Consider the following 121,896-nt stretch of genomic DNA (forward strand, 5'->3'; position numbering starts at 1 on the left):
CCAACGTCTCACACTCCCTGGAAAGATGTAGAGCTGCAACAAGCACTGGTTGTCTAGAGCTCATACACAAAAACTAAATCCTCTCAGATTTTCAGGATTTCCTGAACAGGGTTTCCAGCCCAGGAAGGGGATAAAGGATTTTCAACGATGGCTGTGGAATCCCCACAATTCATCTCTTGCCGTCACTGCAAGTGTGATTAGAGTTTACAGTTCAATAGTTCAAAACATTTAGTCTACCATTTTTTGTGTGAATAAGACTAATAAACATCTTAGCTAGAGTCTGAAATGGCCATCTTCCTGTGTGGCTGACGTAGGGGATGGTCACTTGGTCCACCCACCTCTGGCCATGCTGAACCCTCCATTCAAGGTGGACCTTACCCACAAGGCCAGTCAGGACAGGGGCACGGGGGCTGGTCCCTGCCCACCCCTGCTGTCTTTAAGAGGGTTACCAAGTACAGTCCCCCCTCTTTGCTGTATGTCATGGGATTTCCCACCCACCTAGTCTGTTAGAGGCCTACTCAGTGGGGGGGGGGGGGCAAGTTGGCATATGGGCCTTGCTATGGTTTATTTGGTCACCATGCTCAGGGTCAGGGAGGAATTTTCTCCTACAAGCAAATTGGCTTGCAGGTTTGTGCCTACCTCATAACAACTGTCACAACTTTGGTGGGCAAGGCATTGGGCTAGATCAGGGGTACCCAAACTAAGGCCTGCAGGCTGAATAAGGCCTGAGGGACTCGTTTATCCGCCCCGCGGCTACCCCGCCACCTGTTGCTACTACCCGCTTTTACCAGCACTGTTCTGCGCGGCTGCCCACTTCCAGGTTGAAGGACCACCAGAAATAGCTTGTGCACATGTGCGTTATTTGCACATGCGCAAGCATTATTTCTGGTGCACATCCGGGTCGCAGGAGGCCCGTGCACATGCACACAAGCTATTTCTGGTGCTCCTACGACCTGGAAGTGTGCCAGAAATAGCGTGTGCGCCCGCATATGGGCACGCGCTCCCCCGCTCTCTGGCCTGCCGCACGCTCAGCGCTGGAAACACTGGCCCAAGGCGGGATAAGTTTGCTGATCCCTGGGCTAGATCCTTAGTCGCAGGTGTATCCCATTAAAGGGGTCTAAGGGGGTGACTGTGTCTGGGAGTCCACACAGGCACCTCTCCCAATGGCGACCTGTGTGGGGTTGTGGCACCCGATCCATGTTGTGGGTCAACTCCCCAGCACAGGGCTCCCACAACCCATGGGCTACCTGATGCTGCCCAATACCTTAGCCAAACCTACTCTTACCTATAATCAGTAAACTTGTGGCCTACTTCAACCCAATACCAGTCTTCTGTGTCCTTCTCTCAGCCATCCTTGCACTGGCCGCAGACATCATGTGCCTGTAGTGGCCAATATTACCCCCCGCCCAGAGCTTAGCAATAAGAAGTGAATATAATGCTGCAACAAAACTTCACCAGATTATAAGGGATGATCTTTTAAGAGTTTTTTTTTTTAATTGGCAAATAATCAAATAAATCATGTATAAGCTAATGGGACTTTGGCCCAAATACAACACATTTTTACTGGCCTGATTTTGCAAGTTTTGGAGCACTTCTTAGGCTTGTTTCTCATATTTCAATGACTTGAAAGGACTCTCTTGGCCTCTCTGCCTAAAAAGAAATACAAATGTCTCCACTGAGCAGGCCGTGTATGGTTCTGGCTTCAAGACAGTCCTGAGTACGTCTGTAATCCAGAAAGGATCACTTCAATGGTCTGGCTTAGAGTGGATGTCCTTTGCCTCAAGTGGCAAAATGTTTTGAGCTGGCCCAGATGACAAAGGTATACAGGGCTTAATATACAATTTGGCACAAGGTCTCCATTGTCATAACATACATAAATGTACTATTTGTCCTGTACATACATCTTTTGCAGCAAGTCACCATGTTGAATGTCTGTCTCTACTTAACTGCACTGGGCCCAGGCAACAGGTGTGTCAGTACATCTGTGTGTCCGTTTGCAGCTGGCATTTTCAACTCCTTTGTAAGAAAGTCTAAAGGACGCACTTCTGAAAACATGTGGCTTTAAATTGAATTAATATAATCTATGTTTGGTTTCTAGTGAAATGAAGCTGTTCCAAAGGTAGGGGAGAAGCCTTGTTAAAAAATATTTAACCAGAGGGCAGTATATTTTCTCTTACACCCTAATGCAAAGAGCCACAGGGAATAAATGGTGAATTGGAAACTCTTACATGAATATGGCTCAAGTCCTAGCCATTTCTTAAAATATACATTGGATGGTCTACTGGTATGGAAAACGCATCACTGTGAACTGCAAATGCTATTGAAAACCTTAGAGAAATGGCTTTGACCATCCATAAATGGACAACTCATTTTTAACAAATCGTATTTTGAACTAAGCAAGGGCTGAAAGGCTAGCAAAGGGTTCTTTTGATCAATACTTATTTACATTTTCTATTTATTAAAACATTTCCCATTTCCTCCCCATCCCTACCTATGAATGCAATAAAAACAAGGTTTTCAAAAGCTGACAAATGGAAGGTGAGTAAGTGGAAGGGCACCAGAGATGCTCTTCACCTGCAGTGCCATTTGGTCTCAGGCCAGCCATGTCTTTTGGGAGTCAGACTGAGCCCCAGGCTGACAGCTGTCTATGCTTAACCTAGGGCAAAGCAGATAGCAATTACTGCAACAACAACAACAACAACAACAACAACAACAACAACAACAACAAACCAGGAAAGTTTTCAAAGGTATTCGGGGTTTTTGCAAACCTATTCTCATTTACCTCGAAGGAGGTTTTAACTGAAGTCCCTTGCAGTGGTGTCCAAACTTTTTTCAAAGAGAGCCAGATTTGATGAAGTGAAGGGCCGTGAGGGCCGACCAAGGGGCTGACCAAAGTTACTGATCCTTTTTTTAGGATTGAAGTTGTTCAGCTTTTTTTAGGGTTGAAATTGTTGAGCTTTTTTAGGATTGAAGTGGTTGAGGTTTTTTTAGGATTTTACCCCAGGAAAATAGATTTTGGACATACCTGCCATATGCATGTGTGTTTTTATAAGGACTCATTGCAAGGAAGGCATGACACAAGCAACACCACCATGTTGTGTGTGTTTTTGCCACTTAAAGAGAGCAAGAAATAAAGATTTGATCGCAACAGTTGTTGGTCAAGCCTGCTTAGGAGCTGTGTAAAAGCAACACATACAACCAATTTCCTGTGATTTTTCTTTCCAGTATTGATCTAGGAGAATTCCTGGTTGCAGAGATTATAAATGCAAAATTTCCCCACTCAGCCCTGTGCACTATTTAATCCCATCCCACATATATGAAGTGAATAAACTTCCAGAGGGAAGTGCTTTGGAATGAATCAAGTTTGCACTGCGGTATGTCCATTAGACTGGACATGGGCCCATTAATTAAACTGTCCTTAGACATATTGTCTTTGTCGTTCTATTTTATTTTCCACTTTAATCAAGTCAGAGACGGCAGCTTGAAGATAAATGTGTTTATAGACTGGATTTGGGCTGGTATTCCAAATTCCTTTTAGCTGTGAACAATGACATGACTTCACACATTGGCCACGCTGTCAGGCGGTGGGGTGGGGGTGGTGACAAAATATTGCCAGAAAGCTGCTCTGAGCAATGTGTACTGGTGCATATGGAATATTCACTTTATCCACACTGAGAATACTTACTCATGACACATGCCTCCACTTTGTTCGGAAAGCTCAGAGTAGCTTACGTGGAGTTCCCTGGCAAGGCTGGGATCTGCTTGATCTCAGCAACATCAATTCTCACTGTGTTCCTTGGGCCCCCATTCAAGCTACAAAGCACTTTCAAGAAAGCGATATGCACAGAAGTGCAGAATCGCATTTTCAAGAGTGCACTGAAGTTTATTTCAGCTCCTTTCAGATGCTGCTAGTTTTGTATTCGTATTTTTAACTGCCCAGTTTCAACAGATAACAGAACTCCCACTGAAATTTTAGTTCTCCTAATTCTGCAGTCAACTACTGTTCACAGTTCTCCTGAGCAGCTTCTATTCAACCTCTGTTTTTGCACAAAGTAATGCAAAAGGGGAAGGGTGGATTTGACCCTGCCAAAAAAAATCAAGTATTTCCAGACATTATAGAGTTTTGATTTTTTGTTTAGTTTTAAAGTTGGAGGGGGGAAATAGCCAGGATATAAAGAACATAAGCAGTATACCTGCAAAGTAAATGAATTATTTAATTGTACAAGAAAGTGTTTTTACATTTAGGAATATTCTGCATTCAACCCAGATCCACTCAGACCAGAGTAGAAATGATACAGCCAAAGTTTGGGGCTTTTAAGTCACATTGACTGGAAAGTTAAGTAGATTCTCAAGTCTCTGCCATTGAAATGGGATTTAAAACCTATAATAACAACTAAGCAATAATAGCTTCTTCTGTGGAGTAAGCTCCTTTGAATTCAGTGAGACTGAGTTCCAAGTAAGCATCCTTAGGATTATGTTGTCCAGAATAACTTAAAAGTGCTTAACTTTGGTTGAGAAATGCTCTTGATTGAAATACATACATACATACATACATACATACATAGTCTATTGTATTCATCATAGCAATAAATAGCAATAAATTCTCTTCTATTGGTAACCTAATGTTGGTCTCCTGAACAGTAATATTTATCACATTAAAAGTCAAGATAAAAGTAAAACCAAAAACCCTTAGGTGCCTACAATACAGTTGGATTTACTTCATTTCTAAACAAAGCTAAAAATATCCCAAACAGATTTTCAGCCATATTTTTTTATCATCTTGCATAAAACCAGAGAGGTTTATATCTCCAAATCCTATGAAATCTATTTTTCCTTGTGGTTCACTCCTGCTGGGATATAATAAAACAGGTGTTTAGATATACATTCTTTTGTGAAGGTTTGTATGATAATTTGCCTACCCTAGGGCAGCTAGTAAAGAGTGAATGCTGGTTTAAAGTCCATTAACTCAGGAAAAAAGGCAACCTTTCCTTTCACACAAGACTCTACATTCCACCTTGGCATTGGTCAAATTGCCTGCAGGGTGAACTATGGACACCCAAAAGTACTTGATCTGCAGACAGCAATCTAACTGTCAATGCTTCCTCAGGTAGATCTGGGGGAAATGAAATGGTTAGTTACTCATTCTGTTATTCATCAGCCAAGGAAATGTTGGATAAAACTACATTGTGTTCATAAAGCTTTGTCACAGCCTCCTCTAGCCTATAGGCATTCAGGAGGAGTGTAAATGCTGAACCAATATAGCATTTTATGATATTTCCCCCCACTGTTAATTTCCTGTTTCATTTCAAAATGAGAAGCTACCTGGCTCCCAAAACCCATTTCAGCAGAGCCAATATGTTGTGATTTTCCTACGCATGTGACCATAAAATGCAATCAATCCTCTTGCTATTCAAAGGGGTCCCGGACAAAAATAATAGGAATTAAAAAGTGGCACTTCTGGTTTAACATGGAGGAAGTCCAAAATAAATTTCCTTTTTCTCACCACATTTGCTAGACTTAGAATGGAAATTATTCTCGTCAGCAGTTCTGGGTAAATGTTTTCATCCTGCAGAACATTATATATTAGGTGGTTTCTGCTCTTGTTTTTAACAACTTGACGACCAAGTACAGTAAGTTGCCATTGTACCGTAACGAGAGGCCCCCTTGGACACCACCACAACCCTACACATGTCTATTCAGAAATAGGGTAAGTATATGTAGGACTGGAGCCTTAATCTGCTTACTACATGCATGTGTTACACACCAATCTGTTCTTCACATTTCTGCAGCAGTTTGCAATTTGTTTTAAGAAAAAGATTCTCATGAAAATTCAACAGCATTTTAGTGCAAATTTCTCCTAACACATTTTTGTATACAGTTTTATCTATTAGACATTTTTGCAAGCAATTTCCCCATCCACAATACATTTTAAATGCTATTTTAACTAATAAATCTGTTGTTATGCACACTTTCCACTACTATATGCATTTTGTACACATTGTGTGTCAGGACCCCAAGGCCTTCCCTTTATGTTGAATAACAACACGTGGACACCATATTTTAGGTTAATGGGTGAAAATTAAGCCACAACTTTATTGGTTACAGAATGTGAGTGGTACAGTGGTACCTCGGGTTACATACGCTTCAGGTTACACACTCCACTAAACCAGAAATAGTGCTTCAGGTTAAGAACTTTGCTTCAGGATGAGAACAGAAATCGGGCTCCGGCGGCGCAGAGGCAGCAGGAGGCCCCATTAGCTAAAGTGGTGCTTCAGGTTAAGAACAGTTTCAGGTTAAGAAAAGACCTCTGGAACAAATTAAGTACTTAACCCGAGGCACCACTGTATTGGCTTAGGCATTGGAATAGAACCAACTATACCTGACTCCTGCTCACCTGCAGGAAGTCTCAGAAGTGTTAACCAGTAGGGGGAGCCCTGCTGATGCACATAGACTAGGATCTCCCTCAGGGTGTGACCGCGCCCCTTGGATTCCTTTAACAGAATACCCTTTAGTATGGAGGGGCAGGTGATGGCCACACCTGCGCTCCCCCGAACAAGGTTTTACCAGTGCCTAACTGCCAAACCTTACAAAGTTGTGACGATTACTACGAGGCAGGCGAAAACCAAATGGCCAGTGCCAATTTGCCAAGTGGAAAAATTCCTACCAGGCCCCTCAATGGCGACTGACTGAGGTCCATAGCCGGAACAAGAGGGAGATTCCCCCTGCCGCACTACAGTTTAAAAGGGGGTATGCCACGCCCCCCAGGCAACCAGATTGGCCAGCCGGGGGCCATGATGTGGGGCTTCGCCAGCCCCCGCTGTGTGTGGAGGCCACGTGATCTGACCGCAACACCATCCCACTCGGAAGTGGAATGGCTTTGCTTGGTTAGAGAATGGCATCATTCAGAGAAGTACGAATTTTGAATGAATTTTGAATGATAGCCATTCAAAATGGACTGGTGATAACTGTCTTTTGGTGAGCGTATTAGTTAGAAAAACATGAATCAGCTAGTTTCTCATTAAAATGCAAACAAAACCATATTCCTCCTCCATCCTTAGCTGTAGAACTGTAGGGTGGAATTCAAACCACATTCTTCCAATCAGCGCAAGCATTTCAGCTCGCCAGGTAGAATGATCCCCCTTTTGTCTGCCTGCACACTGTTCTGGGGGTTCTCCCAACACACACACACCCGAGCCAATTTTGAGAGAAGCACAAGGGGGAGGAAAACCTCATTGTTCAAGTGGAAGTCTTTGCACAGGACTTCTTTTGATGAGACTGAATCCCACCTCTAGTGTATTAACACTAGGCCCTTGTGTGGTGACATACTATGCCAGAGCCATGAAACCCTGCAGAGGTGTGTGTGTGTGTGTGTGTGTGTGCGCGCGTGTGTGTAAAACACCCTAAGTCATGCTTAAACCAGGCCTTATTCACATATGATTTTTCTAATTACATTGCCACTATAGATTTGATTCCACTATCCAATGAATTTTGGTGCATGTCAAGAGTGCAAAGAAGTGAGTGACTTGGAGAGGAAAGAGATAATGAGGCTTTCCCACATTGGATGTGGCACAAAATATGAGATGAAGCCTTCACAAGTCCCATCTCATAGGAAGCTGCCTTGCATTATCCCATCTCAGACCATTAGTTTGTCTAGCCCAGTGTGGTACATTTTAATTAGGGTAGCCGGTGCACAGGTTAAACTCTTTTTTAGTGCTGGATTTATGAAATTTTCATACTAATTTGGGGCATTTGTTTGTAAATACAGGATAGCATCCAAAGAGCAAAGAGTACTGGGGCCTCTCCAAAATGTCCCTTGCTTAATATTGCCTTCATTTAGGCATACAAAGTAGAAAATTACCAAGTGAGTTTAGGAAGGTATAATAATGTCCCCAACCCTAACCCCAATAATCGTGAGTAAACTACAGTAAATTTGAAGGACTTTAATTTGGAAAACCTGAATTGGAAAAGAATCGGGGCTTTAAATTTCTTTAAGAATGATCGGAACAGAGGCGGGAAGGTCTAAACAGGAAGTCAGCCTTCCGCTTTGTATATAGTAGAAAGTAAAGACTATGCTTTTAACATTCTAAAATAAGAGATTGAAAAAGCTATTCTGAAGCCATAGAAAGGATTGCAACCCCCCTCCCAAGAACTGGAAGGAGGGGGAGTATTTTGGGAAAGACTAAATCCCCCGGAGAAAGAGGCTGCGGTAACAAAAACATCGCTCTGACTCCCAGGTCCTGAGCTGTCGAATTTGAAGATACTAGCCTCATAAAGGGGATAGTGGACGGCGCTTGACTAATGAGAGTTAAAGGTGCTATAAAACTGTTATAAAGGTGTTAGAACCATAAAACTGTCGCCAAAAGGATTGATGATACAATTCGGTCTTGACTGTAAACCAAAGGACATTTTGTTTCTTCTGATCGTGGAATCTTAGAGTCCCCCTAGTGGGCACTGACATCGTTACAAGTCTATTGGTAATTTTCCACTGTAATATCTTACTGCAATTTCTTATCGGACTGTCTGTTTGTGCCACAAGCCTAGCTGCAGCTGCAGCCTGACCGTGGGAAAGCTTGGCTTATGGCTGAGAAAGAGAGTTACCAGAGTTATCAGGAAAAGACAACAAGATCGGGCAAATCCTTTCTTCCAGGAAGAAGAGGCTCTCTAGACCCTACAGGAGGCATTGCCTTACAGCAGAAAGGGAAAGGAATGTCTAGTACAGATGAACTGATAAGTTCTGGCTTTTCAAAACTACAAGGGGCCATTGATAAACTTACAGCTGAGGTGTCAGGGACGAAGAAGGAGATTGCAGAAATCAAAAATCAGGTGTTAGAAACGAACAGAGGGATTGCAGATGCATCTTTAAAAATAGATCAAAATACGCTGAGCATCCGGCAAAATACAGCTGCAATAGAGAAATTATTGGGCGACTCCGATAAAACGCGAAAGATTGCAGAAGAAGCTCGACAGGTCGCAGCTGCCACGGAGGAGAAATTACCATCGATGACCAGACAGCTGGAGGACTACAAGGTTAAGTTTTCTCTATTGGACTTGAAAGAACGAGAGGCAAATCTCAGGATTAGAGGTCTGCCTGAAATTGAGAAGGAGAGCCTGCGGGACTACCTGTCACAAGAGTTTGTGAAATTTTGGGAATTAGATCCAGAAAAGGAAGAAATAAAAATTTTGAGTGCCTTCCGACTGGGAAGAGCAAGTAAAAAGATTAAAACCAGAGATTGTCTGATCACATTAAGATCCAAGGAGGAGAGGGATAAGATCCTAGGTCTGCATTTTCACAAACCTTTGGAAATCTCTCAATCGAGAGCTGAAATTTTTAAAGACATCCCCAAACTTTTGCTCGATCTCAGAGCCAGATATAAAGACTTGGTGACCTTGCTGAGAAGAAATAATATCATCTTCAGGTGGGAATTCCCAGAAGGACTCTCCTTTAGTTTCAAAGGACGAAAGATTAAAATAAAGTCAGTGGAAGACAGAGACAGTTTTTTGGAGGCCTGCGGGGAGGACCTACAGAAAGGGACAGCAGACCTACTAGAGGAAAGAAGGAAGAAGACAGCAGAGGCAATATTGAATCTAAATCTAAATTTGGATGGAAAGACTCCACCAGGAGCAGAAGAAGACAAGTTATCAGAAGCAACGGGAGGAACAGAATAACAATAATACAACATGTCTCTGCAGCTTTTGAGTTGGAATTGTAATGGTTTGAACATTTCTCGGAGGAGGAAATCCATTTTTCACATATTAAAAAAAGAACATGTGGATTTGATTTGCTTGCAAGAAACACATGTGACCAGGCTTCACAGAAAAATTTTAATTAACAAAAAGTTGGGACAAGAATTTATCTCATCGGACAAAGTTAAAAAAAGAGGAGTTGTAATTTATGCTAAAGAAGGCCTGGCGCCAAAATTTGTCTTTAAAGATGAGCAAGGAAGATACTTGGCTATTGAAATACAGTATCATGGACAGAAATATTTGATGGTGGGCGTATACGCGCCCAATGAAGGAAAATCAGAATTTTTTAAAAGACTGCATGAGACATTGTTGGATTATATGGAGTACAATGTGATTCTAATGGGAGATATGAACGGAGTAGTCTCAACGAATATGGATAAGGCACAAAGACAGGTAGTTACCAAAGATGGGAGACTACCGAAAACCTTTTTTGAAATGACTGATAACTTGGATTTGATTGACATTTGGAGAACGAAACATCCCCTGGAAAGAGAGGGAACCTTCTTTTCTGAAGCCCAAAAGACTTGGACTAGAATTGACCAAATTTGGACCACTAGAGAACTGGCCCCAAAGATAAATAAGGTGGAAATCTGCCCAAAGACTTGCTCCGACCATAACGCTATTAAGATGGTAATGAACTTACAACCAACTGGATCCTTCAGATGGAGGATGAATGACTCTCTTTTTAGAGATGCGGAATTTGTGAAGAAAGCCCAGAAAACTCTGAAAGATTATTTTGAAATAAATTTGAACACTACGGTGGAGAAAAGAATTATATGGGACGCAAGTAAGGCTGTTATGAGAGGTTTTTTGATCCAACAAAATGCACTCAAGAGAAGATTACAACAGGAAAAAAGAGAAAAGATTTTGGATAAGATCAAGGAAGGTGAAAAGAGATTGAGAACAAACCCAAAATCACAGGAAATATTAAGAGAGATAAAGTTGTATCAAGCACAATACATGCAACTAATAAACCAAGAGATTGAATGGAAAATTAAACAGATGAGACAAAGAACATTTGATTCGGCAAATAAGTGTGGAAAGTTACTGGCATGGCAAATAAAGAAGAGACAAAAAATGAACACTATTACAAGTGTGGAGGTTGAAGGAAGAATGTTGCAATATCCCAACGAGATCAGGAGTGCTTTTCAAAAATATTTTAAAAAGCTCTACTCTCAACAACCACAGAAAGAAACAGAGATAGAAGAATTTTTGAAAGTGAATGGGCTACCAAAAATATCGCAAGAAAACAAACTTAAACTGAGCAGTAGGATAACAGAACAAGAGATAGAGAGTGCCATCCAAAATATGCAACTAGGCAAAGCTCCGGGACCTGATGGGCTGACTGCAAGATATTATAAATCATTGAAAGACTGGCTAACTCAACCCCTAAAGGAAATATGTAATGAAATACTTCAGGGGAAAAAGGCTCCAGAATCGTGGAAAGAAGCTTTTGTGACTCTTATACCAAAGACAGACGTTGAAAAACATCAACTTAGGAATTACCGGCCTATATCATTGTTAAATGTGGATTACAAAATATTTGCGGATATCTTGGCGAGAAGATTGAAGAAGGTACTAACAGAGGAGATTCATAAAGATCAAGCAGGCTTTCTCCCAGGAAGACATCTATCAGAGAACGTAAGAAATATAATTGATATTTTGGAACTTTTACAGGAAAATATAAATACAAAAGCGGCGCTGATATTTGTGGATGCGGAGAAAGCCTTTGACAATATCTCTTGGAGTTTTATGAAGAAGAATCTCCAAGGCATGGGGGTAGGCCAAGAATTTGAAAATGGTATAGGGGCAATCTATTCTGAACAAAAAGCTAAATTAATAGTAAATAATGTTTTGACAGAAGAGTTCAGAATAGAAAAAGGAACACGACAAGGGTGCCCAATTTCCCCACTACTTTTTATATCGGTCCTGGAGGTGTTGCTGAATACGATCAGAAAGGACCAATTGGTCAAAGGGATACAGGTCGGAGCTAAACAATATAAATTAAGAGCTTTTGCAGATGACCTGGTTTTGACGTTGCAGGAGCCAGAATCTAGTGGAAAAAAAGTTTTAGAACTGATCCAAGAATTTGGCCAATTGGCAGGCTTTAAATTAAACAAAACAAAAACTAAGGTTTTGACAAAAAATCTGACAGAAATTGAAAATGAAAGGTTTCAGAAAGAAACAGGTTTAACAGTAGTGAAGAAAGTTAAATATTTGGGAATAAATATGACAGCAAAAAATGGGAACTTATTTAAAGACAACTATGAGAAGTGCTGGACGGAGATAAAAAAGGATCTAGATACGTGGTCTAGCTTGAAACTCTCACTACTGGGGCGCATTGCTGTAATTAAGATGAATGTATTGCCAAGAATGCTGTTTTTGTTTCAGACACTGCAGATTATTGATAAAACTGACTGTTTCAAGAAGTGGCAAAAAGATCTATCTAAATTTGTCTGGCAGGGCAAAAAGCCAAGGATAAAATTTAAAATATTAACAGACGTTAAAGAAAGAGGGGGCTTTGCCCTGCCAGACCTAAAACTCTATTATGAAGCAGCAGCTTTCTGCTGGTTGAAGGAATGGCTACTTCTTGAAAACACAGATATATTGGATTTAGAAGGGTTCAATAATGCATTTGGCTGGCATGCATATCTATGGTATGACAAAGTTAAAGTGCATAGAATGTTCAAAATTCACATTGTCAGAAAAGCACTGTTCAATGTCTGGATTAGATATAAAGATCTTTTGGAAAACAAAACTCCAAGGTGGTTGTCTTCAATGGAAGCTAAGGCAGTAAAGAGACTCAATATGGAGGCAAATTGGCCGAAGTATTGGGAGATTTTAGAACAGGATGGTGACGAACTGAAACTGCAGAGTTTTGATAAACTAAAAAGTAAAGTCCGAGATTGGCTTCATTATTATCAAATAATGGAGGTATTTAAAATGGACAGAAAAATTGGCTTCCAGGTGGAAAAATCAAAATTGGAAACAGAACTATTAGAACCTAAAACAAAAATATTGTCTAGAATGTATAATTTGCTGCTGAAATGGAACACACAGGATGAGGAAGTGAAATCGGCTATGATTAAATGGGCTCAAGACGTTGGCCATAACATAATGTTTGCTGACTGGGAAAGGTTGTGGACCACTGGAATAAAGTTTACGGCATGTAATGCCTTAAGAGAGAACATAATGAAAATGATATATAGGTGGTACATGACACCAGTCAAGCTTGCAAAAATGTATCATATGCCTGATAACAAATGCTGGAAATGTAAAGAAGCAGAAGGTACCTTTTTTCACCTTTGGTGGACGTGCCCAAGGATTAAGGTTTTCTGGGAAATGATTTATAATGAATTGAAAAAAATATTTAAATACACATTTAGAAAGACCCCAGAAGCCTTTCTCCTGGGTATGGTAAACCAACAGGTTCAAGTGAAGGATAGAACTTTTTTTATGTACGCTACAACAGCAGCAAGAATACTCATCGCGCAATATTGGAAGACGCAAGATCTACCCACGCTGGAAGAATGGCAAATGAAGCTCATCGACTATATGGAACTTGCAGAAATGACCGGCAGAATCAGAGACCAGGGAGAAGAGATGGTGAAGGAAGACTGGAGGAAATTTAAAGACTATTTACAGAAGCATTATAAAATTACGAACGTTTGAGGTTATCAGATTGAATGTAAAAGAATGTTATTATAAAAATGACAATGTTAAAGAAAGTATATTTAATAAGACATAGGGAAATGTAAGGATAAATAAGACAATAATATTAATCTGAACCAAAGATACGCCAGAGGGAAAGAGTTTACTACCAGAATATAAGACCTAGAATACAGAGTGGGAAGGCATGGGGAAGTCGCAGACCTAAGTTAATGCTGAAGAATATAATGATACAATATTTGTTTTTAACTCTTTTATTCTTACCGTTTTTATTTTTCTTTATGTTTTTGTATAATGTATGTATTGTTTTTCTTTTGCTTTTTTCCTTTTGATGTGTTTGTCGATTTGTTCTTTTTTTTGTTTATTGAATGCGGAAAATAAAATATTATATATAAAAAAAAAATATAATAATGTCCCCATCTTATGGAATGGCAGAATTGTAAACTGAGATGGTAATTGCTCCCTACCACATTCCAGGGATGCGGGTGGCGCTGTAGGGATGCGGGTGGCGCTGTGGGTTAAACCACAGAGCGTAGGACTTGCCAATCAGAAGGTCGGCAGTTCAAATCCCTGCTGCAGGGTGAGCTCCCGTTGCTCGGTCCCTGCTCCTGCCAACCTAGCAGTTCGAAAGCACGTCAAAGTGCAAGTAGATAAATAAGTACCGCTCCGGCGGGAAGGTAAACAGCGTTTCCGTGCGCTGCTCTGGTTCGCCAGAAGCAGCTTAGTCATGCTGGCCACATGACCCAGAAACTGTACGCCAGCTCCCTCGGCCAATAAAGCGAGATGAGCGCGGCAACCCCAGAGTCGGCCACAACTGGACCTAATGGTCAGGGGCCCCTTTACCTTTACTTACATTCCAGTGACATGTATTCAAAACTGGCAGGGACCCATAGCTCCTATATTTCATGAAGAAGGACCCAGGTTCAATCTCTGGACTTTGCACTGTGGTTGCTTTTAAAGAATAAGCTAGTGACTGGTATAGAAGACATCTGCCTAGAGATCAGTAATGGTCAGAATAGACAGTACTGGGTAAAATTCTGGCCTAGTATGAGGCAGCTTCCTATGTATTTATGAATCCTTTGGCACACATGGAACCCTATCCTACACATGGTTACTCAGATGTAAGTGCCATTAAATTCAGAAGAGTTTTCACCTAAAAGTGCATAGGATTTCAGAATCAAGCTTCTAGCTCTGTATGAGCAGTCACTCATATTGGTTTTGAGGACTATGGACATCCAGTCCACCTAAAATTAAACAGATATAAGTCTCATTCATTCTAGTGAGAAAGATTTAGCCACATATTTAATTCTCCATTTTAAAAAATGCTTGAGTTTGATTGGATTGTGTCTCATAACTGTCATTTTGGCCTATTTGATTTGTCAGCTGCATAAATGTTGTTATGATGAATAAAGCCCTTGGAACAGTGTTTCAAGTACTGTTGAACCAATGACAAAAAGAAAATGTCCCAGTACTGTAGATTAGGATCTGGACTCCAAAGTCAATTAACAGTCAGTGTTTTCCCTGGTGTTGGCTGAACAGACATGACCTCATGCTATTGAACGGCAGTTGCAAGCAAAACAGTTCAGAAATTATCAGACATATTACAAGCACATTCCAGAAATGAAGACAGTTGCCTTAACTGGACTGGGCACAGTTTTGTACAGAATGCCAAGTTCCTTGTTGCTATCCACGTTCTTCGTGTTTGGAGAGAAAGGGCCTCCTTTGCATTGTTTCTGGATATCTTTGTCTATAAGACATTGGGTCAGGCCAGCATTGCACTCACTTGTCCTTGATGGGGATGGGGAGACAGCTGGTTTAGTTCCCATTTTAATGTGACCTGACTTAATTCACACTTCTTCTTTTTAATATTTTTATTAAAGTTTTCACAATACAATAAGATACTATCTAGATCAGATAGAATCGAATAAATAAGAAAGAAAGGAAAGAGAAAGTGAAATAGAGAAGAAGAAAAGAGAAAAAAGAACAAAGGGAAAAGAAACATCAGTGATACGGGGGGCGGGCAAAGAAAATTCTGTCAGTTTACATTAAAGGAAAAGGGACCCCTGACCATTAGGTCCAGTCGTGACCGACTCTGGGGTTGCGGCGCTCATCTCACTTTATTGGCCAAGGGAGCCGGCGTATAGCTTCCGGGTCATGTGGCCAGCATGACTAAGCCGCTTCTGGCGAACCAGAGCAGCGCACAGAAACACCGTTTACCTTCCTGCCGGAGTGGTACCTATTTATCTACTTGCACTTTGACATGCTTTCGAACTGCTAGGTTGGCAGGAGCTGGGACCATGCAACGGGAGCTCACCCCATTGCGGGGTTCAGTTTACATTAGGAAAGGATTATTTAAGACATTGTCTATATTAGTAGCCATCTTCTCCTCTTTCTGTTAAAACATCATCAGTGTCTCATCATCATTCATTTCTTCTTCCCACCAGAAGTCCAAGAGGGAATCCCAATTGCTATTATTAGTAGTAACTAGCTTTACCTCCTTGAAACAATATACAAACCGAAACACAGTGATCCATCAAAATTAGCACTTCTATTAATTTGGTGACACAGTCCTGTAACCAAAACCATGTTGGTTCAGGGAACAAATAAGTATGAAAGGAGAATTCCCTGGATGACAAGATCCAAGTTTGGGGCAAGTGCTATTTAGTGAGAGAACCCCAGCAGAGATCTAAAATCACATACAAGAGGGATATTTTCACCATCAACACATAAATAAGTTTAACCCTCTCCTGCCCAGCTGCAATTCTGACAAAAATAGTCCCCACTCGTGAAGTTATTGGCACCGATGGGAGTTTTCTAAGCTAATTGCTGCATGAAGGGTGATTTCCCATGAGATCTAGGTTGCAAAGAGAAAATTGCATTGCTCCCCTCCCTGCACTTAATACTGTCATAGTTCTGGAGTACCAGAGTCTGTTAGTGAATGGTAGAAATTAATAAATGGTAGTATTTAGTTAATATTTTGGGATTTGAAGGGATGATACAAGGTGCAGAACTGTGCCAGACAAGAAATTTCTGGGTTAGCTTATGCAAACCAACTTGGGCAAGCTAGCTAAGTTCAGAGCCATTGAGAAACAATGAGGAGCCAGGTACTGGATCACTGAGGTCATTGGCAGTTCAAACAGCTATCCTCACCCCACCCCATCCCACTCCGAGAAGTGGGCAGAGACCGGAGATTTGAGAGGCTGCCAAAGTGACAGGGGGCATGATGTAGCAGGAAAAACAGAGAGGTTTGGAGAAGTGGAGGGGCCACTTGGCAAAGGTTCTTGGGACGGAGAAAGGAGGTGCCAGAACTCCAGGCAGAGGCCATGCAGGGCAGAACCATCTTGACAGGCTGGGACAAAGGCACAGAGATGGTGTGCTGGATGCCTTGGGCTTCAGTGCTGCGCTGCTGTGGGGAACAAGTCTCTCTGGAGATATAATGCTGTGAACCCACTTCCTCTACCTAGACCCAGGTGTATATAGATGTAAAAAAAAACCCATATATCTCTGATGTGCCTGAATTCTCAATGGAAACGTAACCTGGAACCCCCTGGACTCTTGCTACCACTCAGCAGAGGTTGGGAGTGGTGTACAACCTTCATAACAATAATTGGGGAGGAGGAATGCAGATGAAGCTGCACACAGCATCTTTAATGTAATGTGCAGTTGAGTCCTTTCTGAAATCTAGATTTTGCCCTTCCTGCTGTACTTCCCAGCCTGTTTCCCCTCTTCTCCACCCTTCGTTTTGCATCTACTCATGGAACGAGCCATCTTGGCTATGCAATATACCAAGCCCCATGGGGGCAGCGGTAATGCTGTAGAAAATTTCCCTTTGCAGAATTATTATCAGTGTATTAAACAGGAGGGATATACAGCTTCCTCAGCAGACAGATAGGCTTATGTACTTTGTCTAGCTGAGATGAATACCCTGTCCTGTGATCCATCATGCCCCACCTGACCAGGCTCAAAGCTCTGACAACAGATGGAAGATGGAAAAATGCCCACATCTGGAATGCACACGACTGTCTGATGCAGGTGTCTCTGTGCAGCTTTGCTGCCCTCTTAGCCTTTTTATACAGGTATCCAGATCTGCCAATATTAAATGCCCTGGAGCACTGGGAATTTCCTTCCTATCTTTTTTTCCATGCCTGGATGCAACTTTGTGTTATTGTACCATTCATTTTCATAAGGCAGAGCTTCATCTATAAAAAAGAACACTGTGGGAACAGACCTCCCCTTTCTTCATTAAGCCTAGTTATGTCAGCCCACTGATATTCTCTCATAGTATTTATATGCAATTTAGATGTTCATTGTACTTTAAAACCAGCAGTTGGGCAATGCTATTATTGGGGATAACCAAACTATCACAAAATACTGAACTAGCTTTCAGATTCTCCAGAAGTCTTATTTATCAGGCTAGTTGTTACACAAAATAAGGTGTGTGTATGGAAAACAGGAAATTAGGAAAACAAAAAATAGGCTAGATGTTCTTGCCATGAAGCCTGCATTTAGATTCAGTCTCAAAATAGAGTTTGAATTAATCTCATTTGGGTGCTTCAGGTATACACCTAGGGTTCTAGGATAATGAAGCAATGGCTGGTCCCCATTTCCCCCATTTTTTAAAAAAAGTTACATACATCTAGATGTTACCCAGATTTGTCCTACTTCAATCATTGTGTCCCACCAATTAGTATACACAAGGTTTGCTTCTACAATAAATTCCCTAAATGTTTCCAGGCAAAATATGTGGTGAAGTTGACAATGGCTTTGCCAATTTCAGCAGCAGCAATTTCAGCTCCAAGAGGAACTCCATACCTGAATGATAACACCGTAATGGTGGAAGGGGAAGCAGCTAATGCAGAAAGCAAGGCTACATACACCATCACCTCCCAGGTGACAAACCTCACCTCCAAATCAGATGAGATAATAGTATATGTTATTCAGATCTCCAGTCATGATGTCATATTTGTGTCCATTGTTAAAACCTAGCAGTTTTCATTTGTTTATATGAGACGGGGGGGGGGGGGAATCTGTATCTGGGCAGGAGGGAGTGCTATGGGACACGATCAATCTGGGAGTAATCAAACTGATCAAGGGGTGGAGGAAAGGTTACAACATTTGGGGCCCTTTATTTTAGAAATAAGGTACATAATAGAAGTGTACAAGAGGGTGGATAATAATAGGAGAACTCATAATACCAGAAATGAGGCCCATCCAATGAAAGTGAATGTTGGAAGATTCAGGGCAATCAAAATAAATACTTCTTCATACTGTTCATAGATGCTCTTTGACAAGATGTCATCATGGCTCCCAACTTGGATGTTTTTAAAAGACAAATTCATAGGGGATAAGGCTATCAGTGTCTGCTAGCCAGAGGTGCTAATTTGTGAGTGAGATTTGGGGGGGGGGGGATGCTGCATCAGGAGGGCATGCGTCACGTCAGGATATTACGCACGTGACACAGCGATGTTGCCTCAGGTCAGAGGAGCTAGGGATGGTGTGGCAGGGCAGATTCAATGGCTGGCAGCTCTTCCTCCTCTTGCTGCAGAAGGGAAGGAGGGGAAGCAGCAGCCCCTGGTCAGTGGTGGAGAATGAGGAGCCGGAGCCAGCGGCCAATGAAGCCACACTTCCGCTGGATTCCCGACTCCTCTGACTTCACTTGTTTTCACATTGGAGGGGCTGCGCCTCCCCAAACAAATATGGAGTGAGGCAAAAGGGTTTGGCCCCTGGCCCCTGGAATTGGTGCCTCTGCTGCTAGCCAGGATGGTCATGTTCTGTCTCCACTGTTGGAGGCAGTACCCATCTGACTTGGGTCCTGCTTGTGGGCATGTAGCTGACCATTGTGAGAACAGGATGCTTGGTAGCCTCTGGCCTAATCCAACAGGGCTTTTCTTATTCTTAGCCTTCCTGTGTTCATTCCTTCCCCTTTTTTTAATTGTTTCTGTTTATCGTAAGCCTGTAGGCAGGGTTTAGCTTCTTTCTTATCACTTAGGCAGTGGTAAGAAGTGATTTAAGAAGAGTGTAAATAATAAGATGGTGGAAAGTCATGCACAGGGATGGGACAATTGTCCTCTTCCGCCGAGCACACAACTTTGGGAGGGACGCACATGGAGCGGTGTGGGAGGGAGGGGACATCTGCCTAGCCAGCTAGATCAGCTGAATTAACCCTGGCGGTCAATGGGGTGACAGATGTCGCAGCCAGATCACCGCCACAGGCATTTCCTATTGCGCATGCTCAGTGTTTTGCTTCTCACCAAAGAGAATGCGGAACAGCCTGCATATGTCAGGCACCATGAACATGACCATCACTGGAAATGTCTGTTCACAGGCAAAGACTTTGGTTAGCCAAGGCCAGATCTTAGGGACAGTGGGGGAACTAGAGAAGGAAGTGACTGTGAGATGGGGCTGCCATTGTTTTATTGCCTTTCTCATAACATCAATTTCCTTTATTCGCCCTTTTTACATGCTTGGATTTCGCCCTACTTAATGAGCGTCATTCATTTTAATGTATATGAATAAAATAAATGATACCATGCAGAAGAAGATGGGGGAAATCCCTTTTGGAACCATACCACTTCATTTTGTCCAGTGTTTGGACAGCTAGAGGGATAGTCAAAATATTTAACCTCTTCTACTTTGTATTATATATTTTGATGTTTTAAAAAATACAATTTAAGCTCCACGGCATATTTGAGGAAGCCCTACCAATGAAATTCATTAGTGCTTTAAGAAGAAAAAAGCAAAGTAGTTATTTGCCAAGCACATGTTATAGATTATCCATATTTTTTCTTTTTTTCATCATTTTTTCATTGTTCATAAGTCTCAGGACTGGAAACAAACCTTATGACATCTGGGCTTCAAGACAGAGGAATTACTGCATGTCTGAGACACATAACTGTTTTTTTGTTTAGTTTAGTTTTTTTGGTCCTTGCTCATAATATACTTACTTTACTTAGCTTTATGCTTTAAGTAACTGTGTTACAAGCAAATCCGCTGAAAACAAGGAATGAGTAAGGCAAATAGCTGATGCCCTTTCATGACCTTTTGGGGAGGGAAAAGGAAGGATATGGCTTAGCTAGGATGGAAATCAAAACTATACAATGACTGGTTCAGGTTGCTAGCAGCTAACGCTGGCTCTCTGCCACTGTGCTGCTTCTCACTGTGTATCCCAAGTTTTAATGAAACCAAGTCATAACAAATATTTCAGCTTATTCCTGTTAATATGAAGGTTACCAAATTCCCAGCTTATTTGCCCAGCAAGGAAGCACTTTCTCAGACATTTCGCATAAGGTTCATCTCGGGGCTATAGCTGTCATCTGCAAGGTATGATCCAGTCAAAGTGAAACACTTTTGGGGAGCAGAGGTGGAGCTAGCTGCCATGGCATGCTGTGTACCTGGGGGCGGGGCCATGGGGACAGGGCCAGTGTACCAGGGGGCGGGGGCAGCATCCCAGGGGGGTGCTGCCTGCGGCAAGGGTCCCAGGGGGCGAGACACCCATGGGAACAGAGCAAGCCTCCCATGGGGGGTGGAGTAAGCTGCCCATGGCAGGCTGCTTCCTGGGCCCCCGCCAGGAGGGAGCCGTGCCACTTTGCCAGCAGCCTTCCTCCCTTCCCTCTTCCTTTTGACAGCTCCCCCCCCAGGAAGCAGCTCGGGAGTGGGGGGCAACGGTGTGTTGCCCGCCCGTGACTCTCAAGCCTCCCCCAAGCTGTCAAAACAAAGGGGGGAGGGGGGGAGGCCACCAGCAAGGCGGCACAGCTCTGCCCCTTCCCACAACGGCTCAGGGTAGGCTTGGGAGTTGCGGGCAGGCAGCGTGCCAAATGTCGCCCCCTCAGTGCCGCCCCCCATTGCCCCCTTCCTCCGCTCCTGTTTGGGAGCCATTTATTTCAATGGGAGAGTTGAAACAAGTGATGGAATCTCTTTCATTGATATCCATGGGTCTTAATATATTAGTTTATTATTTTGTGTAGCTCCTACCTGTTGTTCTTCTCTACCAATACAAAAATATGCACTGTGCATACTGGTGTGTGTGTATCAATTTTCTTTTAATTCATTACCGTGTCTCTCATCTAGGCCAGCATCCTTGACTCACAGTGGCCAACCAGCTGTGCAAAGAAAGCCTGCAAGTAAGACCTTACGATTCATTAATTGCTAATAAGTAAGCCCGCATTTTGCATTTTTCTGGATGGAAATTCAAAGTGTAAGACAGGCAGTGACTGCTCATGGCCTATCAAACCCAGATACAAAGATGACATAATGTGTACTTTGGAGATGCTGGGTGATTACCAGGCCTAATTAATTTATTTTCCTTCTATAGTTCCCTATGTTCCTCTCTTGCTTTTTTTCCAAGAGAGAAATGATTTTGATTAAACCCTAATTAAATGAAGATATTTCTGAGGGAGGCTTTTTATAGATACCAGATGCTTCTTGACACCATCACTGATGGGACTTCATTCTAGGCTTCTCATTTAGGCTGATTCACAGCACCAGAAGGAGCCAAAGGGAATCTTCTGCTCCAGCCACCTGCCCTATGGCAGAGCCATGCAACCCAAAGAGGCCATCATAAATCCATGAGCAGAGATCTGGATCATGTTAGGATGCCCACCTTGCAGAACAAAGCTGCAGATGGTTAGTGTAGGTAGCTTCACACAGTGCAGTAAAGAAAGGGAAGAGGAAATGCCAATGAATTGCGCTTCCTCGTATTGTTCTCCTCATTTACAGTACGAAAAGGGCAATGACTGGCATCTATTCAAAGGCAAGGATGGAGGTGGCAAACAAACAAAGGTTAGATCATTGCTGGCATTACGAAGGGTAGAAAAGGTGGAGAGGCCACTTCCTGACGAATGTTTTCCGGTCATGCTTCAAGACCTTGTACTCTCAAGGTGTTAACAAGCAGATCTAAGGTGATCCAGCTAGCTCAGAACAAAGGTGTTGACAGCTGCCTTGTTGGATATTAATAACACCTGTTGCACTAAGCCATTTACTATTTCCATTAAGTATGAAAAACACTGAATGCTTGACCTAAGCGTAGTGGGAGTCAGGCCAAGAGAGATTTAACTTTTGCTCAACAGAGATTCCTGCTTGAGGTGAAAAGCAGCCAGCAATGGTAACTACTTTGATTTCCACAAGAATTAGCAGTCACAACTGTGTTCCTATGAATATTGGGATGGCAGTTGACACAAATGGGTTATGGAGAGAACGAGGAAGTATTAATTTTGATAAAAGCTCCATTCATGGGGAGGGGGAAGAGGGAGAGCTTTCCTGCATGAATAACTTGTTTCATTTACTTTCATTCTGCTTTTTAAGCATCTACAGCAAAAATAATCCAGAGAATCAGTGCAGGGTAGCGGCTAGAGTTTGGAACTTCGAATGGGGAGACACAGGGTTGTTGTTGTTGTTTTTTCCAGGGGGAACTCACAGGAACTCAGTTCCAACACAGCTCAGGTGACTTCCGGCAGCTCTCAAGTGGGCACCATTCTAAGAGAACAAGGGAGGTGTTCGTGTTGAGTTCCGGCACCTCTTTTTCTAGAAAAATAGCCCTGGGACCCAAGTTCAGATTTCTGCTCACTCATGAATCTCAGTGGGTGACCCTGAGTCAGGAACTGTCTGCTTAACCTGTCTCACTCACTGGCTATGTGGTGTAGTCATGAAGCCAAATCTGAGGGAGGGCATTAGATTTTAAGTCTTTACATTTCATAACGTGGAGGTAGAGAGGTGGGGAAATGGCATTCAGTAGTTACAAATGGGAATGTGGCAGCCCCCCTCCCACTGCAATGCCAAATGGAAGCAGCCTTTTTCATAATTTGTAAATGGTATTCGGAAACAGGCCTTGAGGTCAATAACGTCCATTAATTCTTGGCTGTTGCTTTCTTCACTTTTGTTAATTTTTGGTAATCTCCCCACCCCCACCAATTTAGTGTTATCTTTGAGAAAGTCAAGCCTGGCTGTCATTCAGTAGTGTCTGAAGAAGTAATGAAAAAAGATACATTCTGGAGTTTTTATAATTCAGCTTTTATTCTACCGCTGCATTGTATTTGGACTGTGTCTTATTCAATGGATGTATAACATTGGAGCCATTTATTACTTCACTCAGCTGATACATAATATTTAGACTATTTCTTACTTTTGTTTCTATGCCACTTTTAGTTGCTTATTCCACTGAGACGTGGCTTTCTATTCTTTTCTGTCCTCTTTTTATATATATTTCATTACTAAGTTATTATCAGGGCTTTTTTCAGCTGGAACTCACCGGAACTCAGTTTCTAGAAAAATAGCACCGGTTATTATTGTCACCATTCATTGGTTCATATCTGCATTTGGGGCATTTGTCTTCTCCAAATTATAGACTGTCAAATGGCTTGAATAAGGAAAACCAAAAGAAGACACTGAAGAGTGCACAAAAATGAACATTTTATTGGTGCATTATACAACCAGGCCCACCACAAATAAGCCAGGGTGGTGTAGTGGTTAAGAGCGGTAGTCTTGTAATCTGGGGAACCGGGTTCGCGTCTCCGCTCCTCCACATGCAGCTGCTGGGTGACCTTGGGCCAGTCACACTTCTCTGAAGTCTCTCAGCCCCACTCACCTCACAGAGTGTTTGTTGTGGGGGAGAAAGGGAAAGGAGAATGTTAGCCGCTTTGAGACTCCTTAAAGGGAGTGAAAGGCGGGATATCAAATCCAAACTCTTCTTCTTCTTCAATAGGTGGGTTTTCACCCACTCTATGTATGCTTCTAAATGTCATTGAGTGTGACATTAAAGAAAGCATGTGTGCACACATATGGAAAATGTACAGGTGTGTAATGGCGGAGCATGCTTTGCACACAAATTATAATCATGTACCACAGGGCAGTTCAAATTTCCCTTTTAGAAAGCCCTACCCCACAAACCATATTTTTAAAATGTTGTCTGCACAGGGTAAGATAGCAGTTTGATAATAGCTTGGCTTGTTCCCTTTTCTTACAATATGAGAATGGAGAATGTAAACAGGCAGGTCTGCGTATGCTATGTTGGAGCAGTACTGGTCATGTAACAGAGTTCATGTTGAAGAGAGATCTAATGGATCATACTCAATATTTTGTGTCCCCCCCCCCCATGTATCCAGTGCTTCACTCTCAAATTACTTCCAAGTTGAAGTGTGAGAATCTTCCATTTCAGTGTGCCCTTGATTGGTGAGTGTGCACAGCTTTAGTTATAAAATCATAGAATCATAATTGTAGAGGTTCATCTAGTCCAACCCCCTGAAATGCAGGGATCTCACAGAAGACTATCTAATGCTGCAGTACTGATGTGCCAGGATACATTTCAAGGGCACTGGGGGAAAAACCAGTGGTTTCTGCATAATGCCTTTGAAGGAACTGCCAGTCTGCAGTGATTCCTGTATTTAGATCACTAAATGCATCCTTATAAGCTTTGCCATCAGATTAGAATGAACGAATAGAGGAGGTTGGAATTGCAGATTTATGGGGGAAATCCTTGCATCATTGTAACATGTGCTATTTGTTTAGAAGACATTATTAGGGCTACATGTACACTGCCAAATAGAAGTCCCAATTCTGCTCCAAGAAAGTTCAGATTACTGTGTACTACTTCTATTCCCAAAATAAAATCTGCAATGTTTATGCAATTGCAGTTTGCTTGATATAAATCTGTGTGCTTTCTTTTGAATACAGTGGTACCTCGGGTTAAGTACTTAATTCGTTCCGGAGGTCTGTACTTAACCTGAAACTGTTCTTAACCTGAAGCACCGCTTTAGCTAATGGGGCCTCCCACTGCTGCCGCGCTACCGGAGCACAATTTCTGTTCTCATCCTGAAGCAAAGTTCTTAACCCAAGGTAATATTTCTTGGTTAGTGGAGTCTGTAACCTGAAGCATATGTAACCTGAAGCATATGTAACCCGAGGTACCACTGTATGGTACCACTGGGGAAGAAAACAGCAGTGATGCATTATGGGAGCAGCAGCTCACAGGTCAGGAAATCTAGTTGGAGGCTGTTGTGAAAGGAAGTATAGCCACAGAAGGAACTGAATTTATGTCTTCTGAATAATGTGTGTAAACACTACATGTATGTACATGACCATGTAGGCAGTGTTTTTTTCTGGAGTATGCAGTACCAGTACCTTTTTTCTTCTTCAAATGTTAAAAGTGCGGCACTTTCTGTAACAATTTCATGGTAAGTACAGGCACACTTTTTTTCTAAAACAAAAACCAAAAACACTGCGTGTAGGCCCAAGTCTTCCGTTTAATAAATGCAGAGACTTTCACAATCAATGCTATGTATCAGATTCCTTGTGAAACTCTGCATAAGGAAAAATACCACAGCCAAGCGTTATACATACATTTTAATATGATAAATGGGATAATTCTATATTTGTCATCTATTGTGTTCAACTTGTCAATCACCATATTTTTTCTTCTTCTCTTAAATTCATGGTTACAATCTGAAAGTAGATTGTACACGTGGCACAATGTGGAAATGAGTTTGGGGCTTATACACACTCCTACTGTGCGTGCATGGAATCTTCAATGATTTGCTGATGGGCAGTGAAATTGAGGAAACATTATGCTGAATATTTAGAAAGGTGGGGAGATTAAAGTCTTGAACAGCTTTTCTGAGAAAATTGTCTTCTGGAAAATGCCTTATCAGTTAATGCTGAATGAAACTGTTAGTTCATATGGGTAGATAAAGGAAGCAAAGGCCTAAGAGAACTGGAAGGAACGGGCCACTGTTTTTGTCAAGAATTTCATTCCTGGCATTTCCATGTAGGGTTGGGAGAAACTCCTGTCTGAAACCCCAGAGAGATCCTAGTTCAGGGTGGACAACCTTCTAGAAGTTGTTGGACTATAACTTCCATCACCCCTGTTGGCCATAATACCTGGGACTGATGAGAACTGGAGTTCAACAATCTGTGGAGAGTAACAGATTGTCCATCACTGCTCTCTAGACAATACTGAGCTAGATCCACTATTGGTTTGACTCAATATTAAGCAGCTTTCTATGTTCTATTATAAGAGCAAGACCCCGATCAAAACATCATTTCGGAGCTACTCAAAGAAATAATTGTGTACTATGAAAAGATTTAACTGCCAAGGCTTCTGCTGGAGGCACTCTACAAATTTGGATATAAATGGTGGAAATAAAGCTTTGATTCAGACACAGGATAATGAGAACACTCTTCAAAAATGTCCCTTTTTCTTAAAAAGCTGGACCACATCCCTGGGACATGGATTCTAGAAGAATAGGGAGGTGCCTCTGGAAAACTGTTTTGGAGGGAACTCAAAACACTTGAAGAAGAACATCACCTTTTGGATGCTCATTTGATGAGCTTCAACCACTATACTCAGCTGACAGTTACCACATCAAACTCATGGACTAACCTCTTGAGATAGCTGAGTCAGGTACATCCAGTAAAATATTTCCAGCTTATTTTTTAAAAATAAAAAACCTCTTAAAATGAGTTTTCCAAGGTTTCCAGATGAATTTCTTAAATGCCAACAGCTGTTCCTATTGTTTGCAATCATGTTATTTTCCTACCGGTGAAGCAGTGTAGCTTCCCCTGTTGTCATTATTCAGTTGGACCTGTGGGTTTTTTTGGAAACATGTTTAGTCTTTCAGCTCTAGGAAATACACCCAATACTGCTGATGAAGTACATGCACCTCGACATGCAGCATGGTTCCAACTGTATTGATTATTGTAACATGTTCTTTGAGGGCAGAACCAAACTAAAAATGAAAATGAAAAATTTAACTGGTGCAAAATATTGTTGCCAAGTTGCTGTCTAGGACTAGACAGTTGGAGCATATTATTCCACTGCTATCTAACCTGCACTGGTTGCCTATTCACTTCTAGGTACAGTTAAAGGTGTTTGTCCGCCCCTATGAAGCCATAGATGAGTTGGGACCTGGGTACATCAACAATTGCCTTCCATTCAATTTCACAGGTCTTGCTTCAGGTGTCCTCACTGTTTGAAGTTCAGTAGAAGCCTACCAGCAGCAAGGCATTTTGGGTGGTGGCACTAACTGGGCAGGATGCCCCCCAGGTCCTAAATCATATAGGAAGCCTACCAGCCAGTGGTGGGGCAGAGATATCCTTCCAACACTTGTATCACTGCTGCTTACCTGGGGCAGAACAGCAGTGAGGTTGGAGCAATGTGGGCGCACTGGTGGGAGCACCAGATTTGTGATGGTGGACCTCCTACTGCCCCTCCCACATCCAGGTAAGTAGCAGTGATGCTGGTGTCAGGAAATTGAGTGTGCTCTACTCAATGCCCAACTACTAGCATAGGCTTCCTTCTTCAGACCTCCGCATGCCAACATGTGGACTGGGGAGTGGGCAGGCTGAAAAGGATGCAATAGTGGAAGTGAGGTCAAGATGCATGGGCCCACTCCCTACCCCTTACACAGCTGCAATCTTGGTGGGGTAAACATTCATATCAAGCTATTACAAGGATTCCAAGAAAAAGAGATGGAGAAGACCACCTCAAGGTTTCTGCCACTGGAACTCCATCCTTGTCCTAGCCAGGACAATGTACCATCAAGTGCTCTGTGGGAAAGATCCTGGTGGCTTTTTAATATATTTAAAATATGTAATTTAGTGCTACTTGCAATCCATCTTTGAAGAAGTTGTATTCTGAAAGGTGGGGTGTAAATAATTGTAATGCTTCTATAAATGGCAGAAAGCTGTTCTGAGTTATTTACATCTGAGCTTGGCCACAGGTGGTGGACATTATGCTAGCACAGTGATCATGTCGGATCCTGAACATGTATTTCCTGGCGCAACAGCTAATGAAATTTGGCCTAAAGGGGACGATATATTATAATGAACACTCCCACACAAAGAGCTTGACTATCCAACTCTGAAAGATTCTTGGATACAAATAAGAACATACAATCAAAAAACATTCCTTCATGAGCTTGTAAAACAATCTCAGATTACATATTAGAGCAATTCAAAGTGGAAAAATGTTTATGGGAGAGGTCTAATAACTTTGCCTTTTAGTTTATTACGAATATTTGGAGAAATTAGTTTCACATTTCAGTCACAGTTTGGATAAAGCCGCATTTCAAGGAAACTAAAATGAAAAAGTCCAACTCTTTAAAATGGTAGAGAAGGAAAGCAGAAGAGGTGGAAATGCAGGGTGGGGGACGGAATATTTGTAAGTCCTACCGCACGGATCATAAGGTTTCTGTGGGTTATTTTGGACAACACAATGACAGCCACCCAGTGCTCATCAAGCTGTTGGGAAAGGGGGCCTGGGGTATCAGTAGGTCTTTGGCAGTTGCTTAAAGATGCCAGAGCTGAAAGAGCCCCTAGCATTGGCTTCAGCTACTAAAACTCTTTGGGTGCTTCCCAATTGTTGCTATTTTCCAGTGAGATTCAATCAAATACCAGCAAGTTCAGGTTGTGCATACATAGCTCATAGGGAGGTCTTGCAATATGGAAAGGGAGAACACGAACACACAGAGACAGAGAGACAGAGAGAGGAAAGTATGGGATGATGCTTGTTTTGACCCATCACCTAACCTTCCCACCAACAAATCAGAATGAATGCTCATTAACTGTAAGAACATAAGAGGAAGTCTCATGGATCTGGCCAATGGTCCATCTAGTCCTGCATCCTGTAGATGCCTGTGGGAAGCCAGCCAGCAGGACTTAAGCGCAACAGCACTTTCCCCTCTTCTCACCTTATCTCTCTGTAAACAAATCAGGATGAATGCTCTATAAACGCCTACAAAGGGCTCACGATACTCCTCCCCCAGGTGCCTACTGAGAAACTCCATTAGAAAAGCCACTGTACCAAGAGGAATCATCTAGGGAGGGATGCCAAATGTTGTCCTTGCTCAGGGTGCCTTATTATCAAAGCCTGCCCCTGCTGGAGATGGTGAAAGATCTGGGGAGCCAAGGTCGAGGAACACTATTGCAGGCAATAGGCACAGCCCTGAAGGAGAAGATGGTATATACAAGCTTAAGGACAGGTTTGTATTGTTTGGTGTGGTGGGAAGTCAACACTTATAAAGTTTATTTTGGAAAAGAAAGTATTGGGAACATACGTTGTCCATTTGTTTGTTTGTTTTTACTGCATAGATTTTACTGTATAGAGCAGGTTATATTGGGATGAATAAAAATAACATGAAGGCATGTTCCTTATTTAACTTTCCACTCACTGAGTGGGCTGTCTTTTCATTTCATAGTCCGTAGAGGGCAGAGGTATATGCTGCTTTCACTATAACAACATTGCAGAGATGGTATATATTTCCTTAGGGAATGCTTTATCTCCTTTTTGTTTCAGTAAATCAGAGTACCTTCTTTTTGAGTACTCAAATAAAATATGACCGACCCACTTTCCTGTTCCACATTAAACATTTAAATACTAGTTTTATGTCCAAGCATTTCTGATGTATGGGTTGCATGACCTCATGCTCTATAGACATTCTCCAGAGAGATATATCCAAAATCAATGCAATTAACAAATACTATTACGTGCTTTAGGAGAGCAATTATATGTTGGAGTCATCTGGAGCTGTGCTGAATAAAACGTTTCAACCTAGCTAAAACCACGTTCTTGGATTTAAGGAAACATGCAGCGTGATCATCTACATTGAGGGCTACACTGGTCATTACAGACCCCTCCAGGCATCCTTTTTATTGTGAAAGATTTGTGCTCAAGTTGGTATTGGGGCAGTAATTTGCAATCCTGCTTTCAACGCTTGTCTGTGCCTGCAACAGTTTCAGGGTAGACATCCGGCTTCTTTCCCAACCAGTGTACAACCCTGCTGAAATCCTGTAACTTTCGCCCCCACAAATGTTCCAGTTTGGTTTTGGTTTTGGTTTTCAATCCCACGTTTGCTGTGTTACAGTGCAAGAATACTACTCCAGGTGGCAATAATGCCTATAGCCACTCCCAAGTCTGGAAGGGCCCTATGTTAAACGATGTGTTGTATTTAATATGCACTTCTGAAAATGGACACAACCACTAGGGGTGGGGGGAACAGCATGATTGGGGCCACAGTGTTCAGGGAGAGTGAACTGAACCATTCCCCACCCCCTGCAATCCTAATGAACATTGCCCCACTTGAGGCATTTGTCAAAGGCAGCTTTCCACTGGATACAACTGAGCAAATGTGGAATTGCACCTGAAATCACATTTGGTTCCAGTAAGACCAGCTTTTCTTTGTATTTCAGCTTAACTCATTTGTGACACTGCCTCTTAAGCTCTAAAGACCATTGGGCATGGCTTTGATTCACACACTGTTATATTGCTGGGCTGCATCCATATTGGGATATTAATCATATTGATAAATGTACCAAATAAATCACCCCCATTGAAACATCACTTGCTCGGAGCCCGGTGCTGAATTCTTCTATTTTATACAAACATCAACATCATTACAGTTCAACAATACTCACAAGAAGAGAAGCCTGGTTCTTTACATGGTTAATGTATTGTGCATAGTATATTTTTCACAGATTTATTTTTTTAGAAGACTTGTTAATTAATAGCACCTTTTACATAAAACCTTCCCATACACATAGTCATCTAAATCAACAAGAAAACCTCAGTTCTAAGAAATACTTCTGCAAGCATACAGTACTGGTGGTTGTTGGCTGCTTTTTATAAGCTGAATTTACATAGTGACCTGGTATATCGTGGAGCAATGTGCAAACCCACAGGAGAAGTCTTGAGTAACATTGATCGGTTCTCATGGGCATTTAAGTAACACGGCATGACTGCATAGCAACATTCTGAAGCATAAGACTCTGCCAGTGGAAGGAAGCAGAGAATCCCGTTAATAGCAGTGGAAAGTGGTTAGCATGCTTAAGTCATTCCTTGCAAGATACATCACCATTCCGATTTTTCGTGGCTAGCCGAGTATATGAGGTTTCAGTGAGCACAGGTAGCACCCATTGTAGATACATCTCCATGCCTTTTAAAGGCAAGGAGAAGGAAGGCAGGACTCCTGTCTGCGCTCTAAAGCAGAGTAATCAAGCAGCACCATAGACTTAGGTTTACAAAAGTCTACACAACATGGAGTTTCATCCACGTCTATCGTCGACTCTTCACTAGTTCCATCCTTTCCGTGTTTTAGTTTTATCCTTTCTTTGCCAAACCAACTGCTTAGAGCCCTCCAATGACAGTCATTCAAAAGGCACTGCTGGCTGGACTGCGCTGAATCGTTGCAGGAAGACCTCGACACAGTTACCATTTCCCTGGAATAGGCACACCACACTCATACCAGCCCACATAGTAGTAAGGCGTCATGTACCCAATGCGTCCAAACGATACAGGCTCTTGCCGATATTGGCGATAATAACCTGTAGGAGTAAAAATAACGGCATTTAGTATCTTAGCACCGTCATCATAGGATGTCAGTTTGCATTTCTTAGTGCAGAAAGTATTGATCTGATGTGTAGAGAGCTTTCCTATTCTAATTAATTCAAGAGGGTTCTGGAAGCATCACTGTCTGAAAGAAACAAGCTGAAGGTTCATGGTGTTTGGGTTATTCCTTCAGAGAAGCTGAGTACAGCTGGCTTAAACTGGTTCTGTTATCTCTTTCAGTCAAGATCATGCTGACTATAATAGTGAGGCCAGAAGGATCCTGGGTTTCACTTTCACTTTCTATCTCTCTTTCCTTCTGGTGTGGTGTTCTGTAAGGTTTAGATTTATTCTAAGTTATTGTAAGCTTAAGTTGAGTCTGCTGCAACTGGATTTCTTATCGACAGTGCTAATCTTGAATGTATTGGATTTGTGACCATTATGCTCATTTGCCTTCAGTGGCAGTAAAGCTCTGCTGGATGAAATATAATTGCCTCTGGTCTATTTTGGGGGATCCTGCAACGTACTTAGGTTTTTGCTCTGCTAACTATAAGTTGGAGTTCTGCTCTGGATCAATATTGAGTAGAATTTCATGACATAGGAATGTTATGGTAAAGTGTGGTCTAATCCTGCTGTCTGGGAAATCACCTCAAATGCCTCACTGATTGCCATTGTATTATTGCATATGGCACACAACTTTCTGTTGGGCATTCTTGAAACAGTTGCACAGAAAAGGATACATAACTGTTCCAAGAAGCACCTTAGAGTAATCAGTACTGTTTCTAGACCTACAATTCATTCACACCCAATACCCAGCTTTGTTCTGCACGTATTGCTCCATTGTTCGGGTTTCCTGCATCTCCCAGTGTTGTGGCACAGAAACTGGTACTTCATACTTCACAAAGCAAGAACAAGAGTGGCATGGGAAGATCCAGCCATGTCGTTTCCTGAATTTGACAGGCTGAAGAAGCTCAGTTACTTGTGATGACGCTAACTGCATTCTGCATGGCTATGAGTGTGCTAGCTGGAGAAAAAATAACTTTTTGTCCATGCAATTTGAGTGCTGGGAAAATGAGATTTCCCTACAGCATATGCATCTCTTTGTGGCAAGGTGTAAGGATGCCCCAGAATAATTTGGGGTCATTTGGATAAGTAAGGTCCCCAAAATATGCTTACCTAGGAAAGGACTTTAGTTTCCCATAGAGGAGTAAGGAAAATGAGGGAGGCTGGATATCAGCACTCACAATTCAAACAGAAGTCAAAGGTATCAGGGTAAAAGCAACATCAAAAAAGCTATTTGTAAAGAAAAAGTGGCTGCTTAAAGCATTAGCAGACTTCCCAACATTGTTTTCCACACATGTGGTGTTCTATCTGATCACTGTGCCAGTTCCATACTTTCCTTGTGTCTCATATTTCTGCTTTTTAGAGCCAGCGACCAGGCACATCTGGATTAGCTGCCCTTGCTTAGATTGCAAAGCACAGCATGATCCTGTGACTTCTGCATTTTCTGCCCTCAGAACAAAAGGGTTATAAAAACACCACCATTCTCACAACCTGTGCCTCAAAACCCATCAAAGGTGAGCAGACAATTTATAGCGCAGAATCGATTCAATGCATTTGTGTGATGATTGCTTTGCTTGCAACTGCAATATGTGAGTTTGTTGAGAATCATTAATGCTGAGCACCTGTAATCTGCAAGCTGCCTACAGTCCATTCCACCACTGGTGTGTAATGTAGATTTCTGGTACTCCATACTACCAATTTTGCTTTCTTTTTTACCTTGAATTGGAGGCAGGGCTTCTACATATGACTGTGGCCCTGTTCTTCCATCCAAGTGTGAATCCACAAACTGGCAGTGATCTTCACCTCTTCCCCAGCTATCCCCGATGCTGTAAAACGTATCTGAAAAAGTTGCACATGGGGTTAGAACTTGCAACTGCTGCATCTCAGCAAGGGCAGAGGGTCGTGCGCAAGAAGAGGCATCTGAAAACATTTGAAAATGGATGGGGGTTGTTCCCTGTTGAGCTCTTTTAGATTGGAGCGATACACTTAACCAGGTTACTCAAACCTGAGTATCTCTGGGTTGTAAAGATGAAATATCAGCAGACTCTACTGAGGCAGGCAGAGGCATCAGACTTTCAAGGTTCGGGCCAGCTCTGTTTAAATTTACCAAATACAACCATTCTAGTAAAGGTAAAGGTAAAGGTAAAGGTACCCCTGCCCGTACGGGCCAGTCTTGACAGACTCTAGGGTTGTGCGCCCATCTCACTCAAGAGGCCGGGGGCCAGCGCTGTCCGGAGACACTTCCGGGTCACGTGGCCAGCGTGACAACGCTGCTCTGGCGAGCCAGAGCCGCACACGGAAACGCCGTTTACCTTCCCGCTAGTAAGCGGTCCCTATTTATCTACTTGCACCCAGGGGTGCTTTCAAACTGCTAGGTTGGCAGGCGCTGGGACCCAGCAGCGGGAGCGCACTCTGCCGCGGGGATTCGAACCGCCGACCTTTCGATCAGCAAGCCCTAGGCACTGAGGCTTTAACCCACAGCGCCACCCGCGTCCCTTACAACCATTCTATCTGCACTCAAAAATTAAAGGTGAGTAAGTACTTTAAAATGTCAGTCCAAAAGTCCACACATCCTCATCCAGGCACCCTCATCCAGACATTTAAGGGTTTTAGAATGTCTCTGGTTTAAATAGTTTGCCTAAGCAACAGATTACAGCTGAATTTTCGGTCTAATGAGAGGGCAAGGAAGGGCTCAGACAGAAGTAATGCTAATCTAGAAATGAAGGGTGCAGGTCTCGAAAGTGGGCTTATTTGCTATTTTTGAGTATAGCTGAAATAATAGGAGCGTTATGGTAAAAGAATCCACTGGCACAGTATGAAAGGAAGCCAGTGGTCCTCGCCAACATTCCTGAAGTCAGTAAAACAGATTTTTATGTCTGCTATTGGCTGAGAATCCCACTTGAAGATCTCGTGTCTTCTCCTTTTTTGAGTTCATTTTGCCACTGTGCTGGTAGCTGCTTTCAGAGGCAAAGACTCCCTTCTCATTGCATTAAGTGCAATTAGTTGATGTACAATTAAGAATGCACATCAACTAATTGCACTTAATGCAATGGGAAAGCTTTGCCTCTTAAAGCAGCTACCAGCACATTGGTAGAATGAACTAAAGAAGGAGTGATTTAAAAAGTGTAATTAAGAATGCAGTGGCCAGAGAAGGAATGTCCGCTGGGAGTAGAGCAGAAAGAAGAAACGCCATGGTGTATCTGCAACAACACAACTGGGCATCTTCATCTGCCCCAGCTACAACAAAACATGTCTCTCCCATACCAGTCTCTACAACCACAGCAGGCACTGCAATTGTCCAACAGCTTGACTTCACCCCCAAAGGAGCACTCCTCCATTGTCTCCCAAGACAGATGGACACCAACAATTAAGAATGCACATTATTGTGAAGTAGCAGCATATTCTCATCAGAAGGGGGAAGCACACACTTCAGAGCAGGGGGAGCAATGCTGAAGTTGGCTTAGAAAATTGAACTGAGCTTTAGCGATTCAACTAGGATTGGATGAACCTATGAATTTCTGGCCCCAGTCATTTTTGCATGTGTTTCCTCATAAGTCTTTTTATTTCTGCTATAAATATTTTAAATCTGCACAAAAAGCACATTCAAATATGCATTTTAAGTGCATTTCCCTCTCAAAATATGCATTTTTAGTATTTCCTCTCATGCTACATACAGTGGTGCCCCGCAAGACGAATGCCTCGCAAGACGGAAAACCCGCAAGACGAAAGGGTTTTCCGTTTTCAGAGGTGCTTCGCAGGACGGATTTCTCTATGGGCTTGCTTCGCAAGACGAAAATGTCTTGCAATTCTTGCAATTTTTTTTCCGCTCCCCAACCCCTTTTTCTAAGGCACTAAGCTGCTAATAGCCTTTTAGCAGCTAATCTGCTAATCCCTTAAGCCTTTAATAGCCACTAATAGCCGCTAAACCGCTAATAGCGCTAAACCGCTAATCCGCTAATGGGCTTGCTTCGCAAGATGAAAAAACTGCAAGACGAAGAGACTCGCGGAACGGATTCTTTTCGTCTTGCGAGGCACCACTGTATGTCAAAACTTTGCAAACTGGTGCCTGAGCTTGCTTCCCCACCACTTCCTCCCTTTTCCTTTTGTGTCACGTCTTTTGGATTGTAAACCTGAGGGCAGAGATTTTGGGGTAGAAACACCCAATCAACCAACTTGGGCAGTACTTTATATCTTTTAGGTTACAGCTAAGGCTCCATAGGATGCAAATGGAAGGCTCTAAATCAGGCTGGGGACAGAAGTCACAACATCCACACGCCTAGACACTATTTCACTTTTAAGTAAGACCCCAAATCATCAACCACAGTTACCCCAATGTAAGCACACACAGAGCAAGAATGGCCAGCCACACTTCATGTGATTATATGCAAGACCCCATTTGAAAAAGTCTTAAGCACGGCTTCTTTTTACCACACTCAATTCCTCCAATAACCTAAAAATCACCCTCCCCTGCAAAAGTGGGGCAGCATTTCCCTACCAATTTCTAGGAAAGGATAAATTCTTGATATGTTGGAGGAATGGGGGTTTACCAGCAGCAATGTTCACACAAAATATGGAATTTTGGCTCAGCCATAATTCTGTTGACCCAGATACATACCTCTTAGGTCATCGCTGAGGTAAATCTTGTATCTCAATGAATTGCAAAGAACAACACCTACAAATTTTCTGTACCATGTCCGTTTCACATATTGCTTGCCACTGCATTCGGAATATGTGGGGTCATATTTAAAACTGAATGGGATCCAGATTGGTTCACCACCTAAGAAAAGAGTTAAAGTAACAGACTTAAAAGTTCCGTTATCAAGTTTCTTAGCTTTTTTATGTTAACCATCATATCTTAATTGATGTTCTATTTTCAGAGGCCATAAAAAGTCTTCATAACCAACATATGAATCCATTCCTAAAGACATTTTCTTGGAAGTCTCTTGATTTTACCTAATGGAGCTGACTTACAATTAAATATGTTTAGGACTGTAGCCCAAGTCACAAATGGCATAAACCTGATATTCTCCACCGAGCCTTCAGGGCAGTTGTCAATATGAATGAAGTAATAGTATATTGTAATATACCATCATGTCATTGTGTTAGTGAAATTGAGATGTGCTTTGTTTCCTTGGTACTTAACAGAATGGTGTGTCCAACATTACCACCCAATGCTTTTAACTTTTTTAAGTATATTAACATTATAATCTTAATACAGTTTAATGTGTTTGAAATCCAGGACAGCTGTAAAATAATACTGTTAGGATACCTGCAGCAATGGGCATTTTAAAGATGATTTCTCATCAAAACAAATATTTAAGCACTACTTTATTTTTGTGGTTCTGTATTTCTTTTTAAAAAGAAAAAGGAAATGAAGAAAGCTAAAGCCAACAAATCATAAAAGGGTTATTGACTTCAGTGTGCATTGTTATCTGTTAACTTGATATTTTAAAATGAGACTAGAAACATAAGCACTTTTGAGGGGGGGTTTTTCTGAACTGAAATTCTGTTTTGTTCCCCCTCCCCTAAAGCTAACATTAAATCAAAACAGATTGCACAAAAGCAAGAAAGCCAAGTAGGTCTTTTCTGAACAGCAACTGTTGTTAGCCATTTCAAACTATGTGGTGGCAATAAATAAATGCCGCCATTTATTGACAGCCCAATCCACTATCTGCTTATACAGAAGCACTTGGATTTAAAAAGGCAATCTCATATGACCCTTGTATTATGATGATGCTTCCAAATGAGGGAGTGGGTCCCTGGTTCCTTTCCCGTGGCTGTCTATAGTCTATACCACTGCAAAAGGTCTCAAAGTGATCTGAGTGGCGACAAGCTGTGGTGGCTGGTATGGTGGGAATGCACTGCTCACCTGACCACCACCTGGCTGAGTTGCTGCAGCACACTGGGATTGGAAGGGGCGCAGTAGTGGCATGGTGGAAGCTTACCAGCAGGAGTGCCTGAGTGGCTCCACTGTGCCACTGGTACCTAGCCAGCTTGCCACCACATCCCTTCCTGTCCTAGCATGCTAACAGAGGTCAAGTGAGCGACACAGCCTCACCACGACATCTGCCACTGCTGGTAAGGCAGGAACCACAACCAGGGCACCATGGATCAGAAAACTACTTCAGTGTGGATTCAAAGGCCCTATTCGCCTGCTCTGTGACCTCCTCCCTTCTCTTATGTCTTTGCTGCCCAGTTCATGTGCCTCTCATGTGCTATAAGGGGACCTTGTGGGGAGCATGCTGGGTCCGATGGCCTTTTAAATGCATTTCTGGGAGGAGGGGCTACTGGTTTGTTTTCATTTTCATTCCATTGTGTATTTTGTGTTCTCATTTTGTATTTTTATGTTGTGAACCACCCTGTGATATTCAGATAAAGGGCGGTGTATCATTCAAATAAATAAATGGATAAATATAATGCAAAGAAATCTCATACAAGCAAAGCATGTTATCTCCACTGCAGAAGCTGCCCTTACAGAAAGAGGTACAGAGACTGGGCAACAAGAACGCAACAGAGGGAGTGGAGCTAGCAAGTGCCCCTGCCTCCTTCTCATGTAATCATACAAGAGGGGGGGGGGGTGCCTGAAAGGGGTTAATGTTCACCACCTCTATAAAATTGTGAGAATTTGTGAAGACTCAAGCTGACATCAGTTGTCCTGATTCAAAGTCCCATGAGCTCTGGTGTGTAAACATAGGCAGCAGAGCGCCAACCGGATCATTTCAGATGTAAATCGTAGTTTTGTGAATACGTAGGGAGCTGCCCCATTGACTGAAATAAATAGGGCAGTGTCCATGTGGGGGGTAGAGTCCTGTGCCTGCCCCAGAGCCCCCACGCCTGCAGTAAATCACTTGATCGGGCGATAGGCACTAAATACTTGGACTTCATAAGTGTTGGATCAGACTATAAAAATATCAGCACAGACTGAACACGTAAAAGAATTCTCAGCTACAAGCTGTAAATAGATCAAACAGTAAAATCTATGTTGCTTCTATAATAACTGCTACTCTACCAACGAACGGGACAAGGGAAGGTTACAATGTGAAAGTTGTTGTTTCCTTGCTTTCACAGCATTCCCCCTGTGCTCTGTCTCCCTTATGCTGTTGGCAACTGTTCCATGGGATGGGAACCACATTTTTAAAAGGAGAAAAGACAAAGCAACATTTGGTCTTTTCTTTAATCGAGTCTTTTGACTCCAAAAGAAGCACACCATAATCCTGTAAACACACATAAATTCATGAATAACACGCAGGAGTAGTCTCATTGAGTTTGGCTGAGATGGGCTTCAGTACAACTGACTTGAGTTTAATGGGACTTCTTTCGTACCCAAAAAGTTTTTTCACATGTGCCATTCTTTCCAGCATTTCAGCCAGAATATTCTCAGTGCGGACAAAACAATGAACTGTTCGTGGAAAGAAAACTACACAATGAATGTGAATCAGAGCACTCTACATTCCCTTGCTATTCATCAGCATAGTGTCTCCCCATGAACAAATCTCAGTGAAACTGGCTAGCCTTCGCCATAGTTGGTGCTGTGAAGCATGCCATGTGGTTTTCATTATACGTTCAGTTCTGCTTGGAAGAGTTATTTGGCACTTCTGAGTTATCAGGCACAAAACTCTGGGGTAAATTATCATTCCAATAATAATTTTAAGTCTTAATAGTAGCAGATAATTGCATGTAAATATATCTTAGTTCACATTTCCCATTAAAGTCCCTTAAAAGACAGGGATAGTGTGGGGAACGTCAGAGGCTGGGTGTGGCCCTCCAGACCTATCTATGTGGCCCTCAGAACACCTATTCTCTCCAGGCCACACCCCCTCAGTGGCCTGCTTCAAACCCTGAGTGTTTTTGCCTAGCTGGATTGTGTCCTTGAGCTCTGAGACTGCCACTTTCTTGTCAGGGCAGAGGAGAAAGAGGGTATGTAGAAACTAGCCTACTCTACAAAGGTAAACTACGTTTGTTCCTCTGCGCACTTTCGCCTCCAGCCCTGCTCACCCTGGCATGTGGCTCTTGGAAGGTTTCCCAGAAGGGAAGGTGTCCCTCAAGCTCAAAAATGTTCCCTATTTTTATGCAAAAATATGTTTTGGATATCTAGCAGCTTTCAAAATGCTTCAAACTGTGTGGTGAAAAGTGGGGTATATGTGTTTTTAATCAGCCTTGAAAATATCCCATGAACGTTACTAGCCTGCAAAATCTTTTAGTTGCCTGCCGGGAGCTGTCAGAAGAGGGGAACAGAACTCCAGATCACCTTCAGCAGCCCCCTGAACTTCTCTTATTACTAATGCACATCTTTGCAAGGTGTCAAAGAGGAGGCTTCCTACCTCCAGCAACCTCCCTGGTTTCTATGCTGGGTGCAGAGGAGAGACAGGACACTGGTAGTGGCATGTGTGGTTTGATGGATCTGCACTCCCTGTTGCTGCTTACCTAGACCAGGCTGGGGCAGCAGCAATGTCTGGGCTTGGAGGACACACCACCTCATCCCAGACTGGTCCAGGTAAACAGCAAAGATCTGGGTGTTGGGTGGGTGGTCCTGCCCCAGTATGCAAACCACTCCTGTAGAGTGCTCTGTCCCCTCTCTACATGCATCTACATGCAATTCCTTGTCACCTGTGCTTACCAGGCCAGTGCATAAATGCAAGGCTGTTCTAAATAAATAAATGTAAATGGATATATAAGACGGTTAAAAATGGACATACAGCAATACACTATCCAAAACTATCGGTATCCTGTCTCCAGAACTTGACTGCCCCAGAAAGCATAAAGGAAGCAGATAACAGAATCAGGTGAAAGGGCAGTTTCCGCACTCTTGTTTATCCCTCTCTCCCTTTCAAACTTATAACTTATATCCCTCTCTCCCTTTCAAAGGAAGTCAATAATTTTAAATATCTCTGTCAGCTGTACAATGTCACAACCTTAAGTTTTGCAGTACTCAGGACAAGATAATATCTGAAAACAGCAAGGAGACTTACCCGGTGGTCTGACAATAAGTAGAGGATTATCTATAAAGAGGGAACAAGAAAATGCATGAGTGGCTTACACTGAAGATTTATATCCCCTGAAGCCAAAATAAAAACCAAAATGCTACATCAAAAATGGTGGGTTGCAAAAGTTAATTTTCTTATTCCTGTTTATTTTGAAAGCAAAAATACTCCCACGCAAGTCAGTCTACAAAAAAATAGTTGAGTATGCAATATTCCTTTTTTCAAAAAAAAAAAGTATTTACATTATGTTTGCCTTTATAACCATCTTTTTTCATTTATGTGAGTGAAATTAGCATATTTGTTTATTATGGATTTGTTTTTTTTGAAACGTGGCAATGTTTCGATTGCACGTCATGGGGAAGGTAGAGAAAACCACGTTGTGTTGAGCAGTAACTTAGCAACCATGAAATGTCAAGCTAGCCAACCATTTGAATAATAAGCCAACCATTTCAACAGGGGATGATGATGGCAAATAACTCTTGCATCATCTGCAACGATAGCAAGCTGTAAAGAGCTGAATGGGGATCAATGAAGAGAAACAATTACAATATGGAACAGGGAAAGGTGGTGCTCCAAATTAACCATTCAGAAAACTCTACTCTCATGAAAATGTGAAAGAATGTGCAAAGAGGGCTAGGCTTGCTTTTTGCCATCACTCCTGGTTGCTAGCCATGTGTTGAGAGCACTAGATTGGATAGACAGTCAGGATTCCTTCTCCCCTTGCAGGGAGGAGCTCTTGCGCATAGATTGGCATGTGCATAAAGCCCTTTCCAAATCTGCAGATGGCAGTGGTGGGGCAAGCCTGCCAGATTCAGCAGGTGGCATAGCATGGCTAGACCATGCTGCCCTGTAACACACAGACAGCCCCACACATACGTGGTGTGATTAGCTACTGCTTTTCAGCAAGACAAAATTATTCTTAGGACTAAGCGGAAGGCTTTCATCCATTCCCGCGACACACTTTAAAAAGTAATGCAACACATTCCTTACTTACTAACAAAACACTAACCTGGCTGTTGCCCAATTTCATAACTCTCAAGACTGTTCATTGTAAGAATTCTAGTCCATTAATCAGTTACCGTATTTTTCTGTGCATAAGACGCCCCCATGTATAAGACAACCCCTATTTTTTTTGAGCCCAAAATTAATTAATTAATATTTTAAACACCAAACAGAACAACTTTGATATTTTATTAAATATTCAAAACAGTGGTATATTTAGTACCGTATATTTAAACATCAAACAGTGAGGCAAGCTGTGTAATAGCGGCTGCTCCTGTCAGCTCAGTGCAACTCCACTGTAGCTGCAGCTCCAGCTCTCCCGCCTGTATGTTGCACTTTTGTCTCAGTATTTACGGTATGTACCGTATTTACTACATGAGCGCCGGCAATGCAAAAGCTGATCGAGATGCTGTGACTGCCAGAGCTGCCTGAGTGAGTGCGCTTGGGGAATGAGGGGTCTGGGTAGCCAGGGGGCGGCTGAGGGAACTGGGTGGAAGGGACAATGTCCAGAGTGGGGGCTGCTGGGGGGGGGCAGTAGCAGACCAGGGTTTGTCATGAGGCCAATAGTGAGGGGAGGCTGTCGGGGGGGGGGGGGGAGAATATGGATGGCGGCATGAATTTATTTATATATTTAATTGCAACATTCCCTGTATAAGACAACTCCCAATTTTAAACTTTAAAAATTTGGGGGGAAATATTGTTTTATAGGCTGAAAAATACGGTAATTGCTCTATTTAGCCTGCATGAGCAAAATCAGTGATTCTGAAGCAAGAAGCATTGATTTTGGATGCTGCTTTTGGATGTGTTGCAGTGGACACTATCTAAGAATAGACATTCCCTTCAATGTAAGAGAAAAGGAGAGACGTCTTTTTTAAGGTAGTGTTTGCCACCTTCAGTTTTCATACCTACTTCTATTAAAAATTATGTGCTTTAAAAATATACTGCCTACTTAATCAGCAACATCTTTTAGTATTATTTTTTTTAATTCTACCTCATTAAGGGAGCAATCCACCTACCTGGGGGTAAGTCCCACTGAACTCAATAGGACCTTCTTCTAAGTAGACAAGTACAAGGACTGAACTATTAATCGTTTAAATGTTACAGCCCTCCTATAAATCCATTATATAAAACGCTTTACTTGATTTTCAAGTTTTTAACTTTCAAGAATACCATTTTGATAGCTAAAAGTGCCTATAAATTCTATGGCAAGAACTCTAGAATCAGGTTTAGGGGGTGAACGGGAATAAAAAACAACTTATTGGAGGGCCCAAGTCTGTGGCAGTAATGGCCAGTGATTATCCTGAGTTTGTTAAGGGATCAGCACATTGTATTTTGATGTTTAACTGTGCTGGCTGGCCTTTGAGCAACCATCTCAGCAAAAATAAAAGAAATAAAATATTTAACTATGCTTTAAAAGAAAAAAAAACCTCTTTAAAAAGCCTTGTCAAAGAAATATCGCCATTATGAAACGGGAACAAGCTTCAACCAAAAGAGTAAAAAACTGAAATGGAAAATTGTTTCCCATATTCCTTCCAGACAATTACCTCCAGCTGCTCAGCTGCTCACAATTAAAAAACTAATTTTAAGTGTCTCGCCAATTTAGCAAAGGCACACTCAACATCCTTTTTTATTTTTTTTTATTTAACCTCCCAATTCTCAGGGCAATGATATCCAAGTTCACACCAGGCAGCTCTGAAGACAATTGGCCTGCACAAGGAACTAGTCAGAAATGTTAGTTAAGAGTTGGCTTCCTCTACCAGAAATGGAAAAAGCTACATGACCTACTTCCTCCCATTTGGCAGGGTTCCCATTGGAACCCTGACATGTCATCTTGATTCTGCAAGGTTCATGCTGAACCTCTGGCTTGTACAAGCTACTGCTTCTATCACCTGCTGAAAACCATGCTTTACTTTTCTATGCATGCTTACACCATTTGTCAGCATGCAATCAGGAGGAATAATCTATGAATTAGCCACATGCTTTTGAATGATCCTGGGAGATTCCTTTCTCCTCTGATCCCCCATACCACCAAATTATCTTGCTCCTGGGTCTTCTTTGTCCCTGTTCTCTGCTTTATTGCCTGCCCAACAAGCCTGTCTCCATCCACCCTGTCTCCATCTTTTCTATTTCAAAAGATAGAGCTGGTTCACACATCCAGCAACCTAATGTGAGCACTTCCTGTCCGTGGGATTAGCACAGAGGTGGGATAATGGCAGCCATCAAATGTACTGACTGACCCATATTTACCATAAAGGTTGACTCTTGAGCTTTGATTCTTTGGCAGAAATTCCAAACACATGCATGGTTTAATTCGGGGGTAGCCAACATGGTGCCCATCAGGCCCAGCCAGCATTTCCAGGGGTCAGAAATTATGGGAGTGCAGTCCAAAACAACTGGAAGGCACCATGATGGCTGCCCCTGCTTTAATTCCTTTGACATTGCCACTAGATTTAGTGACCTTGAAATGCAACCTTGTCTACAATACATCCCACCGCCAGTTGTCTTCTTTGGGGCTAATTCTCTTTTCTTCAATTCTCTCTTCACCTACGCTCTACTTTTGGGGCCTATACTGTATATTGGGTCCTATAGTAACCTGTTCCTTAACCACTTTCTTCCATCAAAATCTAGTCTTCCTTCATTCCTTCCAAAAACCACAATGATTCCTGGACTCTTTCTACTCACTTGGTTATATTCAGGGGACTTAAACAATATTATTCTATACATTTCATGGTGTATTTTTAGATTTTCAACTATGGCAACCTGCCCTGTAGCTTCAGGCAGAGTTGGGAAAACATTAGCAGGGAGGAACACTGCAAGAATGTCAGGTCATGTTCTTTACAAATATAATTAGTGAAAGTCTGGGATTTTCTGAAATCAATGGAAGTTTTTAAAAGCAAGAACATAATTCCATAGCATGGAGGTAAAATGTTCACATTTGTGAAACCATACCTGATTCTGTGATGTAGGAGATTGAGGAGCTTATAGGTCCATAACCATAGGGATTCTTTGCTTGGACTCTAAAGTAATACCTAAAGAAGAGAAAGAGAAGGGCAGAGACAACACAACCATCCATGAAAATGGCACTAAACCCATTTATTATAATGAAGTTAGGGAAATGTCAAACAGATAGTCGCTGCGTGACATAGTATCTAAAGCGCATTGGCCCTTGCAGTTCACCATACAAGGAAATGTCACAATTTACATTGTAGTAAGGTAGCTTATCTAGATCTAAGTCCACAATTATGATGAGGAAACTATCGTACTGCACCCTATAGATTTCCAATAGTGCAGATCAGAATTTGTAGCTAGCTGGACTATTGGGCTTGAAGGAAGGTCAAGATGCATTTCTTTCCAAAATGTAGCAGTAATTGCTTCATACCAGGTTCTGGGGAACTGGGTAGACTACCAGATACTAAAGGTAACCAGAGAGAGACAAAGGCATGTGTCAGTTTACAGACTTGGCAGACTTTGAACTCAGCTAGACTGGTAAAGAAAAAGTGATTTATATGTGTTGTATATGCGATAGAGTGGGACGCGGGTGGTGCTGTGGTCTAAACCACTGAGCCTAGGGCTTGCTGATCGGAAGGTCGGCAGCTCGAATCCCCGCGACAGGGTGAGTTCTCGTTGCTCGGTCCCAGCTACTGTCCACCTAGCAGTTCGAAAGCACGTCAAAGTCCAAGTAGATAAATAGGTACCGCTCCGGCGGGAAGGTAAACGGCGTTTCCATGCACTGCTCTGGTTTCACCAGAAGCGGCTTAGTCATGCTGGCCACATGACCCGGAAAAACTGTCTGCAGACAAACGTTGGCTCCTTCGGCCAGTAAAATGAGATGAGTGCTGCAACTCCAGAGTCGTTCACGACTGGACTTAACTGTCAGAGGTCCTTTACCTTTACCTTTACCAAGGGGGCAATACCAGTGGGTATTGCCCCCTTGATATTGAGGGACGATTTCCAATCATCGTGGGAAAAGGAGGTCATTAATGAGGTTCAATCCTGCAGATTGTCTCACCTTTACTTTGAGTCTATGACGTATAATCAAGCTAGAGCTGTGATTTCCCGGAGACTGAGTGACATTGCCAGGCAAGAAGACATAGCCCAGGTAAAACCAGGGATGTTCCTAGGGGACCAGATTTATCGGACCATACCAGCTCCCTACCTTGCAGAAATCCACCATGTGGAATACCGCAGACTTTTTACAGCGGCTAGATTAAATGTCCTTGACTCTGCGATATTGTGGGGAAGGTACAGGGGAGTACCATACGCCCAGAGAACCTGTCATTGTGCCATGGGTGTGGTTGAGTCCACCGAACACATTCTCTTGACTTGCCCTTCTTATGCAGAGCTTAGACAAAATTTTATAGCCCCACTTCTACGTCAATTTAGCTTCCTACCCGGAGAAAACCAGGTTTTACGCTTGCTAAATAATGTCACTAGAGCTATACCTTCCTTGGTGGCCAAATTTCTTTTTTTAGCTTTTAAGCGTCGCAAGACTATAATTGACTGTATTGATATAGGGCTATCTGCTTAACCCATTTTAGTGTTGGTTAAGTTTTAAAATTTTTATTGATGTTTTTAACTGTGTACTGACAAATGTTTCTTTTCTGACTGACGGTCGAATAAAAAAAAAAGGTTATATGCGATAGAACTTTGCCCCACCAGTTGGCGACATAGAGTCCCATTTTTCTCTACCTGTTTTCCCTGTCTAAATTTACAATGTGTTTAACTGAAACACTTCTCAGTCCAGGCTGAGATTCTGAATAGTGGACCACAAGCTATCAATTTAATAAACCCCCATTTTACCAAAGATTAGGAATTTCGCAATGCGACTACTTCCCTGTACAACAGTCAATTTCAATGGAGCTGAATCTGCTGTCAAAATTGCAAAGGAGCTTAAAAAGAAAACATCAGAAAATACACTACAGCATGTAACTTGTTACCCTGAAGTGGAGAAATACTACAGCTGTAGCTGTAAACTCATGCTCAGTGCAGAAGAATGATTCACAGATAATCAGAAACACAAAAGGTGCAAGCTAAAGCCAACCACAACAACCACACTGGAGAAGCCAGATACTGGTTCCTTCTACCATTGACCGCTCTGATAAAGCTTCCACCTCACACAGGGCAAGAGAAGATTAAGCAGAATGCAGAATTCCCCACCCACCAGGAAACACTCAAAGAAAATAACAATGGAAGCAAGAGTTTCCACTGTGTTGTCACTACAATTGCATATACTACTAGCCGTATGAAACCCTGTGAATGGTACAAAGGCCATGGGCCGGATGATCTGCTCATTTTATTATTGTACCATAACCAAAATGTCAATAGTAAAAAAAAACCCCAACCCTAATTACTCAAAGCACATATTGCTTGGAGAACTGTTTAATTTATATTGTGTTTTTTAATATGAATAGAGCATTGGGGGTGCTATGATAAATGGCCCTCTGATCCAATAGGGGGAGGCTGCGGAAAATCTATCACCTGACATGCATCAAGGAACTCTATTTGCAACTCCAGGTGATAGGTCAGAGTACTGAGGGAGGAGTCAGAGTAGCAGCACGGGAACCACCTTCTGCTGCATAGTCAACCGAGACCTGGATACTGTGAGTTCAGGTCACTGGGTGCTGTTAAAACAAGTCTTACTGGATCCTGCACTTGCAGACACACACACACACACACACACTTCCCACCCCAACAAGAAAAACCCACTGGCATTCTCTAATTACCAGCATCGATTTGGCCACTTCATTTGCTTCTTATCCAAATGCAAGTCTTGCCAAAAGAACAGCATCCCCTGAAGGCTTCAAACCACATGACCTTCCTAACTGACTGGCTCAGGCAGGGAAAATGCCACCAAAACTTGGATTATTTCCCTTGGCAATATTCCTTTCAGCTTCTAACTAGGTTAAATGCTGCATTGCCTAGAAAAACCTAAGACAATTACCGTTCTGAGTCCTAGGCCTCCAGGCTATTACTAAGGCTGGAGACAAGGCATTTTTCAGAGAGCTGAAGGTGGTATGATAGAGGAGACAATGCTTATGGCATGTGCTGCAAAAAACACACACAACCCAGTAAGAATACAAAATATATGATTCTTTATGAAATGAGTGTGTAGAAGTATGCAATAGCGGTCCTATCATGCCACCCTCAACTATCTGAAAAGCTAATCCCCTGCGTATTCTTATATCCCCAAAGAAAAGGACTAACTTGCTATAATAACCAAAAATTCCATTGTGTTCCATTGTGTTGCTTCTAGTGCCAATGGAAATATGACAGAAAATCCATGGGGTTAGAAGTGGTTATGCAAACCCTGGGAGGGCGACTTTTGGTGGTCTCAAACTAGGATCATCCTTGCTGTGTGTGTCTTATAGACATGCTCCTTTCCTATTGCTGTATATTTCCTCTTTCCTCTCAGGAACCTGCCCATATTTTAGGGTTTTCATAACCCTGTTCTGGGTGTCTTTGCCCTTCCAGAGGTTAGGAACGTAGAAAGCTGACTTATGCTGAGTTAGGTCATTGGCCCAAAAAGCTCAGCATCGTCTACATCAGGGTTTCACAAGCTTCTGCATTCACTGACCCCCTTGTCGAGCATATAAAGTTGTCATCGACCCCTACCCCACTTCTTAGAAATGTAAATGAAATAAAATCAAGAAATATCAATATATAATCTACATTTATTAATCATCCATCACCATTACTAGAAATCATATAATGCAAAAACTAATGAATACTGTTGTATTAACACAGAGTTTCCTCACTGGGAAGGCATAGATGTTCTGTACATGCCTATGCCCTTTATTTATTAGCCTCATAGCCACCGAGTTATAGTCCTGGCATGTGGTGACAGGGATGCTATCCTTCTTGGTGATGGAGCAACAAGTGTGGAATATTCTTCCTAGAGATGCGCTTCCTTAAGAAAGCACCTGCCATATTCCACTCAGCAAGGGTACCTGGAGAAGATAGGCAAATCTTCAGGTAACCAGGTCCAACCAGTACTTTGAATTCCACTCAGTGCATAGTTCTGGTTATTTGATTTTTAAAAATATTGCTGTACAGTGGAACCTCGGTTTTCGAGTGTCTCAGAAGCCGAACAATTTGGAACCCAAATGCCAAAAACCCGGAAGTAATTGCTTCCGTTTTCAAACGCACCTCAGAAGTCAAATGGCTTCCGAGGCGCGTTTCTCCATTTTTTTCAATGGATTTTGCCAACCGCCCATTGATCCTCGGTTTTTGAACGTTTTGGAAGTTGTACAGTCTTCTGGAACAGATTACGTTCTAAAACTGAGGTTCCACTGTATTAATTAATTACATATGCCTATGGGTATTGTAAAATAATGAAAAACAAGCTATTCATTTTCTTCATCATCATCAAACTCTGACCTACCTGCAAAGGATCAGTAGCCTTCAACCTTTTCAGACCTGAAACCCAGCTTTAGCTCTAACATGTACAGTATCCTGGGACCCACTCCATTTTTTTCATTATGTATTTCTAACCTGGTGAGAACCACTTCAGATGAAGCCAAGTTGAAGGCCAATATACTAGAATCAAGTTTCACTCACAGCAGCAGCAGCAATTCAAAAAGTGTCATCAGGCATGTGGTTTGGGTGTGCGTGTAGACACTGTTTACTTGGACTTTTAAAAAGCTTTTGATAGACTCCCTCATGAGCAAAACTATTGGGAAGAGGAGACATCTTCTTATTGACTGGTAACTAGTTAAAGAACCGGAAGCCAAGAGTAGGAAGAAATGGGCATTTCTCACAATGGAGGCATGTATTCAGTTGGGTCCACCAAGGCTTGAAAAGAGGGTAGACAAATTCATAGAGGACAAGGCTATCATTGGCTATTCATCAAGGACAGATAGGATTTCCAGTGTCAGAAGCAGCATGGCTTTGAATACCTGTCGCTAGGGATCAAGAGGGGGAGAGTGCTCTTGCACCCGTGTCCTGCTTGCTAACTTCCCATAGGCATCTGGGTGGCCACTGCGAGAACAGGATGACAGCTTTGTACTGATCAAGCAGGATTCTTCTTATGTTCTCACAAAGAAGAAGGGATTGCTTAAAGGTTTGTTTGTTTGTTTTTTAGTAGATGGTGTCATCTGAATTATTCCCCTGTCCCTATCTGGCACACAGCAAACATCAACAGAGTTATAGATCTTTATGCCACAAGTCTTTCTATCTCCTTTTCTCATGACCAATGTTTAATTATTTTTTCCACTTGTCTGCAAACTGATCTGAATGTAATTAAGGGCCGTGTGATGCCTGCAGGGAAAATAAAAACAACCCCCTCATAACTTTCTTCTCCATGTAATCCTAGCTGTGGCAGACGAAAACCACATAAAAGCTTGGAACGGAGGAGAGCTATGTTTTCTTTTCTTCCCCTTTGTTTCCCTGACACAGTCCATTGCAATGTGGAAACATTCACCAGCGGTTTAAACATAGGCCCTCATTCTTTTCTGCGGCTGAATGGGCTTTCCGCAGCTCAAGGAGTGCAAGCTAGGATTCAAAGCAACCAGCTATATCCCCTTAACGTTGGGATGGGAGCCCACCACATTTCATTTCTCTGTCTATCAGATTCGTAGGCTGCCTTGCCCCCAAGGAACTCAGAGTGTTATATAGGGGATTATCTCATGTTATCTCCACCATATCCCTTTGAAGTAGTATATGGCAAGAGAGGAAAAGTTGCCCAAGGCCTCCAGCGCCACCTTTCATGCTCCCCAAATCTGGGGAAGTGATGAGGGATGGCGATATGGCTCTGTGCACTTTGAATTCAAAAGCTACCAAGGAGCAAGAGCTGTTGAAGTGACCTAGGAGGATACTTTTTGCTCAGAGTGGAAGGAGCAGGTGCGACTGCCTGTCCACCCAGCACCACTGCAGACAGCCTCTCTCTAGCAGCAGCTATTGCCGAATGATTGTCCACCATGATGAATGTCTATGCCAGGGGTGGGGATGATGTCGCCACACAGTTGCTGCAGAGCCACACTTCCTATCAGCTCCGGAAAGCATGGCCAACAGCTAAAGTTGATGGGAGTTCAGCCACATCTGGAAGGCCACAGGTTGCCTGCTCCTGGTCTAAATTATAACATATTTACTGCAAGAATCTCAGGCTCTGGTACAAGACAGAGCCAAGATGGTTGATGTTATGTACTGAGTTGAATAGGATCCAAAATGCAGCAGTCTGATTGGTCCTAGAACAATAGGATTCAGAATGCAGCAGTCTGATTGGTCCTAGAACAATAGGATTCAGAATGCAGCAGTCTGATTGGTCCTAGAGCAATGCAGCAGTATGATTGGTCCACAGGAGCCACCCAATCCAGCTCCAGGTAGAAGTGAATCTACAATCTGATTGGCCTATAACAGAATCCCGGAATTAGCCAATCACGTGCAGCCCATTGTGTAAATAATGTATATAAAGCAGATATTTTGGGGGAACTTTCATTCCTCCTCATCACTATGAGCTGAATAAAGAGCATGAAATCCACTCTCGACTCTGAGTATATTTCAGTTGATTCTGATATGATAACTCAGAGGCAAAGTGTCTGCCTTGCATGTGGAAAGTCAATCCTTGGGAGTTCCAGGTGGGGATAAGGAAAATTTGAAACCCTGGAGAGCCGCTGCTTCCGAGTGAGGACAATACCCAGCAGCTTCCTACATTCCTAAGAATGGACACAATATTTTTTAAGGGGAGAAAAGAGTGCCCCCAAATTAAATTTACAAAAAAGCCGAGTGAGGTTTATTTGACTGAGCAGTTTAGCCATGCCGAATGGGAATCACTAAGGGCCACAAATACTTCCTCATGGTGTTCTAAATGGATGTGAAGATGGGCCACAGAGCTTGGTGAGACCAGAGACTGAGTTGATGAGAAAGCCGCTTGGCAGCTGCACAGCTGCTTAATTTCCATGCATGAGAGCACAAAATTAAGTGGTGTGATTATGCAAACACTTGGGTCTGCTTAAATCCTAGAAGAGAGCTCCAAGTGGCTCGTACGCTAGAAGTCTTCAGGCTTGCCAGGAGCTCTTAACATCCAAGTCCTATGACTTGCCCACAACAAAACAGGAGTCTGAACTGCCAATGGACTTTCTTTCTTTTTTTGAAATGGCAAACAAATAGCAATCCCATGCTGCTTTCTAGGCACTCAGCCATGCACTTATTTATATTGCTGCTTTGAAATCATTGCTTGAAGGAGGAACTAGGCGTCACAAGAGACACAGAGCTGACTGCTACTGCTGTACCTCTTCCCCTTTTACCATCAAGCTTGATGCAATGTGTGGCGCAGGTAACATCATTGCCCCGCAAGCTGCTCCACTCTGCTTCATTGGCTGTTGGTGGGAGAACAAGCAATGCACAATGTGCTGACGACTCATGGCACCTTCTGCTAATGTTTTAAGTAATTTGGATGGAAGGGAGAGACACACAGTGTGGTGGCAGGTCTCATAGCATCCAGTTCCACCCTGACAACCATTTCACACATGCACCATTTCATACACTCCTGTAATCAAAAGTTTTGCACATTTCCATGTGTGACGATAGACATGTGCACTATTTTACCCCAGGGGTCCTTATAGGAAAATGGGAATTCATCCTGATTTGTTTGCGCCCCAAGGGCTCTTCTGATGCAGAGGCTGGACAAAAAAGCCACCAGAATCAATGTAGATATTGTGGCTTAGAGCTGTGGGTTAATTTAAGCAGCCAATGAAATGCTGAATGATTTACGGTCATATTTGGCAAATCGCATTCTATTTGTATACACTTTCCAATTCCAACAACTGGAAATGAATTATTTTCCGGGAAAGTCAGAGAAGACACCATCACAAATCTTCCCTTCGAAGCTTTCTGTCATAGACCAGAATGCTGGAAAGGCAAGGCAATGTTGTGTTTGAATGTGAACACGCAAGTGGTAATATAATTAATTCTCCTATGAAAATACATCACCACACAACTGTGTAAAACAAGTGCTTAATTTAACTGCAACTGCTTGAATTTATTCCAAACAGCAATGTTCTACCATGGCTCCCTCCAGAGTCAAGATGTTAAAAACATCACTCAGCTTAATTACTGTTTCTAAAAACACATTTTAAAAAGTGATTTCATAGCACCAGAGAGAAACTAGGAACTGGGCACAAAAGGAGCCCTTAATTTTAGTTGGTGAGAGTTGAATCAGGTACTAAACATACTACAGTGGTACCTCGGGTTAACAACTGAATTCGTTCCGGAGGTCCGTTCTTAACCTGAAACTGTTCTTATACTGAAGCACCACTTTAGCTAATGGGGCCCCTTGCTGCCACTGTGCTGTCACTGCATGATTTCTGTTCTCATCCTGAAGCAAAGTTCTTATCCCGAGGCAATATTTCTGGGTTAGTGGAGTAAGCTGAAGCGTCTTTAACCTGAAGCGTATGTAACCCGAGGTACCACTGTGAAATCATGCTGATTTATATAGTTGGATATATGGCCTTGATTTCTTTTCTTAAAAAAAGATTTCTGCATTGCAGGGGGTTGGACTAGATGACCCTTGGGTCCCTTCCAACTTTATGATTCTTTGCTTCTATCTCACCTTGCTATCAAATGGTAGTCAAGGTAGCTTAGGTAAAAAAGATCTAACAGCATAATCCTATACATGTCTACTCAGAAGTTCACTTCCATTAAGTTCATTCCCTGGTGAGCTTAATATAGGAGTTCAACTGATATTCCATTCAGACATAACATTCCCAATATTTCAAACCAAATACAAATATGAAACAGAAAATAATCATAACCCACCTCAAACAGAAACCACCAGAATAAATGGTATAATTAAAGAACTATCCACTGTTAAGTCCCACCCAAAGCTCAACTAAATGAAACAGCTTTCACTTGGTGCCTAAAATATATTAAATTTGGTGCCCAGTAAATATATATGGGGAAGGTGCTCCATAGCCCGGATGCTGTTACAGAAACAGCTGCCAATATGACAGTTACCCTGTTAAATTCCAAGAAAGTGCTCATCCCTTCCCTATCATCAACTGGAAGACTGAATGATGTAGTTGTCTTGCTCACAATACAGGATCACGCCTATGTTTCAGAGGTGAGGAACCTCCAGCCCAAGAGCCTAACTATGCCCCCTACATCTCCCCATGATGTGATATATGTTCCCAGGTGTGGAGCAGGTGAATATATGGCTCAGCCAAAAGCGATGTGCAGGCACCTGCAGAGTCCTGTGCAAATGGCTTTGCAAGACTTGCAGAATTGTTCAGTTCCTCAGATATAAGGTCTTGCAAACAGATTAGGATTTACAAATGCAGGACAATAATAAGCATTTAAATTTTACATTAAAGCAATGGAAATCCATGCATCTACCTATTGTTGTTGTTGTATTCCTTTTAGCATATATTTCACTAAATCATCAGCATTTGAATGCATTGAAATATATCTATCCTAGTTTTCTTAGCTTTACTTTCACCTAAATGATAGCTTGGAAATCCACTTTGGAGAGGTATACATATGCCCAGTCCTAAATGCCTCTTATTCAGAGCTACAACCGGCCTTGGTAACTTGCTTTCCCCAAATCAGAGTCCCCTCACAATATGGACATAATCATGAACACATGGTTTTAGTCAAGCTCCATCTTCCAGTTCGTGTTTGCCCAATTACAGAAATATTGCCAGTGGTTGAGGAGCTATTTTTATGATATGTATTTATTTCAGCCTGTGGGGTTCAGAGAAAACACAAATGATATTGGCTGGTGGTGCACACGTTTCTGTGCCAAAGAAAAATAATCATCCCACCCCTATGTATTCCTATACCCATGCTTCTCTATTAAAAGCCACTTGGTTCGTAAGGAACAGCTTGACATCAGTAATCTCTGACTGAAGTGATGATACACTCACTTTAATGGAGACTTTAATAAACCCAGTGGACTATCATATAAAGCCCCATTTCCCTATATTGGGTGTCACTGCTTTTGTTTGAACAGATTAATGAAGTGGGAGTTGCTCTGCCAAGATCTTTGCTTGTATCTCCTCCCAGTATGGGTGTGTTATTGCTATAATTCAGAAGTGCCAAAAGGAGGACAATTCCAATACAATTTCAAGACTGAACACAATAATTCTGCCCCAGCTATACTGAGAGATTGATAAAAAAACCAAATGATTTGGGTAGTTGAGTTACCAATTAAACTCAGTACCAGCCACCAGATACTTCAAAGGTTTTTAAAAATCATTTTAACCACCTAAAGGATTCAAAAAAAATGGACCTCTCAAGGAAAGGCATACTGTAAGGTAGGTATTACAAGAGGCAAGGTGCTTCTTCTCAAATGACAACAGCACCCAAAGCAGGACTGCCTCTGATGATCTTAGCATCTAGGGAAACGCATATGGAGAAATTGGTTATGGCGGCTAGAAAAAGCCACACACACACACAATTGACAGCAAGGCAGCTGAAAGTCTCTCCAGCTTTGTAGCATTAGTAGGCCTCTCATCTGCCAGTTTTCTTTCTTCCTCCTACCCAACCTGTAAGTCTGGGAAAGTATGGAAAAAGAGCAGCCGAGAGGCCCTCCTTAACTTTTCTGCTCTCAGCAATGAAGGTTTCTGAGCATGCTTGGACCCTCCACACTCAACAGGAACTCTGGAGATCATAGAATCCACCCCACCTCCCGGTAAATGAATTAGAAGGAATTTAAAATATGTTTCCAGAGTTCTCATTGGAAGAAATTCTGCAACGGTTTGTGAGCAGCCTTCAGCTTTAGCATAGACTGCTTCCCCTCCACCCCACATGCATATATCTCTAACAATTTCGTACATTATGAAAGGAAAGGGGAGGAGGGGAACTGGCAGATGAGAGAGTTGGTGCTGAGCCATTACAAGCCAAGGTGAAATTTGAGGGTGACAAGGATGGTTTTTCAGTGGCTTGGTGACTTCTGAACTCTATTTTCGTGAAATTATTTTCCATTCCTAACACTAACATACCGTATTTTTCCATCTATAAGGCACCCCCATGTATAACAAGCCCCCTATTTTGGGGGACTCCGAAATGGGGGAAAGATACTATCCGTGTATAAGACGAGCCCATATTTTTAACATTATTTTACAGTAAAAAACATAGTCTTACACACGGAAAAGTACGGTACGCACCTATTTTATCATTAGGCCACAAACAATTTCAAACTACATTCCGAAAACATATCAGTACCTTGTATTCGGCTTCAGGTTTTCAATGGGCAAATTAGTGCTTCCTGCAGTCTTAGTTGACCACTTGTTCCTGATGAAGTCGTCGTAAGATGCACTGTAAACTAAATATCCTGCCAAGGAAAGGGGAGAATATGTCCATCATCCATTTGAACACTTATTTACTCCCCTACCTGCCCTTTGTCTCCATCCCCAAGGGGTAAAAAGATCCTGTTAGGGGAGACAGTTCCTCTGAAGCCAAGAAAGGCCCATCAAGACTTTCCTTCTTTTTTCAACTATTTGAAAAATATCACTCAGCCAAAATTTTATTTGAAAAGAACTTTCAGTTACAGAATTGGGGCAGGGAGGTGAAAAAGGTGTGAAAAGAAAGGAGAGGGCGTTTTTTAGCCTCTCCTTTAACTTCTGGCAGTTTCTTTCTTTTTCTTTCTTTCTTTCTTTCAACTCTTTGTAGGAGAGGAGTGATGTCAGCACAGGAAAATTCACACCCCATCCTAACTTCTTTCAACAGTACACTCTTTGACACTTCTTCTACTTCTGCACTGAAGCAGAAAGCTAAGCCTACTGGCAACTCCCAAGCAGACACACCTTCACACAGGTTATCAGAATTACCTTGTAGGTGCTCCACCTGTCCATGTCCAGCAGCAACCTTCACAGCTTACAATACGCTCTTTCTTCACTTCATTGGGATTAGTTGTTTACATTCCACATTGCATTTGTGATATGTTATTTTCTCTTCGGCTGGCTCTGAGCCAATGCACCTGGTAGTCTTTTCTTGAGCTTTCACAAAGCTGGAAATCACCAACCCACTAACCTAATCTTAAACTAGATCAATCTATTTTCAGAGACATTGGCATGTGGTCATTAATATGTTAGCAAGTTTTAAAACACCAAATAATATAACGTTGGTGTTATGGAAAGGTTTTGTAGTCTGCAATTTCTTTTTGCAGCCACTAGACAAATCCGAAACTGAAACAGAGCATCTGTTGCTGTTTCATTCAACTGTTAACTGTAGTTAACAGCTAGAAACATGTTTAATTCCAAATACTGCTTCAAACCCACACTGTGTTGAGCTCCCTGTACCTTGCACCTGATCAGAATCCAGAACTGGTGCTCAGAGTTGCCTCATCTACCACTACTGCCTTTTACACTGGGCAAAATGACTTTGCTCTGGGTGGGCAGTGCAAGACAAAACAACCATCAGTTCCCAGTCCAATATTAATGGCCAAGAAATGGAGTAACTGTACCTGTGACCAGATCCCCCTGAGTAGGCTTAGCCCAGTCGACAATCACAAAGGAATGGCAGCCTTCCACCGCTACTATGGTGATATTGTGAGGGGCATTCTGAGGACGCATCTCTATGCCTTTTAGGTCACTGGGTATGAGCTCAGCCAGGCTCTCCACTTGGAAGTGTTCTAGTGCCTCTGTCAAAGAGCAAGGAGCTGCTGGGTCTTTGTTTAGATAAGTCACATAAGGAGCTGGAAGAGACAGAGAAAGAGAATATTCACTCCAAAAGTCTGTACAGACACATGGATTATTAAAAAAGAATTCCTGACGTTCAAAAGAATTTTTTCCAGTGTATTGAAACTGCAAACCAGATAAAGTATACATTTGTTTTTTAGACAGTGTAAATTAGACATTCATTTCCTGGATTTAGAATTTGTGTATTTTCCTACCATTTGCTAAAATTTTCAAGGATACAGAGTGATGCCATCTGGAAAGCTCCTAGAGCGGTATGAGAAGGCACATAAACCTAGTGCTGAGGAAACCAGCAGCATGGCAAATATTCATTGTGACTAAGCCACATTCTGATGGCAATAGATGGAGAGCAACAAGGCACTGGTGTGTATTAGAGTTTGTTTCTGACACTCAGCAGCAATGCGGGATGCTGGACTAATGCTTTATTCAAAGGATCAGCAACTGGTGGCCCCTGGGATAATTCTGGCCGCTTTAGGGACTCTATTTGCTCCCCCGGCAGTTGCCAACCTAGAAGCAAGAGGCTGTATGAAATGAGCGTGATCATTTGGGAAGTATTCTTTGGGGAATAGTAGTGGGGGTGAGACTCTGCACCTTCTAAAGTGGCCTGCTAACTTAGAGGATAAGCAACCTGTTCCTGTATCATTTGGCTCAGCCAAGTGACTTTTGTAGGGTGCACTGACTTCGCTCTGCCTCAGCTTCGTCTGCATTCGTCTGCTGCACTTACTGATTGGTTGGGATCATTTCAAGGAAAGGAGGACATAAAATGGCACTGAAAATGCATTAGTCAGGGGAAACAGTGGTAGCAAACAGACATTAGCCACACTAAAAAGAAAGAAAGAGAGAGAGAAAAGGAATACAAATTGGTATGGAGGAGAACCATATTGGCCCCCCTCAAAGCCTATTAATGTCTTCCCCCCCAAAAAAAAAAACACGACACACATGTGAATGAACATTTGGCATACAATCTATAAATTGTATTTCTATTTTATAACAACATGATGCTCACTCCAACGTTGCTCAGGAATTAATAGGCACATTTATTCCCTCAAAGGTCATCTTCAAGTTGAAAGATGTTTTACTGTAGTCACTGGAAATGTTTATTCAGCGACAGTTTACAGATTTTGCTAGATGGGTAATTTTTTCCTCTTTCTCCCCATAAATGCCTTGAAATGTTTATATAAGAGCAATGTTCTTAGTTTATCTTGTTAGATTTCATGCCCTCCAGGGAGCTATTTTCCAGAATGTGTCATGTATTTATCTTTAGACACTCCAAGGGCTCTCTATTCCCAAATGACTGAGAAACCCTGCCCAGGAGAGGAGAGGGAGGCCAGTCAACTGCTCAAAAGAGATTAGCTGAACAGCTAGTCAAAGTCTTGATTGGTATAAAACCATTTTATGACTCTTTCTCTCTCTCTCTCTCTCTCTCTCTATATATATATAAATACTAATTAGGTCACTAACTCTGCCAAGTGACATCTAAGGACTCTGGGGTGGACATTTTACATCATTGTCCCTGCAGAGCCCTCATCAATCACCACTGTTGGGAAGAATCAGGGGCTGCAGAATGTCTGTCGTCAGTTTGAGGAGGAGCAACACTTCAAAGCCTATCCATAACATTTCTGTGAACATTTCCATTTCTGTGTACAGCACACTAGAAGCAAGCCTCACTGCTGCTCAATTCAGTTGTGAATTGCCAAAATTTACAATAGAAACAGATTGATAGCCCAAAGCAGAATGCCCAGTTGGGCCTTCAAGGACACAGAGGCCTCCATTGGCTATTTCCGAAGTGGGTGAGGAGGAAAGGAGAGAAAGTGCATACTTTGCAAGCACCTGCCCATAAAAAAGCACATTGAGCTTTGTGTAAAATACTTTTTGTTTTTACAAAAAGTATACAAATTTATACAAATTTTATGAAATAAAAATAAAGCAATGCCTTCTCCCAATTGAGAACTCTGAGGAATCTGTAACTGTTACCCCTGTTGGGAAATTTTATTGTCACCCCAATGTTTACTTCCTTCTTTGATTCTTCAGCTGCTTTTCTTTTTGTACAATGGGACTTTTAACCCAGAGATAAGATTTGTCCTGACCACTGTTGCAAAATCTTAAGATTTGTCTCTCCTCCCCCACCTTAAAAAAAGCTTTTCCTTATAGGCCTAAACTAGAAATTCAAAGGAGTGCTTTATTCCACATTATGTAGCAAACTTTAATGAAACAAATACACATCATTTCAAACAACAGGGGATCAGATGTTTGCAATTACACCAAGACGCAGAGTGTCTTAATATCTTAATATCTCTGACTCGATGTTTGTTCTCTCTTATGAGTATGGTTTGCTTTCTGTTAAGAAAATCTAATGAAACTCAGTTCATTACTTTCTAGCTTCTCCCTTCCAGGAAGGTTGACTTTGGAGCAGAAGTGTAGCAATAAAACCTATTTAAGTCCAGATGAAGCTGAATCAGTTTCAAAAGAGGGAAAATGACTTGCCTGGTGAAGGACTGAGAATCATTCATACCTTTCTTTCTGCATAGACCATCTCTTTTCCTATAAGTCAATAGTTTCTGCATTTGCATCTGGCGTGATTATTGATTTTAGGAAAATATTTCCCTATCAGAATGTGGGAACATGCACACACTCACTATTTCTAACTTAAGTGTCCCTATTTGGACCATTCTTCTGCATTATGTGTTTCCTTCTTCTTCTTCTTTTTTAAAAAAATAATATTACTTTTTGAACAGTTTATACACTACAAAACAAAGCAAAAACAAAAACAAACAAAAAAGGAACAGTACAATACAGTACAAAAACACTACATAACACTAACACATTAAACTAACAAAACCAAACAAAAACAGTTTAAAACACTTAAACAGTTTCAATATCTTGTCTTTCATTCACTTATTTCACCGACCTCCTTGCACCTCCCTTTTTGTATTCCACTTCTATCAATTATTTCAGCAATTCCTTTCCATCTTTCTCTGTTTTCTGTCCTATAATTATCTTAACACATTCTAACCTTATTTTACCTATAATATTCTATTAATCTATTTATACTTAAATCCTTATAACATTTCTGCTAAAGCCATATAACTTCATTCCACCATTCTTTTAACATTCATTAATTTTGCAGTATTTCTGTAAATAATCTTTAAACTTTTTCCAGTCTTCTTCCACCGACTCTTCTCCCTGGTCTCGGATTCTGCTGTCATTTCCGCCAGTTCCATGTAGTCCTATGTGTTTCCTTCTTCTTAAAGACAGCATTTCTTCAGCTGATTTCTCTTCCAAGTAGTGTTAGAATTTGGTATACTGACCAAATGATCAAGGGGTGAGAACAACAGCCTTATAAAGAAAGGTTAATCGTCATCAAAATCTTTTACCATGTGTCAGTCTGCTTGTGAACATAATGTGTCTTTCCCCCCTCAACGGTTCTTTAACTGAGGGTTTGTTTATCTTTTGAGAAGGGGGACTGCTTCCATAATTTAGCCACTAGATCCTAAGCAATAAATAACTCATAGCCACTTCCCTCCTAAAACACATTGCTTAGTGACAACATACAGGATACAGTAGTAACACGATAACACGTGATTCCTTGAATCGTACTGATTGCTTACCAGTGAAACGCCTCTTTCCAGCAGCGTCATATTCTAACAGAGGATCCGAGCCCACCATACTGAACTCGGGCAATGCTTCTGTGGTGGTGGTCGCGGCAGTGGTTGTGGTGGTTGTGGGCGCCAAAGTGGTTTCAAAAAGCTCATAATCTAGATAAGAAAGAGGATGAGGAGCATCAAAGGAACATCCTTATGAAAATTCCTCAGTGAATTTTCCCCAACATACATGTTTGTATTATGGGATCATTTTTGCAAAGCATTTCCCCTAATATAATGCATGTTAATCTTTTCTACACTAATATGTGGACTTTTACGCACACTTGGCTGGAGAACTGTGCTGCAAAATTTGGAGAAGAGCCAACTGTGAAGGCTAGCTGTGTTTCAGTTCGCATATTGTTTCTGAAAGTGCAAATCAGGTAAGTTCTCCTGTAATAGGCGCTCACCGCTTTCCTGGTGGGTGTCAATTGCAGACCCTCGCTCTCTGCGTCCTTCCCAGAAGCTGGAAGGCACATGCTCACTGGCTGGTGGAGATTTCCCTCCACTGCCCCCGTGCCAGCACAGTTATGGGGGCGTGACTTCCTGCACAGTAAGCCAGGTTCAAACGGGCCAATCAGGACCCAGGTTGTGAGGGAATTCCTTGCTGGCCAGCCAGCTACTGCCCACTGCCATGCCAAGACGGATAGTAACACATAAAAGGTTAGCCGTGCATGGCTTCTGCAGCGCAGTGTTTGCCTGAGTCTAGTTATCTAGTTATCGGCGATGGGAGGATGGCACTGTGACTGGTTCCGCAAATGTAAACTGAATCAAGTTTCTGCTGCCTCTCTACCCTGGTCCCCTCTCTATTTTCCTTTAGATGCCAAACAAAGGCTGTCCTGTGTACCTGGGCTTTTGGCATTTCCTTTCTCGTTCTGCTTGTGTCTGCTTAGGTTTGGCAGCTGGGCAGCTGGGACTGTTTTAATTTGTGGTGACTTGCTTTATTGGCAACATTACTTTCCTGCTGCTTTGTTTTGCATCTCTTAATCCACTTTTCCCTTTGAGCTCGTTTGAATGGCTTGTCTTAAGCACTTGTTGTTAGTTACTTCAAATGTTGTTTGTGGGGAGGAAGGCAGTGTACATATGTTGCAATGAAATAAATAAAATTGGGTCATGCCCAAGGAGACTATTCTGAAACAGGGTGACCATGTGCCCTACTTTACGGAGGGCTGTCCTCTATTTGAAGACATCCTCTGCATGAGGCCTGCCCGGTTGAAGGGAGAAAAGGAGCCTTGAAGTTGCCCATCCACATTTAGCATGTGGACAACACACTGAGCAAGTACACATGGCCATAGTCTTGTGGTGAGATGTACTGTACTTTTATTTATATTATAGTACTTCTAAATGTTAGTATATGCACACTTTACGCGAATGTGTGCCTTTTTTCACACTTCCCTTGGGTGATGCATGCCCTCTATTTGGCAATATTTAACTGAATACCTACTACAAAAACTCTGAAAGAACTAGGATTTGGTAAATAAGGCTAAACTGAGAAACAGATAAATCATAAGATCAGATTTTTTATTTAAAAAAACAACAACCTGGATCTTTCCCCCTTATGCAGAAAGAAGATGTAGGTCAAATGTTGACAGCAATTCTTGTAAATCGCTTCAGGACTGTCTGTTGTGGGTAGCAATTCAGAAATTCAATGAATTAGCTAGCTAATTAAACTACCCACCTGCTACCCCCAAGCCTAAGACTTACTTTCTTGCAGTCTGTCCCCCGCCTCCCTTTCCTCTTTGGCCAAGTTCTAATATATGAAGTGAAATGGGTCGAAAGAAAAGCACTTGTAGACAAGGTTACAGAAGAGTGAAGCCATGGATGCAGATAGACTTCAGTAACCCTCAGTCATGCATTCCTTTGGCTGCTGGAATAAGCCCAGTCCTTTCTACATCAGAGCAGATCCTTGTTTCAACATGAAATCCATCAATCAATTTCAGGTTTGTTTGTTTTTAAATAAAAGCTCCTCATTACACAAGTGGACCTGCCACCATCACTTCTGATGGTGCTCACCGAGGCAGGACAATTTGAACATATTCCTCCAATCCTGGCCCAATTGCACTGGCTGCCAATTAGTTTCTGAGACCAATTCAAAGTGCTGGTTTTGACCTAGGTAAAGGTAAAGGTACCCCTGCCCGTACGGGCCAGTCTTGACAGACTCTAGGGTTATGCGCCCATCTCACTCAAGAGGCCGGGGGCCAGCGCTGTCCGAAGACACTTCCAGGTCACGTGGCCAGCGTGACATCACTGCTCTGGTGAGCCAGAGCCGCACACGGAAACGCCGTTTACCTTCCCACTAGTAAGCGATCCCTATTTATCTACTTGCACCCAGGAGTGCTTTCGAACTGCTAGGTTGGCAGGTGCTAGGACCGAACAACGGGAGCGCACCCCGCCGCGGGGATTCGAACCGCCGACCTTTCGATCGGCAAGCCCTAGGCGCTGAGGCTTTTACCCACAGCGCCACCCGCATCCCTTGGTTTTGACCTATAAAACCTTAAATGGCTCAGGACCTCAGGACCTCTAGGACCACCTTTCTCCATATGAACCTACCCAGACCCTGAGATCATCTTCTGAGGACCTTCCTCATGTGCCTCCTCCATGAGAGGTCTGGAGAGTGGCAACATGAAAGCGGGCCTTTTCTGCAGTAGCTCCCCATTCGTTGGATGCTTTCCCCAGGGAGGTTTGGCTGGTGTCTTCACTATACACCTTTAGGCGCCAGGCAAAACATTCCTCTCTTCAACCAGGCCTTTGGCTGATTGACATCCATCCAATACACTTTAAAATGTGTCGTGGGAGGGGGAATCATTGGTTTGTTTTTATTCTTTTTTATTACGTATTTTGTGTTTTTTATCTGGTATTTTTATGTTGTGAGATCTACTGATGAAGGCCGGTGGTATAATATAAATATAAATATAAATATAAATATAAATATAAATATAAATATAAATATAAATATAAATAAATAGGTTGTTGTTCTGAGAGCCTGAGAGTACTAAAAACAGAACAGCAAGCTACATTTTCTTCTTCAGATGTATTTAGACCTGAGTGTTGGCTCTATGCTATCAGATCACAGTGCAGAAAGGAAAGGGATTCAAAGCACTTCAGAAAAGGACTTTTACCTCCATCATATATCACATATGACTCTGTAGTTCCCGCCACATCTGCATCAAGCCCTGAGAATGTATCTATGGAAAGAAGAAGACATCGGAATGATGAAGCAGGCCCCCCTTTGCCCTAGAGATTTCCTAACAACAGTGCACCCAGTGCAAAGCTTTATTTTTCCTATACAAATGGATGACAGATAATCACTTGTATGGGAGCTAGTAAAGATGCTATGCTCATGAGCAACTTGCTCCTATCTGCATAGTTCTATTCTAGTATATTCTGTCCCTTGGTTATGTTAGAAAGTGACAGAATGTTGGGCACTGGGACTTTTACATACAGATTATTGTTAAATGGATGCCTTCCTTTAAAACATTAATTACAGATACTATTCTGTAAGAAGCGCAACTGTGCAAACAATTAGATTTAAACCTATGACTATAACAGCCTAGTAATATTTGCCATATTTTTCTATCAAGTGCTATCATAATACATTTTATAGTTATCCTTAAACAAGTTAATATTTTCTGATGTCAACCAGATTCCCAAATATTTCACTTTTTTTAAAAGCCTATTTATGGCAACTCTTCATAAAACCTACTCTAATCCACTGCTTAAAAAATGTTAATATTAATCTGATTCATGGTAAAGCAAATGGTTAATGCCTGGCTGATCAAGTTCAATTTTCAGTAGCAAACAAGCAGATGTAAATGATATCGGAGCAATAGCATTGTTTTTGAAGCATAACCAGTATTTTATTTCCTGGTTCTGCCCTTACATTTTATATATTTCAAAAGCAGTTTAATTAATGTAACTGTTGTTTCCATGTCAAAGCAAACCCTGGGGAGCAGGGAGTAACAGAAAAATGGTTCATTCTTCTACAAAAGTGTTGCCAGCATTTCTGCTTACGAGCATATTAACCACATCACTTTCACTTGAAGCTTGTCCCCTGACGGTACATCCAGCCACTCACTTACCCCCCCCCCCCCACAACAAGCTTACAAAAAGTCTATTGGGCATCAATCCAGTGAATTCTGAATGCACTGAACAAAGCTAATTGAGAAAAACACTAGCTTTACCAAGCATCTTTAAAAGAAAAATTAACACAGCCAGCAAATTACTGAAACTCAGATATGCAGGAAATATGAAAAGACTGGTCCTTTAATACTTCCATGCTTATTACTGTTCTTCAAGTTTATAGGCCTATATTTTCCAGTAATGTGATAGCAGCAGTTATAAAAGTGGCTTTTAATGGCTTTGTTGACTAAAGTTCCTCAAAGAAGTTGAGCTGTCTGGAGTTTCAGTGCCACATAAGCTTGGGCTCCTCATGTATTCTCTGACTATAAAATAGAATCATATCTGGTAAAGTCATCTTTATAAATCCTGAGCAGGAAATTGGACCAAAGGGTTAGTAGAACCCACAGCAGCATTTTTCACACCACATTTTCTTAGCCTGTTTGGAAACATGTCAATATATCGGATTCCTGAGAAATGACAGTGTATTCTATTGAGTATGCTGCTTTGTTTTTCCATCTTGAGAGAACATTCTGGAACCTTCTTAGCAGGCTAATTTTTACTGCATTTGGTAGCAATATACATAATGTAAGACTGCATCCATCTTCAGATGCGGTTCTTGAGTAGTGGTCTTTCTTGCAATGCTCTCTCCATTATTGCTTTTGTCAACCAGCCAGCCTAAGTTCAGCAGAGCTCGTACATTTATCCTTCATGGAAATGTTCATAACGCTCCAGGTGCCTTGCTACACTGCTCAGGTGTTTCAGTGTGTAAGAAGCAAAAATAGCTCAGGCAGCATTCTGTTTTTCGACACTTCCATCTGAATTACAGGAAGAAGAGCCCTTGAAATCTTGGACTTCTCAACAGGGACAGCTGTTTATCTTGCAGAGCATCAGTCCCTCAATAGATTTGCTTTACTCCATAAATGATATTGTGTGGTTAGCAATGCTAGGGCCAGGCCAGCTGGAGAAGTGGTAGCTGAAAAGAATACACACAGAGAGAGAAATCAAATTCCAAAATATTACTTAGGCAGATATCACCCTAAGCACGTACATATCCAAAGCAAGAAGTCTTTGCATGCTTATTCATTAATTTTGGTTTGAGGAGCAGCTCTGATCACATGTGTGCACTTACACAAACATTGTGTTCCACAGAGCAGACTCTAACAATGCAATATATGTGGAAAGCCCCTCACTGATATTGGAGCTCCATATATGCCTCAAAGCTCCCATGGGGCTTGAGATCAGGGACGCAAACAAGAGAAAGAAAATAATGACATAGACTTGGATAACATTTAGCTGCGAGTCCTGTATGACCTGGTCCCTGTTTTCTGTCTTGCTCATTCCCACCTGGCCTGAGAAAATGTGGCTCTGACTGACTCCAGCTACAAAGGCAGTGGCTGCGGCTACTGATTTAAATTTTGTTTAAGTTTCGGTTTTAGTTTATTTATATGCCATCTTTCCACAGTGAGCTGTGCCAAACGCAGCTCTCAACACACACCAATATACATCAGAATACATAACATGTAAAAAAAAATCCAATTCCAACAAACTAAAATAAGACAAAATCAACAATTCAATTTTATAACAATATTGCAATGTACAGAGAAAATCACAAAGGTATTTACTATAACTTGGTTTGGTTCAGATACAATATGTACAAGGGCTCATGCAAAGCATTACATTTGAAATACTAAAGGTATCCCTTGGTGCCGGACAGCTGGCTGTTATTTAGTTCCTGGAGAAGAGGAATTGCTTGTTAAACCACTGTGGGAATTGTAGCCCTCTGAGTGGAATAGGGGATCTCCTAACAACTCTCAGCATCCTTAAGGAACTACAGTTCCCACAATTCTTTGAGGGGGGAAGCCATTACTGTTTAAAGTGGTATGATACTGCTTTAAATATATAGTGCAGATAGCCCCTAACAGGCAAAAGAACAAAAGAATGTGCCTGGGCTCATTTGGGAGGAAAGGTGGGGTAGAAAATTAATAAATATTTTTCCTGCACACCAAGAGGCAGGGGGCTGGATCTTCTCACCAGGCTAGGTGGTTCACAGCTGGCTCCCTCATCTCTCCTCCAGAGATTAGCCAATAGTGCTAATGAACAATAGTAATTTCATTTAGATCTATTTATTTTTAAAACACCCTCAGACAGAGATTACTCACCTAGTACAAATTTGAAGAGAATTTCCTTCTTGTTTTTCTTGCTGAGATTCTGCTTCCTCTTTCAGATTCATGCTCAGTTATTTTCTTCTAACCTCTTCTTTGTTATCCCAAGTGCTCCATCCTCATCCCGCTCTTGTTCCTTGATACTAAATCCATTTAGTGGCCATTTTTCTAAGTAATTCCTTAAGAGTATTTTATTATCCGGCTAAATGCAGGAAGCCATTTCATGATGTGGTGTTCCATGGTGAAGGCATTGAAATTCGAAAGGGTATAATACGGATGGTGACAAGATAATACACATTCAATGTCCTGACTGCCTTGATATTTATGGAATGGTTAACCTACCACAGTGCATCTTTACAATCGTTGATTTGATTCATTGGTCATTTCCCTTGAAGTCTCAAAGTGACTTGCAAAAATAAAATTTCAGTGCATAGTACAAAAACAGTCAAAACTAGATTAGCAACACTAAAAACGATAAAGTGACTACTTGGTAAATCAGTCATCTGTACAGACTTGCCAAATCTTACCACACGTCTCCCCACTCCCCTCGGCAAGAAATGGGATTCACCAAACTTCTTAACATCTGGCAAGTAGTGGCATGCACTCCATGGTAGCTCCATGATGGTAGTGGCAGGGATACAATATAAAGCAGAGGATGCTGACCTCAATATCAGGCCTAGGGAATCCATGGTCCTCCAGATGCTGTTGGACTCCAACAACCATCAGCTTCAACCAGCATTGGTCAGGGATAATGGGAGCTGTAGTCCAAAAACATCTTACAACCATAGGGCCCCCTTCCCTGTTCTATATGATAAACGCATCATTTAGGTCAAGTCTTCACCCTAATGCAATGGTTCCCAACCTTTTTTTATTGGCCACACCCCACCTATGCACCTCTAAAATCCTGATGCCCATAAATCTTATTATTCACAAAGTGAACTCCTGTTCACATGGAGGAAGCCTCAAAGGCCATTCACTGTTAAAAACTCATTCTCAAATTGCCCCCCTTAAAAATCAAATTGCCCCCCTGTGGAGCATGTGCCCCACGTTGGGAATCACGGCCCTAATGTCTTATCAACAAAGCAGCTGGCAGGTTTGTGTGCTGTTTTGGCATACCCACCCAATACTCATTAAGGATGAGATTTAGTTTTACACAACTAAAGACCAGGATGTGCTTCTCCTCCTGGTTTTAAAGGATGGTATGCAATATTCTTCCATCTCTGCTAACTCAAGCAACATGATGATTCATCACAACAGAAAACCAGTGTTCATATAAGGTACCTGTCACCCAAATGGCCAGTGTTCATATAAGGTACCTGTCACCCGAATCTTACCTGTCTGCACTGCTACTGGAACTATTTAAATAGAAATACCACATACATATACACATAGGTAAAGGTACCCCTGCCTGTACGGGCCAGTCTTGACAGACTCTAGGGTTGTGCGCTCATCTCACTCTAGAGGCCGGGAGCCAGCTCTGTCCGCAGACACTTCTGGGTCACGTGGCCAGCATGACAAGCTGCATCTGGCGAGCCAGCGCAACACACGGAACATATACACATAAACTAGCATAAAAGTCAGTACCTTCGGAATTGCATTCAGGCAGACCGTCAAATCCTAACACAATATTCCCCTCTTCATCATACTCTGCGTAAGTCCCAGGCGGGCAGGTAGGCTGTGGTTTCTCAGTTGGTGGCTCAGTAGTTGTTGGTTCAGGAGTGGTAGGTTCAGGAGTGGTAGTAGTAGTGGCAGTAGTTGTCCTCACGGTTGTGGTGGTGGTGGAAGGAGTGGTTGTTTTTTTAACCATTTCAAGGCCTATCAGTGGCTTCCCTCCAAGGCTGATGATTGGTTTATCTTGTGCATTTGCTACAGGTTTGCTAAATCTCCCATGCCCAAACAACGGCAAACCATCTGGGCTTACTACAGGAGCTCCTTTGGAATCTAAAGGAACAAAAGAAGACAAAAATTTACCTCAGATACAGTTAATACCATGAGGTTTTGCTTTGTGGCCTTTGAGGGACTACTGGGGCAGGGGCAAAGGGATTGTTAGGAAGAATAGGTACATACTTCTGTTGCAACAAAGCTAGCAAGATGTAGGGGCTGCCCTGTAACTTAAGAAGAGACACGCTGAATCAGGCCAAAGGCCCATTTAGTCTCACATGGGCAAACCATATTCTCATGGGAAGGCCACAAGCATGACCTGAATGCAGCAGCACTCTCCTCACCTGCAGTTCCCAGCAAATGATATTCATATGCATGCTGCATTAGTATCTAGAGAATACCAAACACACACACAATTTCCCATCTTTTCATAGCTTTGTATTGTATAGATTGCTATGCCAATGGGCTCTCTTCAGCTCATCAGATAGAAAAAGTATCAAGTAACTCAGTAGAACAGGGATGGGGAAGATGCAGCCTTTCAAATGTTGTTGAGCTCCCAGCAGTCCTGGCCAGCATAGTCAATGGTCATGGATAATGAGGGGGTTTGAAGTCCAGTGACACCTGCAGAGCCCCAGGTCTCCCCTCCTGTGTTACAAGAACCCATACTCTGAATAACCCACATTCCGCCCCGTGTTCATATTGCTGCTTACCAACAATAGTCCGGCCATCTCCTCCTAATTTCACTCTGAGAGGTTTCCCCTGGGAATCCTGGAGGTACCTTCCTTCAACATTCAGCACCAGCCCTCGGTCAAGATCTACAATCTAAAAGCAATGTGTAGATTGAAAGGCTCTCCAACGTGAAATAATATAACGTTAAATCTTAAAAGTATTTTGTATTTTCAAATAAGGTCACCCTACCCACTTTATTCCTTGTGGACCATTTATTATTTTCTGTCCATTTCGCTTTCCATTTGTACCAGGGACTACTTTATTATTTTGATCTGGTTTTGTGGTTAGATTGGGCCTGCCACCATTTCCTGAAATATATGCAACACAAAGCATGCATTATCCATTACTTTATCTATACTCTGTCCATTCAGTAAAATTATAGTTCCAAATATTTATAATAACACAATATATATTTTATTTAATAAAATTGGTATGCTATAAAACTATAAAAAACTATAAAACTATAAAACCCCAAAGCTGTCTAATAAAACATATGTTAACATATAAATGCATTTTATATACATACTTGTACAATATATTCATTTATGAAATAAAGCAGGTATTCCATTGGGATGCAGGTTTAAAAAGCCACTTGCAGTGATTCTAACAGTTAGCATACATACACTGATTAAACTATACGAGCCCAATTATATTCAGCGGGAATAAACTGGATATATGTCCAACACACTGGTACAGATTTTTATGGTCTGACATTAGGGACCACTACGATTTTACTATGGGCTTCTTTACACATTACTGTATATTTAGGCATGGGATATTCTTATGTCATAGTAGATTTCATCTGCAGATGTTTTTTGTCTGTTTTTCATCAAAATTCTACATACTAGCTAGATATACAGGATTTGTGTGACTAATAATAAATCAATTTAAGGAATAAAATTCAGTTGACCTATCAGGACATACCCTGAAAAAAACTATGAAAGTCTCTGAATACTCACCCACTAGTGGTCAGGTCTACCTAACATTACGTTTGAATTGAATAATCTTCTGCAGAAATAGTGAATTAGGACACACTAGTGAGACATTATGAGAGAAATGGCCAGCTGGGAGCAATGAGATTTGGGGATGGGCCAAAATGAGGCAAGGAATTAAATAGCCCCTTAGCAAAGTAGGTGAATAGATAGACAGTTTCACAACAAAACCATATCCACTGATGGGATCTCAAAGCACAACGTTTGGGAGCATCTTATAATAACACATTGTCTCCATAAAAGGATTAGGATGGGAGGAACACCCAGTTAACAAGCATCAATGCAAGCATCACCAATGCATTACCTTGCCTGTTAGGAAGCCTAAGCTGCTGTCGTTGAGAAGGGTTGGATAACCTTGAGTTTTGTGTTCGTTGATTGGAGGACACTGAGGATGAAGAATGTGTTGGAGAAGCAGAGTGACTGGGATGAAGCTGAGAAGATCCAGAAGTAGAACCAGAGGAACGTGGTGAAGCCAAGTTCACTTTAGGCAATGTATTCAATTTGTTAGAAGACTGGGAAGACCTGGAAGTTAAAGCAGTAGATCTACTCAATGCAGTGTTCGATGTTTTAGAAGTGGGCTGTTCCTGTTCCTCCTCCTCATCTTGTTTGTACACTTCCTCCTCAGCAAATTTTGCTTTGGGGGGCAATGCAGGGCTTGGTGATTTACTTTTATCACCAGCAACATTGTTATTTAGGCTTTGACTGCCCCTAGAAACCGAAGAAGGTGGCCACTTCGCTGCTGGAGATGTTGGATTTTCCTCCATTTCTGACTGGTCATAATCCTCATAATCATCATCACTGTTTATCAACTGGTGTGTTTTAGAGGATGACATTTTGGGAGAAAGTTCAACTTTTGTTGGGGCTGGCTGCAGGAGTCCATATTTTTTGTCTGTGTGAGATGATGTCCTAGTAGGGACTCTGGAGCCAGATGGATAACGGGGCGCTGAAGGATGAGTTTGTCTCAGAGAAGTAGAGGAGGATTTTGAAAATAAAGAAGTTTCTCTGCTGTAGTGATGGTCTTTGTCTAGGTCTCTGTTAGAGGTAGATGCTGGCTGAACAGATTTGGATTGATGGGGAGATGCAGGCAATTTATAGGCATCAGATGTATCTTCACTAGATGCAATAATCTTTGATCCAGTATGTTTTCCTGGTGACAGACCTAAACCTTTGGAGGAGGTTAAAGACTCTCGCTGAGTTGAAGATCTTTGCCCAGATTTACTGGTCTGAGACTCAGAATGCTTTGAAAGAGAGCTGGTTCTTCCCTGAGATATTCTCCTAGATGGAGAGACTTCTTTGGCAGGTATTGAATAAGAACCCTTCTGTTCCTCTTTATCACTTGCCTCTTTATAATAGTTTGCCTCCAAACTGTCATCATCTCTGTCTTCTAGTTTTTCATTACTCTGGTGGGATGATAGTGTAAGGTGGCTTCTTGAATGTTGCGACTGATCCGTTGATGCTTTTGAGGAATAGCTGGTTTCTGGATGAAGAGTTTTACGGGATAAAGCATGAGACCTTCCCATCAATGTTTTTTTAGACAAAGGTGAGGCTTGCTTCGACTTAGGAGGTGTATCTTTGCTCTCAAGATGGTCAGGTTGATATTTAGACGCAGGAGGCTGTAAAGGAACTGACTTTTCCATAGATGTCCTTAATAAAGAATCAGAAGATGGAGATGAGCCTCTGGACCTTGAACTATGGCCATTTGTTAACTGAGAAGAAACACCGGAATGATGGTTTGTTCTGCTTAATGAAGGGGATTGGCTAGATACTGAAGACACAGCATCAGAGTGTTGAACTTTAAGTGAAGAATCTATATCTGTAGCTTCTCGTTCTTTGCTATAGTTTTCTTGTATAACTCTGTGATGATTCTTAGGTTCAGCCAGAGAACTCCTCCTTTTGGTATAGTCCACTGAAGAAGATTGTTTAGAAAAGGATGGTGAATAAGCATTAGGAAGAGTTGAAGGCAGAGGACTTTCATCTTCATCCTCCAGTTCTTTGTCTTTATTGGAACTGGACCTGTGATTACTGCCTGATGCCAAACGTAAACTGGGCTGAGGTTGAACCTTTGAGGACTGTGTAGTAGAGGGGCTTTTCGGGGGTGGAGTCCTGGTACCATATATATTACTGCCTCTGTTGGCAAATCTGTTGGCAGTAAGGGCTGATCTATATTTGAACAAATTAAAGCGTTCAGATGCAGACAAACTTGAAGAGGACCTAGAACTGAATCTAGAAGATGGCCTTCTTCTGTTCTCTTCATCTTCTCCTTCATCATTTTCACCAGTATTAACATCAGAACCTTCTTTTCCCTCAGCCTTACGTTTAGCAGATGAGCTATGTGAGTGAGGTAAAGTATGAGTAGCAGCAGCAGCAACCGCAGAAACTCTCGGATCTCGTGGCACATGGCGGTTAGAGTGCAGGAGAGGCCTCGTTTGCACAGATGCAGATGAACTGCCCTGAGGAGAAGAGAGCCTAGAACCTGGTCTTTGCTCTCTTTTTTCGATTTCTTTGCTTTTATCGGCATCAAAAGCATCACTGGTATCAGGGGGAACTAGTTTATAAGAGGGATGGTGTGAATGACTTTGAGAATCTGAGGCTGCAGATGATACAGAAGGAAGGAATGGTTTTGTGGGGTGATTCTGAACTACCTTCCGAGATCCAGATGGCTGCTGATTTGAATGTGAAACTGAATGCTTAACTTCTGGAGGTTTAGGTTTTTCCTCTGAACTGTCAACTTGATCATTACTTTCATTATCAACCGGCAGATTATCCAGCGTGACTTCATGGGAAGAAGGTAGTTTAGAGCTGCTCTGTCTTAGATTTTTTGCTTCAATTTTGGGATAGTTAGGAATGGAAGATAATGAAGGGTGTGGTGAGAGGGAGGGTGGTGATGACCGATGCTTATCAGTGCTTGCCTGCCCGGTTCTTACAGGTGTGCGTGACCTATGAGGTGTTTTACCTGAGGAAATGACAGAGTGTGGAGGTTTAACTGGGGAGTGTGACTTCACACTGCTCTTAACATCCTGATTTTGTGGCTGCACTCTTGCAGCTTCTTTGGAGGGATTGTGGTCAGCAGTGTCTTCTCTGGAGAGAGAATCAGTTTCTAGCTCTGCTCCCTTTCTAGAAGACACCTGAGACTTGGTAGGGACTCTGCTCCCAGCTAGAAGTTTATTCTTTAAGTCAGAAGCAGAACTTTTTGAATCTCTGCCACCAAGAAAAGTGGATGAATGACCCAAAGTTTGCTTAGAGGAAGAGGACGGTGATGAGGCAGAAGAGGTGTGAACAGAGGAAGAAGGTGCGGAATTCTTAGATGCTTTCGGTTCCAAATCTGCTTCAATATTTGTTTGTTGATCAATAGTTGATTCACCTATATTGGCTACAACAGAAGAGAGTGGCAGGGGGAAGGAAGGAGATTAAATAGAAATCTATAAAAGTAACCAACTGTTATTAAAAGAAAATGAAAATAGCTTGCCTAATGAAACATTCTGGCAGCAACCCCAAACCATGTTTTAAATTATGGTGATTCAAAGCCCTGTCCTAAATCTACAGTTCTTGTTCACATACCCATGGAATAAACACAGTAATGAATATTCATAAATAGTAAAAAATTGACAATTTGAAATGTTATGAGGTTGCATTTTAAGACAAAATTTTAATTTGAAATGTGAGGGCCTAAGACTTGTAAGCTTTTTCATTTGTTTTGCTTTTTGCAGGAATCAGTTGTGAAATGTCAACAATTAAATGCCACTGCATGCCAAAAACCAAATGCCACTGCAGATCAAATCTATCCATCTCAGAGACAAACAGCACAATTCAAACCAGGAAGCAGTGAGGTTCTCAATCAACCACCACATCCAAGCCCTGCAATCTCATGCCAGCCAGGGTGCAAGGACTGTGGCTCGGTGCCTGGAGAGACACTGCCAGGCAATACACAATAATGAGTGAGATGGACCTTTGTCTTGGTAAATGGCCATTTCAAACATTCAACAGGACTGGGAAGCACATATAATATAAATATACATATATGGAATACTTTAAAATTGTTATGCCAGTACCAGGCTGGGCCCCTCACTGAATCTGCAGGGCTTTAGATAAAGTAGAAGAAACAGTAGTGGTAGCTTCCTACCTAGCTGGCCAAAGCTAGGCCCCCATGGGTGGAGCCACCCGACCTTCCAATTTGGCAACAGCTCTCTCTGCTAATGGAGGCCAATGTAGAGGTGACTATGCAGCATCCTAATCAGCCATCAACACAGGATTGCACTCTAAAGGCAACTGTAGAATTCTGATGAGAATGTCCATTTCTACACTGAAATCTAATATACTTTAGCCAACTTGTAAAATGTTTACATGGCCCACCCACTCCAAAGTCACCACTCCAGAGCGATCCAATGGCTTTTAATGGAACATAGGGCAAAATAGCAAAGAGGAAACTGGCTGGTTGAACTGTGACAACATCATACTTACTTGCTGGCATGGCAACACTGAAGGCTTTAGACTGAGGCCCTTGGCCCCTCCTGTTTGCGGCGCGAATTTTGAAAATATAGCGCTCCCCAGGCTGCAGATCTTCCACTAGGGCGGATGTCGTATCTCCCGGGTAGGAAATGGACTTTGCTCCGAAGGGCTTGAGAGCGGGGGCGTATGAGAGAATGTATTCTGAAATGATTTGGCAGACGGTTGGAAGGAGGAAACTGAAAACAATCCTGTTTCCAGCGGACAGACTGTATGGGTAGGATGAATTAGAACGTGCATTACTAAAATTAATACACTGGCAATGCACGTCAAGTCAACAGCTGGGGCATCAAAGACATCATATACATAGTAAGTTGAGCAAGCATTCCATCAGCCTTTTTAGTTGCAAATGTCCAAATATATTTAACTAAATACCCAACTCTCTCACTCACTATTTATCGTTTATATTACCACCCCTACCTTGGACATCATAAGATTTTGCAAATAACACAGTGAATCAGCTGTTTATTTTTTAAAAAAAGAGTTCATAAAAGGCACATAGTCCATGGCTATATATTAATGCTGATGGACCCATGGCCCATGGGCTTAGATAGGTTTAGATAGGTTTGCCAGACCTCTGAGGTTAGCCTGCCATGCCATTTTCAGTGAACCATGCCCACCTTTCCCTGGTTCAACATCATATGCCATCAAGCATGGGAAGGTTTAAGCCAGATGTGCCCTCTTAACTCTTCCAGCTATTGCTTGATGTGTCAATCATTTGATATCTTAGAGCCTTACACCTCAACCAGCCCTAAATGTAAAGATAACTAAGAATGGCTCTATGTCATTTTTAGAGTTGCATTTAGCTATTACTATTACCTTTTAAAATTACGAGTTATACCCAACAAAGTTGTCCCATTCACACAAGTACTTCTGCTTGCAAAACAGAACTTCTCTTTCCTCTTCTCTCCTTGTGTGCCAGCCCCCAAATCTGTTGTAGATTTGCAAATCTCTGGAGCAGATTTGCAGGAGGTAGGGAGAGGCCAGGGAAGAAAAGTTCTGTTTTGCAAGCAGAAGTCAATGTGCAGATGAGATGACTTCACTGGATACAACCCAGTGCCAATAGCAATGAAGGTGTGCTCCTTTCTGCACTGCCAAGGTAAGGCAACAAACTACAGGCAACATGAAAGCAGCCCACACCATAGCTGCTGGCTCCTCCTCATGCCAGCCAGCATCATCCCTCTCAGAAACTGGGGCACAGCTGACACAAGGCATTGGCACTTCCTCAACAGCATGGGAAGCCGCAGGGCTTCAGATCAGGAATCAATGAGACAGCTAACTGGAGAAGGAAGGCAACAGGTAGGTTAGGACAGTATTTTTCCTCTCTGTTGCCACTTGACTCATCTGGCGCTTGTGCTCACAATGCTTCACTTTGGAGTTTGGCTTCACACCCGAAGAACATGCCATTTTGGTTCTCTCTGTTTCTCATTTTTCCGATCTTAAATTCTCCAGGTTTCTGCCCCAAATTGTGTTTGTTTTCAATCTTCATGAAATTTCATCAGCATTTTGATGTGAATTTCTTATAATAAACACATTTCTGTATGCAGTTTTGAGTAACGTACACATTTTTGCAACCAAACCATTTTTCTAATAGAATTTGTTTTTGTATGTTATTTTCACCTATGTATTAATTTTTATACACCCTCCCCAATATATGCATTTTTGTAAATGCTGGTTTGTTGGAGGACAGAGCTGCAAAATTAAGAGAAGTGTGAATTTCAAAATATTACTGTATTTTGCTTCCCATATTTTGGAAAGTCAATATTTGACAGATTTCCCTTTAGATTCAAATTGAATCAATCAGTTTGTAAGAGACATTAATGCCCTCCCCCAACTCTACATCCCCAAAGAAAGATCACAATAACCCCTCCACTCCACAACTGATTTGCTGTGTAAAAATGCTTCCTCTACAGAATTTAACTCTGAATTCTTGATCCCACAGCTTCAGTCCCTTTTCTGCAGTACCAAAAGTAGAGCAATTGCTTTGCATGAGCTGCTGTATTCAGAATTTGCTTCTGTATATATAAAAAGTGGTGCCTATGGTGATAACTCAAAACAACAGAAAATTCAAAATAAAGACAAGTGGATAATACTATCTTTGAAAAATATAGACTCTACCAGCCGTTTATAGGACACATAACATCACGGCTTGCCAGCAATAGCTACACGAGGCACGTGTTCTTCCAAAATAGGCAATATTTGGATATATGAACAAAATTCATCTAGTGTTAACAGAAGGAGTGAGAGTATCTGTGCAAATTAAAAATAGACCTCTCTTGTGGCTGCTTTCACCACCCTGTATAATCCAGTCCCTTCCATTTCAGCATTCTTGACCCACACCTTGGTTCCATGCTGGTCTGTCTACACAACCTACCCCTCTATGTGGGGTTATGGTGTAGAATTTGGAACGTGTGCATAGATCATGCTGATGGCTAGAAATGTCTTGAACAAAGGTTGCAAAGAGAATCAAGCAGTCAAAGAAAATCTGAAGGATTGTGGCTCAATGAAAGTTGCGGGAATTCTTTCTTATTGGTCCCTCACAAAACTAAAAGCCATGGGAGAGAAGGAAAATCTACCAGGCCATTTTAGATCTGCAGTGTAGCTGAGCACTCAGGAGTCAAGGTCAAAATGTTCCACAGCTGAAAGTCCTCTGTTTGCAGCACTGCGAACAACCAAAGACATTTCAGCCTGCCAGCAGACCACCAGGCAATAAGAGCATATTACCTAGAAGAAGGCCAGAGAACCAGCAGCCCTCTAGATGTTGTTGGACTATAACCCAATCAACATTGATCCTTGGCAATTCTGGCTGTGGTTGATGGGAGTCAGAGTTCAAGTAGATATGGAGAGCCAGAGATCCCCCAGCCCTGGACCTAGAGCAGAGCAGCAGGATTTTCAAGCCACAAACAGAAGCTGAGTACATTATAGCCACTGGATTTTCAGGACTGAATATGTGGGTTCCTTCATCTTTGCTCAACAGCTCTACCTGAGCTGGAGCTTAGAACCTCTCATGTTAGTTTGGTAATGTATTAATTGCCTTTCATATTAATTTCAAGGTGATTTACAGTTGTTCTGCTATACATACAGTAATATCTATGTGGTCGCCACCTACCTTTCACTTTTCCTTCACTCTCTGGAAGAGCATCCCAGGTAGCAGCAACAGTGGCTGTTTTGCCTTTGATTGGCCAAACATTCAGGTTTTCTGGAGCACCAGTGGGAGCTGTGACATATACAACAGACCAAAAAGAAAAAGGGGGAAAGGAGTAGTGAAAATAAGCAATGGAGTTGGGCGGTGGAATCCAGGCATTTGAAAAGAGGTAGGTGCCACCTGAAGCAATTTGAAAGCATCCCCATTTTTATCAGCTGTGTTGTTGTTGTTATAGTTGTTGTTTTAAAAATCCAGATTCTGCAAAACACTTTGGAAATGGACTAAAGCAGCCTTCCCCAACCTGATTCCCTCCAGGTGTTGTTGGACTCCATGATCCCTGAGCCAGGATGTTCCATGGTCAGGGATGATGGGAGCTGGAGTCCAACAACAACTGGAGGAAACAAAGATGGACTTTCCCATCAAACCCGAACAAAACCAGCCTCTTTTTCTTACTTGTGTATATGGCACTGACACCATCATTCACAAATGTTCATGTGAGTTTAGGGCCCAAACGAGACATCACAATAAAATGTACACCTTTCACCCAAAACAGTAGAAGTGCATTTATCTACTCCTCATTCTCTATTATTCCTGTTAAAACTTGCCCATGCTATGAAGTTTCCACATTTTCTAACCACTTCCAAGGGACAATGATGTAGAGTGAGTTGGGAACAGAAATAAAGAATGGTGTGACATCACAGCATGAGATATGTCCTATTAGATATTACAGTAGAAGAGAGGGGAGCAAAATGATTACGGCAGGATTCACCTGACGAGTCCCATCAGTGGAAGCCCTGTGCTATGACTTCCAGTTGTACAATGGGGCTTTCCCCTTTTCCTCCCCCTGTGCTCCCTCATGCCCATCCCCAAATTGGCTCAGGGGGTGTCAGGAGAACTCCCATGACCATGCACAATGAGAGAAGAGGGGGGATTGTTCCATCGGTCAAGCTGAAAGACTTGTGCTGATGGAACACATTGAATTCCTCCCATGGAATCCGTCTGGGCAGCATGTGCCCATATGGTGGAATGTCATATATGGACCTCAAACACAATTCTTTTCAGTTGGGTAATCAATTGCTGAGTCACTAAGAAATGAGATGTTGAATGGTGTAGAATTCTGTGTAAAGCAGCCCCAAGTAGTCGCAGATCCAACCCCAAGCAATTAACTCGTATAAATCACATTCTTAAATATACATACCAGCTTCTGGGGTTCTCTGATAAACTGAGGCACTCCACTTGCCTTCCTTTTCTCCCTGTGAGATTCGAACTGCAAATTCATACATGGTGTCTGGAATCAGTTTATCTACCAACACCCTTCTGTTGGGTATTTGTTTGTAATCCCACCTCGCTGATTCCCCTTTCTCTCGATAACGGACAGTGTACTGCCTTAGAATAAAACACGGAAGAATGCACTGTTAACCACAGTCACAAGATATAAAGCACAACCATAACTGTTCAGCTCATCACAAGTCCATTGGACTATACTCACCAGAAGTACAAGTTAAATGTTTGGGGGGACATAGCAATTCTGAGTCACAATAATAAGGCTATGATCACATTTCCTCAAACACAGGAGTGTCATTAAAACTGATTGTGTGTCACATGATCTTCTACACTAAATCATAGTGCCTGGAATTTCCCAGACACACCCAGAATACTGCAGTCAGAAGCAGTGTCCGGACGGAAAATGGCAAAATGTCTGGGAAAATCTGGACATATGGCAGCACCCATGCCGGCAGTGTCGTTTTTGTTGATCTTCCTGAAAAATACCTCAAAAATGTTGTTTTTGTGATTTTTTTCCAAAACAGCTCAGCAACTTTGACCGAAAAAAAGCTCAAAATTTTGCCCAAGAAAGCTCAACAACTTTTGTGTCCAGATTTTCACTTTTTTAAATATGGCAACCCTAATGGTTCTAGTGCTTCTGTAAGAGCTTGCGCAAGCAGCTCCAATTAAGTTTCACTGTCTTTGCTCAATGCTCCAGCATGAGGTGTTTGAAATGTAAAAACAAGAGTGGTTCACCCAGTGGGGCAAAGCCAGAACGATAGCCTTCCAGCAGCATCATCACTGCCGCTTACTGGGAGGGGTGCGGTGGTAGCAAGAACAGAGCTGTTGCAGGTGCACCAGTGGGAGTGACAGACTGACTCCACAGGTGTGCTTGCCTAGTCCTGGCATTGCTGCTGCCATGTCCCTAGAGCTGTGGCTCTGCCCTACCAAGCAAGCCACTCCTCAATAAATGGGCACTGAAGAAAAGGGCCCTCAGCATGGCAAATATACCTAAGGAACCCCCAATATGGAGCCAGCACTGGGTAAGGCAACTTCTGCAAGGCCTTTTATAGAGATCTCTCTCTTCCCTGTCCTCGTCTATTTCATGTGCTGAATTAAAAACAATCCTAATAGAAGAAAAACAATACCACTTCTGGAAAATGAAGGTCTGACCATCCACAACAATACTTTTCACACCTTATCTGCAATGAAAAAGGGACACCAGTCTGCTAGGCAGTACACTGTAGATTGTTGAGGTCAGATACCCACCAAGATGCAGCAGACATGCTGTGGATTGGCACTAGTACAGGTCAGCCTTATTACTCATGTGCAAAGGAAGGTATGCAACCACTCGCTTTATTTTATCCTGAAGTGATCCCCTGACCATGCCATCTTTCAGTAGCTTCATACAGGTTGGACTTAGGACACCTCTGGCATATCTAGATGCAAACAAAATAATCTCTAGTACCTAGAGGAGACAGGCTTCTTCTGTTTCTCATAGATGGGATCTGTCCAGGTAACAAGCACGGACTGAGAAGACATTACACGAACAGCGATGTCTTTTGTCTCCTCCAGCTCATCCTCTTCTGAAATACAACCACAACAGTGTGTCAGTAATGAGAATTCTGGACATCATCATTATTAGCATTGGCCTCTTATTGCACCAGAACTACATGATGCTTCTATATTGGGCCAGGCTTAATGGTCCTGCTTACATAATTATCCTGATTAGCCCCTTAGCCCACTCAACCTCAGATGGGCGACCTCAATCAGGGCCTTCTTTCTTTACTATTATGGCCACTTACAGGTTGGCTACTCATGTTAGTAAACCATGATCAATAGCTCAAATGGCTGGAGTTAAATACCGGTAATTTATAGCGGACGTAGTCTCAAAAATATAGAATACTGTGATTAATTTGTTTTTGTTTTCAACCCCTAAATTAGAAATGACTGCTCCCCACTTCAAATTGGGGGCACTTTTTGCATGGTCCCACGCAGCCCCCTGACCCTACACGATCCCCGGCAAGTCAGACTGGCTTCGCCTCCCCAAGCTGGATACCTGGAGGTTCCCGCCTAACCTCAGACAGTTAACCAATCCCAGCTGGGGAGGTGTTGCTAGGGGAGTTGACGAGGTACGGTTAGGACTGCCCTGCACACAGAATAGAGGGTGGAACTTACCTGGGAGTCCTCAGTCAGCTCCAGAGCAATGTCTATGCCATGCAATGTCAGTATCAATCTTAAAATACAGTAAAGCAGGGATGGAGAAGCCTGTGGCCCTCCAGATGGATTCCTGAGTGAACCCAACTAGCCTCCACACATCTGGGAACAGGCTGCAAGACTGGTAGAGGGCACAGTATCCAATTAAGTGTGAATCCTAGCAGGTTTCTTCTTTAAAAATATTGAATGATAGTTCCACGCCAGCCTTCTTTAGTTTCCATAGCCACCCACGGATGTGGCACAATTCCCTATGACCAGGGTCATGGGCTGAAGCCAGTATGAACTACTCAACACACACCAACACTATACAAGTCAACCAGCTAAAACCAAAGTCTCTGCTTCCTATCTTGCACCACCTGTTCCCAATTCATCACTAAGTAACTAGGATTTCATCTCTTTTCCCTGGGGACAAATTAGATCAGATAGTTTAAGACTGTACCACATGAAGATAAAATTATTCCATTACATCTGCATTGGCTATGCTGCAGCCAATATGCGTTTTGCTTTTTAAGATTAAGCTGATTGTCATTTCCTTCCTTCAAGGCAACCTTCTTCACCTTGCTCCGCATATTCCTACATGCATTGGCGGACTGGCAGAACAGCCATCTTGAGGTTAGAACTTGGACAAGAGCCTCTAACCATAATTTCCCACCAGTTGCTCTTCCCACCTCAGCTCAGGGTGACTTCATTTGCCATTGTTCCATCTTGAGCTAACAAGTTACAGCTGTATTTCCTGCACTGTTCACACAGAAATTAAACCAGCTTCTCTTCTGAGTCTCAGTTTGAGTATAAAGTAGCAGTCATGCAGCGTGTAGTGAATTATATTGCCACACCTCATATGGAATTCTCTCAAAGGGGAATCACCTTTGGGGTTTCCACACCTGTACGCTTTCCTGTAGGAAATTCCTCAGCTGTTCTACTCTGAAATTCCTCTACATTTTACCTCATATGGAAACACTAACCAAGGGGCTATGCAAACCCATCAGACATATTTTGATAACTTCTGTTGGTTGGGATAGCTCAGTTGGAAGAACATGAGATACTTAATCTCAGAGTCATGGGTTCGAAACCCACATTGGGCAAAAGATTCCTGCATTGCAGGGGGTTGGACTAGATGATCCTCACAGTCCCTTCCAACTCTACAATTCTATGATTCTGTCTTCTCTTTGTCTGGCGATTCAGTGAGCAGTTTGTTGATGTTTTTCTTAAAATGTGGCACACAACGTCTAAAGATGTGGAGTATGTAACATCAGAACCAAATGAAGCTTAAACAAAGTACAAGTTTTCCATTCATTCGAAGCTCTTTTGCTTAAAATTGACCCCTAATATTTGAAATTGGACCCCTCTGACTAATTAACTGAAGCTTGGGTCAATTAAACCATTGAAACCTACCAGTTCTAATAGTGTTGCCAAGTTTTATCTCCACCAAACTGTTGGAAGTGGAGTAACACTTGGCTTGCTAACGCTCAACTTAGCTGAAACATTACAAAAATTATAAGCTACCTCTTCTGTGAAGTTACTGCAACTTAGCTTGAGTAATTCAACATAATAGTAGTCATAATCAAACCTGTCAACTTTTCCCTTTTCTTGCGAGGAATCCTATTCAGAATAAGGGAATTTCCCTTAAAGGGAAACGTTGACAGCTATGGTCATAATCAGAGTGGACCCAGTGAAAGTAATGTGCATGACGAATTCGGGCTCATTAATTTCAATGGGTCAACTTTGAGGAGAACTTAGTTGGATACAAGCCATTGCCTTTTTCATCCTGGTCAAGAATTTCCTTTTGCTTAAACACCTATAACTGCTTACATAGCAGATCATAACACATGCAGTCAAATTCTAGATATAAGTGTAATAGACACTTTCAGGAATCTGCTCTAATGAGGGAATTAACCCACTGAACCAAATTACTAGGGAGAAGGAATCGGCACAAACCTTTTCACTCGCCAAGCTGTGCACTGTTCTGGGCATTCTCCTGACCCTCCAGAGTAGGACAGGGGATGGTACGGGGGGGGGGGACTATTGCACTATTGGGTGCCCTTGCATTGGCTTCCGCTAGGGTGCCCGGTTAGTTGAACCCAACCCAATGCTTCATCATCCCAAACAAAAGTGCCAAACATTATTTTGTGCAAAATAAACTTTGGCCTTGACTTACCTAATCTTTTAACCTCATGACTTCTTTCTTCTTTTGGCAGTGGCTTATAACTCATCTTTCTGCTGCTCTCTCCATATCCCAAGAGGTAACCTGGATATCTACGTAGGCTCCTTGAACCTGAAGAATGGGGTGGCCTCCACCGAACAAACGCCCTGTCGGCTGATGATGGTCGGCCGCGCACTCTTAAAGGTCTGCTTGGCACTTCCTTCTCTTCAAAAAAACGTAAAAACACACAAACACACAAATCAAGAGTTACTCTTAAGCGCTCTTCATGTGTTACCTGTTTAACATAAGTGGCACCTTTTTTTTTTAACCTTCGCGATTTATTAATTGAGCAGACAAGTTTGATAAAAGGTGAATCTGAGATAAAGCTAGACAAATGAAGCAGTGGTGCATAATAATCAATTCATCACTTTAAGGGTCTGGTGGGGCTTCCCGATTCTACACCACTCCCAAGGAGGCTTAGGGTTCACCAGGTTGACAGCCATTGAAGGGATTAGGAGGTGCCAGCAGCCACTGGTGGAGGAAGAGGGGTGCGGGGAGAGCACACCGCCCCTGGCAGTGCGATCCCAGTGGAGTGCCATCGCGGCTGCACCCCCATCCGCGCAGGACGCCACACCCCTGCAGGTGGCATGCCACGCCCCCAGGACACATGCCAGCCCCACCCCCACCTGCTCTCCCCCCCCCCCCCCCCGGTGCTGGAGCATGAAGCTCCACCACTGCCAGCAGCTCATTCCTCCGCTCCCTGAGAATCTGAGGATACAGCAAGGGCAGCTACCATACACCCACCCAATATTGAAAGGAGTTTGGTTGCTTAGCTTTGATAAGGCCTGGCTGTCTATAAAGAACTGTAAGATTTTGAGTGGTTGGGAAGGAAAGGGCTGAACGCTCACTTTTCTACCTCTTCCCTTCCCTTCCCAACTGGAAGTCAACCACGGGTGTTTTACATGATTTGAAAAATAAATAAATCCTAGAACTACATTTTCTGGAGGGTACCCCTGCTATGTTACTCTAGAGGAAGGGAGTATAGAGAAAAAATCAGGGAGGAATGGCTACAAAATGCAAAAGGACTGTGACAATTCTATATAAAGCTTAAGGTAAGTAAAGTGACTATTCAGAACAACAGCTGAGAAACACCAATTATTGCTGTTGCAAATGGTCACAGTGCTTGTTTTACATGGTACATAGAATGGTCCCAGACAATTATTATTTTTATATTTCATAGTCATTTGGCCCCATTTTTTCCTCTACCCATGTATATCGCATGCCAGCTGAAGATGTGGATTCTAGTTTGCAAAGTCTTACTCCGTAATCAGTCTGTTAGTCTCTACAGACTTTTTGTTGTCAGAGCTATATACAATATGTAGCTCTGCCCTATCATAAGATATGGAACAAGATAAACAATCACATTCCTTTAGACCAAATATGAAGAGCCTTTGGCCTGCATGAGGAGGAGAAGGCTTCTCCCTTCCTTCTCTAGTCATAACATCTTCCCCCCCCCTCAACCCCCCCCACCATCATGGCTATTATTGTTGTTGGCATCTGTCTGCCTTGAAAGTATTAGTAAAAAAAAAAAAGGCAGTACCCTTTGGTGCCAATGAGAACTTTTGTACAAAACTTTGTAGCACTGCAAGGAGGGGCGATTGGTGCTTACAGCTAGGGAGGGAAGCAATAAACCTTCTCTCCTTGTGCACTGTGGCTCCAGTAACAACTGGAATCCCTCTATGCCTGTAACTGAGTCAAGAAAAATGGAGATGGAGCTTCGTGCTATACATAAATCGCAAGGTATAGTTTGGCCCCAAGAAAGCAAAAACGGAAAGAATGCTTGCAGATGAATTTGCAGATCTAGGCTGTGTACCAAACCAGTGTCAAACAGAGTTGAAGCCAGATGCATAACCAGTTATTCATGCACTTGGAAACATTAATCTTCTTCTCAAAGAGAAAAACTGAAATGGAACATGGTGCAAACTGGAGGACTGGCGAGTGCAGACGAAGTGGCAGATTGGGTAAACTCTTTGGTGGCTGCAGAGTTAACGTCTTCAATCCAAGAGATTTAAATTTGACAGCACACTACAAGCTTCTTACATACAAGCTGTCACAAGCCAAGTACTTAAATATATTGAAATGCACAAACAAGATACTGGCAGCTGATGCTAGATTAAGAACCAGCCAACTGACACAAGTCAATGCACTGAAGGCTGATGGAACTTCAGCAGGGTGCCTTTAGGAATTTCCTCCACCCAGGAATCCTTCAAAGGAAAACCCATTAATTATTAGAAGGGTTACAGTACAGATGGGGAGCTTATTGCACTCCAGGTCTTGTTGGACTCCAACTCCCATCATGCCTGATGATTGGCTAAGCTGGCTGGGACTGGTGGGAGTTGGAGCCCAGCACCACCTGTAGGGCCATAGGTTCTCCATCCCTGAATTACCAGGTGTCAAAATCATTACTGTTGATACGCTAATGCATGGCTCTATGTAGAAGGAACGTAACCAGGCAACACAGCTGCAAAGATGCAGAAAGAAAAACCCAGAAACTAAATCAAAATAAAATGCAGATAAAGATCAGCAATATTACTTTTTTGGCCTTATACTGGCTCTAAAAGAAATAAAACCAGATCTAAGGCAAAACTGCAGCAATATAACAACTGGAAACCTCAACATCCATATCAGAGATGGAAACTATATTGGGAATGTTTAACTGTTTAGTCAGATTTTCTCCAGGGTTAGCAGTGATAACTTTACACAAGTGGTGGAGGCTTAGGGATGAGAAGACATGTTTGTAATTGTGGTAGATTGTGCAAATATCCATCAAGACATCTATGGTGGAACAACAGTTATGGTGAAGACAGACCACAAGCCACTGGAGAACATGATGAAGAAGCCTCAAGTTGAGGTGCCAACTTGAGCCAGATTGTAAATAATGTTTTCCCCTGCTTCTGAAATATCGTCTGAAAAACTAGCTATAAACCAAGGACAGAAATACATCAAGCAAACTTTTCAACCAAAACATTTCTACCTAGAAAGAATGCTATACAGCAGTGGGTGGGAAACTCATAGCCCCCCAGGTGTTGTCAGGATAGACCTCCCATCAGTTACCTGGGACTGATGGATGCTGAAGTCTAACAACCCCTGAAGGGCCATAGGTTAACTGCCTCTGCTACAAAGGAAGATGTTCTGGAGCAGCAAGTACACTTGATGTCATGGACAGGTTGGACGCAGAGGAATGGTGGGAGGAATCAGCCGGGGAACCACCAAGGGAAGAAGGCGCAGAGCCTGGGGAGTAGAGGTGTTACAACAACGAGTGGTCAGAGATAGAAGAGGGAGAAGACTGGGAAGAGCTAACAGGGCTTAGTGAGCTGGGAGAGTCAGTGGCAAAGAGAAGTCTAGAATCAGAGGCAGAAGCTGAAACAGGCAAGTGGGAGAAGGGTGGCCAAAAGGCAGAGATCAGTCAGGCTGGTGAAGAGCCATGGGTCTCTCCCCATCCTTCTATGACAAGCTCTATTCCCCCATTGTCTCCCAGAACCAGAAGAGAGCTGAAATGGGCAGAGCAGAGGCAGGCTGAACATGTCTCTAATTATTAGGAAATCCCTGGAGAGGAAGGGACTTTGACGGCTGTGGTGTGGAGAGGCAACTGATTAATGTGGCCAGACCTACCAGAGATGAGCTGCTTTGCTCATTAGGCCTGACACTCAGCCCAGTCTGTGAAGATTGTGTTTTTGCTAATAAAGCATTAACTCCAACTTTGACCATGTGATTTACTGCCGACTCGCTCTTTGACACATGATATTCACAAGCATTCCAGCCACTGAAGAGAAAATGGAAGAAATAAGAAACAAAGATGAAACTATGAAAATGTTTATTAGGATGATAAAAGGAGATTGGCCCAAAATCAAGTCTTAAGGACTTCTGGAGCATCAAAGCAGAGTTAACAACAGAAAGGGGACTTGTACTCCAAGGAGAATGAATCGTTATTCCAAAAACCACTGACACCAGGCATATTAAAGAAGATTCAGACAGGATGCTTTGGCATTGTATTGTGCAAAAAAAGCAGGGGGAGGGAAATGACATACTAAATTGGCCAGGCATGAATCCTCAGATATGGTGTCCAGATGTTCCACGTGTTTAGAATATCAGAAAGGAAATGCCAGGAGCCAATGACACTTAGAGACATCCCTGACAGTTTATGGCAAGGAACTGAAACTGATTTGTTCAGAGGTGAACAAAACAAGAACCATACCCTCCAACATTTATCCGAAGAAAATAGGGACGTCCTATTATTATTATTATTATTATTATTATTATTATTATTATTAATACCCCACCCAGCCCATCTGACTGGGTTTCCCCAGCCACTCTGGGCAGCTTCCAACATAAACAAAAACATAATAAAAACTTTAAACATTTTTAAACCTCCCTGTAAAGCCTTCAGATGGCTCAGGGGTCAGATAACTCCAAACCCACCAACATTTCTCCAATGAAAATAGGGTCATCCTAAGAAAAAGTGGGACATTCCAGGATCAAACCAGGACAGTTTCTGTAAATCTGAGACTATCCCTGGAAAATAGGGACAATAATATGCCCATTGTGGCATATTATAACAGATACCCTGAAATCATGGTTGCAAGATGTTTGCAAGCATGGTAGTTCTAGGAAGGCACAAGTTACATAGTACAGTATTTTTCCGTGTATAAGACGCCCCCTATTTTGTGGGACTCCAAATTAAGAAAACACCCCCTCAGCACTACCCGTGTATAAGACGAGCCCCAATTTTAAAACTAATTTTTGGGTAAAAAAACCAAAAGCCTAGTCTTATACACGGAAAAATACAGTATATATCCAACAACAACTCTCAGGATACACCAGCTAAATTTGCATCATTTGTTAAACATACAGTCACCAGCCCTTACTTCCAACAAGCAAATAGGTAATGTGATGTGCAGATAGGAAAAAGGGGGTTGGGGAGACGAAAAAGAGAACCAATGTTGACACACATTCTCAGGCATTTTGAACTATGGAGACACACAAATTGCAGAAGAAGTATCTCCAACACGGGCTGTGAATGGGTAGAAGATGGAAATCTCACTTTCAAGCCACAAATAGATATCCATAAAGGAAATGGAATGATAGGAAAACATAATGAACTAGCAGACTCCTCCCAATTTAGGGGGGGAAAGCAGCCCAATGAAGGCTATGCATGCTCAGCGGCAATGCATAGAATGCTAGATTGGGGGGGGGGGGCAAACACAAAGCCTGATGAAGACTGAGCATGCTCCATAGCAATAGAATGCTCATTGACTGTGAGAGGAGGGGGAATAGAATGGAGCGAGTGGAATGCTGATCAGGCAGTACTCCATACTGCAACATTTTGCTGCAGGCCTCACCTTTATTTACCCAAAGCACTCTACCCTCTCCATATCCCCTTTGAAACTACAAACTGATGTTCTAGGCAGCTATTACATACAATAAAGTACCTGGCAAACAGATCACCCTTTCAGCAACCACTGCCCTTTCTTCAATTAAAAACCTTTCAGTCAGCCTTTTTATTTCCTGTCTTTTCTTTTAAAAGTTGTAAATTGTCTTTGAAGAGTGCAGCTAACTACTACAGTATGTTCATTTTGTATTCCTCCAGCAACCCATAGAAGTAGTTATAGGCCAAGGTTTACCAGCCAGTTAAGTCTAGATTACAGGCGCTGCGGCTTGTAATGCAGCTCACAAAGAATGCAACAGTGGGCACGAGTCCTATGAACAATAATGCAATTTTGCCAGCAACGCAGGGCTGTTCAATATTCTATTATGTAGCAGGTTTTATTCTAAGGTCTTTAAATGCATCACATTCAAGAGCTACAGACCTTGCACATCCACATACTGCTATCTCTCCTGGCTCTTCATTCTGCAATAAATGAGTCTTATTTACGAAGACTGAATACATTCCTACTGGCCACATAATATCGCTGAACTTTTGCTAGCTTGGTTTGGCAGGAAGGGAGTCTGCAGTTGATCAGTTTTGCCTCCACCAATAAACGTCGCAGCTTTCCAACTGGAATTAGTATAAAGAGTTTTCACGGGACAAAGGATACAAAAGGAACCAAATCAGCCAGAAAGTCATATGGAAAGCATTGCATTTAAAACAAATGCGGCTTTAGGCAAGAAACTGCTTATCTGCTCAAATTTTCACTGCAGGCTCTCCTTTTTTAAAAAAAACTCAAAAAAACCAAACACCATCTGTGTAGGTCTTAGCAGACATTCTTAAATCTGCAGAAGACTACTGGCTGCACTTGGGATTCAGTCCTGCTGCAGCGCCAGAGATAGAGTGTGTTCCACTTTACAGATAACACTCCTCTATTTGAAGGGCTGTCCAGTCCAAGTTCAGCTGAAAAATATAGACCCATAATAAGGGAGAGCAGAAGAAGCCCATCAACAGCTAGTGCTTGGACTGCATATTAAGCAGGTACACAGGTCACATGCTCATAGACTTCTTCACTAGAGTATTCTATTTTGATTTAAATTAGGGCAATTATTCCTAAATATGCATGGGTACATACATGAGCATATGTAAATTTTACGTAAATTTATGTAAATTTTATGTACATTTATATGTACATTTTACTGCTTCTTTTTCTTTTGGGGGGGGTATCTGGCCACCCAGATACCCAGATACACCCAGGGACGCGGGTGGCGCTGTGGGTTAAAGCCTCAGCACCTAGGGCTTGCCGATCGAAAGGTAGGCGGTTCGAATCCCCACGTCGGGGTGCGCTCCCGTTGTTCGGTCCCAGCGCCTGCCAACCTAGCAGTTCGAAAGCACTCCCGGGTGCAAGTAGATAAATAGGGACCGCTTACTAGCGGGAAGGTAAACGGTGTTTCCGTGTGCGGCTCTGGCTCGCCAGAGCAGCGATGTCACGCTGGCCACGTGACCCGGAAGTGTCTCTGGACAGCGCTGGCCCCCGGCCTCTTAAGTGAGATGGGCACACAACCCTAGAGTCTGTCAAGACTGGCCCGTACGGGCAGGGGTACCTTTACCTTTTTATCTGGCCACCCTACCAAGAGAACCAGTTTGCCCAAATGAGCCATCGAGAGAACTGCTGCCTCTCCATTGGCCTCCCCTGCTGTATTCACCAGTTGTGGTCAGTGATAGGTGGTCCCCCTATCTATCCAGGACCTATGCTCTTACAAACAAATCAATAGAGGAAAAGGTTTATCACAGACTACAAGACTTGGTGGCTATATGCTACCTAGAGGATCATGGACACCATACCTCTGAACAACAGTCATTAGGAAATAGCAAGGACTATTGCCTCATGCCCTGGTTGTGAGCTTCCTGTAGGCATCTTGATGCACATTGTGGTCCCCCCCCCCCTTTATCATCACATAATTGTGAGGTAGGCTATAGACTGAGAGTGGGGCTGTCTCCCACTCTGACCCTGGGCCTCCCCAGCCATGATTTAATGCTCTATACCACATTATACTGGCTTGCAACCTCAAAGGCTATATAGCAAGCTATGACAATATTGCCAAAAAGGCTTATCTGGGAAACTATACAGTCATACCTCATGTTATGTTTGCTTCATGTTACGTTCTTTCAGGTTACGTCCCGCGGCGACCCGGAAGTACCAGAAAAGGTTACTTCCGGGTTTCGCCACTCGCGCATGCGCAGAAGCGCAAAATGACCTCGCGCGCATGCGCAGAAGCAGCGAATTGCAACCTGCACAGGGGCGCCACTGTGGGTTGTACTCTTTTCATGTTGCAAACGGGCCTCCGGAACGGATCCTGTTCGCAACCAGAGGTATCACTGCATTCAAGTTAACGGCATGTAGCATGATTCCTATGCACCCTTTTCCAGGAGTAACTGTATATAGCAAGGCTAACTTTTTAGAAAATATGCACAGGATTTTTATGCACAGATGTGAGAACCTCAAAATAGGGAAGGCAGGCTAGCTCACAGCAGTCCCATAGAGCAAGCATTTCACTAGACCACACACACACACACAACATGAGATGCAGTCATATACAACTAATCCCTTAAAAATAAGGGGTGGGGGAATGGCTGAATCTTGTTGCCTTTCTAAACTTTGCACAGACTTGATTCATCTATTATTTATAGATGCATCTGACTGTTCAAACATATATTTTGGAGAAGAAGAATTATTTTTCTTCTTTTAAAAAAAGGCAAACAAACAAACCACTCAAACAAGCAGTCACACCACAGCTATTCTGTTATAATATTCCAAGGGTCTGCCAACCCAAGAACTTCCACCAGTGGAATCCAGGACCCAGAATGCATTCTGTGTAGAAAAACTGTGGAGCTAGCAAGTCTGAAAGCCAACCTAACCACTCCAAAGTGGCTGCTGAGTTGCAAAGACCACCAGGTTTTCAATGGCAGAAATGGTTTGCATAAGCAGAAATGTGTCCTGATAAGACAGCAGCAGCAGAATTATGCTTGCGAAGAATGGAAGGAAGATCGGAGTGGAAAGGAAACACATTAAAATGTGATTTATACAAAATAAATTGTTATGTACTAAGTTGAATAGGATCCAAACTGCAGCAGTCTGATTGGTCCTAGAACAATAGGATCCAAAATGCAGCAGTCTGATTGGTCCTAGAACAATAGGATTCAGAATGCAGCAGTCTGATTGGTCTAGAACAATGCAGCAGTATGATTGGTTGGCAGGAACCACCCAATCATGCTCCAGATATAAGTGAATCCACAACCTGATTGGCTTACAGTAGAATTCCAGAATTCCAGAATCCACATATTTGTGTAAATAATGTATATAAAGCAGATACTTTGAGGGGACATTCATTCATTCCTCCTCACCACTATGAGCTGAATAAAGGGCATGAAATCACTTTGCGACTCTGAGTATATTTCATAAATAGTACAGTAAATAGTGATGGATGCAACTATGGAGTGTCCAGGCCTACACAGAAGCAAGTAAATGCCACACAAATAGCAAAAAGACAGGCCTAAGATGCTAGAGACCAGTGTGGTTTCTATACCAGGTTAACCTGTGTGTCTTCCCCTAAAGAATCCTGGCAATTGTATTTGGTTCTGGGAATTCCGTTAAGCGCTCCTGTCTGTCACATGTACATGACCTGCTGTAGCATAGAGATGGCATTTACAAATCCCAGGTTAAGTCTGAAGCATAGATATGTCAAAAGAAGTTTTTTGGAGCATGACTTTTCGCTGATAACTCTGTGTTTATCTAGAAAGTTCCTGCAGCATTAAGCCAGGGATGGTGAGACTCCCGACATCTGGAGATCCACAGGTTCCCCATCCCTGAGTTAAGCTCTTTTTGTACTTGGGTAGCAGATCAAAGTATTCACCAAGCTTTTGAACAGATCTCAAACATAATAAAAGAGATTAGAGTATATTCCCAAGCAACAAGAAAACTCTCCCCTCACCCTAAGATTGATCCAAATGTGTTTAAGCCAGGGCCTAACTACACGTTACATTAATGGTGTGATTTAAAGCCTTGTGAGTTTTAAAGAATAATAATAATAAATACCAGATGAAGGGGGGGGGGAGATTACCCTCAGCAACACAGTGTTTACATCTCCTCTCTGAAGCTACATTATAGGCGAAAATCATTGGAGTTCTGTCTTCTTTTCCATCTGACTATACAGATGGAAATGCTATCTATCTATCAGATGGAAATTTTCTATCTGCTCAGTGTTAACTCCTATAAAAATCATGAAAGCCATGCCATGGGATCTCTCAACTATTTATTTAGTTATTTAGTTATTTATTTATTTGCAAGCCACTGCAGGGAGGAGAAACTGGATTGAGACCATGTTGCTGGGTGGAGTTAAGCCTTCTCCTGTTCTGTTTTTAATGATATAAATGCCTCCAACTGCTAGCCCTGCTGTAAGATATGACTGTGTTCTCTATTGAGGCAAATTATAGCAACTTTGGGAGGCGGATTTGCATTGGGGGGGGGGGAAGCATGGTGAAAAGGGTTGAAAAATCCACCCCTCAGCACTGCAGTCCTGATCTAACTCCATCACTACCCCCAGGATGCTTGTTACAAAAAAATAAAAATAAAGAGAAAGATATAATCACACATCATCAACACCTCATCCTGCTTAGTGTTAAATCTCTCCCAGTAGCTTTAAATGTGCCCTTTGTTTTACCCTACGTTTGGAAATGGTGGGGTAAAAGTGAAGCTTTGGTCTCACTTTCTGAAACTTTCTTCATAGCCTTTAACTGCTGCTAAACCTTTCTTTTTTTGTTTGAAGGAAAGGATGCGCTTGGGATGAGCCAACGCAGAGAGGAGCTGCAGAATTCCAGCTGTCCAATATCAGCCCAGAAGATAGCTGCGACTCTCCTTTCCAAAGCCAAGGACAGCATTCCATCTTGTTCTTGCAACACATTCTGTATCCCATCCCATGAAGACGGATCTGTTTTGTGGGCAGCAGCACAATCTTCCACGTGCAGCTTGCCTTTCAGTGCCGGGTCCACGAGGGCAAACGCTCACAGAGGGGCAACCCATGCCTAGCACCCAGATGGTTTCTGCATCACCAGATTGACTTCCAAGGTTCCTTCCAGATCTAAAGATCAATAATTCTGCACAGCAGAAAACTTGCCACTACTGCATGTACATGTAACATGGAGGTGCAACCTATCCCAGCTCCCTGGTATGCGTAATTGCATGATGCACAGCGTGGCAAGCATACATTTGTTACATGCACATGTCATGCTGTTATATGAACATGTAAAACATTGGAGTGTAGTGTACATGGTAAATATATACTGTCTCAAGTAGAACTGGGGAAGAAATTTGATTCAGTTTGCATCTGAAGCCGAATCGATCAGATCTGCTATTTGCGGGCCTACGCACGGTGTCCCCTGAGAATCAGAAAGGGGGGCAGTAATGTAGCAGCAACAAAAACGACATGACAAGATCTTGGGATTAAATTGGCCACAACCTTATTGATTACAGATAACAGTAGGCTTTACTGGGGGACCCTGAGAATTTTACTGTTCAACTTTTTCAAACCCCAAACTTGGACATGCACCATCCAGGGCACATACCTGAGTAAGATCCCAGGACCCTGGAAAAAAACCCACTTTTTTAGGGGGAGCTCTCACACGGCACCCAAAACCATGTGTTTTTGGCACCACACAGTATCATGTCCCCCCAAAAAGCACTTTTCAGGGCGAGACTGCAGTCCAAGGGCATGCAAGGTTATGGCACCCAAAATGGCCGCCGCGATCTCACAAAAAAAAATGGGATGTCCTGTTTTTTTCCAGGGCACTTGGCAGGTATAAGAAGGGTGGGGTTCCAACATTGTCCTTTGTCCCAGGCAGCAAAATACCCTGAGTTGGCCCTGATGCCTGCCAGGGTACATATACATGAAAGAATATCTCCACCAAGGGCACCATCAAACCTTTTAAAAGCCAAATTGAGAAGAAGGACATAATTAACTACAGCATGCTTAACTTGCTGCCCATGGTGTTTATTATGTTCTTCTCAGTTTTCTATACTTCTCAAGAGGCAACCTATTTCATACATATGTTTTACACAGAGCCCTAATTCTGGCTTGCCGTCTTAAGTTTTCAAGAGTTTGAAATGTGCCGGTTATGAAAATATGGTACATTTGAAAGAGAAGAACGCTGACATTTTAAAGCAGAGCACAGTATATAAAAGTTTGCATTAATTTACAGAGTGCAAGGTTTTTATATGAGTCTGTTATTCATCCAGGAAGAAGTCTGCTAGAGGAGTCTATTGCCCTTCTAGAGACCAAGAGCAGGGATAAAACAAAAGAAGTCTAAAAGATGAGACTTCTAGTTACAAGAAAGAGGATATCAGCTATGCTTTCTGATGGTAATAGCTGCTCAGCAGTGGAGCACAGTCCCTCAGAAGGTGGTGGTCTCTCCTTCCTCGAAGGTTTTAAAGCAACCTCTGTTGGATGGCCATCTGTCATGGATGCTTTAGCTGATATTCCTGCATGCAAGGGGTTGGACTAGATGACCCTCAGGGTCCCTTCCAATGCTACAGTTCTATTATTCTCCCCCATCCCTAATCCAGAGTTAGGGCAATGATTCCTGAACAGGCATTGCCCTCCCTGTCCTAGTGATGCTGGCATATAGCCAAAGCTGCCTGTCTATATAATGACATTATGAGGAAGAAGGTGCTGTAAAAACAAACCACAGTTCCAAAGCAGCAGACAGGCAGCACTACAAACATCACTGGACAGGCATGAAATCTAGCTTTCTGAATAAGTGTTTTGATTCCTCTCACCCTCCCTTTCACACACCCTTTTACTTAAATTATTTATTCATATTACATCTGCCTTTCTAAGCAAAATGCCAATTCAAGGCAGCTTTAAAAAAATCCCTAAAATAAATAATAGCAAAGTGAGGTAAGATAAACAAGCAGCAAAGCAACAAAAAGAGCAGAAATGAGGGAGAGAAACCTACCAGAGAATTAACAGCAACCAAAAATGCCCACCAAAAAACAACACAGTTTTCAATGCCTGCTTGAAATATATTCATGGCAGAACTTTCAACTCAGCCGTTATTGTTCCTATTATTTTTCCATGGCAACAGTTGCATTGAAGAACAATTAATCTTGGCAGCTGATTTCTGTGGAGATTGTCCTTAATAGAGCCATTTTGAGCCCGTTCCCACAACCATTTTAGCTGGGGATATTGTCCTCATGTAGCAACCGTGTGTTTACAGGGAAGCAGCCAAGCGAGTTTTCAGGACCCACCCGATTCTTGCAACTGTAATCTGGTTCAAGACTGAATTTCAAATTGTTGTAAGCCACCCTGCATAGTTAATAAAAAATAGTCATAATGGCAAGACTGATGATGCAGGTATCGTTTCAAGGGGTAGCTTCACAATTCTTGCTATGCGTGAGAATGGGGATAGGTTGTGGTGGCACTGCTGGGATGCATAGAGTGGATGCAGCATCCTACAGTCGTGAAGATGGCCTCTGGTTTTTTAGAGGCCCTGCCTGGACTGTCAGGGAATGCAGAACAAGAAATCTGCAGATCTGAGTCAAAGAGGTAGAAAAGATTTTCCAGCCCAAAAGCTGTATTCCCTCCTGCGCAAGCTTATGGGAGCCAACATGTCAGCAGTGGGCAACAGAGGCAACAGGGCAATATGTATAAATTTTACCTTTGTGCAATAGGCCCATTTTTAAACACATACACTTCTATCCTCCTTTCAGGCAAGAGTTTGGGGACAGATTCCAGCCAGGGGAAAATCCACAAGGAGGATATGAAACAAGGCCCTTGATAGATGTAGCCTGCAGGGGGAGAGTGTGGATGGGAAGGGTTGTAACCTGAGGAAGAGTCTGGGCTTGAGGTTCGCCACCCCCTGACCTAACCTTTAATAATAACTGAGAAGGTGTGTGCAGAGGATTTAGAACTCCCTTCAAGTTCACCAGGAAATAGAAATTCTTACTCTCAGCCATTCTAACAGGCAGGCAGTTAGAAGCCTCTGCATCAGCCTAACCAGGTCCAAATATCATCAGCCTGGTCCTTCCCAATTAGAGGGGCTTCTGGTGGGATGGCTGAGAAAAACCTTATCCTGAGACTAGGGGGGAGGTCTTTGCCAGTCAGACTAGACAATCCTGAACTAGACTGATGGCATGATAAGGCCGCGAAATGCTTGAACAGGAATAAACAAGCAAGCATTCAGCCAAAGCAAATGAGCAAAATGCCTTTAACTTATAGATCGGTAGATTTTCTAGAACAAATTAATTGAAAATCTGCCTCCCATACGCCATCTTCAGGAACCCACTGTCCTAATGCTTTGCTATGTAGATACTGTGTCCCCCCCCCCTAAAGAAAATACATATCTATGTCTGCCACTGATGATTAAGGAAGTTGACCTCTTTTGGAATATAGCCATCAGTTTAAAGGATTAAGCCAACCTCTGTGTAAATTCTTTGTCTGTCGCAGAGCAATTACTTTTTTTGCACAGAAAGAGGAATTCTTCCATTGGTTGCCATAAGACAATGGGAAAGCACGCCAGAATTCACCGTGCTGAGGCCAAGAATTTTGGGCAGCACATCTGTGGCCAGCGGTAAGCCTGATTTATATGTAATTGTTCATTATAAAGCTTGAGATCCGGTTGCCTGGCTTTCCATATTACTTTTTTTAAAAAAGTTTTTTTGCAAAATTAAAAGATTTGGAAACCAATGCAAAAGTCTCTTTGCAGGGGCTTCTTAAAGCTAAGCACAGTAGTATGGACCTTTTTTCCTCATCCAAATAATAGATGCGGTCAGTCATTCCAACATTAGTTAAGAACAATTAGGAGAGAACAGAATGGGAAGTCAATTAACTTCTCCACAATCTAGTTCATACCCATTCCAGAGTCTAGCATGGCTGTCACTAAAGAAATAACAAAAAAAAACCTTATACCAGTAGTTGGGGGTTGGTCACTCTCTCATTTCCTCATTTTCCACTTATGAGTCCAATTCTTTACATTTCCACATCAGTTTATGAACTTAAAAACAAACAAACAAGTCCTCATGAAAATTCAGCTACATTTTAGTGTAAATTTTGCCTAACACACATTTTTGTATCAATTTTTGCCTAATACATTTTGCAAAGCGATTTCCCCTTGCATACTGTAGGGTTGCCATATTTCAAAAAGGAAAATTCCTAACACCTGCAAACCCAATTTTTATTTTTTTATTTTTTTATTTATGATTTTCAATTTTATACATTTCAATAATTTAACAATCATTTTAATATTTCAATGGGAGCAATCCCAAATTGTTGAGTTTTTCAATCTTGCAACAGATTACAGTTGCAAGAATCGGGTGGGTACTGAAAACTCCCCCACCCCCCGAAATGTGATTTTAAACTTTTGGAGCTGTTTCCACTGCATTTCCCATCATGTTGCCATACATCTGGGTTTCCCCTGACATTTTTCATGATTTGGCATGTGCAGGAGCGCTCTATTGCATCACGTGCATGCGCAGAAGCAGTGCTCTACTTACAGACTTTTCGAGGTGCGAACGGCACCCTGGAACGGATCGCATCTATAAGTAGAGGTACCACTGTATATGCAATTTTGCATGCATTACTTGGCTTGAGAACTACACTGAAACGTTCCCCAAAAAAAAGTATGAATTGTGAAGGATCACAGTATTGTTCACATACTGTTTTATAACGTGCAAATTAGGTATATTTGCCTATAGATGCAAACTGAATTAAATTTCTCTCCCATCCCTACTAGTACTAATGGAGAGGCAAGGTGATTGAATCGAAGGGCTTTCAGAGGATTGTCCCCTCTTTGAAAGCATGTTCTCTTTGAAGGGCTATCTGGCCCAGCGTGGTTTCAGGGGAGGGTAACAGAGGCCTTGAAGTTGCTCCTCCACAGTTAGCACCTGAGCTGCCATGCACATAGGACCCTTTGACATGTTATCCTCACAGCAACCACGTGAAATGAAGTAAGTTAGTGCCGATTTGGAAGCCCCACCAACTTCCACGGCAACTAGGTCTGCAATCAGAAATGGAGACTTGCTGTCCTTTTAAGTGTTCCAAGGAACTGATAGAAAATGCAGCTACAGCGTCTCCTGCCTGATGATCACATCAACCCCTCTGCCCTCCTCTTCTTTTGACGGAAGTCCTGGTGGCTGCAAGAAGGCAGAGCAGAGGAAACTACAGGTGCTTCCTCTCTTAGTACCTCAACCCATGTAATCAGACATACACTTTTGAATGTATCGATAAACCATGTTTTTTTGTTACAGGAAAGGGCAGGATCTGCTGTGGGGTGAGGAGCAAGAAGTGTGTGCCTACCCTGCACTCCTGAAGTGCATCATCAGTGCTAAAGTAAGAATCAGCTGCCATTCAGATTTGCTTCTGGACATTAAATGGGGGCAGACATCTTGTCCACCTCAGGCAGTGAAATGTCTTGGGGCCTGGCAGGTTTTGCAGTTGCTCCTAACCATCCCCTCCCCTGTCACAGCCACAAGGAGAAGATTGGGAACTAACCATATTTTTTGCTCTATAAGACTCACTTTTCCCCTCCTAAAAAGTAAGGGGAAATGTGTGTGTGTCTTATGGAGCGAATGCAGGCTGCGCAACTATCACAGAAGCCAGAACAGCAAGAGGGATTGCTGCTTTCACTGCACAGTGATCCCTCTTGCTGTTCTGGCTTCTGAGATTCAGAATATTTTTTTTCTTGTTTTCCTCCTCCAAAAACTAGGTGCATCTTGTGGTCTAGTGCGTCTTATAGAGCGAAAAATACGGTAATTTATCTGAGTTACTCTGCGGGCCAAACTACTGTACTATATGGGGAAGGTAAAGATGCTGCTCTTGCACTAAGCCAAGTTTCTTCTGACTTCACGCAGAAGAATTTCAAAGGTTGACCATCACTCTCAAGGAAAACTACAAAAACAGGAGTGCACAAACAATAAACACAGGAAAGAAGGAGAAACGGTAAAGTGAATGATTAAAGAACTCTTCCACCTCACTTTCCACACACATAGCCAAAACTGGAAATCTTATTAACTGTACCTTTCTGCGTAAGATGCATGTCATTTTGCAATTCAATGCAGACTTCCACACTGCTAATTTTTCCAGTCATTATTCTACAAATGCAAGTTTTGCTTATTCAGCTAATTCACTAAAGTCTCGTTGGTCCCCCCCTCAAAAAAACAACAACTAGGTCTCACATAAAACATGGGAAGTGACAAAATGCCACAATCACATTGAAGGCACATCACTTTTCATTTCCTTGGGACAGACAACAGCTCACTGGTACAGCACTGTTCTGGCTCTGACCTGATCCTCAGGACTCCATTATGATTGAATACTTTATTCTAAAATTCACTACAGTGCCCAGACATAAGTCAAGTGACAGGCTATACATGGCTAGGAGTAAGACATTGTCCCAACACTTGACACATCCCAATGCCTCTCCTTTTGAAGAGAGGGGTGGGCATAGTCATTCACATGGTTGGCATCCCAAGCCTTGGGACTGGGCAAGCAAATGAGCTCTTGCCCATGTAGGCTGAGTGCATCTAAGGAGGTGGAGATAATGGGGAAAGATCACTGCCAGATGTACCCCTAGGTGCCCCCCTAAGAAGGAAGGCTGTTCCCTGACAGAGAGCAGTGCTGGAGCCATATCAACCAGCTGGGATGTCACACCAGGGCCATCTGTTCTGACTCAATTGCTCCCCGGGGTCCAAAACACCACCTGCCAATCTGCTGAGCCCCTTCCCAGGGTATGAGTCTTCCAACATGCCCTGGTCACTGCCTCCCACTTTGGACTCCTCCAGTTCCCCAATCTTTTCTCACTCCTCTCCATCTGACTTCTGCCGGGAGAAAAATGAAGGCACAGACCCATTACATCCAAGACAAACGCTTTGAATAATCAATCAGATGCAACTGATCACTTTGAATTCTATAAATGCATTCAGATGCAGGATTCCTCCAGGATTGTTTGCAGCAAAGCACAGCTTATCATTATGCCTGAACAGTCAAACTATGGTTTGTGCTTGCCTGCAAATTCGGTTCACATACCTGGGTCAAAGTTTGGCTTGCAGGAGGGCACAAACCAGTTTGCCTTTTTGCACCCTCCACGGGTCACACTATTGTTTGCTTAAAAAAAAAAAAAAGACTGAAAGAAGGTAATTGTCATAATTAAGGGGTTGAGGAAATGAAAGGTAAGGGTGTGTCAGTCCACGAGTCCTTGGGGCTCGCCACATAACGCCAAACCACAATTTGGGATTATGTCTGAACGCATTCCTTCAGTTCTGTAAAGTCACTGTTTGTGTAAATTGGTTCTTAATCCCATTGACTTCCAACTAAGCCATTTCCTTGGACTTTCTGTTAAAACAATGAGACGTAGTTAAATGTGCTTGGGGCTGGAGTGTCAGCCAATAATAATACAAATACTCAACCTTAAATGACTTGCAGATCAAGCTGTTTGTTTCCACTCCATAAGTGGAACTTGGTTCATGTCACCCATGCCATAAATATTACACACATGGTTTTAATTGAAAGCTATGCAGGTTCCCATGTGGCGTGCAAGATTTAATCATAGGCACTGTTCCTTCAAGTCCAATCATAATAAGAAATATATAGGTAAGATTTTTATTTTTTTCTTTAAACAGCCTTCAACATTTAGATTTACCAGGTGAACTCTCAGCTCCGCCAACTGGGCAGTTCACTCCACTGTGGTTTTATGCTGTAACCAGTTCAAAATACATGGCCCCAGACTCTGAAGCATATGGTTTGCATCAGGCCACTGTTTCAGTTCTCAAGGGACTTCAGTAGATGGTTTGATTTAGCACTGAGTAAAACAGAAACTCAGCAGCAATGTATAGCTGATCTATGACTTCTAATAAGGAACCATATAGATGTAGCTATAGATAGGTATACTCTGCAGAAAGTGGAGAGTTATCCCTGGACTTTGGTGCGGGCTGGCTGGGGAAGATAGCTGCTACCACAAAAATATGATTTCACAATGCTCCAGAGTGACCCAACTCCCAAGGCATTGAGGGAGGGAGGAATTCAAGATGTAGCAGAATGGTACCTGGTGCTAGGGAAAAGGTTTGTTTTTTTAAAAAGGATTGTGATCAAGGGGAGAGCTTCCCCCAAGTCAGTCCTTAACCCTGGAGCTGGCCCCACATTTGCCAAACATCTTAACGACTGATTTAATCTATTGATCAATTTCATCATATATCAGGCCAAGGGTTTTACATTAGTGTTTTCAGTATAGGTAGAATATATTCATTTGTATTGTTTAACATCCTAAAATGCCCAGTCCCAAAGCTTTGCTAAGTTGGTTTTATATTCTTCCACTTTAGTAGATTGTGTTTGCATTCTGCCTCCCCTTTCTCATTAGAGTGCAGTAACATGCTAAAAACACAGCCAATTCCTGATTAGCAAGTTGCATGAGGTTTTTAAATGGACTGAGACACCTTGAAACCTTCTCCTTTTATGTTTCACAAGAAAGCTTATAGTACTGGGAGGGATGATCTGCAGACAATGTTTCATCACCATGGGCACAGGATGGTCCTGAGACCTAATCCCTAAATGTGTGTTTCTTTCAAGAGCATCTTGGGGCAAGCTTGACACATTTCTGTTCTGACTAGTCCCAGGTGAGACACATTTCTATTTAATGTGGTGAGATGCCTTTCTATTTCAATTTGAGTGATAACTCCTGAATTTCCATACATGCATTTAAATTAGTATGTGCTAATTTTATGCTAGTCTGTGCCCTCATTCATTTACATTGCTTGGTGATACATTTCCTCTCTTTTTAGCAATGCTCAAATGGCCAACCTATTTCCAAACTACCCTTAATCTTCTCCAAGTCCCTTGCAGAAGTTCCCATTTTCATTGCAACGATGAATGCAAGAAATTGCCAGGGGAAGAATTGAAAAGTAGCCTTATTTTGTTAAGATGATGAAGACCTCATTGGGCATTGGGCTGGAAAGCATGTTACTGGTTTTTATGGTAGGACCACAATCACAGGGATACCCAGATGCACATAAACATCTAACGGTGTCACAGTACAGAGCATTGATCTGTGCTTCTGGATTACATTTCAGCTCTCGTCTTAAGAACATGAGACTCTCTCAACTGCAGCACTGGAGCTACTTACAAAGGTTAAGACAGTCTACTGAGGTTTTCTACTTCACTGATTTTGTAAGAAGACCCTCTGCAGTGATGAGACCAAGACTAAACATTTGAGACCAATTGCAAAGGGGTTTTCTGACTAAGTTGTAATGGTGCCTTGCTGACTCATTTTTCACATTTTTATGTTGAGTTTTAATGCTGTAATCCAAACTATCTTACCCTGGGCTGTGTGTGGTGTGTGTGTTAAGCAAAGAGATCCTTCCACTCGCTTCTGCCAACTCAGACGGCCACCTGCCAATCACAGCCAGCAGAGTGGGGCAAGGGTGGGGCTGAACTGGTACAGGCTGGCATCAGGCTTTACCAGTCTCTGCTACCACCTTATACCACTGCCACTTTGAGAGCTGGGATACAGATGTGGCGGTGGCTCCATCGCTCCCCAGAGCCCTGATGTTGGTGGCAGGGAGTTAGAATTCATTCCCCTGTAAGTAGGGATAAAAGGGTCAGTCCACTTCAGTTCTCAGTTTCTCATTTTTGTCATCTTAAATCTCTACATATTGCAGCAAATTGTGAATTTTTGTTTGAGGAGGGGGACCCCTAACAAATATTCATTAGCAACTTAGTGCAAATTTCTCCTAACAAAAGCACTTTTATATTGAGTTTTGACTAACACACACATTTTTGCAAGTAATTCCCATCAATAGAATGCGTATTTGCTTGCTATTTTCTCTAATACCGTCATTTTTATGTACATTTTCCCCCAAACAAATGCATTTTTGCAAACATTGTTTGGTTGGAGAACTGCATCGCAACATTCAGATAAGTGCAAATGTTGGAGGACAGCTATGTTTTCTTCACGTATTGTTTTGGAAAGTGTGGTTTGGATAGATTTGGCATTAAATGAATATTAAATCAAATTTCTCCTCCGTGTCTAAAGATAAGTGAAATGAAAATTATCCACATGGCTGTCCCAATGGCAGTGTTCTTGGTGTGCAGCAGAGGTGGGAAACTCCAGGTATTGTTTGATTCCCACTCTCACCAGCCCCAGCCAATTGGCCAATGGGCAGGGATGCTGGGAGCTGTAGTCCAGCTTTATCTGCTGTGCAGGATAGATTTTGTCTGGTATAATGGAAAGGGGGAAAGGAATTGAATCCATTCAGTCTCTGGGCTGGGCTGAATGCTGCTTCTCCCTGTGAAATGATGCCAAACCACCTACCGACAGCTGCTGCATCTATGCTCAAAGTGCACCCTTCTGTGGGGAAGAATGGTAAGTACGGATGCACCTGATAAGATGTATCATGACAGAAAATATGCTTCTGATGCCAAGAAACTGTCACCTCCTGCTATTACAATTCTTCTCTGTTGAAATACATTATCATTCATGACCTAACTCTTAAAATATGATACCAGAGAAAGACAGGCATGCTGGTTTTTACCAGGTATTCTCTCATCTTGCCTCTACATGAGAGGAAATTCTCTTTTTGCTCAGTGGGCTCTGGGTTTAGCTCTCTCCAGACTAACCACGAGTTATAACTAATAGCTGACGGCTCATGGTTTGTCTGGTTTGAACTAAACAACACACTAAGCCAGGCTTCCTCAACCTCGGCCCTCCAGATGTTTTGAGACTACAATTCCCACCATCCCTGACCACTGGTTGTTCTAGCTAGGGATCATGGGAGTTGTAGGCCAAAAACATCTGGAGGGCCGAGGTTGAGGAAGCCTGCACTAAGCCAATCTATGGTTTAGCTCAGCAAAACAATCAGGGAGGAGCAAAGCAGCTGTGATCTCCACTCCAAGAACCCATTCACACTAAACAATGGTTTGCCCTAGCATGATGTGTGAACCAAGCTAAAATACTCTGCACATGAACCTAAATCAAATGGTACAGAGTTATTGAGTTCACACTGCAGAGATGTTTAGCTGCACAATTTTTTTTTTATTAAGAAAACCCTCCAAATGCTGACATATGTGGCATGGCTGGGTAAAAGCTAGCCTGGGGAACGGAGTGTCAAATGACATATAACATTAAAAACACAGTTTAGCACTATGCAATTATTTTAAAGCTATAAATAGCAGCTGTAGAGGGGAGAACTGATGCAGGGGGTGGATTTTTAAACTCTTTTTCCATGGCGCTGTCCCAATGAAAATCCCTCTTCTCCTAAAACTGCTATTGGTGTCAGGAGAAACATACCATTGTGGACTGCAAGGGAGCATCTCTCTGGGTGGAAAGAGTAGCTTCAGGGAGATTTAAATCAGGATTTATTATTATTATTATTATTATTATTATTATTATTATTATTACTATTACTATTACTATTATTATACCGCCCTTCATCTGAAGATCCCAGAGCAGTTCACAAGATAAAAATACAGGATAAAACAAAACAATAACTCCCCTCCAACAAACACAGGGTAGGAGTAAATGGTTTAAACACCTATCCATCACCATGGCTCCAGTCCTGATGCTCTGACACCTGCAGCCACTACTTAAAGCTGGGCTGGGGATCCTGCGGCTCTTCAGATATTGCTGAACTCCAACCGTCATCAACCCCAGCTAGCATGGCCAAAGGCTTATGAGAGCTGTACATTTGGAGGGCCCCTGGTTCCCCATCCCCGATTTAAAGTTCAAAAAAGAAGCACACAACACCAGCCTAAGTTGAATATAGTCCATCTCCCTAAAATGCACTCGGTTTCTGAAGGAAGCTTTCAAGCTTACAACCCTTCAGTTGTGACTTGAAATGGTGCAGTCTAAGGAGCCAGAAGTTTTCAAGAACTTCTAAAAGCAGCAGGTATAAATTGGGTCTCCCCCAAATATTCATGTGTCTTGGGTTACAATGATTAGGCCTGACTGCAAGACGATTCTTCCACCCAGTGTTGCAACAACAAGATATTTTTTTTCAATCCAAGAAAGATTCATATGTTTATGTAAAGTCTTTCCATTCCATCTCTAAAGTGCAAGTTTAACTTTCCACTGGGTTCTGCCAAAATTCTCTTGGAGGCTGAAGAAAAAGTCAGGGCACACAAATTCAAGCTTTAACATGCATTCAGCGAAGAAAGCAAATATATGTCCAGCAGATCATCAAAAATCCATGAGCTTCAACCAGTGAAACTTTGCCAAAGGTAACAGTGTTGGAAACGGCATTCACTTTTAAAACTTCCTCCTTTATAAGCAATTGTCAAATATCATGCTGGAGAATGTCAAAACTGACACCTTAGACAGGCAAAGGGAAAATAACTCCTCTCTGTTTCTGTAAGACACAGACTGAAGTGCTTTCCCTTAATATCTATGTTATCAATACTGTTCGTGACTCATGTTGGTATGAATTAAATTTGTCACTTGTTTTTTTAATCAGGCATACGTTCTCACACATGCTTTCTCCAGGTGCAAAGAAGCAAGCTGCTTTATTTAAAAGTAGGTAGATGATAGATAGATGATAGATATAGATAGATAGATAGATAGATATAGATAGATAGATGATAGATAGATAGATAGATAGATAGATAGATAGATAGATAGATAGATAGATAGATAGATATAGATAGATAGATGATGGATAGATGGATAGATAGATAGATAGATAGATAGATAGATAGATAGATAGATAGATGATAGATAAATGATAGATGATAGATAGATAGATAGATGATAGATAGATAGATAGATAGATAGATGATAGATGATAGATAGATAGATAAATAGATAGATATAGATAGATGATGATGATAGATAGATGATAGATAGATAGATAGATAGATGATAGATAGATAGATAGATAGATAGATAGATAGATAGATATAGAACTTCACAAATATATTAATGGTGCTTTGGGGCCTCTGGACACAGAGCAGAGTATCTTCAAGTCAGACAATTGTCAGAGACTGAGATCGCCTAACTGAGTGACAGCTTTTCCCTAGAAAGTAAGAGGCCAGCAGTGTTACTACTCTCCAATGCCTGGGATGCACAAAGGTCATTGATCTCAAGCAAGCTGTCTCTCTAAATAGTAGAGCATAGCTTGGACAATTAAATACAGTGGGGTTCTCCTTGCTTTAATCTTTTATTATATTTTGTCATATATTAACAAAACCGGATTGATCAAAAGGGTCATGGGTAAGGATGGATACAAATGCCAATTATATCATTCAGTCAGTCAGTCCTGCCCAGAATGCCTGTCAAAGAAAGATAGAGGCATATGCAGTCCCTCTGTGCATTATTGTATACCACCCCCTCTCTGGGAGGGAAGATTCAGCTCCTCAAAATTCAGACTAGTAGTTGCACCACTTGGAATTCAGAGCATTTGCTCACTCTGAACTTTAACGGGGAAGTCTTGAAGAGAGAAAAAGAGAGAAACAAACATGCCCTCCCTCAATTTAGTTCAGAATTCCAACTAGCTCTGATTAGCAAAGATTAGATAATTGTTCCCACCCACCCCCAAACACTCCTTCCCCATGACTCATCTGGCTTCCTATTTTCTCCACACCTTTACAATTTTGGGAAACTTTCTGAACAGAGCCTGACTGTGAAACCCTTGCTATCTCTTCTGTCACATGAGTCAAAGAGAAAGAAAGGGACAGTCACCAGATTGAGAAGAGGCAGTTGCCAGTGCCAAACGTATTTGTGGAATTCTGCTTATTATATGGTTCAAGTAAAAAGACTTTGGTTCAGGGAGACCTGGGCTGAAATTCCTATTTAAAATACGGAACTTATTGGGCAGATTAGTCATCATTGTTCAGTCTAAACTATTTTGCAGTGTTCTTGCAAAGTTAAAACAGGGTAGTCCTACATGCAGAGGAATGGAAAGACTCCCTCAAATATAAATTTGCATTCAGTATTATATGCTGTGGCAAATGAGAAGGATATCAAAGACCATCATGAGTAAAAAGTCCTTTTGTGAGTACCTGGAGAGCTGCAGTGGCACTTGAAGTAGGTGAAGTAGCTGCAATACAGTCCTCCCACCAGCTGGGGCACTGCACCTACCAGGATATGGATGGGGCCAGGCGAGCTGGCTGTCAAGGTCGGGGGAGTTTTGGTTTGCTGCCAATCTGGAGATTCCATGTTAAAAAATCTTTTTTATTATTATTATTATTCCTTTTTGATTTATGTGAAAACATTATTTCACAACCTATTAAATTAAACGAAGAGATAAAGATGAAACAGTTGCATCAAAATGAAAATTAAACCCACACACATGTGGGTACAATAATTATTATTATATTGGCACACTCTGACTAGAAAGAAAAAAATGTCCTAATCATATGCTATTTAGATTTCTGGTGTCAAACCCACCCTTTTAGAATGATGGGCACAAATCAGAGGTAAGCAAAGTAACACTCCACTTAGAATCAATAAGAGATATTTAAGCAGGTGCAACACTTTCCTGTGGAAATTAATAGCCAGCAAAACACATTGATTTCACTTGGATTGTGGCCATTCATTTCATCTCTGCACTGTGCCTATTTCCAAACACATGTTGTGAGACTAATTAATTCCATGTAAACAACACAACTTTCGCCTGCCAGTTTTTCAGACATTTTCATTGCAGCGAAGAAACTGGAGTTAGAATACAGCAGCCTCGGCCAACTTGGTGTCATCAAGATATTTTTGAGTAAAACTCCCATCGGGCCCAGCCAGCCCTGTACACTGGAGTTGTACTCTAAAACAACTGGAGGGCACCAGATTGGCAAAGGCTGGAATACAGGTCACATTCATGTTTATAATTGCCACTTCTGCTGTTCCATTTCCGTAGCGTTTTGCACATCTGCTGTTTTTCGGGGAACATCCTCTGGTCACTGCCACCAGGCAAGGTACTAAGGACCCCCCCTGGGAGGTTGCCCCTCCCCACCCCACGCTACCCCATCTCCCAAAATAAACCTCACAGCAAAGAGAAGAACCTAAGAAGAGACCCGACAGGTCAAAGGCAAACAAAAGCAAGCAAACAAAACGCTGTTATTTTAGCATCCACTGCCCTAAGAGTTCTATTGAATGGGGTCATAACTAGAGACCCACCAAGTGTCTCGATTTTCCAGGGACGGTCTTGGAATTACAGAAGCCATCTTGGTTTCTGATTTGATCCTTGACTGTCTCGCTTTCCCTTTGGGAGTCCCTATTTTCATCGGAGAAATGTTGGAGGGGATGGAATAGGATGTCCCTATTTTCACCTGAGAAATATTGGAAGGGATGTAATTATACGCTCCCCCCCCCCCCCGGAATAATTTTTATAGTTTTCCATGTAATCCAAGAACAACATATAACTACAGTAACTTGTCCAGTGGTACATTCTTATTAAGTTTCATGTGCAGTACACAAGCAATACGTTTATTTATGCATTATCAATTCAAGTATCCTCTCCACAGAGATTCTGGTTAGGGTGGTATAATTATAATCAGGGATTTGGCCCTCCAGATAAAGTTGAATTCCAGCTCCTGTCAGCCGCAGCTTGCAAGGCCCGGTCATGGATGATGGGCACCAGCAGCACACAGAAAACGTGGAGTGGCTTTGTGGCCCTTCAGGTGTTGTTGCCCTTCAGCCAGGGCCGTCTGACCCATAGTCACTAGGGGTGTGGGGCACCCAGGCACCGAGCTCTCAGGGGCGCCAGGCCGAGAGTCCGGGGCCCGAGAGTTGAGTACGGGGAAGAGCCTGTCCGTCGGTTGGAGTGCCGCAGTGGGCTCTTCTGCTGCGGGCGGCTCTGCGCCACGAGTTCGGGGGCGACCAAGCCAGAGAGACGCTGAGGCAGCTAGCCAGCTCCACCCTCACGCACGCCTGGGACTGGGCAACCTGGGGGGGGGGTGCCGGGCGGATCTTTGCACCCCGGTGCCGCATATAGTTAAGACAACCCTGCCTTCAGCACTTCAGGTGTTGCTGGATGAAACTCCATCATCCCCTTCAGCACCACCAACAGGGAGCAGTGTGACACACTAATGGGGATGGGAGAAGAAAACTAGATTCGCACACACACGGGGGGGGGGTTGCTCCTGTACATTTTGCTTCATATCTCAGGTTCTTTAAATGCTAGAATGTTAGTATTTTTATATCGTGTATCCACAGCAGCGACCAAAGGAGGAATGACCGCTGGGAGAAGCACAGAGAAGAAATATTGTGATGCGTCTGCCGCAGCACAACTGGACGCCCTCACCTGCGCCAGCTGCAACAAAACACATCTCTCTCGCATCAGTCTCTACAACCACAGCAGGAGCTGTAGCTGTCCAAGAGCTTGACCTCACCCCCAAAGGCACATGCCTCCATTGTTTCCTGGACTGCAGACTGATGCCAGCAATCCAGTCCTTTCAAAAAGTTAAACCTGGCAAGGGCTCATAGGGGGAGTGGGAAACCGCTTCCCTTTGCCCCCTCCCCTTAGAGAGAGACCCACAATCTCCAGTACGGTGGGTGCTTATTACCAGGGAGACGATAATGTGTGGTAATGTGTCGGCTTTTCTTTGGCTTTTTTATTTTTGCTGACCTATTTTATTGCATCAGTTACTTTGTTTTTTAACTGTGATCTTGTGTTTGAAGGGCAGGGTACAAACCTTAATAAACACGCAAGTAGGCTGTTTAATAAACACGCAAGTAGGCTGTTTGGGACATGGGTGGCGCTGTGGGTAAAAGCCTCAGCGCCTAGGACTTGCCGATCGAAAGGTTGACGGTTCGAATCCCCGCGGCGGGCTGCGCTCCCATTGTTCGGTCCCAGCGCCTGCCAACCTAGCAGTTTGAAAGCACTCCCAGGTGCAAGTAGATAATTAGGGACCGCTTACTAGCGGGAAGGTAAACGGCGTTTCCGTGTGCGGCTCTGGCTCGCCAGAGCAGCGATGTCACGCTGGCCACGTGACCCGGAAGTGTCTCCGGACAGCGCTGGCTCCCGGCCTATAGAGTGAGATGAGCGCACAACCCTAGAGTCTGTCAAGACTGGCCCGTACGGGCAGGGGTACCTTTACCTTTACCTTTAGGCTGTTTTTAAAGCATGCCCCTGTTTATGACTGTGAAATGCTGTAGCAGATGGGAGAATTACCCTTTGCAAGCACTCCTGTGCTTCCTTTTCTAACAAGCACAGTTTCTAATAGGATACGGGGTTTAGTAGCAGACTGTTCGGTTGTGCAGAGGTTTGATTTGAGACACCTAGTGGCAGCCTGAGTGCAATGCTAAATTGTTCATTTCTTCTGGGTCTTTGACATTTGTCTCCCTGTATTTTTGCAAACTCGTCTCAACCCTACAGCAACAGTAGACCAGGAATCAAAATAACTTAAACCACATGTGAAATAATAGTCATGTCTTTGCAAGGTCAGCACCCGCTTAACTTTACACAACGTAATTAGCCCCACACAGGCCAAGTATGAACCAGCCTTGCATTGGGGCAAGATTATTTTCCAGTGCTAGAAAAAAAAACCTTTACATTTGAGCAAGGTGTAAGACTGGGGTGCGGAAAGTCAGACCTGGGGTCTAAATGTGACCATCCAATCCTCTCTAATGGGCCTGCAGGACTCACGCACTCTCCCAAGGCCATGTCCCTCATTGGCCTTACTTCGCACACTTGCCCTGAGAGTTTTGTTTTTGTTTTTGCCTGGTCTGATAACACCTCTTGCTTATTTGGGTGGAAGATGGAGAGGGTTGGCAAGTCTGTGTAGAAACTAGCATCCTGGGCAAAGACACAATTCATGTTCATTGCCCTGCCCACTTTTGCCTCTGACCCCGCCCACCACTGGCCTGTGGCCTACTGGGAAGTTGCTCAGAATGGAATGCAGCCCCTGGTCTGAAACAGGTTCCTCACCCCTGGCATGAGAGAAAAAGTGGGAATGAAGTTACTATGGAGTGGAACTTTTATCCCCAACGCAAGACCTTGACATAGATAAGACCTGTGCACACCTTTTCCCCTGGGATATCCTTCCACTCACTTCAGGCCTCCAGCTCTTGTCCCTCATCCTGAGGAACCCTGAACTGAGACAAGCAGGGAATTCCATAGCTATAGCACTGCAACTCAGAAGGGAAACTTCTGCAGAGATCTGAGAATTTGTAATTACACGATTGCAACATGGCAGTGTTTAACAATAACCCTCCCCACAAAGCGAAGTGTTCTAGTGTAAGAATCAACTCAAATGCTTTGAAAGCCGTGTGTGATGAACTACAGATTTTAACATTTTAGGCAGAAGGAGGGTTACATAAATTAACTGATGTTACGTAATAATAAGAATTACTCTCTGCATGAGCGAAGTGGTGCTGTGAAAATCTGCTGTTTGCATGTGAGCAAAGGGCACAACCTCACTTCCAGCTGAGCAAACTTAGTAGCACGATCCTGTGCATATCCACTCAGAAGTAAGTTTGACTAAGTTTAATGGAGCTTATTTATTTGATTGTTTAATGTAATACATTTCTATACCACCTTTATCATCCAATAATCTCAAGGCAGTATACGTGGTTCTCCTCCTTCCCATTTCACCCTCACAACAACCCTGTGAGGTGGGTTAGGCTAAGAAATGGTGACTGGCCCAAGGCCACCCAGTGAGCTTCAGGGCTGAGTGGCGATTTGAACCCTGGTCTCCCAGGTCCTAGTCCAACACTCTAACCATGATGCCACACTGGCACTTCCAAGTAAGTGTGCAAAGGAATGGAACCAGGCAGTGCAATCCTAAGTGGGGTCAGGAAAGAGCAGCATGGCACCAGCCTGGGTAGAAGATGAGGGTGCAATATCTTATAAATTTTCATTATGCCAGCTCTAGGATGACATAGCTGAGCAGATCCTATGAGTTGGCCCTTCAGGGTATCTGGACCCAACACTGCTGGTGCCCCACCTTCAAATGCTCCATGTTGCTACCGCTAACAGGATAATCACCAGTGGCAGCTTTCTGACAACATAGGCAAACCTGGGGCCTCCTGCACAGTTGACCCATCTGAACCGGTAGTATTCCTCACTGCCACCAGAGGCCAGTAGAGAGCCAACTATGTGATCCTAGCCACGAGTCAGTCGTCAGCATTGGGTTACTGGAATTGCAATCAGTAAATTTTAAAAAAGAAAGCTCTTTTGTTATTGTTTCAAAAATCAAGTTGCTGTATTTTTGTAGCGTTGGCATGACTTCACTTTTTATTTATTTGTTTGTTTATTCAGACAACTTATACGCTGCTTATAGTTTAGCCGGAGAAATTTCTAAGCAATTTCCAATGTAACTTAAAACATAAATGAAAACTAAATATAAAAGATACTTTTGAAAATCCACATAAAATACCAGTATTGACAATGAAATAGGACATCCTCTAAAGCTTGATCAACTTCATCCTTACAACAAAAAAACCCACATTTTAGAACACAGTTAGCAATGAAAATTATCCTCAGAACAACCGAATGAAATATTTCAAGGGAAAATTAACGAGAAAAATAAAAAGTGTACATTTTAAAATCATGTGATCAATAACTAAGAAAAAGAAAAAGAGGCTCACTCTTTCCAAATGTCTACTCAACAAACCAATCCAATTAAATTCACATCTCTCTATACAACGATAAACACAAATTAATCTAATGGCAGCTAAATATAACACTCCACACAGTTCCACTGAAGCACACTGTCACACTAGTGCCCACACATCAACCAATGTACTCAAACTTCATTCTTTAGCACATTTTCTAATCACACCATCTAAACTCTGAAACCACTAAGCTTGATTTGATCTCACATTCTCAGTCAACAGCCCACTCACATGTCTACACCAAGAGACACAGACAAAACCTGGACAAATACTGGAACACAAAACAAGTGATAATTCACAAACACCCGAGGGGGGGGGGTATATTCATTCTATGTATTCACATCCAATAACTGTAAAAGTAAGAGCTATGATTTAGACATGAGTTTATTGGCATAATTTGATCTTGTTGTCACTCTAGTTTTCCTTGATGATGAAGAAGAGTGAGATATGAAATATTTTTTACAATAAATGCAGTAATAAATAATAGCAAGACACACACAAATATATATATTAATGAGCACCACAGACCAAGAATTCTAGGAATTTATAGAATATTAATTCTTCAAGCATCCTCTGCTTTACTTGCTCATGACTCACTAAAGTCCTACTAGTTCTGTCCCCAAACTGTCAGTTTCTGCCCAATCTCACCTGGCTCCACCCATGCCCAGGGAGCCAGAAGTTTTTCAATAAAAAAATAGCAACCCTATTGATGACTTGCTAGCTACCAAGGTGCAAGTCCCTGTGCTGTTGGGATCTGGTTTGGACTGACATGCTATCAAGCAGGTGGAGGAGGAGGAAGGGGAGGAGGAAACAGAGGGGAGTCTTAATAGGGGAGCATGGATAGCCCCTTTCTGCCCCAAATTCAGCCACTTGGGAAAGGTGAGCAGGGATACTGGCTCTGCCCCCTCCCTGCCAGACCTAGGGGCAGTTTTGAGCTGTCAAGGGAAGAGGTGAGACAGGAACCTGACCAGGAGGGTGTGGTCTTGTGACCTAGAACCAGCAGCCACCTTTGCAGATGGGAGCAAACCCACCTGCCCTAAGAGAGCATGTGTTTGCAGTCCTGATATTTCCATATGACAAGCGCATCTCATGATTGAGCATGCCAGGGCTCATCTTTAAAAGCTTGGAGGGTGGAGCATGGAAAGTTGTTGGGACATCTTCATTGCTTCCATCCAGTTCTGAACTTCTTGCTCTGCTCTTGAACGCCTGAACTAGGACTTCTGAGCCTTGTGTCTGCTGCCGAGCCTGTACTGTTACCTGCCTGAATAAAGATCCCTTTCTTACTTACAAGTAAGAGCTTCTGCTTACATGTTTTGGGGCAGGAGGTAGGGAACTTACTTCTACTACTGAAGCAAAATTTGTTTGGTGGCATCAAACCTATGTGAGCACACATATGCAAGTGAAAACTATGGGACTTTTGCATGCCTGGCTAGCAGGACTGAAACATAACTGCCATTCCCATGGAATTAAATGGCCCATGAAGAGACACCAGAAGTATTCTATGATGAAAAGAATGCCACCCCATTCCGGTCCAACATTTCTTAACAGCAGCATGTACTGAAGGAACATCAAGTAGGGCTGCCATATTTCAAACACTGAAAATCCGGACAGAAAGTTTGTTGAGTGTTTTTGTGCCGTACATCTGGATTTCCCCATACATTGTTTTCTGTGCTACCACTCACCACAGTAATTTCAGCTTTTCATTCTTACTTTTGAAAAGGATGCTAATATTTTTTAGAAAGGAAGTGGAAGCGCTGTGGTTGCCAAACTATGCAGTGTTCTTTCAGCACAGTGAAGGTCTCTTGAACTTTGTCAGATACAGGAAAAGGAGTCGAGGGAAAGCGTGTGAAGCCGGGCTTCCTGACGTGCAGATCAATCTAACAGCTCAAGGAGGTGCTTTCCTCAGTGGTGTCCCGGCGTGTTGCTTGTTGCCAAGAAGCAGAACTACCTTGGAATGTCTTTGATGATCAAGTGTAGGCAAAGTACAGGTAAGATCAGGCCCTCTAGATGTTGCTGGACCAACTCCCATCAGCCCCAGACAACCTGGCAGGTGGTCAAGGATGCTGAGACTTACAATCCAGCAATATCAGGAGCGCCACAGGTTCTCTATGCCTGTATTAAAAGATGCCAATACCAGGTAAAGCTCATGTGGCTCCCCACTCCTGCCACAACTTATTCCTGTGTTACCCTTTTTATTCCCCGGACAGGAATCTAACTGCTGCCCAACAGGTAGAAATCCACAGGAGAATATTGGCCCATCACTATGCAGCCTAAAGAGGACTGATTGTGCTCAGTGGTCACTGAATGCAGAGTGTCTGTTGTAGGATAGCTCGGTCAGTAGAGCAATTGACTCTTAATCTCAGGGTTGTGGATTAGAGCTGCACTGCAGAGGGTTGGATTAGATGACCTTTGTGATCCCTTCCAGTTATATAATTCTATGATGGAATACAGTAGAGAGAATGAATGCAGCCTAAACCTATCTATTCTGGATTTTCATTTCAGCTAGATCTTAAACAATGGTGGAGTAGAGGGTAATTGAGTAAAACCCATTTGATGAATTAACAACTAAGATTTCCTAAGAAAACATCTTTACAAAAAAAGAGAGAAGGAGTATTAATTTCTGGATTTGTCTCCAGCAGGGATCAGGAACCTACGCCCCCAGATATTGTTGGACCCCAATAACCCAGTGATCATGGATAATGCAAGTTGTAGTCCAACAACATTTGGAACGCCACACGTTCCCCATCCCTGGTCTTCAGTAAAGGAGGCTAAAATTGCAAACCTATAGACATTTACTTGGAAAGACCCCTTCACACACATTGAACTCAATGGGGTGTACTTCTGAGTAGACATGCATAGAATGGTACTGTTAAACACTTGAGCCATCATCCATTATAACATATGACATCCGCTTTGAGAACAATCAAGACTACCCAAGAAGGCACCCAATACAACAGGCAGCAATATATAAAAAGTCAGTGATTCATGCATGTTGTTTTGCACGGAATGCTAAATTGCCCATCTTTCCAACCAGAGCAAAGGGCTGCTTGCTTCAGAGCTGAATTCACCTCCCAAACCTGATGGATGAACAGAAAGTTCTGGGAAGCAAGCAAATATTTTACACAGAACAGATTAATCAGACTCCTAAATCCATCCAAAGCAAAGGCAGAGCACTCCCCCCCACCTCCACCACCTTGCTAATCCCACCGGTTTATCCAAAAGTATTTTATCTTTGATCTGCCCATCCATACGCTGCAAATCCTGTGTTAATGTGGTGGATCTGAGCCTCAGCGCAAGACTCTCAGGCTGGAGCTCTCCAGCTAAAACATTCCATCAATCTCTGGAGTGATTTATAGGCTACGGGGTGATTGGGAGGGGCAAAGGGGAGGACACACCACTGGGCAGCCCAACAGAAGCTTGCAAGCCACAGCAAACAACCCTGATTCCAGAAAGGCAGCAGGAGCCTGGAGGGAGGAAGAAAATATCTTTGAAAGGGTTACAGGTGTTTTAGCCATAGGCTCCCCGAACAGGACATTCCATATTATATTGTGGCTCTCCGGCGCTCCCCGCCCTGGAAACCAATGTCCTGTTGCTCACTTCCAAAAGAAACAGTTCTCAAGGAGTTGAAAAAATGTACAGGGAAAGGTTGTGCGGGTTTTTTCCTTGCCACATTTATTCGCTCCATTATGATTTAGGACATTGTGTCAAAAGAAAGCAACTACTAGCCAATCGCACAAACTTCTGCCTTAGGAAATCAGCCATGGTGCAGATCACGTAACTCATTATGTTAGCATCGTTGAATTATTGTTCATTAAAAGCAAGGGAGGAAAAGCCTGCAAATTAGCTGGGGTGGTTCTCCCCCCCCCCCCCCCCGCCCGCTTTCCTGACATAGACATAATGAGCCTGCGCTTATTTTCTTGAGAAGATGTCTCGGTGCTTCGATGAAACTTGCTTCCAAGCAAGTAATCACGGCTTCAGGTTCATCCCCCTTGTCTTTGCAATTACGCTCAACGCCTGCCGTCAAGGAACTGGCCCCGTGGGCAAGTTTGGAGCTCAGAATTCCTGCACTTGGCTGCGTGTGGAACTTGTAGCAACACATACAGCTTAACTTCTCCCATTCCTGTAAGGCAGGAAGGTGGGGAGCAGAACGCACAGACCCAGGGGAAGAGAAAGTACCAAGGAACAGAGGGAAGGAACCACATTCTAAACACAAACAGAAGCCAAAGTGAGTTTACGCAGGAGTTTCTACAGAGTCACGCCATTGGTGCGTCAAGCTCAGCATCACCTACACGCGCGGGCAGCGCTTCTCTGGGATTTCAGGCAGGGTTCTCTTCCAGCCCTACCTGGCCATGCAACCTGGGACCTTCTGCAGGCCACAGCGCTGAGCCACAGCACTTCCCCTCTGCAATGGCAATCGTGAGGGCAAGCCTCCATTAGCCACGCCAGTTTCTTTCTCTGCAAGCATCCAGCTCTTCGTTTCTCATCAGATGCTCCTCTACAAAGGAAGCTGCCTTGTACATCTAGCCCAATACTGTCCCACACTGACTGGCAGCAGCTCCATGTTGCCTGCCTGGTCGTCTGCCTGCTCCTTCCCCAGAGCTGAAAGGGAACTGCTCTCGAAGAATTGCAATCTTTGCATTCCAGGATAAGGCAGTTCCCTTCCCAGACGAAGGGCTGGGATGCTCTGCGGCAGCCTTAGCGAACACCCCCCCCCGAAACGCTATAATAATAATAATAATAATAATAATAATAATAATAATAATAATAATAATAATAATAATTTTATTATTTATAGGCCAACCATCCGACTGGGCTGCCCCAGCCCTGATGGGAGTTGTAGACGGAAGCCTCAGGAGGGCGCCAGCTTGGGAAGGCTGTAGCAGATTCCAGTTAGGGGTTTTTTTAATTGTGTCACTGGGCGATCAGCGGCTGCGGGGAACCCCGAACCCTAAAGAGGAGCAGGAGGGATCTGAGGGGCAGGTGGGACTGAGGTTCAAGAGCGAAAAATGCCTCGCCAGCGGGACGTTTCGTTTTTTGCTGAAGCTGTGGTTGACTTTCAACAGCATTCCCCACGTTTTGTAAATGAAAAGATTTTCCTGGGGAAGTGAGGCTCTGAGTAGATCCCCTTTCCCGGAATACACAGACAGGCGCGACGGCCGAACCCTTTTCCCCTCCGCCACCGAGGTGCTTTTACAGGGAGCCCAGGCTACACGGGGATCCCTGCCCCGAGGGCTTCCCAATATCAGGAGGGAAAATAATCGAAGATGGAAAGTAGATAAAAGAAATATAGTCGGCGATCCCTGCACCGAGGGCTTCACAATGTCAGGAGGAAAGGGAATCGAACATGGAAAGTAGACAGAAGAAATATAGACGGGGATTCCTGCCCCGAGGACTTCACAATATCAGGAGGGGGGGAATCGAAGATGGAAAGTAGATAGAAGAAATATAGACGGGGATCCCTGCCCCGAGGACTTCACAATATCAGGAGGGGGGGAATCGAAGATGGAAAGTAGATAGAAGAAATATAGACGGGGATCCCTGCCCCGAGGGCTTCACAATATCTGGAAGGGGGAAATCAAAGGTGGAGAGTAGATAAAAGAAATATAGAGACGGGGGGGGTAAAGTTCTCCATTTATGCTGGATATGGGGAGGGCTGTCCCTGGCATCAAAACGCAGAGAGCACCCTCATCGCCCCCTTTTCGAGGATGGAGACCCCCTCACTGGGGAGAAATAAGTGGGATGGGAGGGGGCCGTACCTGGTGCGGCGGAGTGGAGCAGAGCAGCCAGGAGCAGGAGCAGCGCCCAGGACGACAGCAGGAGGATCCGCGGAGCCGGGCCGGCGGCGGCGGCAGCAGCCATGGGTCCGGGGTGCGCGGGGAGGGGGCTCCGCAGTGCCAAGCCCGCGCCGAAATGGCTGTGCAGCTCCCCTCGGGTCCCAGCGGCAGCGATCAAGGCGCGCTCCGTCGGTGCCGCCGTCGCCGCTCGCCGCTTCTCTTCATTGCTGCATCTCCCGAAAGTTCGCCGTTCCCGCGGCTGCGCTGCCTCCCGCGGGTCTCTGCCTTGCGCTCGCTCTCCCCGCGCCCATGTCTCCCCCTACTGGCCGACGGAGATATTGCGGCGGCGGCCAAGTGTCATCCTGAGCAAGATTACCGCTAGGTGGTCGTAGGATTCTGGGCTGTACCAACTCAGGCCGCAAGGGAGGAGAGGATAGGCTGAAGTGTTCCTCGTGGAAAAATAAATAAGCGAACAAACAGACGCCTTGCATTTGGTAAAGAAGTATATCGGAAGAGGGCTGAACCGCCCTGAGACCTCCGGGTATAGGGGCGGTATATAAATTCAATTAATAATAATAATAATCATGGCCCTCCTCCACTCTCAAATGCTGACACAAGGTTAGCAAGTGTGCAGGAGGGAGCAGGTATTTGAACCTACGGTTTCCCGATCTCACCTCTGCCACTGCTATATCACCGACGTGGTTTCCAGTGTGTCATTCATGTGCATACCATAACTGTGTATGTCTGCACAGTTAAAGCATATTAAAGAGCTCTGTCTCCCTAGCACAACAAATCTACTTCTTTTTAAACTTATTGTGGTTTGGAAAGTCATAGGGAAATGCACTGAAAAGTGTGGGGTGAACAACTGATGACTAGGAAGATGTACCCAGCAAGCACCCAGAGTAAATGTGCGGTGGACACTTATTGCTGTATAACCTCCCCACCGATAGGGTTGCCGTATTTCAAAAAGTAAAGTTGTTGAACTTTTTTTAAGGAAGACCCCAAAATTGTTGAGTGTTTTTGTACAAAAAATGGTCCCCAAAAGGAGTGATTTTGACTTGCCTAAGATCCAGGATAAAGCGTCGCCTTTTGGAAATCCCCCCCCCCCCCGGATGTCAACTGCTCCTTTGAAATCCCATTAACAGGAAAATCCGGACATATGGCAGCCGTACTCAACCAACACATCAGAACAAGTGCTCAATAAAGACCGGATATAGTCAGACCTCTGTGTCAGCTTTGTGCAAGTAAATCTGGATGGGTGCTAATTCAAAACAGGTGGTCTGGAGTAGCACAGCAAGATGGATCCAATTAATTGGCCTTAAGTTGTTACCATGAGTTGTGACTAAGGCTGCACTCTTAATTCCGTAGCTCAGTGGTAGAGCATCTGCCTTGCATGCAAAACCCCCCAGATTCAATCCCCAGCATCTCCAGTTGGGTCGGGGGTTTGAGGCCCACATTGGGCAAAAGAATCCTGCACTGCAGGAGGTAGGACTAGATGACCCTCGAGATCCCTTCCAACTCGTAATTGTATGAAAAGCTTGGAGGGCTGCTGCCGTACAGTGTAGAGAGTAGTGATCTAGATGGACCAGTAGGTCTAACTCAGCATAAGGCAGCTTCCTCTGTCAGGTCCAATGAATTCAATAGGACTGATTTCTGCATAGGCATGGTTAGGGCTGCACTGTTAAGTCCCTTTGATTTCAGTGACTCAAAGCATGACTAAGTCTGGATCCATCCCTGTAAGGTATTGGTCAGTCCAGCATAAGGCTCAGGGGTTCAGTGGGCAATTGGCTCTGCCCTCCAAGTCACAACTTTGCAACTTACTCTATCTGATTGCCTCCAGGCTTCCATTGAAAGACCACGATTGGATCCTGCAAGCCTGAAGACTGTTTGTGCCAGCTCTGTCTTATGATATCAACACCTCCTAAAGTGGT

General features: G+C 42.8%; 1 protein-coding gene across 2 annotated transcripts; it reads right to left on the bottom strand.

The window, feature by feature from the left end:
- Nucleotides 1-30,751: 30,751 nt before the first annotated feature.
- FNDC1 (fibronectin type III domain containing 1) lies at nucleotides 30,752-120,271 on the bottom strand. Of its 2 annotated transcripts, XM_083434017.1 has the most exons (19): nucleotides 119,948-120,271; nucleotides 84,200-84,409; nucleotides 81,296-81,413; nucleotides 79,763-79,950; nucleotides 78,529-78,636; nucleotides 75,375-75,563; nucleotides 71,221-74,286; nucleotides 70,114-70,232; nucleotides 69,906-70,017; nucleotides 68,899-69,255; nucleotides 64,153-64,218; nucleotides 61,004-61,150; nucleotides 57,164-57,394; nucleotides 55,924-56,032; nucleotides 44,716-44,795; nucleotides 40,753-40,782; nucleotides 36,399-36,560; nucleotides 33,500-33,622; nucleotides 30,752-31,719 (listed from the first exon to the last, which is right to left on the bottom strand). In XM_083434017.1, exons 1-19 carry the CDS (start codon nucleotides 120,048-120,050, stop codon nucleotides 31,604-31,606), a joined length of 5,634 nt encoding a protein of 1,877 aa, XP_083290143.1. In that variant the 5' UTR covers nucleotides 120,051-120,271; the 3' UTR covers nucleotides 30,752-31,603. The 2 variants fall into 2 exon arrangements, 1 of the variants encoding a protein (XP_083290143.1); XR_014509675.1 differs by lacking the exons at nucleotides 30,752-31,719; nucleotides 33,500-33,622 and adding an exon at nucleotides 34,289-35,449 and having other exon boundaries at nucleotides 35,819-36,560; nucleotides 119,948-120,269.
- Between the last annotated feature and the right edge of the window lie 1,625 nt (nucleotides 120,272-121,896).

The sequence above is a fragment of the Podarcis tiliguerta genome (assembly GCF_965153285.1).
Source record: "Podarcis tiliguerta genome assembly, chromosome: 3".
In the NCBI taxonomy this organism is placed as follows: Eukaryota; Metazoa; Chordata; class Lepidosauria; order Squamata; family Lacertidae; genus Podarcis; species Podarcis tiliguerta.

Excerpts from the sequence above, each read along its gene's own strand:
- FNDC1 (XM_083434017.1), bottom strand. The coding sequence starts at position 120,050 with ATGGCTGCTGCCGCCGCCGCCGGCCCGGCTCCGCGGATCCTCCTGCTG. Across the intron at positions 70,233-71,220 it reads TAGGCTTCCTAACAGGCAAG|GAAATGGTGGCAGGCCCAAT; the intron begins GTAATGCATTGG and ends CATATATTTCAG. Across the intron at positions 44,796-55,923 it reads AACCTGAAGCCGAATACAAG|GTATTACTTTAGAGTCCAAG; the intron begins GTACTGATATGT and ends TCTCTTCTTTAG.